General features: G+C 40.1%; 1 protein-coding gene across 1 annotated transcript; it reads right to left on the bottom strand.

Annotated features, from left to right (window-relative positions):
• Positions 1 to 59,875: 59,875 nt before the first annotated feature.
• Positions 59,876 to 132,274, bottom strand: vegfc (vascular endothelial growth factor c). Its single transcript, XM_086142391.1, has 7 exons — positions 131,837 to 132,274; positions 92,867 to 93,104; positions 91,475 to 91,665; positions 81,441 to 81,580; positions 70,589 to 70,731; positions 62,189 to 62,501; positions 59,876 to 60,533 (listed from the first exon to the last, which is right to left on the bottom strand). Exons 1-7 carry the CDS (start codon positions 131,951 to 131,953, stop codon positions 60,425 to 60,427), a joined length of 1,251 nt encoding a protein of 416 aa, XP_085998517.1. The 5' UTR covers positions 131,954 to 132,274; the 3' UTR covers positions 59,876 to 60,424.
• Positions 132,275 to 144,179: the final 11,905 nt, after the last annotated feature.

Genomic DNA, 144,179 nt, shown 5'->3' with positions numbered 1-144,179 from the left:
TCCAATAAGAGATTCCTGTCTAATCACATCTATCCAGCAGGTGAACTCAATGATTATTATTTTTAATTGTGGACTGGAGCAAAATTAAGAAAAAACACAAACGCACGATACTCTAACACATGCGCGATCTACTGGTCATTCACGTGGTAGTGTTGGTAGATTGCATGCCAATGATAGGGTAACCATTTGCAGTACGACAATTGTCACTTGACTGACAGACAGAGCAGCCGGTCTGACATCAGACCTTCTTTTGACACACGGGTTGACACATCGTGCATGCGCGTACATTTGCACCAGCTACTGGACAACTAGCAAAGCACAGAGTTGCTTAGTTAGCCCTCAACTTATTCAGACAACACTCAAGAAAAAATCTTAAGTGAGTAGGGTACCTGGTGCACCAAGGAAGAAACTCAAAATCTACCACTTCCATACGAAACAGGAGAAATTTATTTTTTCATGACATCATTTGTGATCTGAAGTGTGTAAAGTGTGTGTGTGTCATATGTCAGTCTATGGTTGCTATTGTGAGGACAGGAAATTTATTCTGAAGAGAAGCGGTGTTTTTGAACATGAGGTGAAAAGGTATAAAGTCCTCTCCCTATTTTGTTTTATTATCAGATATCATGCACATATAGTTGTATTTTTCAGCATTTTTAGCAGTTGATAAATGTTTTGCAGCAATGGCTTTGTGCCAGAATCGCCAAACCGTAGTCTCTTTCTTTCAGAACATGCTGCAAGAAAAGAAACAATATAAAACGAGAACAGAACAACCAAGAATACCCATTATATTTATCAATAAGGATGATTTTGACCTGGACCCCTCATGTTTGTGTGGTGTATTTCCCTAATAACTCACAGGATGCAGTCACACTAATAACTACAGCCCAACCAGAGCCACAAAATACAAAATTCAAAGACTAACATATCACTGTTTGTAAATCACAAATTTTAAGACAACTGGTTTTCATTTGTGTTACGTCAAAAATCCCGCTCATCTTCCTGGCTCTTGAATGTCTCTGTTCATGGCGCTGAGAATATAACACTTATATCAATGACAGTTAAAATGAGCTTTCAGTGTCAAAGTCATTTACATAGTGACAGATAGAAGAAAGACCAAACGTACATTTTTTCATCAGAGAGGAGGTTTGCTTTTATGTATCCTGAATGTGACTTGGCCCCTCAAGTGAAGTGAGTGGCTTGTTGTCATGAAAGCAAAGCTTAACCTTGTTCATGAATTATTGGAAAAAGTCGTATGATGTGAGGCATCAAAAAGCTTAATTGTTCTTAAAAGTGTACTTCAAATGTTCATTTTTGTTTCTTCTTGCGACAAATTTTGTTATATTTCAATGTATATATTTATCTACATTTTTTAAAAAACACTTTCATGTAACTCATTTTCATATTGTATTTAATTTCAATCCTAATAAATAATATGTTCTCACTGGTGCAAGTGAATTTGCATAGAAACGAGAACATCAAAATGTGCTGAAGTTTCTTTAGTTTTAAAATATGAAAGACTTGTTGTAATGAAAATATGCATTATGCAAATATGCAAATATGCACAATAATAATTTATTTGCGTGTTATAAACAATACTTCAATTTAGTGTTTGAATCCATCAGTAACAATAAATTGGTAAGCTTTACTTGAAGAGAAATTAAGTTAAACTTCTACTGAACTAAACAAGCTAAAATAAGAGCAAATCCCCGCGATCTAAGTTTACTGTCACTCACGTCGTTTTTATCTTTATCCGTATGTTTGATTTTTGTGGCTTCTTTTTTTTGTTTTCCTTTTTTTGTGGACAGAAATCAGCTTGTAGCTTGTTTATCCTTCAGCAAACTCAGGGTGTCTGAAACAAGGATTAGATATATGAGGAAAAACTTCCCAGAATATGTGCAGAGGTGTGACTGTGTGTTTGCTTTAAAGGACCTCAATTTCTTCATGGTGACTTGTGCTGTGAATTTTATTGACTCTCTGTCTCTTTGAGTCACACAGTAAGTGAGACCCTAAAAACTATGGTCATGGTTTGTTTTTTCATGAATAGTCATGGAAATTTGTAATGGCTGTTTTTTTTTTTTTTTCTGTCATTCTGTCAAACAGTTAGCTGCTCACCTGAATCCTGACCTTTTGTTTTGTAAACAGTCCATAGGTTGTTTCTTACATATATGGGAGAGATGGAAAACAACGACAAGTTAAGTGCAAAAAAGACAAGCAAACATCAACGGGAGGATATATTGAGAGAAAAAAAGGGGGTCATTTCAAAATGGATGAGAGGTGGCTATTTTAAGATATTTTTAAATGTGTTTATTACAGGTCAGGTCACATAAACAAATTTATTCATTTATTTATTCATCACAAAGAATGCTTCTTTCCAAAATCAACTGCAAAAATGAGCATTACAAAATGTATCTTTCTTTATTTTCTTATTTATGTTTTTTTTTTTTTGTTTTTTTTTCTGAGAGATTGTGAAAAAGTTCAAACTACAGACGCGGTCTGGGAGACATCGCACACAAATAGGTCATCTATTTAATGGAATGCCAGCGACTCGTTCATTTTGCAAGTGAAAAAACACTAATCTATATGGGAGCCACATTTAAACAGGGGAAGAAGCCGAGCTTGAAAATGAATATTATATTTTATGATTCAATCAAGTAGTGATATGACAGCAAAAGACAGGAAAAGTTTGGCGTTTCCAAAATTATATTGGGATCATGCAGTGTTTCATTCGAGAAAATTCTCATCATTATGAAAATAAGTGTCGATAGTGCCTTGAGGAAATATGTCGATCATATAACTAACACACACACACACATACACACACACACAAACAGGTGTCGAAGTGTAACTTTTCTTTGCCCGCGAGGATCCTGCCAATCACAGCAGCAGCAAAGGCTTAAGAAAGTCTGACTTCAGTTTTATCTAGTTTTTTTTGGTAGGATGCAACAAACTCCTGACCATCTTAAGGAATGTGTCAGACCTTGAAAGACAAATCCCAAAACTAAAAAATGTACATGCTAACACACATACACACACCCATATCAACACCTCCTCACTTAGAGTTTACCTTTGCTCTTTGCCCAGGGTTAGTCTGACAGCTCCTTGGGAATTCGCTTAAGGGACAGGTGTGTGTGTGTGTGTGTGTGTGTGTGTGTGTGTGTATGTGTGTGTCCACATACCATTAAGTACCCATGGGAGGGATGTCAGTCAATGACAAGGGAGCAGTCCATTCCCTAAAGGGGACAGCAGGGAAGGGAAGGGGTTATAATGGTGATCTCTATTTTTTTCATTCTGTGTGTGTGTGTGTGTGTGTGTGTGTGTGTGTGTGTGTGTGTGTGTGTGCGTGTATCCGCCCCAGGGCCCCGGCCCGGCCTTGTGGGAGTATTAGGGCTGGATTATAATGGTGGTGATGATGATGTTGATGATAGCAATGTTGTCAGTGATGTTGATGTGCTGGAAAACATAATGGATGGTTTTTCTTTAAACTGATGTGGTCGGAAAAACATGACGCCCCCACTGTGAGATGGGAAGTGGTTATTATCTGTGACCTTCTCTTCTCGTACATTTGTACATTTTGTCAATAGCTAAACTTGACCTGTAAACCCCCCCCCAAATTAAAAAAGAAAGGTAGCTTTTCTAACTGCCCACCATTGAAAATGTAAATAAATAAATACACTGTTAAGTGTACAATAAGTTTATTAGCAAGCTGAAGCTAGACATCTCAAGTGCATTTAATGAATGATATAAAAAGGCACTTTAAAAATGTCTGCTTAAAAAAGCTTTCTGCACCTTTTACACAGCGATTACTATCGAACACACACAGCCACTGAAATTCTCAATGAAGAGAATTTGTTAAAAAAATAAAAATAAACTCATAAATCACTTATTGATCCTCAAAAAAAGTAATGCAAGCAAAATCCTCTGCCTGTGATAGAGAACATTTCACTTGGATAAACTCCTTATATGGCTATTTTTATTTTGTGTGTATTTCTTCATGAGTGTGCTTATCTGAAAAAAAAAAACAGCAAGTATTGAAATATTACAATGTCCTTCAATCAAGTTCAATTTCAAATTCAAATTTTAATCCAAATTCAAAACACTTTATTTGTTCCAAAGGGATAACCAAAAGGCACATGGATTAGCATAACCATACGATGAACCACAGATCTATAAATAAACAACGCTGTGTCTGTACAATTGACTTGACGTCTATACATTAAACTGTACATCTATATATTTAACTTCAATAACAACAACAAAGCAATACAATTTCCAATCTTACAGTTTGTTACGCACCAGTCATGTGGATTCTTTCACAAAGCTGCCTTCTGCTCAAATACAGTAACAATGTTTTATTTCACCCCTGATCCTGAATTAGATGAGACTAGACTAGCCTAGGCTTTAAAATTGTATAACAGAGAAGAAGTCAGGTGTCAGGAGGTTAAAAATGGTAAAACAGTGGATGGATTAACCCTTTGGAAAGAATATAAATGTTGAAAAGACTTGAAAAAAAATCTTCGAGGAGACAGATTGACCAGAGTTCACCAAAAAACTCTAAATTGGATCAATACAAACAGACATCTGACCGTGGAATGTGTTGTTTCCAACTGAAATCTCAGGTGATGTCAGATATTCACCTGGCAACTTCCACCCACCACCCTGTTTCCAGACTAACACAAGCTGCTCAGGGAGACAATGTCACAAGAGATTCCTCAAGTAACCCATAACAATACCATGTTATGTGGCTGTGTGTGAGTGTATTTATGCAGTGTAGTGTGTGTGTGTGTGTGTGTGTAGGTGTGTGCTTTTGCAGGTGCCTGTGTGTGATTGTCGTCCCAAAGCAGTGATTGATCATTAATATTTTATTTCTCCAGGCTCGGTGTAACCCCTTAGGAGAAAAACATATTATTATTCACACACATTCCTCTGAACTTCTCTGTTTCTCCCTACACACACTCACACACACACACACACACACACACACACACACACACACACACACACACAAAAAGTCTTTGGCTGAACTGTTTCAAACATAAAATCAACTCTAAACCAGCAGCACTTTGCAAACGCCTCCATGTTTACCGTCATTTTTCACACCACTATTGGTCAACCGGCATTTTGTGACTTCTGTATTTTTGAGCTATAATTTGTGCGACACAAACAATAAGCCCGAGATTTGTTTCAAGTTTTTTTCCCTAAAGTACGCAAACCAGTTGTACTGCTGTGAGGGCAATAATTAATAAAGTTCGCAGATAAATTCTGAAAAAGTAAGATCATCACTGAATCCATTGTCATGATCATATGATCAAATTTTATCATAATAGGCAGCCAAATCTCCGTATTGTTAAGGTATAAGGTATGTGTGTGTCTACATTGGGAGTTGAAATGCATGTCTGCATTCACAGGTTTTCTTCGGATATCAAAGGTTTGAAAGTAAAGCAGAATTAGGTATATTAGATACGATAAATATGTAGGACAAAATATTGTACAACTATAATATGGCTGGTCGTGTCCTTGAGGTTTGGAGCTGCTTTTTGTGTCTTGGTCGCAGATGTTTCATTGCTTTGACCTTGTCTTTGTGCTTGTTTTGTATCGTGTGTGTGTGTGTGTGTGTGTGTGTGTGTGCGTGTGTGTGTGTGTGTGTGTGTGTGTGTGCGTGTGTGTGCGTGTGTGTGCATCAGCTGGTCACTGCCTCAAAGACCCAAATGAAAAAGAGGAAGGGGAAGTTCTTACCCCAGTCCAGCTGTGTGAAGTCCAGTGCCTTTGTGTGTCTGTCCAGGTTGGCTTCTCCAGTCTCTTCACCAGGACAACAGCAACAGCATCAATTATTGATGTTTTTTTTTACCTACTTATTTGTTTGGATTCCTTGCATACATGGAAAACTGTCATTTTCCCTTTTCAGTTTCTCGTCATCTCCTTGCAGTATGGAATATTAAACAGCAGTGGGAAAAGAAAAGCCCAATATAATATAATAATGCTGGTTTCAGCAGTCTGTCTTTCTGTCGCTGTTTTTTTTTTTACTTTTCCAACATCTAATAAAAAATCCTCGCTTCATTCCAAGGTATGTAGAAATCTGTAAGACCTGCCTGACAAATGGAAGCAGAGTTGTCAAAATGTTTCTATGGGGAAACTGATGAAGCTGGAATTCCATATTAGTCTTCGAACATTAATTTAGACTTACTTGAAATAAATTTGTGTTTCTTTCAGGAATCTCTGGTTTTGTCAGCATCAAACTGAATCACATGGAATTTTTACAGCACTATCTCAGTTATAGAAATATGTGGCAACAAGATGGCAATGTGACCTGTATTTGATATAAATGCAATCTAGATCATATGGCAAAAGAATTAAAATCAATATTATACATTGTATTTTTAGCAAACATTCCTCTCGTAAATATTTGGATTCCCTTGGCAACAGATTTCAGTGGCGGCGTGGGTGAGTATTATTAGATTTGACTCAAAAATCAATGTTAAAAATAAACCACAAAAATCATGGAAAAAAATAACATTTGTGCAGTTAATTGGATCCAATCATAATTTGCAGTTTGGATGGTTTTCAACTACTTTTTAGAAACACACTCGATGTATTAGGCAATAGCTGATACAAAGCACCACTGGCACACCGTGTGTGTGTGTGTGTGTGTGTGTGTGTGTGTGTGTGTGTGTGTGTGTGTGTGTGTGTGTGTGTGTTTGTGTGTTCACACCATGTCAAAAAAGCCATCTATGGTAACGTTGCATTATAAATCAATATCAGAGCACGTGGTTCCATATTGAACATCTCCATTTGTACCTTGTCCTTCAGCTTCTTCTTGTTTATGAGTCATTCTTCAGTGTCATTATGCTAAAAGTGTAAGTTTACCTTTTAACTTCTTCAAATGTTACTTTAATAATATGCAATCTATAAAGTGCCGGCATGTAAATGTCACTTCCTGTCACATTATGGACTCTAAAATAACAGAGGGAAATATTGAATATTCCCATAAGCTACCATGAAAGGTCCATTACACAGGTTGTCAATATACTGAGCACATTGTATTGCAGAGTGAAGTAGAATTACCTGGACCATACCATTTTGTTTTCTTTTCTTTTCTTGCTCTACAGTTTTGTTACACAAAAAAAAAAAAAACCTTCATTATGAGATGACATTCTCCCATTTTGTAAATTGAAAAAATATATATATATAAGTTTCTATTTCTATTGATTCTCAATGTTCAAATTATATTGTATTGATTAAATGCCGCTGACTTTGCTTCTCTTGGGTGCCTAAAAATTAATAACTCTTATTACTATGGTCTTGATAAAGTAATTAACATAGATGTAATTAATGACATATTATTCAATGCCTGACATTTTACTTCAATGTAGCCTGTAGTGTTTTAATGAACAAGCAACAATATTATTAATTCATAAAAAATCAACACACATTTGTAAACATGGCAATTAGTTCTATGTGAGTATCTCATCTTCTGGATGCGTCCCTAGGCTTGACTTGGATCCAAATTTAGTACAAAGAGTAGAATATTATATAGAATAAAATAAATGATGAAAATCTACACCTTGTGAGTAAGTGCTAAGCACAGTATAAAGTAATATTCAAGAAGTGTGATTGATCACTGCCATCTTACTCACATCTCATCATTGGTTCATTATCTATCAGGGTCTGGGGGCTGGAGCCTCTCCTAGCTGTCATTGGTTAAGAGGCAGGATTCATCTTGGACTGGTCGCCTGTCAATCACAGAGATGAAGAACTAGTCACCCTCTCATGAATACATTTGTGCAATTTAGAGCATCCAATTTTTTATTGCGTGTTTTTGGACTGTGGAAGGAAACCTAAAAACCCATGCAGACCTGACACCAACACCACACAGAAAGGCCCCCTGTGGGAAACAAACAAGGATCTTTTTTTGCCATAAACCACAGCGCTAATCACTGCCACTGTGCACTGCGCGGATGCTTGAGTGTTTGGTTGTTTTTTTTTTCTATTTTTTTTCACTCAAGAAAAATCTCTGGCCAATTGTTGATAATACAATAAAGGAGACAATGTTGTATTCAATGTCAGCCTCAACCTGCTGTTAGAAACATTTGTCATCTAAGTGATTTCTGTCAGAATTTGAACACAAATGAGAAACCTTGAACCTCAACACCTGATTTCCGTCTTCCTATAGAAATAGCTTTGGGGAAAAAATGCAAAAAGTAATTGATTCATATGGTTTTATTGGCATATTTTACATCTTACACTATAATGTAGGTAGGTTTTTTTATGCAAGTATGCAGAATAACAGAACAGAAAGAGTTACAAGAAAATCTTATCTAACATCATAAAACAGAGCCGCAAGGAATGACATATTGACATTTTAACAAATTACGCATTTAAATTTACTCTCTCACTCTTTTATTTTGAGGTCATGTTTTGGTAGATAAGTCAAACTTCTCATACCGACTGTATTAACAGTTCCCACAAAATCAATTGTGGGCTAATTCTGGTACATTGACAGCAGCGCCCTGTGTATTTATGACTCTCATCATCATGTCTTATTTTCCTGTAACCTGGATGTTTTGGAGGTCTGACCAGCTGCATCTAAAATTGATCTCAAGCCATTCTTTACAGCCAATAGAAGTCTGATGTAAACTGAAACAGACAGGAGGAGTGATTTGCAGGGAAGTAGGTGGAGAACCCATTGCATGTGTGTCACACTTGACAAGAAAACCCAGTTGCCCCCGTCTTCACACTCCGCTCATAGACTGGCAGAGGCATCAGAAGCAATTAGCAGTTTGAGATTTATTTATTTATCTAGTATTAAAAACCAACTTGTGTGAATACACACACGCGGTCGGTCTTATGTGGATGACTTTTCAGTTACACCCAGGTACTTACATACAAACATTCGGACAAGAAAAAAAGCTGGTGCAGGTACATTCGCATTCAGATACATTCGTACATTTAGTGCTGTATAACTTGTAAATGTATAAACTGTCGTATGAAGTTGTTGCATTTTTGCTCAAAACAGGATTTGTCAGCAGACACTCACATTCAGGTACCAGAACAGGAAATGATGGAAAATAAAATACGTCGAGACATTAATCAGGGTGAAATGGTGCATTCCCAGGATGTTGTCATATTTTCATTTATTCTAAAAAAGTTTGCAATCCAGGCATCAATAAGCTCCCACCGCTCATTATTTTCCCCTGGGAGGAAAAAAAAACTTCCCAAATGCTCCCTTTCTCAACAGAGATATCAGAAAAACACGGTGTGCTGTCATTTCTTCGCCCAGCCTGTAGCCGAAATTGTCACCGAGTGTAACTCCAGGTAAAAACTTTACCTCCAGCCGCTAATGACGGCAGCAAGCATGCAGTTAAAAATGCCAGGTGTGACCACGAAAGCAAGATTTTTTTTTTTTATTATGAATATATATACATATTTTTTTTAATAATAAACAATCTCATCTTCCAATAGTGACTACGTTATGATCCCAGGTGTAAATGGGGAGCTGTGTTGTGTCTCAGTGCATCTATGAATGCGCCTCTCCCGCTCCATTAAAAAGAATTGGCAGCACTTAAATTGTATTGTCATGTATTGTGTAAAATTGCCACGCGTTTCACAATATAAACCCACCTGTGGCTTTCTGTCTTTGTCAAAGCATCTGGGTTTTAATTGATTCTCGTTTCGTGCCATTCACTGTTCTCCCCCCAGCTTCCTACTTAGACCGTGTGCACATGCCCTCAAAGGTGAAGCCATACAAATCTGCGCCCGTGTGTTTTAAGCGCATTGTCACAGTAATTGCCGGGCTCGAGATTGCAATTGTGCAAGAGAGAGCCGAGCAGCAAATTTGTTTCTTCAGTGTGAGAAAAGCTCCAGCTCAATTCGTCCACGTCCTGCCTCCGAGGGGCGCTGCTTATTGTTTAAACATCTGGCTTCCTATTGCTTCCGAGTGTTCGACTACTTGGCAGCATTGCTGCGTGTGTGTGTGTGTGTGTGTGTGTGTGTGTGTGTGTGTGTGTGTGTGTATTTGTAGAACTATCTTAATGAGGAGTAATTTGAGTTTTGGAACTTGGTGGTAAAACAATTTTGTAAATTGTTAACATTTAGACAGACCTTTAGCGGGCAGTTTAATATTTTAATTTCACGAAAGCGAGTAGCGGGTCTCAGAGGGTGCCAGAGGGGTTGGGAGGAAGGTGACGGCTACAAGAATGACAGAAACATACATTTGTGAGTGTTTTGGCTTAAACCAAGCAGATATTAAGTGTATGTGTGAGAGCGGATGGATTAAAATAGCATTGAGAGACAAAGCTCCTCGTTTTCCATCTCGATAGGCAAATGTAATTTACTATTTTGCTTGCTTTTTCTTGAAACACTTAAAATGCACTTCACATATAATTTTTTTTTTTTTTCACTTGTCTGGTCTCTAAAGTCAGTCTTTTCTAAATGAAAAAATTACACTTCTGAGGTGATGGCAATTCGTGTGATGACCACCGAAATGACTGGAACATGAATTTAAACTCTCTAGTTATTCAATAGCTGTCAATTTCAAAATAAGAATTGACTTAAAAACTCCAGATCCCGTCGGTGACCTGAGCAGGCTGGCTGGCTGGCTAGCTAGCCGGCTAGCCTTTCGAAACTCCGGATCCCGATGGCGCCTAGCAAGACGGCATCTCCATCGGCCGAAATCTTCTTGCTCCTCCTGCTCCACCATCTCTCCCTCCACCAAAAATCCATCTCCGACATCCAGCTCCAACACTTGCCTCCTCACAGCAGCACGACACTCAGCTGCACACCGGCGAAGCCCCTCCAGCTTGTCCCTGGACTGGCGCTCATCGCAACACTCTCCAATTTGGACTTCTTCCCAATAATTCTGTGTATGTTCTTTTCCCTCTGTTTTTTTTACTTGTGAAGCGTCTTTGAGTGTCATGAAAAGCGCTATAAAAATCCCATGTATTATTATTATTATTATTATTACTTACCCACATCTGTGTATTTGTGAGTGTGTACATTTAATATTTTCTCTCCAGAGGGCAAATCATATTCCGCACACCGCACATGTTTCATTGTGACAAGAGGACATACTGTAGGAAGTTGAACAATAAACACACAACCGATCACACATGTTTTTTTTTGTTTGTTTTCTCCGTTGTTTGTCTTGTATTTCCAGGTTTACCTCATTTGACTTTCCAAACTCTAACCAGCATGTTAGTTGCTGCTGTGCAGCAACACAGACAAGGGAAATGCATTTTTAAATAATGAATATCATATGGAAATACATCTACTTAAAACAATGTTGAAATATGAATCAGGGATTACTCATACTCACACATAATAACAATAGTAGTGAAAATTAAGACGGGGTGGGATTCTGCCTCGGCCTGCACGGGGGTAACTTGAGCCTTTCTTGAATTTTAATTTCTCAGTCTATATATGCTACAGCGGTGTCAAATCTGAGAAATTTGACAAGAAAGAAATCAGCTGTGAAGATAATGACCCTGTCTGGTTATTCTTACATGGCCGCGCCGTAGAGAAGCACTTATTTTAGGGCCCAAGATTTCCATAGTTGTGTCTCTGTAGAGGCTTTAACAAGGTTTTCTAGGTACAGCCTCAGGGCTCACTGCGGGCCAGGCTTTTCAATCAACACAGAGAGTTGCTCTGTGGATGACCAAATGCTATTATCGTAAAAATAGCCATGATGGACGCGCATATTAACATACACAAGCAGTCACAAAGGAGGATTGTTGTAAAAACAAGAATTAGGTTCAAGGTGCACCTCCAACTCCGCAGAGACACGACGGGTCAAACACAAGGCCAACCAGACCCAAAGCCTGTTGACAAAGATCCGAAACATAACGTTAGTTCCTTTGTGTCCAAAGGGGAAACATAAGGGTGAGAAAAAAGTAAACACCATTATTTGGTTTGTCAGAACTATTTTGATAATTTTATATTTGTAAAAAAAAAAACTTTGACCCGATGTTTTTCACAGTGAAACCACTGGGTCCCTCATCAAGAATTGTTCAGACAGGCAAAATAACATATCTTGATGTCCAGACTGCATTATTTCTTTTTCTGGAAATCCCAATGATCTACAGATACCTGAGTTTGCGAGCTGAATGTCAAGCCCTCTGGGAGATGCTGATCAATTGCATCTGTCACGAACTGTGCAGCCTGCTGCCAAGACAACCTTGGAAGGTCTAGATCAACATTTAAAGATTTTGCACACTATAACATCACCCACACAAGTTAAATTCTCTGGGTCATTTTTTACCAGTATTTATTGCATGCTTTATTTCCTAACACCGTACTGACTTATTTGTCGTTATGTACAACTGGAATTTTGGATGTCCCTTTGGGGACCTACCTACCCACCCACCCATTGCCCTATCGAGTATTCCCAGTCTCTAAGTAATCCGAGGTCCTATATTCTTAAATGAATATGTGACCTTTATTGTGTGTTTGGTGAATGATATGTTGATCATTAACATTTCCAGTGGCAGTTTTTGATAAAATTGTCCGGAGGAGCAACTTTTGCAATGATGACTCAGGAGACCAATGAATAGGTAAATGAATAGGGGACTAGACAATTGTCACAATGTATGTTTGTCTTGTCAAAATTACATAAAAATATAACTTGTAACCAAGAGAAGGGTGAGATAAAATCAAAGATGGTCCCTCTATCTACATAAGTTACAAGAAAGGTGCATTTAAAATTGTTTAGGAGTAATAAGATCTACATTGACCGTAGTGGACTGACCTTTGATTCATAAAAGAATTGTCAGTTTACCTTCAGATATCTCTGACTACGAAGATACCTTCATAGTCCTCTTTAACCATTGCCTGTGTGACAAAGACACGTATGTGCAAGTGCTCCTCAAAACCCAGGAGGAATGTATTTAAGTGCCTGTTTTTTTGAAAAAATAAAAAACAATTTTGCATGCAGCTTTTTTCACTTGTGAGGTCAAGAGAGAACTCAGGGCAATTTCACCCTGACTGAAATTAGCCCATAAAGGGTTGTTTTGCCATGAAAAGGCACTGCATGCTGATTGGACATTTCATTCAGGGGCACCTCCAATTGGTCAGAACTCCTGTGACAGCGGTACACTTTGATTTACACTTTGATTTAAACAATTCACTCCTACTTTGTTGGTGCAACACCCAGATTGCAATTAAGAACAAACTGACCCCAATCATTTCATAAATTAAATAAACTAATATCAACATTAGTTTCAACGTTTGTACATTTAAAAAAAGGAAAAAGAAAAGAGACTATGCTTCTCGTGGTCACATCTTGTTAACAGGGTTTGTTATGTTAATAATTATAAAGCTACACCTAACAAATTGAATTGAAGGTTTTGACGTTAAAGTGTATGTTATGATTGGAGTCGGTTGGGAAACCAAGGTGAGAATTCCAGGGAGTCCAGAAATATGTAGGTGGTATAAAACAAAAGAAGCCCATCAGTTCACTGGGGTCTGGTATGGATTATGGATCTTGCTGGATGTTTCACGGGTTCTGATGGATCTGGTCGGTGTTTGTTGATCCGTCTTGGTACGTCTAAAGAAAATGATCATCCATGATCTGGATGACTGATATCATCCTGTCATCCAGATTATCCTCAGACAAAATCCCTTTTCATTTGATACTTCCTTAGCGGGGATCATGTCTTATTCCAGGGTTGTATTCACAGTAAGAAGGCCCCTGGTCGGAGAGGGGATCTTTCTGTGAGGAGTTAGAAGGTTTCCCGTGTCTGGATGAGACAGTAGATTCACTTGAGACCCTGAAATTCCCAACCAAGTGAATGAGAGAGTAAATGGTTGTATTTCTCTGTGAGTGGCCCTGTGATACATTAGCGGATCCAGGGTGAGCCCTACATCCCAGTCCCAGCCCCCCTGTGAGCCTGCCTGCAACACAAGCAGAAATGATAAGGAATGAATGATGTTAGGCCCTTCTGTCTATGTGCTAGGCGTTCTCTTTTGTCCGGTCATAGAGTGATAGGGTGGGTTAACAAAAAAAAAAACAAGGGGAAAAAATACATGCATTTTGTGGCTTGAACAGAAACAATACTTGGCATCCAACTGTTGTCAAGTCACTGCATTTATGAGAAAAAAAAGGAAGAAGCCTGGAGACACATGCATGAGTTAGGGTTGTGAAAAATCTTAAAGCATTTGGAACTTAAACGTCCACCGACACGTGACAGGACGGTATTTTCGTACTCAATGTGTTGGATTTACACCACCAATTAAAAAAAAACTTTTTTGTCCTTCACTGCAAATCTCCAAAACTTGATTGCCTTGTACGCAGGTAAAAGTGCTATACACTTTCTGTTATATGAATAGCATTTCAGTGAAAATCAGGAGTGATTAAATGGACTTTTGCACCTGTTTCCCACAGCAGGGATTAAACATGTGTAACCCTGGCCCCCTTATCTTGTCCTGTCAGGCTTCACAACTATTAAAAAGGCAGCAGCAGTGCTTCAGAAGTGCTGCTGGGTATTGATTGTGTTATTGACCGATTTCTTCACATTTAGACATTAGAGAATCCAAGCGGCGCTTAAACCCACGCAAACAGATGGTGTCAGCTTTGTGATGCGAGACGCATTGGAGTGGAATAACTTAAAATTACCTCTTTTTTTTTTTTTTTCAGCTCACAACATTGCATCAATAGGATTTAAATTAGTATGAATACAGTTGAAAATAACCAAAAAAGTTGGTAGTTTTGTAAAAAAAGCTGCCATCATACATATTAATTTCTGGTAACACGAAAATTATTAAAGTGGTATACAGTTGCCCAGAATCCCAATTTCCAATTTTTCCCCATTCAAAAACCCTGATGAGCCCCCAAAACATGCCACAACCCTGATTAGCATTTTTTTGTTTTGTTTTGTTTTTTATATTGTAATACAGACATTTGGAAGAACAAGCTAATTTAAAATGAATGAAGTAACTGCTTGATCACATACTCCCTGCGGAGGTGTTATTTGCTGCGACACAACCACAGCAATTACCAGAAGACCATGCGTTATGAAGACAGAAAAGCCGGGGCCGACCGAGCTGTGTTTTTTTTTCTCAAGGCTTTACGTCTTCAATCTGGGTGAGATGGCGAGGAGCAGCTTAGGACAATGGCTCAGGAGAGAGAGTTTGGAAAAGATACGAATCCGGCCATAACAACCATAATGTGGGCTATGAGGAAAGAAAGAATAGACCCATTTAAAGGCCGAATTTAGGATTGATAATGAATGTGACAGAAAATCGTTCATCTATTATCTGGTGAGGACGGGTCTTTTCCTGTGGCTCCTTTTGATGGGGTTAATAACAAGGACATTTTCGCCAGATCTTATTTAATGCAAGAACGTTTAGTGAATTGCACTCATTTAGTGAATTTATTTTTCTCTTTTTAAACTTGTTGAATCAAACACATTGAACAAATAAGGGATAATAGACCCACATATGAGATTTTAACAGAATTAAACAAGAAAAACAAGAAAACAATAATTCATAAAAACTAACAAAAACAACTTTACCTTGACCCAAGTGTAAGCTGAGGCTTTGGCAGGCTTTGCATGTCCTTCATTTTAGAAAAGGAAATAATAAATTGTGCATATTATACATACAACTAGCAGTTTTCAAGCACTCCCTCCGGTGTTCATAATTCAGTTTTATAGTCATGAATAACAATATTTCTGAATATTTTTTGTAATCTATCAAGTATGTTATGTGTTTTTATTTCTATTTAATTTTCTGGAAACTGTTTGGAACCGCATTACCATTTACTTTATAAATGACCTGGGCAGTTTTTAAGTTCATCAGATCTCTGAGTTTTAGGAACTTTTAGTTAAAGAATTATATGTGTGTTGGTTAATAATAATCATAATAATCAGCCCTGCTTATAATCCTTATTGCCATCTTTTGTAAAATGGAAATTGCTTTGTATTAAAGTCAAATTGCTAATAATTTCTGATATTTCCCCCCCCAAAAAAACAAAAGGATACATTTTTTTTGTTTTGTTCTTTTATTGTTTTGGGGATTCCCCCCCCCCAATAAAAAAAAGATAATAATAATTAAATGTATTACAAGGTTCCATCAACAAGCACGCAAAGCAAGCATTAAAGAAAAATTTACTGCCAGGTCTATTTGGCTATGTTTACCAGTGAGGCCACCAAATGTGTAAAAGTGTAAATCTCGATAGATCCAAGAGAGGGGAAAATATTTAAGATGATCAGTTGGAAAGAGTTTACTTTAAATCAATTCTCACACAGCGTCTCAGGACTTTGCTCTTTATTGTGATTACTGTGTAAATCTGAACAGTTACACTCTGTAGACCTGAGGACTGAGTAAATTACCATGTTTTTAAGCCCTCCTAATGGAACCATCAACAAATCATAACATTCTGAGGGACCCCTTCAGATAAAGTGATAGTAGTCAAATCTTGCTTATTAGCTCAGAGAGGTTTTCCAGTGATAAAGGTGTAAATCCCACCCCTCCTTTGTGATGCATCCCGTTGTCTTTAATTTTCCCCTGAAAACGTTGTTGAGCAAGATAGTTTTGATGTCCAGCATGAAGGAGGATCTGAACTAAGCTCACAAGTCGCTGTCTGGTTTTATGAGGCGGGGTTTCAACCAGAAGTGGCCACATCAGTGGTCAATGATGTCATGTTGTGGGCCAAACCAACCAAACAGAGGAAAAGAAATTATTTTAAAAGGCCAAGTTGAGCCTCATACAGCACAATACTTGCTTAATAAAACATGCAACACACGGACCTATAGTAACTCCTGATATTGATCTGACGGACCTGCATTACAAAAACCTCCTCCTTTATCTAGTTACACATTATAAATTAATATTGAGCTACAACAAATTTCTCAGGGTTAATCGAATAGCCATTTCAGAAGTTGTTTCCTTTGTTTTATGGGGGAAAACAAATGCAAATAGACTCTGAACCAAACCATCCATCCTTACTCTCCATTTTTAAATCCATGGACACGGCACATGACTGTGCACAAGAATTGTGTACTTCCAGGTGACTGACGTGCCAATTATATTACAGTTGAGACAAGTGATTTTTTTTACATCTGAATAGGAAAGAATAAATCCAATTACACATGAGCAGCTGGGTCTTGAAGGTAAAACCTACATTTGGAAAATTAGTTAAACTAGAGACAATATGAAGCAAGACTCTCCAAACATGGTCATGATCTGTGATCTTGGTTTCTGATTATTAATTTGGCCTCATATGTTACCCCATTACTTTCTACTAGTATTTCATTGTAACAATCAATCGCGCGTGTGCGTGTGTGTGTGTGTGTGTGTATGTGTGTGTGTTTTGGCCTTTACCATAAAAAAAAAAAAAGAACAACTCTTAAATGAACACAGAAAAAAACAAATGACCTACCGAAACACCACTGACACCCAAGTGGGGGATAAAATACCCAAAAGACACTATAATCTGCTCTGTATGCATGCGTGCTTGTGTATGTGCGCATGTGTTCTTGTATACACTATCCGGGAGTCACTGTGAGTGGCCTTCTACTTATTCAAAGTGACATTTTAAGCCGTTTAGCTGTCACTCAGCAGCGCAGCAGCACAGTGTTGATGACCACCCCCCACCCATGGGGGTTTTGGTACGACCCACTGGAGCTTTGCCTGTTAATAAGGGTCCTGCCATGTCCAGTGGGTGGGGGTTGACAGGATAAGTGGCTATCCTAGCAGGGGTAGCACAGCTGAATAAGTTCAGAGTCTCTGATGTGATGTCTAATAAGATTTAAAGAAGTGAAAAAAGAAGCAGTTTGGAAGCAGACGGCCAGTTAACAGCACATCTTCTCAAGACCCTTTTGAAGTTTTTCTCAAGTGACAGAGACTCAATCACACTTCTGAAGTTCCTCGCCAAACTTCACTCCAGTCTGTTATCTGGGGAGTTAACAATGACACATGGAATCACGCTGATGCTTGTTTTCATGTGCGATGCAGTTTTTTCTTCTGCTGACAGCAAACAGAGGCGAGACCGTGCCGAAAGGTCAGAGGTGATTGATTTGTGTGTACAAATGGAGTTTAACAGACTTCCCCTCAAATGTTAATCATCTATATTTTAACAAAAGCTTGTTTAGTGGCATATATTGTGGCCACAGAGATCTCACACCTTCCCGAATAAAATAAAATTATAGAAATGTGCTTTCATGTTTCTGGATTTTGAGTCTGAACCCGTTAGTTCTATTATTCAATGTAAAAATTTGTATCAAAATGTAAAAATGTAAAAATGTACTCTTAAACCGAACTGCACACTTTCTAAGGTTAGTGTGTAACACAGTGTATTACTGTAGTGTTAATAATATTAAAACAGATTCAGGTGATTCACATTGGATTTGCATTATGTGATTGCAGAATTGCAGAAACTACAGATTCCTTTTAACTGGTTCATAGAAACTTATGTTGGCTTTTGCTATAATATTTAAATTCATTAATAGCATTTCTCATTATTGTCTGAAAAATAATTGGGTTTGGTGATATCTTAAACAGCAGACTTTATTAAAAGTCCATCAACATATTTCTGCTGCAAAGTCTGGTGTAATGAAAAAAAGAATTACCACCATGATGATTATGTCAAACCATGGTATTTCTATCGATGACCCTGGAGGAAATTGTAAATAGTGACTTATAAGTGCTAGTAAATAGTGCTTTTACACCTTGCGCTTTCAAAGTGCTTTACACTCAACTGAATTCACCTATTCACACACACACACACAGCAGCTGCCATACAAGGTGTTAACTAGACCGCATGGATCGACAGGAAGCAAGTGCCGTGCCCAGGGACACTTTGTCATGCAGACGGGAGGCCCTGAGTCTCGAACCGCCATCTTTCTGATTAAAAGAACAGCTGCTCTATCAACTGCCACGACAATCAATCCCAATGCCGAAGCCTATTTGAGGAATTGAACAGACAAAAATATGCACACACTCGCACACACACACTCACAGATTTCCCCAGACCACTGCAATGAGAAGTTTGGTGATGTATTTTTTTCAAGATGTCATACAGTAGAGATTCAAACTGAGAGGAGGGAGGCACAGTGGTAAAGTGTTCAAGGACCACGCAAGGACCAAAATCGAGCAATACGTTCTCTGAAGATCCTTAACATGAACAAGAGAGTAAATGTTTCATGTCTCTATAATATAGAGATATGAAACATGAAACAAACATGTCACATATAGAGTCTATATGTGACACCTGGACTAAGCGCTAGCAATCCTACAACTGTGAATACATACAGTAAACATAATAAATGAATAAATACATTGAAATGGATGGGGAACATCTCTTAAAATGAGCAAGTTTGATTACTTTGGTCCAAGATCCTTTTAAACTGTTTTATTTAAATTCAAGTCATGAAATCAATTTAAAACTGTGCATCTGCTCCCAGCGGTTACAAAAACTGCTGGTTTAACAGCTGGGCGACGTGCCGTGTCCAGTCTCTTCGCTCCTCTGCTGCCCGGCAGATCATCGAGACAGAACATAAAGATACTGTGTAACCATCAGATATGGACCATTAATGTTACACAACTTGCACATACCTGTTTATTACAGGTGCTGAGCAGTATAAAACATGTTATTACCATCTGAAACTTTATTTGGGACAGGCTTTTTTTCTTTTCTTTTTTTATAAATCCATATCAAATTATGAAGTCTTACTTGAAGACAGGGATTTTGACAGGGAGGGATTCCAGATTGCTATGAGACTTGCAACAAGTGGGTGTTACTTCCCCTGCGCATCAGTTCTATACAGCTGGAGAAACTTTATCTTGGCTGGTCACTTTTAAAAGCAACCTTTTAAAAATGGAAATTAGAAAAAAAAAGTGTTGGCAACTTTTACAATTCAGTAAAAATATTTTCAAATGTGTTGGTGCGACCGGCTCTGAGAACTACAATAAAAGATGATGCAAACACTTTACTATTTTATCTCATCGTGTTTTTATAAGTCGGCGTTAAGGTGTAATTTAGTTGGCAAATCTCTTTTTAAATGTATATATTTCAGGGGTGATTGAAACCCAACAGTTTCTTAATCTCATAAACAGGTAAACCACCACAAAGAATAAATACATTCATAAATAAGAATAAATAAAGCCGGTGACGTGCAGTCAGGGGAGGCAGGAGGGACCGTGCCTCGCTTACCAATCTTGCAAAGAAAAAACATAAAATGAAAAAAGAATTAAATGGTCATATTTATCAGTGATTTGCACTATACAGGTATTTTTCCTTTTACCAGAGTTAGATTGTTTTTTTATTCAAAATCGCTGTTCAAATACTGAGAAGAAACGTGCAGTGAAGCCGCGGACCGTTGAATTTCAACGTAGATTGTGCAGTGATGGCTAACCGTATTGACCGTATTGCTGTGTCTCTGTATGTCACTGTTAAAATGGCGTAATACTTTTGCTATGTGAACTACATTTCCGATGTACAGTGTTTTTTTCATCAACAGTGTGTGTGTTATTAGTTTCTTGTCCTGAGCGATCATAAAATGGCTGCAAAGAGCCACTAAGTGAGGCACGCAGTTCTCCTGCCTCACCAGCCATGAACCTCACCGCACATCACTTGATAAGTCATATAGTTTAACATAACATAATATAACATGGTCATGACTTGTTGGATACATCCAAGATTTTTGAGAACACAATATCGATACTGTGTTTTTTGTTGTTGTTGTTAGTTATTTTGAAGGATATTAAGAGAAAAAAAATGCCAACTGTGTATGATAGTATATAAGGAACAGTATCTGTGCAAAAGTTTGAAATGTATTTGAAATGCATTGAAAAGGTAGGATTCACTGAGCAAGTATAAGTCAACAAAAAGATGATACTGACACTATTAGACTGCATCTCTTCCTCTGCAATGAAAGAAAACAAAAATAGCAAGTGGAATATCAATGAGTCATTCTTCTAAATGTTTATGGATTCAGTGTGAATCATTACGTGAAGCTCCAGGATGTTTCCAAATGCCTTAATTTGGTTTGCTTTACTGTAAACACCAACAAAACATTAAATAAAATAAATAAAGAAATAAATAAATGGGGTCCGGAGAAAAATTGTTTGCTCCTAACAGAATGAGGAGATTAAGCCGACTGGAGATAAAGCAGACACGCTGATAAGGCAAAAGAAAGAAGAAGTAGAGAAAAATAATAAAACATGGAGCTGAAGCTATTCCCTGCTGAAGAAGAAAATCAAAGAGAAATCAAAGAGGATTAAGATGTGTGGATGCAGAGAGGATTGCTTGGCAGGACTGAAGGAGGATTAGAATGAAAATAAACTTTATTGGCCAGTCTTTTCTGTAACAAAATTGGGGAACAAACAAAATGAGTGTCGTGTACAGATGTGCGTGTATTAAATTGTACAATGATCATTTGGAGTCCATTGCCTCCCCATGGGAAGAGTGTCATTTGTAACACACACACACACACACACACACACACACACACACACGTGCATGGTCAGTTGACAAGAGCTCTGAATATAGCAAGAGCTTGAGGACCCTTGGGAGAATACCAGAGAAGGCTTTAAAAGTATGTTCCTCATACATCTGCAGAAAGAGGTTGGTAAACCAAGACTGTTCTTTAGTGATGCCCCTAAAAAGTATACATGTCGTACCGGAAGGAATACACTGAAACTGGTAGCATATTCGGACTTGAAAATATTTGTGGCAAAAGGCCAAACTCGGGGAGCAGGTGCAAGAGGGCTCAAACAGCATACACAATGCTGGAAACTGCGGCAGAAATGATCACAGGAAGCTAACAAATACCTGTTTTTATGTATGGTGACACAGTTAGCGCATCCACATCACAGCGAGAAGATCCCTGGTTGGATTCCACGTTCCTGTGTGGAGTTTAAATATTCTCACTGTGTCAGTGTCGGTTTTCCTCCAGGCTGTCTGGTTCCCTACCACAGTCCAAAAATTTGCATTAGTTTCACTGAAGACCCTAAATTTCAAAGACTTGTGAATGAGAGAATAAATGGTTGTATGTCTCTAGCTCATTTGGACTACTGCAACTCCCTCCTTGCCGGTGCCCCAGTGGTGACCATCAGGCCTCAGGAGCTCATTCAGAAAGCAGCAGTCTGCCTGGTGTTCAACCGTTCTATATTCTCCCACGCAACTCCCCTTCATATGTCCCTACACTGGCTCCTGGTAGCCACCTGCATCAAGTTCAAGACCCTGGTGCTCGCCTACCGGGCAGTGAATGGGACAGCCCCATCTTATCTCCAGGTTATGGTCAAGCCACAGGTCCCTACCCTTCCCCTCCGATCTGCCACCTCTGGGCGACCATCCACCCCATCGCTCAGAGCCCCCGGCTGCTGATCGAACAGGTCTTGGATCTTCTCGATCTTGGCTCCTCAGTGGTGGAAAAGACTTCCAAAAAAGGTCAGAACAGCGTGGTCGCTGCTCATCTTTCGCCGTGAACTGAAAATATACCTCTTCACCAAGCACTGCCCTACTAATCGCACTTTGCCCCCAATTCCCCCCCGGAAAAAAAAAATGAATGATGAAATGAATGTCTGTATGTATATGGTTCTGAGATGGCCATTTGGTTGAGTGGTCACTTCTGACTTTTCCGACTACTGGTACTTCTAATCTTCGGTGACTGAATTGAACATTTTGTAAGTCGCTTTGCCAAATGACTAATGTAATGTAATGTAATGTAATGTAATGTAATGTCCATATCTGACTGGCGTCCAGCGTGTACCCAGCCTCTATTGATCCCCATTGGGAATATTCGAGAATGAATGAATGGTTATAAACCAAATATGGAGAAGGATTCATTTATATATTTAGCTATATATATATATACAATGGTGGGAGAAAGTGTTTGTCCCCTTTCCGATTACTTACTTCTTTGCATGTCTGTCGCATATAACTGTTTCAGGCATCAAACAAATTTAAATGTCAGACAAAGATAACACAAGTGAACATAGAAGTGTTGCAGTTTTCAAACGAGGGTTTTATTTTCGAGGGGAAAAATCCAAACCTTTACCGCATCAAACAAAGTAAGTATGGTCTATCAGTGTGGAAAGGTTATTAAGCAATTTCTAAAGCTTCGGGACTCGGGCAAACCACAGAGAGAGCCATTATACAAAAACGGCGCAGAGGTGAACCTTGCCGGGAGTGGTCGGCCAACCAAAATGACTCCAGGATAGAGCGAGGGCTCATCCAAGAGGTCACAAAAGACCCACAACAACATCCAAAGACCTGCAGGTCTCACTTGCCTCAGTCAAGGTCAGTGTTTTGAGTCCACCACCACAAGAGAGACTGAGCAAAAGAATGTGCCTACATGGCAGAGTTCCAAAATGAAGACCACTGCTTGGTAAAAAGAATGTAAAGGTTCAGTATTGCTAGAAAACATCTTGATGAGCTTCAAGACTTTTGGAAAAATAGTTTGTGGATTGACGGCACAGACGATAAACTGATTTGAAGGTTTGTGTCCCATTACATTTGGCGTGAAAGTCACTCAGCATTCTCAGAAAAGAACCATCATACCATCAGTAAAATGTGGTGATGGTCGTGCGACGGTCTGGGGCTGATTTGCTGCTTCAGGATGTGCAAGACTTGCTGTGGAATCATGAATTCTGCTGTAGTCTGCCAAGAAATCCTGAAGGTGAATATCTTTCCGTGACCTTAGGCGGAAGTGCATTTTGATTCTGCAGCAGGACAATAAGCCAGATCACACTAGCGAGGCCACCTCTGAATGGCTTAAGAAAAGCAAAATTAATATTTTAGACTCATGGAGTCGAAGTCCTGACCCAAGTCCAATTGAGATTCTGTGGTTTGACCTTAAGAAGGCGGTTCATGCTCCCAAAAACCCTGCAATGTCGCTGAATTGCAATCCTGCACAGATGAGTGGGACGGAATTTCTCCATGGCACTGTAAAAGACTCACTGCCAGTTATTGCAAAATGCTTGATTGCAGTTGTTGCTGCTTGGGGAGGTCCAACCTGTTATTAGGTTTAGGGGGCAACCGCTAATTTAATAAGCGGCTATGTAGATTCTAAATTTTTTTCCTTCTATGACAACATTCAATTCAAAACTGTGTTTTGTGTTTACTTGTGTAATCTTTGCCTCATGTTAAAATGAGTTCCTTTTTTTTTTCTTTTTTTCCCTTTTTTGGCTTCTTCGGGGGCTGCTGCAGTGAATCGACCTCCTCTGTATTCTCACACATCAACAAACTTCATGTCCTCGTTCAGTAAATCTATAAATCTTATCTTTGGTCTTCCTCAAGGCCTGCAGGTCCAACCTCTGCATATCATTTAAATACATTTATTGATGATCTGATATTGATGATCTGTATCATCTAAGTGTTACAAACGTGCAAAAAATAAGAAATCACTCCACTGTATCGATAGTATTTTTTTCCATTCACTCTCTGTATATATGGATATATATTTACGCACATATTTATATATACATACTGTATCCTTATATATCATTGTCATTTGGCCAGGGGAGGCAGGTGAGGCACAGCCTCACCTCTCAAAGCACAGTCCTTCACAAATTGAGCTGCGTAGCACGTGTTAGTTTCTGTTTTTCAGCATGTCGCCAGTATAATATTTACAGAAAGATTTATTGTATTATTATATACACCATGACTTTCTATAGCCAATGTCTTTCATGAAAGTCAGTGACAATCTGATTCTTGATGATTGTATAATAAACTGCAGAGAAAAGTAATGAGATTAGGTAGACAACTGTGCACCACACCCGAGGGGGGCGCATGAAATCATGTATCCTTCAGGTGAGGCCGTGGGATTACAGTGAAGAGTGACGGGGCGGGGTACACCCTGGACCGGTTGTCAGTCAATAGCAGTGTCATATATATATATATATATACAAACCGCCCTTTACTCACTTGTCACACATCTGGGCAATTTTCCACATTTTCCAATCACCCCTCTGCATGTTTTTTGGACTATGGTAGGAAAACCTGGAGAACCTGTATGGAGCAGACACAGACACAGGAGAGCATAAAAACTCCCAACAGAAGTGCTCTCCTTTGTGCTGTGAGCCGTAAGCACTAACTACTGCGGTAACCACTGCAGTAACCACTGCAGTAACCACTGCGGTAACCACTGTGCAGTGCCCGCACCAGAATTTAACAACTTAAAAACAACAGAAAGTTTTATTGAGGGTCAAAATTGAAACTGTGTTGTACACCTCTCTGTACTTTTTATCTACAGTAATTAAATATCTCCTCCTGCATGCTCTCCCTGTGTCTGTAGAGCAATCGTCTTTGGAACCAAACATTTGACATAGAGGTTGCATAACACATTTGCTCTATCCATTGCCTGTCACTGCCTCATTAGCGATGAACCTCATTACACACCACTGATATCTTATATATGTGCAGTCAGAAGAGGCAAGGGAGGCCGGGCCTCACCTGACATCATAGAAAGAAAAAAATGTAAAATGAATAAGTAAATTAAATGGTTAAATTTATTCAGTTGATTTTTACTATAAAGTTATTTTCCACTTAACTTCACTTTTTTTTTTTTTTTTTTTTTCAAAAACCACTGAAAAACAAATTCACATTTACCGTTCAAATATGAAGAAGAGACATGCGGTGACACAGCAACCTGCTGATCCCACTATGGATTCCACAAGGATTATGTTAACTGTGTTGTCATGCTATTCACTGAGACCGTATTGCTGTCTCTGTGTATGTCACTATTAAAAAAACATTTTTAATATATGAACTAAATTTACATAGTTTAGCTGATGTGTATAATGTTTTTCGTCAGCAACTGTTACGTGTTTCTTGTGCTGAGCGATCATAAAAGAACTGCGGAGACATTAAGTGAGGCACGCAGTAACGGTGCCTCGTGGTAGGGGGCACTGGTGATCCCAGGGATCCCTCTTACTACTCAGCTACAGAATAATATAATTAGCAATAGCAAGCTACAGTAAACAGTGAGCAAGTCAAGTGCTCTTCCCGATCTCACTGGGTTGTATAGCTCACAAACGGTGAGGGATGAATGTATACCTCCTGGGCAGCTTCTCAACTTTTTGGCCAGAAGGATCTCATTCAAACTGTTCCTGAGGCAACAAAGTTGTTCCGGCCAGTGGTCACTGTTCCAGCTACGACAGCATCGGTGGAGCGGTTATTCCCAGCACTGAAAAGACTCAAAACCTAAAGTCGGAACTGGACCGATCTAGGACGACTGTCTTCACTGGCAGTGATTTCCATTGAGACAGAGAGACTTTTAAAACTAAAGAAAGATAAGGAAGACTTCTACAAGCAAGTTATCAATGCTTTTTTTCAGAAGGTGCGGCGCATGGACTTCATTTATAAGTAAAGGTAAGCAAAAATAACGTTTTTTTTATTTATGTGCTTTTTTTCTATGCTACAGTTTGTATATGTTAAGAATGCTGATATGATATTTTAAACGAAAAACAAAAAACTGCAGCCATTAATATGATGAATAAGTTACCCTGTAGGGTTCATATGTTTGTAAATCTGACTGTGATGACGTCAGTGCCTAACCAGCCATGAACCTCAGCGTACGTCACTGTATATATACGTAGACATATATAAGCCTATACATGGGCAGGTTAATTGGAAAAAAAATTAATGAGTGAGTGAATGGTTGTTTGACTATCTACTGTATGTGGCACTGTGACTGACTGGCGACCAGTTCAGGGTGCACCCCGCCTCTCGCCCGATGACAGCTGGTATAGGCTCCAGCATCCCCCGTGACCCTCAGTGCAAGGTTAAGCGACAGAAGATGGATGGATATATGCAGTGGGGTAAAAAAGTTTTTAGTCAGCCACCAATCATGCAAGTTCTCCCACTTAAAAAGATGTTAGAGGCCTGTAATTTTTATCATAGGTACACTTCAACTATGAGACAGAATGAGAAAAAAAAAAAAACAGAAAATTACATTGTCTGATTTTCAAAGAATTTATTTGTAAATAATGGTGGAAAATGTGTATTTGGTCAAGAACAGAAGTTCATTTCAATGATTTGTTATATACGTTTTGTTGCCAATGACAGAGGTCAAACATTTTCTGTAGGTCTTCGCAAGGTTTTCACACACTGTTGCTGGTATTTTGGCTCATTCCTCCATGCAAATCTCCTCAAAAGCAGTGATTTTTTGGGGCTGTCGCTGGGCAACATGGACTTTCAGCTCCCCCCAAAGATTTTCAATGGGGTTGAGATCTGGAGACTGGCAAGGCCACTCCAGGATCTTGAAATGCTTCTTACAAAGCCACTCCTTCGTTGTCTGGGTGGTGTGTTTGGGATTATTGTCATGCTGAAAGACCCAGCCACGTTTCATCTTCAGCGCCCTTGCTGATGGAAGGAGGTTTTCACTCAAAATCTCACAATGCATGGCCTCATTCATTCTTTTCTTTACACGCATCAGTTGTCCTGGTCCCTTTTCCAGAAAAACAGCCCCAAAGCATAATGTTTCTACCCCATGCTTCACAGCTATGGTGTTATTTGGATGCAACTCAGCAAAGCGTATAGCAAAGAAGAAGTGGGACACTGAGAGGACTGAAGAGAACAGACAGGAGTACAAGGAGATACATCATAAGGTAAAGATGGAGATAGCAAAGGCAAAAAAGGACGTACGATGACTTGTATGCACGGCTGGACAGTAAGGAGGGGGAGAATGATTTATACAGGTTGGCAAAACAGAGAGATGGAAAGGATGAACAACAGGTCCAGGTGATTAAGGATATAGAGGGAAATGTATTGATAGATGCTTTGGAAAAATCTTGAGATGTGGCAGTATGCTCTGGAAATGAGAGGAACAAAGGTTGGAACAGTGAGTGAACGGCGTGAAATCAAGAAGTTGCAGGACTCCAAGTACTTAGGGTCAACAGTCAAGAGCAACAGAGAGTTTGGAAAAAGAGGTAAGGAAACGGTTCAAGCAGGTTAGAATGGGTGAGAAAAGTGCGAGGGGTTCGATGTGATAGAAGACGATCAGACAGAATGGAAAAGTGTTCAAGACAGTGGTGAGACCAGTGATACTTTATGGTCTAGAAACAGCGACATTGACGAAAAGACAGGAGGCAGAGCTGGAGGTCACAGAGATGAAGATGTTGAGGGTCTCTTTAGGGGTGATAAGGATGGATAGGATCATTAATGAGTCCATCAGGGATCCAAGAACATGCTCAATGTTTTGGAGAGAAGGTCAGAGAAGCCAGACTGAGATGGTTCAGTCATGTTCAGAGGAGGGATGGTGAATATATTGGTAGACGGATGCTTGAATTGGAGCTGCCAGGCAGAAGGTCTGGAGGAAGACCAAAGAGAAGATTTATGAATGTAGTGAGAGAGGATATGAAGGTAGTTGGTGTGAGAGAGGAGGATACAGAGGATGGGGTTAGACAGAGAGGGTTGATTCGCTGTGGCGACCTCTGAAGGGAAAATCCCAAAGTAAAAAAAGAAGACATATACATATACATATACATATACATATACATATACATATACATATACATATACACATACACATACACATATACATACACATACACATACATACACATATACATATACATATAAATATACACATACACACACACATACACATATACATACACATACATACACATATACATATACATATTCATATAAATATACACATACACATACATATACATATGCATATACATATACATATACATATACATATACATATACATATACATATACATATACATATACATATACATATACATATACATATACATATACATATACATATACACAATAAGAGGTAGAAGATACAATGGTAATTGGCCAGTTGAGGTTGAAGGCACTGTCACATGACCCCGTTCAAGAGATCATCGTGTCACAGGAGTCAGATATTCTCAGATGGGTTTCAGGTTTCATTTAAATGAGGAAATAAATCAAATATACAAATCTGATATCTGACAAGTGTCATCAGAGGTGACAGATCAGATGCGCTGTCACTGTGAGTCACAAGTCATTGAAAATGCAACAGTTCAGTGTTACAGCGAATGATTGCACTCGAAAGGATACCGAACGAAAAATCCAATAAGTTTAACAAGTAGAAGATTTTGGAGCTTGAATCATTAAAACCCATACAGAATAAGTGAAGGCATTAAATAATTGCCAGGAGGAAAATGTCCCATTCAAAGAGATTTAATGTTTCATTGGGGATGTGTTTGTATGTCTGGATATCTTATTTTGCTCCAAAGCTCCTCTGGAGCAGATTAATGTTTCAGGCATAAGTTACCATGGCGACATGCCTCACTGAAAATTTAATCCCACCCCCCATCCCCTGCTGCGATGAAAAACATCTTGGTCTGAATTCGGAGGTAGCAGTTAACCCTGGAAGACTATGTGTCCTCAATGAAGGAGCACGTGACCCTCCAAGGCAGAAATAAGGAGTAAAAACAGGACATTCGCAGCGTAGAGATATCTAATTGTCTCGTCGCTGTGGCTCAATGGAAAAGAGTTCTGACATAAACACCCTTTCCATCGCACCTGAAGTTTTTTTTTTCAGTTTGAAGTACACAGGGATTCAAATCTAGTTAATTCATCACTCATGATGCCCCTCTGCGATTCCTCTGACTCTTTGTTTCCTGTCTGCAGTCACGTCCCGTGATGAACACTTGATAGCAGCCTCATAACCACACAGAATCCCCGGATTCTGTCATTTTACATGTTCCAAGGGGGGCTTGGCTTGATGTACTGCAGTTGTACTGCCGGATGCCCACTATTGTTACTTCTTTTATGAATATTAAAGCTATTATTCTGTCATGTCAGCTGTTATCATGTTGATAGTTCGCACTATTCTTAGTATGAGATCGTTTTAGCCTGTTCCTACCAACCCTCATACGCCCCCCACCTCTATCTCACTCTTGCTTTCAGTCTCTGCCCTTCTGTCTTTCTCCCTCTGTCCATCCCAAGTGGTTGAGACAGAGGGCTGCCCACGGAGCTCGGATCTATTCATGGTTTCTGCCCGCTAAAAGGCCATTTTTCTGCCATGGTTCCGTCTCCACACACAGCTGCGCTTTTCACGGAATGCACGGCCACGGGCAACTAGTAAGAGCTTAAAATCCATTGCCTCAGCCTCACTAGTTGCTGGGTTGTGGCTGCACTGTTGCTCCTCTCATACCTGTTGTGCAACTCCCCTTCTTGTCTGTCTGTTGCTCGGAGTTTATCTGGGGGTTACTCCTCTCTCTCTCTTATGTCATGTCTGTTGTTTCGAGGGCTCGGATCTCCTCCTCTTCCTGTCCACCTTGCATTCTCCTGTGCCGCCTGAACCTCATCGCTCTTAGTGCCGTGTGGACATTGCCTCTTTGAGTTCCCAAAAGCTGTCCTCCCAGTACCAATCTTGCTTCTTTGAGTTCCAGGTCCTGACTTGGGATGCCTGCATCACCCTACCTGGCCTCCTGTTCCTGACCTCACCTGTTTTCAAAGAACTGTTCAACCACTGCCGGACCCTAACTCAACATGTTTTTTGACCTCTCCCTCTGGTTCCGAGTCTTGCATTGCACTTGGGTCCGTACACACCCTAAATCATGACAGTTTCATTGCCAAGTGCTTTCTCATGGTGAAATGTTGGGTTTTTGTGAATTATTTTAAGGGCTGTGGGCCAGACCTGCTCTTCATGGAAAGTGTCATGAAACACCTGTGTTGTAACACGGCGCTGTATAAAAAAATCTGACTTCGCAAGAACCCAGGGCAAAACTGGAAGGAAGCAAAAGTAGCAGAAACATAAAATCAACGTAAGTATGTGAAGTGGATGATGAGGACCACAGAGCAGGAGAAAAAGACAAGAATACAACAATCATCCAAACTAGAACGTGAAATCCTGTACTCAGTGACAATTAACGCAGTTTACACCACCTACACCTTTAGCTCAGCGGCTCCTGGCAGGTCTTGCTCACGGCTCTATGTTGAGAATGCGTCTGCCGCCTGCCTCAAGAGTTTAATCATCAACACCACTTATCAAGCATTTAGGGTCATAGGGTGGCTGGTGTCTTGGTATTGTATGAGGAAGTCTGGAGTGGCAGAGAAGTATGTTAAATTGGTGCAGGACATGTATGCTAGCTGTGAGATATTGGTACAGTGTGCTGTAGGGGTAACAGCAAAGTTCAAGGTGGAGGTGGGACTCCATCAGGGATCAGCTCTGAGCCCCTTCCTGTTCGCAATGATGATGGACAGGCTGACAGATGAGGTTAGACAGGAATCCCCATGGACCATAATGTTTGCAGATGACATTATGATCTGTGGTGAGAGCAGAAAACAGGTAGAGGAAAATCGAGAGAGGTGGAGGTATGCTCTGGAAAGGAGAGGAATGAAAGTTAGTCGCAGCAAGACAGAATATATGTGTGTGAATGAGAGGAACTCGGGTGGAACGGTGGGGCTACAGGGAGTGGAGATCAAGAAGCTGGAGGATTTCAGGTACTGAGGGTCAACAGTCCAGAGCAACGGAGAGAGTGGAAAAGAGGTGAAGAGACGGGTCCAAGCAGGTTTGAGTGGGTGGAGAAAAGTGTCAGGGGTACTATGTGATGGAAGACTATGAGCCAGAATAAAAGGAAAGGTGTACAAGACAGTGGTGAGACTCGTGATGATGTATGGACTAGAACAGTGGTTCTTAACCTTGTTGGAGGCACCGAACCCCACCAGTTTCATATGCTCATTTACCGCACCCTTCTTTAGTAAAAAATAAAATATGATTTTTTTTTACTGGTGCACGAAATTGTGCATTAATATCACCTTGTTCAAATAACAAAACCAACACAGTGCATGAACTCAAAACAACTTACCTCAGTGTGACTTCTGCTGTTGCCCTTGAGAATCTCAGAGCAGTACACTTTCAATGACTGTGCCCACTAACTGCAGACTAGAGTGAGGGGTGGACCTCTGCGGCGGAGGCTCCACCGAACCCCTGAGACCAACTCACCGAACCCCTAGGGTTCGATCGAACCCAGGTTAAGAACCACAGGACTAGAAACTGTTACAATGACCAAAAGACAGCAGGCAGAACTAGAGGTTGCAGAGATGAAGATGTTGAGGTTCTTTTTGGGAGTGACCAGGATGGATAGGATCAGGAATGAGTCTATCAGAGGAACAGCACATGTTAGATGTTTTGGAGAGGTCAGAGAAGCCAGACTGAGATGGTTTGGTCATGTACAGAGGAGGGATAGTGAATATATTGGTAGACGGATGCTGGAATTGGAGCTGCCAGGCAAGAGGTCTTGAGGAAGACCAAGGAGAAGATTTATGGACGTAGTGAGAGAAGATATGAAGGCAGTTGATGTGAGAGAGGAGGATACGGAGAATAGGGTTAGATGGAGAAAGTTGATTCGCTGTGGCGACCCCTGAAGGGAAAAGCAGAAAGAAGAAGAAGAAGAAGAAAGCACAGCCAGCTAACACTTACCAAGACAATTTTTTAAAAGGGAATGGAATTGCATTTGAATTTTGACCGTAGTTTTATCACGCTCCAACAGGGCCACATTTAGTTCCAATCAGGACAGAGATTCCTGTTCCTCGGGTCGGAGCAAACGGTGGTCCTTCGATACCAAGCAGGCGTCTGTCACTCCTTTCACGCATGATCGATGGATAAACAAGGACATTGTGTGAGTCTGTAGAACTGCCGTCGCGAAACCCCGACTGCACGTTTTTCTAAAAACAGCGACGTTGGCAACATTATTCCTGGATCGCGACTGACGGCTCACCACGCTCCATCCACGTTTTGAAGCAGTTTATACAGGAGCAGTCAAGAAGTGAAATGAGATTACATTTGTCTCCATCTCTCTCCTCCGTTTCCTAAAATTCCATCTGAATTTAGCTTCAATTTCTCTTACACTTTCACATGAAGTGTAAGGAATTAGATTATGAGTTGTGATGTGAATGCTGCCAAAGCTCAGATGACGTTTTTCTCTACTTTCACCATGCGGCTCTTTAATCGCACAGGCCTACCATTGGCACGCATAAAGACATTTTTAACCAGAAATATCAATATTAGAATATCAAAAAAGAATATCAACCAAAATGCATGCAAATTTCCATCCACTGCTGTGATGAGAATATTTTTAATTACATTTTGGTCCCACCTTCATCTTACAGTCATTTCCTTATTCATTCAGTCCAGATCACGACTTCAGTCAAAGTGCATGTTTCCCATCAGAATGCTGATTATGTATTAGTGTGTTACTCAAACTTGATCTAAAATATTTTTTATTCATTCATCTATCTATTGAGAGATTTGACTTATCTCTCAATGCATAAAAGCAGTCCAATAAATGCTGTCTCAAAACTTTGTCCCTGTTATAGCAGTATTATCACTTTGTCACAATTTCATCAAAGAACTCTAAAACACACTTTTTTTTCCCCAAAGAGGAGTGATTTTTTTTTAATTTTATTTATTTATTTTTCTCCAAATCTGCATTTGTTTCATTTGAGGATGACCAGAACATTTTATCCTGTCAATTTGTTTAAGCAATGCAAAGCAAACCCCTCCTTCCCCCCACTCCCCTTTATTGAAAGAAAATTCCCCAGATAAGCAATGAATTAGCATCATATCCTTCCTAATGGCATCAATCACCATCTGGCCGCAACGACTGCGCTTTATAACCTGTTATTTTTAATGATTAGATAATAGCAGTGGTGCTGCCACACTCAGTGTATGTTTAGAGGGAGCTGTTGCTAATTTTCTGTGCGGTGGTTCGGCCTAGAGAGAGATGGTGACACTTCTAAAGGTAAAGAATAATCCCCAGGGTTCTCTGTTCTCGCTCTCTCTTGCCACATGTTCTTAAGGTATACTTTTTTTGTTTCTGTCAAAAAAAAAAAAACTCAAAGATTTTCGCACATGAGAGGAAAGAGCGACAAAACAGACAGAGGATGAAAAAAAAGGAAGGCCAGATGACGGGGCTTTTGCTCTGTGTTCGTGGAAATGTCTGTGGATGGCTGGTAATGTGGGGGAACTAAATATTCCTGTGGTTATCCTCCCAGAGGGAAAAGAAAAGTCTATGAAGTGTGTAAGCTGCTCAGGATGTGTGCGTGTGCGCACGTGGAAGGGTTGTTGTGATTGACAGGCTGTGACGAGGTGCCTCTCATTCCCAACCGCGCGCTGAGCTTCCGATCCGACAGCTCAGCGGATCAATCAAAAACTTCCGGAATGGGAATGTTGAGGAAGCAGGAAAACACGACTCGCTTCCCTGGTTTTGCACAAACCCAGACAGACAGAGAGATCGATCCACGGGCCCGTATCCAATACAACCTCTGCGCTTTCTCTTCCTGCGCCTCTAAATGAACCGTTAACTCAGGAGTAAACAGTCAGATGAACTGTGTGAATAATTTCCTCAAAGAATTTTAAACAAGGGATTTAATTTCATGTCAGAGTGTATTGAGTCCTTGTTGACAGTGGTTGCAGGCAATCAAAGGCAAGCACCGCATAGGTCAATTGGTTGTGTGTGTGTGTGTGCATTTGTGTGTATGTGTGTATGTGAATGTGTGTTTGTGTGTGTGTTGTGGAAGCAGACAAAACAATATTACCCCCTCTGCAGGTACCACTGTAGCCATGACACCAATATACCATCGAATTTAGAATTTTATTTCTATGTTTTAGGTGTTTTTACTTTATTATACAAGGATACTGCAAACTGCAAATACTCATTTTAAAAACATTGAGGTTTACCCATGCATCAGCAGATCAATGAAGCGTCACATCTGGGAGGGACTGTTAAACTGCAAACAAACATACAAAGAAAGTCATTGTCATTTTACTTTTCTTTAAGAATGTTCAAATGTTTCAAAACAATGAATGAAATGAAATGAAATGGAATGAAATTAAATGAAACAATGAAATTAACTTAAATTGAACTTAACTGCACTGTTTACTGTTTATTTTGGATGTAGAACATGCCTTGTCATGCTTATTTTTTTTTAATTTTTATATATATAGTATTTCTGTTTATTATGTTTATTATGTTTATAGTGCATAATATTTACATCTTAACGTTGCCTACCCAGACACAAGAAACTAATCTCATTCCATTCTCTTTAGAGTGAAATGAATATAGAAATCCTTGAATTTTCAATCCTTGTAATTAAACGTTAATTGTAAACTAAAGCCTCAGAACTGTGTCTAAAACCCTGCTTACTACAATGTGAGACACAAACAGAAACACAATCATATCCCCACTTAAACGTGACCAAACAATGGAGAAAGCGTGTATGTGTGTGTGTGTGTGTGTGTGTTTGGTGTGTGTGTGTGTGTGTGTGTGTGTGTGATCAGATGGTTGAACTGATAGCCGTCCCAGATCCCTGGCAGTGAAGCTAGTGACTCATGGCAGGGGGAAATGTAGCGTGTGCAGCCATAGACTGGGAATGTAAGAGGCCATATTGATAACGTCAGGTTTTACTTCCACATTGAATGCTCGCCATATTAATGCCATCTCGATCCAAACAGCAGGGAGTTTCCTCTTGGAACGGGGCGCCGTGGAAATATTGTGTGTCTTTTGGAGATGATTCACACACACAACACAAAGATATGCAGATATGATATATTCCTTATATCCCCAAATTTTGTTTGTTTTGATATCTTTGTGGTGGTTTGAATCTGACTGACGCAGACTGTTTTGGAGTTCAGAGGTCAAATTTGAAAGATAATAAAATGAAAGATGATGTAAGATCATTTAAAATGATATATTTTGGACACTGAATATGTTAGTCAGTCCTGCTTTTAGGGGTTTTATTTATATCCTCTACTTAGATTTGATATGCATAACTTTTAAGCTCTGGATCAGCTCTGAAGTTCTTGACTGGCAGAAATATGCTCCCACCACCTGTGCTTAGTCCTGCACTGCAAAATAATCGGCGTAATGTAATAATGTTACTCGGAGGCCTTCATCTCTTTCCTCTTCTCTGGAACAAGACTGACTTTAGCAGGGTGATAATTTGATTAGTTTTTAAACCATCAAAAGAAACAATCAAAATTAATTTTACATCATAAAGTGACCAAATGTTTAATTCAGATTGTGAGTTGTTTTTGGCTGTCCTCTGTTGAAGTGATAAGGTTGTATTGTAATGTAAAATGATACAGGACTGTCTCAGAAAATTATAATATCGTGATAAAGTTCTTTATCTTCTGTAATGTAATTAAAAAAACAAAAATTACTTTTTCATGATAGTCTAATATTTTGAGATAGGATTTTTGAGTTTTCATAAGTTATAAGCAATATTAAAATAATAAAAGGCTTGCAATATTTGAGTTGATTTTTAATGAATCCAGAATATATAACATTTTTGTTTTTGTAATTGCATCACAGACGATAAAGAATTTAACACAATATTCTAATTTTCTGAGACAGTCCTGTATATGTTTAAGTAAAAAGGGTGAAAAATGATAAAACAATTCAAATGTGGGCAGCCTTAAGCAGTTCCTGTAAATTACTTATGTTAACACTTTCCAATATAATACATAAATGTGTTGACATCCGTCTTCATCTGCGGTCTAAAAGATTTTTGTTTTACTTTTCACAATCAACACAAGATGGCAGCATTCAACTACTTTATTTCCGGAAGACAGATTTGGCCAGGTATTGGAATTCAATCTGCCCCTCAACATGTTCGTCATTAAAAACAGACTTTTTTTGAGGTATTTTCGAATCAATATCCTACATAGTAATATAAAGTCACGTAATGATGAATTAATAACCCCTTTTATTTTTTTATTATTCTTTTAAGTCATTTGTGAGGATACCTGATTGTTCAATTAATCTAAGATATTCATGATAATAATCATGATCATAATCATAATAACAACCACAATCATGATCATAATCTCATACATAATTATAATCATAACCATAATCATAAGCACATTCATAATCATAATCATAGTCATAGCTGTGAGTAACTTTATGACACTGAGATTCAGAAATCGAAAACCCATATTTTGATAAATAAGGATGACAAGGGAGATGATAATGAATGGTAATATCACATCTCGCATGTGCAATGCTTAACGTAAAAAAATCTCAATAGCATGGAGAATTGAAATGAGAAACTTGACAAAAGGTCAAAAGTACCGTCTGCATGAAAAAAGAATCCGTCGAGACTGCTGGAATGGGTTGAGGCAACCGGATTAAAATTGACCTCAGGTCTCAGAATTATCATTTTCAGGGTGTTTTGGAAAGAGTCCCATGAAAACAAAAAGCCAAGAGACACCGGAGGCAGAGCAACCCATGACATGTATAATGCTGAACTCTAGCAGATGATTGCAATGTCACAGAATGGCTTTTAAGACAATTTTCTACTGTAACAGTTGCTGTATTCGCAAACTGTGTTGGCCGCTTCATCCCGACAGCCAGCTTATCTGGAAATACTTTTGGGCATGTCAGGTTTTGTTTTTTTGTTTTGCGGGTGATAAACGAGATATTCTCTAACACAATCCGAACACGGCGTTACCTGTTAGAGCCTCCCTTTCGAGATGATTTGAACAAGAGCTTCAGGTTGAAAACGTCGTCCCCAATAACATAAGCGCGGTTCATCAACCCATTGATCAATTCATTATCTATACATAAATCTCCCATTCACAGTCCTGGGGGTGCTGAAGCCTCTCCCAGCTGTCACTGGGTGAGAGGCTCAACGCCGGCCATGTAGAAAAACATACACATTTCCCTCATTCACAAATCTGGGCAACTTTTGGTTTCCAATTAACCTCCCATTCATGAATCATCTCTACTGCTTATTCTGTCCTCGGGGTCGCATGAAGATTGGGGGGTCATCGGGCGAGAGGCAGGGTGTACCGGTGAAGCGGCAGGCAGTTAATCACAGGGCCACATATAAACAAACAAACATTTTGTCTCTCATTCATTCATTCTGGACAATTTACGGTCTCCAATGGACTTGCTGCATGTTTTTGGACTGTGGGAGGAAACGGGAGAATCCGGAGGAAACCCATGCAAACTCCACGCGGAACGGCAACTCTGTGGGAATAAGACCAGGGTCCTTCTTGCTGTGAGGCAGAAGCAGTAACCACTGCGCTACCGTGCCTTCCCGTAGCAGCGTTTTAATTTTTTTTACTTTCAGGAGGTAAAAAACTTTTTGTCTTTTAAAAAGAAAAACAAAGAGTAGTGTGGTCAATGTATTTTTTAGAGCAGAAGAATATGCGATGTGTGTAAAAATACCTCTGAAGCACGTGTATCTGAACCTTTTTCAAATTAAATCAGATGTACCGAGCACCAACAATCAGATTGCGGAGAAAAACAATTTTACTTGATGGTAGATATTTCGAGGAAGAATAAAAAATGTATCATTTTCCACATCTGCGGTTTCTTTTTCTTCTTGCGTAAAGAAACAAATAACCAACAGCCTAGTTCTACATTAGCAATAGATTCTTGCATTTGAACACATTTTTCAATAATTCCTTACAGATGTTCTTGCGTCTTGCTTTTTTATCGTTTCGAAATTAAATCGTTTTCTACTTTTTTTCCAGCAATCCGTTGTAGGCTTGATTGAATTTGATTTTATATCTTAGTATTTTTCTGCAATTGCATTGAGGTTCCTCAGAGATCATGTAAGGTGACTCTAATTTCTGCCTTTTTTTTCCAGCTTGTCACACGATATCACTCTTTGGACGGGATCTCACGCTGAGATTGTTTAACCCTGAATTGTCATAAATTGTAATGAACCTGTGACACATTTGCTACACTTGGTATTCACAGCACTGTTCTTTTTCCCTCGTATTTTTGACACATCTGTTCCTAATTGTCTGAATACAGTGAATTTGAAATCCGCCTGTTTTTGTTATTAATCTCTAATTACCGAACATAAAATATCCTCTGACTTTTTTTTTGATTGATTGAGCTTTTGCTCAATTTATTATCTGTAGATGATGGCCTTTTTTTCATGCAGTAAACGCCTCTCCGGCCCGTTACATTTAAAAGAAAATATTTGAACACCAGAGTTGATGCAGGTCTTTCTTTCATTTTCTGTTTGCTGCTTTAAATAATAAGGGTGAAAAATAACATTCATTATTGGATTGTGTGTGTTCCTTCGACAATGTTGTATATTTTATTTAGAATTTCTGAAGGGACCAAAATTCTTCGGTTATTTTTTGCTTTTGATTTCCAAAAGTTTCCAAACATCCTCCCTGGGTGATGATTTTGGAGCAATATAACCCCTAACCTGACCGGTTATACAGTATATAGATGACCACTGAAGGTTATAGACTAAAACACCCTCGATACATAAACAACCCTTCATATAAAATGAATTGGGACCAATGGAAGTGATAAGACTCCCCTTTAATTGTGGGTCAAACTAGAATTGATCAGGTGAAATATATAATTGCAGCCTGCCTTCCATACACCCCAAATTATTCATACAACAGTTTGGCAATAATATAACCCCTCAACTTTGTTTTTTCTCTAAATAATGGGATGTCAAAATCTGCACCGGTGGAGCAACATAAATCAATTTAATGAATTTCATTAGAAAATACACACGGCCAAGGGTTCTATTTAAAAAGCTCGATGAAACTATGGACACCGTTCAAATAAAGACAGCATTTCTTCTTCTTTCTTCTTTAATTTATGATTAAAAATGTACAAAGACTCATATTTTTTTCATTGTCTGTAATTGTACCGATGCATATTTTCCTTACTTGGCTGAAAAGGTAGAATACTCCACTAAGCACACATCACTTTAATAAAATGAATCAAGATGTAAAATATTTGCTACGACAACCTCCCTGAACCTGGACATCCCACCGGACTCCAGCAGACCCCACTGAAAACATTCCCCCAATGAGGTCAAGATGAACTGCCATAAATAAAGGTTCGTGTTCATTAAATATTTTATGTCCCGTGTGACTGACTGTTTCATTCCCATGTTAAGAGGCAGAGTGGACGACCTTATATAGAGTAATGTGTGTTTTTCGGGGATTTAATATTAGCTAGACCAAGTGTCTGCCAGTTGTTGGCGGTTGCTGTGTTTTCATAACCAGAGGAGAGGAGTAGTAACTCTGCCTCTTTGTTTCTGTCTCTAACACACACACACACACACACACACACACACACACACACACACACACACACACACACACACACACACACACACACACACACACACACAGACACACATCCCGGCAGCCAGCTAGTGCTTTTCAGATGTTACATAAAAAACATTGTGGCTGATAGACATCCCATCTGACAGGCATGTTCGGGGTTAGCGGTGGGTCAGTGTCGTGGAGTGGTCTCAGAGGTAACGATGGTCGATACATCTCACACACACACACACACACACACACAATTACCTATCTCAATTTTGAATATGCCCTTAGACCTAAGAGCTTATGTTCTTCCTGGGGGGCTTTAGTTCCTTTCCAATGATTTGTTTCTGAACATGTTTTTGTCCATCCCATTGTATTTTAATTCACCTGTGGAGTTGTGAGGTTCTTTATTACAATTGTTGAGAATATTCTTGTGAAAAGCCCAAGCTTTTTTAATGAGGCTTGAAGGATGGACCTGATTTGGGAGCGTCAAAGCCTTGATGACAAAGATGCTCTGCCCTCTCTGGTTCCCACTCTGGACTCTGGAACGCAGAGATCTGAGGGATTAGTGTGTCAAGAGTCTGGATGCCAGCAGTCATAAAGGTCACTGATCTTTACATGATCTTTTAAATCCTAAAACAAATAGGATGATGGTCTAACAGGGTGGGGGATAGTTTTCACTCTGAAACATCTACTTTGGATTGTGGCATAATCAATTCATCAATGGGCAAAGGCTTTTACGCCAATATCTGCATCCCTGGAGTGTCTAACTGATGTCAATCTCACAGTGTTTCAGTTGAATTGCTGGCATGGTGTCTTAATAAGAGAGAGTTTGTTTAAGCATTAAAGAATTTGGGCTAAAATCTTGCACAAAATTCCATGAAGCACAGGCCTGTATCCTGTGCACTGCCCTCAATATTCTGAATATTCAGAAAAAAAAAATCATGTTCTCAGCAAACAACAATTTCCTTGCTTTGATTAGATCACAAGAATGGAAAAAAATGTTCTTCGAATTCGAATTTGGTTTAATTCAAAAGTTTTTCAAGTATCTCTTTCATTATAATGATTGACTGGTTCATATGTAATACTAGGAATTCAGAAAAAAAACTAAATTAAGTTCCAGACAATAAACTACTACTATTTGAATACTGTGGCTTAAACAATGATGCGGCTAACATATAGATTTTTTGAACCAACAAGCTTTGTTCTCCCAAATCATTTAGCCTCGTCATATCACTGGACTGCGCTTAGTAAAACTGCGCTTCATTCACACACACCCATCATGGAAAACACACAAAGAACACGGCATATGATGCAGCTTTTCAGTTAAAGGCGATCGACCCGGCCGTCAAAGAAGGAAATAGAGCTGCTGCGCGTACGCTTGGCATCAATGAATAAATGGTGAGACCTTGGAGACAGCAGCATGAAAAACTGACTCAATGCAAAAAGGTGACAAGAGCTTTCAGAGGTAAAAAAAAAAAAAAAAAGATGGCCCAAACTGGAAAACGCTTTTGAAGAGTTGGTGAATTCACAGAGAGCAGACGGCCGAGGCATTTCCACCGTCCAGATACGACTGAAAGTCAAAACCATTGCCAACGAAACAAGATTGAAGATTTTCGAAGTGGACCATTGTGGTGATTTATGAGACGAAAATACCTGTCCATCAGGACGTGGACGACTCTGCGTCAGCAAATCCCCCCGACGATGAGGAAAAAGTTACAAACTTAAGCAAATTCACTCCAACAAAGATAGCCGAAAGTTCCATCGGACCAGATGACATCATAAATATGGATGAAGTACCATTGACGTTTGACCTGCCTCTAACTAGGACTGTTAACAAAAAAGATGAATCGTCCGTCACGCTGAAAACAACCGTCCATGAGAGAACACATTTCACTTGTGTTCCGAGCTGCACAGCACCCGGAAAAAGGCTTCCACTATCGGTTATTTTTAAGAGGATGACGATGCCAAAAGAAAAGCTCCCGAAAGAAATCGCCGTGAAAGTCAGCAAAAAAGGGCGGATGATAGAAAGCCTAATGAAAGAATGGCTGACAGAGTGCTTTAGTAAGCAACCGGGGGGGATTTTTTCACAGAAAAAAAAAAAGCATTGCTCGTTTTGGACGGCATGAAGGCCCACATAACAGATTCTGTGAAAGCGTCAAGAGGACAAACTCAATTCCAGCTGTGACTCCTTGGGGCACAACAAAGTATTTGTTGCCACTCAACATCAGTGTGAATCGTGCATTTAAAGTGGCACTCCGAGGTGAGTGGGAGGATTGGATGACTTGGCAAGAGATCGACCAAAATGCGAAGAGCAACTTTTGTTCAATTCTGCCAGTGGATCTTGGCAGCGTGGGGCGCTGTCGATAAATCCACTATCGCCAACAGGTTTCGAAAGGCTGGACCGCTGCGTGATGAAAAGGACAGCGCAGGCGCAAATTTGCCTCAAGGCGAAAGTTACACTGACAACGAAAGAGAGACCGAGGAAGTGTGTGATGAAATAATTCTGAGGCCGTTCAATTCCGACACTGAAGAAGACAAATTAAATGGTTTTAGTGGAGGGAGACCAAGATAGCAATCAGCTGGAGTTGGACAAAGAGGGGATGGAAAATGGATGGATGGATGGACTTTTCTTTGTCTTATTTGTTATTAATCTTTTTCATCAGCCAAGTTTGCAGGCACTGTTTGGAAAAAAAATATCTCCAGTATGTATTTGTTGAAGTACCAGTTTTTATCTGATTAAAAGTTGGAAAAAATGTTTCTGTGCAACGTCTTTCAGTGTAAATATCCCCTGTTACAATGTGGACACCTGCAGCTTATAGACAAGTGCAGCTTAAACATGTACACATCTACTTATTTGTTTATTTTTACCCAGTGCGACTTATGTTCGGGTGCGCTCAATAGTCCAAAATTACAGTAATAAAAACCATTTTCCGGGAATCATGGGAGAATGTAACTGTTGAAAAATCATGGGGGGACGGAAGATAGCTAGTGAGACCCAGTATTGACCCCTGAGGGACACCATTATTAATTCTGCTGCAGAGATTGACAGGACCTCCAAGACAAAAGCAAAAATTAAAAAGATACCACAGACCAGTGGGTTCTTTAAGTATAAAGCTACATTTCAACACAAAGTAATGTAACTAAGCAAAGAAACTGTATTAAACCTAATATGGTATTGTATAGTATTGTTTTGGTTTGGTTGTTTAGGTTTTGAATGTTTATTTGTTTATTTATTATTTAGTTAGTTTTTTTTGTTTGTTTGTTTTTTTCAACACGTGCTTGCACAAAGTCGGTCTTCAGATACTCTCGGAGCCAAAAGATCAAGTGCTGTGCCAGGACACTCATAGCCCTAACTCATGACTTATAAGTGGATTACATCTGCTGACATTGACAAGCAGTTCACAGTGATGACAACATGACAAGAAATCTCTTTGAGTTGGGAGGTACCCAATAAAAAAGTATATCTGGCTTGTTGATATTGTAATTAACCAAAGAGTAGATTTTCTAAAAGATGAGTCATTGGATTTATAGCGACTGTAATGTTTGGGGATTTGAGGAACATATTTTAAATTTGAGTTTACTGGCATGAACAAACCAAGATAGTTGGCCATTAAATAGTTGAGTGTCCATGCCGTTCTTACCAATAAAACACATATTAAAAGGTCTGTAATAGTAATAATGATCTAGAAACCGTGATACATAGGACCGTTTATGTAATTCACCTTATTCGGTATGGTTAGAATTGATGTTCCTTCATAAACAAAACTTCAAAAATCAATTGTGACCACCAAGCGCAGAAAACATGTTATCAATCGGTTGTAACAACACAGGATTGAATGATGTCAGCGAGAACTGTCATGACGAGGGTTACATCATGAGATAAACCATGGAACATAAATCCCAAAAGCAGCTGCTTCTAACATAACTGCGACATTCAGTCACAATCATAAAGTGCGTGAATATGGAAATTGATACACGCATCGGTATCATTGCCCAATAGTCCCCCAACCCTGACACCACAAATAAGGACATCACTTGTATCAGATTTGAGTGATGATAACTATAACATTGTGGCATAAAACATAAGCCCCTTTCCTCAGCACTCTGAATGTGAAAAGTATTTCCTAGTTGTGTGTGACTAGTGTGAAAATTCGACCTGATTATAAAACGAAAAAGCAAAGACAAGTATCGCCTCTGCAGATTACGACATTTTCTTTAACCGCAGGTGCATTTTCACCCTAAAACAATAATCCAGGAACAAGTACAATTCCCTTAAATTCTCTTTTGAGCTCTGCAACAAATGTGTTTTCACTGAGATCTCTATTTATGTTGATTGTTGTTTCTGTAACAATTTATGTAAATTACCTGTAAGTTACAGGTTTTGACCGTATCAGAATGAGGTCGAAATTTAATGAGAAAACCCAGGGTTCAAAAATATATGCTCACAATGTCATAAAGTTAAATGCCCAGAATGAGTGATGTGAGAAAATGCTTCTGAATTATCAAGCAAGAATTGAAAGAATGTCTGGCAGCATTTGAACCAGATTTAGGGCGGGTTTCTTTGAACAAATCTTAAAAAAGAACTTCTGGTGAGAAAATTTGTAAAGTAAGTCTTCCCAAAGACGATGCACACACACACACACACACACACACACACACACAAACACACACTTGAACACAGACAAACACACACACTTAAACACACAACGGAGCTTCTAATTCTGCTGTAATATTTGAGTTGCCGACACACCCAGTGCCCCATTTCCCTCCTCCGATAATCGTTCGCCTTCTTCCTCCATCTCACACACACACACACACACACACACACACACACACACACGCACACACACACACACACACACACACACACACAAACACACAAACACTCACACAGATCATAAGTCAAATAGGGTTTGAATGGCAGGAAGGGAGTGGAATTGTTAATACAGGACTAAACTGTAATATATGGTGTGAACTGTTTTTTGCCACCAAGTTTTATCTTCAAATCTCTCTCTCTCTCTCTCTTTCTCTCTCTCTCTCTCCCTCTCTCGCTCGCTCACTCGCTCTCAAACACACACACACACAAACACACAAATCATGAGTGCCAACTTCTTATCTTCTCATCGGCAGACCTGGGTTACCCTGTCAGCTTCCTTTTCCCTGTTATAGAAGGACATGAGGTGAGGGGTGTGTGTGTGTGTGTCCCTGTGTGTGTGTGTGTGTGTGTGTGTGTGTAGGCACGTTTGTGTCCAACCTTTATTTCCTGGAAGTCGGACAACAAAGGATTGAAGAATTGTCTCAAACTTGACATAAGCAGTTAAAATCTTTGGCAAAAGCTGTATCTTCCATCATAAAAATAGGTTTGCATGAATTCCTTATCATAAAGCATTCAAAACAAACAGGATGAACTGAATCTCCTTGGAAATGAGAGGCACTAACTATCAGTCACCTACACTATTATATAAAAGCCCCGGAGTAAGACATTTCATTTAAGCTGCAATGAAAATGTTGTAAATGAGTAATGACGGTGTAAATTTTAAAGTCCTTAAAATATTAAGCAGCCTGTGTTTATCTATCACTTACTGTCCGTGCCACAGCGGGATTCCCATTTTAAAGAGCTATAAAAGTCTCTGCATGACTTTTTTTCAATGGGCAACATCTCTATTATCAAATTTCAGGCAGTCTTTCAAACTTCCTGTGAGGCTCTTTTACAGAGTCGGAGAAGTATGAACACACAAACCTTCAACGAGTGAAGCCGTACTGATTGATAGTCACCTAGATCGATAGTCTAATAACGTGGTTATTATTATTGACTTATTTTTTAAGACTTGGCAGCTTGATTTTTCCTTTCTTTTGTTTTGAAAATTTTCTCTTGCTTCTCACCACAGGATCTCTTCAGATTTTAACCACCTGTGGCGCATAATCAACATCCTATAGGACATTTCCAGAAGCTTTACTCCAAGCGTGTACATAAGATCATCTTTCTTTTCTTTGCTTGTATGAGGAACGTCTGAGACACATCTTCTCAGTTTCTCTGTATGTCCACAACATGCGGAGAAATCGACAATAAAGCTGACTTTGAAAACTTAAAAAAAAAGAAAAGTGTAACGGTTCCCTTTAAAACAATGTTTAAACTACATTATTGATGGTTTGGGATGCAATGGTTTGATACATGTAGTGTTAATACATTGAAATCCACATACTTTGAGTTTAAACAGTGTCTTGAATTTTGCGCTTAAATTCAACTCTTGTTCGTCTTTCACACGAGCTGCATCAGTTTTGCAGAGAGCAAATCAAGAAGACCGGATGGTAAGACCGAATCGCACCCAGTCTATTTTCAAAATAAAATACATGGTAAACATGTATAGGTTTAGGATTCTGGCATTATATCACTTCTTGCACCCGCCTTGCATCACTACACCGATTTGCTCTCCACCATCAGAACGATGCTGGAGTCAATGGCTCGACCTTCAACCGATCAGGGTGAAATAATACAGCTCAGCATCAGCAAGTCAATCGGATTATCAAGAAGCGCAAACAGACAACATGACTCTACCTAGAGAGGCGAAGGGAAGAAATCAAGTGCCTGAGATACTCAAGACTCAACAGTAGCAGCAGCCATATTGTAGTTCTTGAAGTTCAGCGGCAGTATAGGACGTTCCAGTTTCTCAGCAACTCTTGGCCAGATCTCAAGTCAAACCCGGCCTGAGATTACTGACAGATAATATATTTCGGTAAGAAAGCGACTGGAAATCAAACTCAATGGAATAGGCAGTGTGGATCTTCAGAGTGCAATAAAACATGCAAATTAGTTTGGTCTCAGAGCCAATATGCAGCAACACAGGGTGAAGAATCGCGAGGGGCTCTTTACTCTTGCAAGGTTATATCCATATTTCAAGAACGAAATAAAAGACTTTCCTGTGTCGCTGCAGGATTTAACTGCCTTCTGAGTAGGTCTAACTGGAAACAAATAAATACATTAAGTTTCTTATCCATGATAGAAGCGCAATACTCCGGAAAATTGATTAAAACAAGTCTGCGCACAAGATCTGTTGATCAATGTTGCTTTTCCTCATGCATGATGAAACCTGTCTTACTGTTGGATTTTACTTATGACCAAAATCTATACACCTCCACTTTGTTGATCTGATGTTGAAATATAGAACCTATCTGCTTGGTGTTTTAGTTTGAAAATCAACAATTCCTACATCTGTTATACTCCACCACTCAGACATCTCTATGTAAACTGCCGTGGCTTCCATCGAAAATAGACTGGCTGGATATTTCTAACGGTGTGAGATGATGCAATAAACGCTTCTGCCCCAACTGATACACTCTTTGCAAGCTGATTTGGCTTCCAATGAAAATAGAAGGGGTCATATCTGGGATGTTGCTGAAACCTGCTGCAGTGGAAACACAACACTCTAAATTAGGCCCGATGACTTCTGGCAGCCATGTCATAGACGGACCCGGTCGGTTAAAGTCCTGGGTCACGCTGAGTCGGCCTCACTTTATAGATCTGCTGTAACGCATGTCGTGATTTACTTTTTAAAACCCACTACCGTGATTCATTTTGTAACAGATAACGCGTTTTCCACAGGACTGATGCTCTCCGTTCAAGTCTTTGCTGCTGTTTCATTGAATTTTATGAGGCCGATGCCCCACGGTGGCTATATCAGTTATTTGATTGGATCAGACATCACACTCAAGTGGACAGTAAAAAAATTTGTACAAAATGCTAAATTTTAATGCTGTATGAGCTCTGTGTCATTATGAAAATGCAGCTTTTTAACAACCAAATTCTTTTCTTCTCCATAGACTTTGCCTTGGATAATAGCCATGCAATAAATGCTATTTCCTCAATTAAGTCTCCTTATGGTCTCCACATGTATGGAGTTGGTTTCATTTACGGACCACGATCCTAAAAACATTTCCAAACGCATTGCAGGTTTTTGCTTCCATCGACCGACACAGATAAAAGGGGTTAAATAGTCTAAATTATCAAATTGAATACATTGAATGATAAAGAATGCCTTTTGATATGACGGTTCTGGACCTTTAATTCCCAACCAAAGGTTGATAGTCATGGTCCAAGTTGTGAACACAGATGTGAAATTTACACATCAGCCAAACACCTGGTTTTATGCATTGAATTGGTCACCTGATGCTTTCAACTGATGAGTGATGACATTTCAGGCATCCTTGTGTCACAGTGTTTAGAGCTTCCTCCTCACAGCAAAGGGGTTCCTGGTTTGATTCTTTTGGTGTAAAGTTTCCTCCTGACTCTACGTTCTTCTCCCACAGCCTGAAAGTATGCAGTGGCTTCAATGGAGACCTTAAAATGCCCAGAATGTCGCTACATGTGGCCCCGTGGTCAATCCCGTGGTCCAGAGTGAATCCCGTTTCTCAACCAATAATAGAAATATGGCCCCGCTGTAGCCCTGACTCCAGGATAAGTGGTATTGAATGAATGAATGACTTATCATGTTCCTGCCCCACTGGAAATGGATACACTTTTGCAAAATATCTATCCAAGAAGTGTTCATATTAACCAATACATACACTGATACCAATGCGAAAGGCTAATATTAATATAAATGAAAGCCAGCTGAAGGAAATAACAAACTACAAATCAAGCAAATTTAGAGCCGCCTTTTAAAAAGGTTTTCAATTTATTTTCTGCTCACACCAGTGAGCCGATTACACGTGGATTTGACACACACACACACGTATTTCATGTAACACCGTCAGAGGATCAGATTGTACCCCTTTTGAACAAATGTTGTCATATTATGACATTTGACACCCCCCCCCCACCGCTGAGTAATTTAATTTAAATCCAATACACATTTCCTTCAGTAAAAATAAGTTCAAGGGAACATGTAGAAATAATTCTCACATGCTGCTGAGATGTGGTGATTGTGTTTCATGTTCACACAAACAGCACATAGACACACACACACACACAAATATACAAGACTCCCCAAATACACACGGCTTGATGGTGACAACCAATCAGATGTGGAAGAGGAAGAAAGGTGAGGTTTCCTCTTTCCTGTCTCCTCTTGTTCCTCAGTCCCCGTTCTATAGTCTGATTCATGTTTTACACACAAACACATTCAGAGAGAGAGAGACACACACACACACACACACACACACACACATACACTTACGAACACATATACACGTATGCACGCACAGACACAAACACATGTAGGACAGAGCCCTTACTCTCCTTACAGACATGTCAGACCACCATGCCATTTATTCACACACATGTATTAGTATTCATGCACCAAGTGAAGTAGTGCAGAATAGGTTGTGTGTGTGTGTGTGTCCACATATGTGTACTCAATGTGGTGCTCGTAAGACCAACATACTGTAATCCTTTCCACATGTAGCACTTTAGTTGCTTGCCCACCATCTCCGTCTAAACTAGCCAGTATATGTATATTGTGTGTGTGTGCGTGTGTGTGTGTGTGTGTGTGTGTGTGTGTATGTGTGTGTGTGTGTGTGTGTGTGTGTGTGGAGGGGGGGCATTTGCATGCATGCATGTGTATGTGTGTGTGTGTGTGTGTGTGTGTGGAGGGGGGGCATTTGCATGCATGCATGTGTGTGTGTGTGTGCATGTGTGTGTGTGTGTGTATGTGTGTGGAGGGGGGGGCATTTGCATGCATGCATGTGTGTGTGTTTGTGTGGTTGTGTGTGTGCGCCTCCCTCTGATATTCAAGGTTGCTGGGGCTAATAAACCTGGGAAGTGATAAAATTTCAACTAGAAAGCACTGAGGTGTGTGTGTGTGGTGTGTGTTGGTGTGTGTGTGTGTGTGTGTGTGGTGTGTGTTGGTGTGTGGTGTAACAATATATCATGATACTGAAAAAACTAAAATTAATTGAATTGCTAAACTCAATGGTGGCGGATGGACAATGTGGTTACTGGTCTGATTCTGACAGAGAATCATTCTTTGTGGAGTTTGCATTTTCTCCCTGTGTCTGCATGGGTTTCCTCTGAGTTCTCCTGTTTCCTCCCACAGCCCAAAAATATGCAGTAGGTTCATTGAAGTCCCTAAATTGCCAAGATGTGTGAATGAGAGTGTGAATGGTCATATGTCTGTGTTTGTGGCCCTGTGATGTACTTCCCACCGGCCCAGGGTGAACCCAGCCTCTTTCCCAATGACAGACGGGATAGGCCAGGGGTAGGCAATTTTTTTGGCTCAGGGACCACATTGACTTTTAAAATTTGACATCCGGGCCAGGTCAGCACAATATACACAGCACACAGTACATATCAGACTCCTCTGATATTTGTCTGAAAATTGTCTGACATTTGCTTTGGAAATAAAACCAGCTTGGTTTTGAAGGCTCTGACGTGTGCTTGCATTTCATGCACAAATCGATGTTTCCCTTGTAGCTTCACATCCAGCTCATTCATGTGTGTCAGTAAGTCCACTGACACAGTCCAAAATTCTCTCTTAGCTCCAAAAATGGAATAATCTCCAGCTTGAGCTCCCACATTCATTGATCCAATCATTCAATCATTCACATCAAGTATGAATTCTGTATCGATCTTTGGCGGGCCGAATTAAAAAGACCAACGGGCCAGATGTTTGCCCATCCTTGGGATAAGCCCAAGCCCTCCCAAGCCCGTTTGGGATAAGTGGTATAGATAATGAATGGATGAATGAATAGATGATAAAGACAATCTATGTTTCATTATATTATGTGGTGTACAAGTATGTGCATGTACAAGAGGAGGAACATTCCTCCCTGTTCGTTGTTTCAATGAAAACATTCAAATGAAACCACAAAACGTGTGAGTGCTTGGCTATTTTTAAAACTGGTACGAGCCATTATTGTGAGGATGTCAATAGCAATGTTATCTAGGGATGATGGGATATTCAATTTGTGGCAGGTGAGTGGACAAGGAAGCAAAGTAGTAACCGGCCATGCATTGCATAGTTGTCTCCAGGTTTTCTCCAGCCGGCTAAAACCTGACTAAATGTTGACAACCCTCTTTAGAGAGGTGAAAATCGGTCTCTCCTACTATTTCCTGCCTAGTTCTTGATGAAATGGTAAGTTTATAAGAGTAGGAGATCACTTCAGCGGGTGGGACAAGGTGCCAATTGTCTTGGAAACAAATTCCACAACAGTGAGAATATCATTGTTATTTTCTGTATCATGTAGATTCCAGTTAGAAAATCCAATGTCGTGTGTGACCAGCAGAAACATACAGTATTACGGCAATGGGTTACATATATTTAGCCAGGAGATGGTGATCACCAGGAGACACAGATGGAGCAGGTAGCAGCTAAATCGCTGTTGTCAGTGGTGAGCCTGGAGCAAACCAGAACAACTGCGGGAGGATAGAATCCAGTGGAAAGCTGCATTGCAGGCAAGATGTGGTGGATGGTCCTACTGTTGCACAAAAGAGAGAACACGATTAATTACAAACAAATAATCCAGCTTAATATGAATCTCATGAACCTGCTGGAACCATAACTCCCACGCAGGTGAAGGAAATGACAGCATCTTCCTCTGTGATGCAGGGAAGCAAGACAACACATCAGGTTTCATGTTCGGGGATTTAAACTTGCAGGCAGAAAAAGGGTAGGCAGATTTCATATCAAACATCTACATGATGAAGCGAAGTAATTCCTGTAGGTCCATGACCGCGGAGAAGTGTGCATCTTAGATCATAGTTTTTCTTTGCCAACTGACCAATAAAGGTCCAATATGGATTTTATCACAATCAAAAAAAATGCCTCTTCAATTTTAAAACAGCAGAGATTAATGAAATAATCATCGTGATTTTTTTCCGCATTGCTGCTAAAGGAGATAAGAACAATATACTGGAGGATTTTGTATGCTGGGTCACATTGACTTGGTTTCAAAAGTCGTTCATTACCAAGGTCAAGAAGGTCAAACATTAAGAAATAGTGGAGTGATTTATCCGCATAACTCACACTTGATAATTTGTTGCAGCTGTATTTTTCAAGACGTGTGATCCAGTGAGGCTGCTCAGCCAGTATTTCAAGTCCTATAATTTACTGGTTGATCTTGGGTCGCAATAAGATTTAGATCTTCCTAGATTAGATCGCAGAAATTATGACATGAAAAAGATATACTTTGGTCTTAAAAATGAAGTCATCGCTATGCTGCTGTCCAATCGTTTTGGCTGAGGAAATAACAATAAGGACATATGATACTAAATGTTTTTGCATGGATAGATCACGCTGAGCACACAAGCCTGTGGCAACATTAGAGAGTCGAGTCCAAGGCTCTCGAACATTGGTTGCCACATCTACCCACTCACAAGCAGCTGACGGTTTAAATGTTTTTTCGGGGAGAGGAGTTTGGGGATTTGGGTAGGCCGTCATCTTAAGGGTGGCTGGCAACAAGCGCAGTCCTCAAATGGTTCGGAAGAGCCACCTTGACTGTTTTTCTTTTTATTCTTAGTTCAGATGAATAGGGAGAGACAGCAAAGATGGGTGGTTAGATTGAAAAGGACAGACACAAAAAAATGTCATATTAATAATAACAGATCATACGACCAATCATAATGATATCACTTCTTTTCATCATTAGTAGTGACGAGTTTACCGAAGAAGTTGGAAAAAAACAGCTGATTCAGTAGAAAATAAACACGGGGGAAAGCAATAACAAGCATTTATTGTCAGAAATAATGAACTATGTAGCCATTTAAGGTTTTTTTTTGTTTGTTTTTTCTACGACAGATACATAGATAAAAGGAAAAGATTTAAGAAAGTGCTATACACCCGAACGCATCTTCTTCTTTTCTGTTTGGTTGTTCCTTCGATGAGTCTTCTAAGCAGCCATCTGCCCTCTGCATCCTCTTCTCTCACACCAACTAACTTCAATTCTTTTCTCACTTCATCTATAAATCTTCTTTTTGGTCTTCTTCTGGGCCTCCTGCTTGGCAGTTCCAACCTAAGCATTCCTCTACCACCATATGTATTATCCCTCCTCTGTACATTTCTAGACAATCTCAGTCTGGCCTGTATGACTTTATCTCCAAAACATTGAGCATGTGCTGTCCCTCTGATGGACTCATATCTAATCTCATCCATGTTCCTCATTCCCAAGGAGAACCTTTTCACCTCCGCTGCTTCCGGCTCTGCCTCATATCTTTTCCTCAAAGTTACTATCTCTAAACCATCCAACATCACTAGTCTCACCACCATGTTGTACATCATTTCCTCTCATTCTTGCTGCCATTTTTCTGGTGCCCATTCCAACTGGCTTGCACAGGCTTGCCCCTCATTTCCTCACTCCATTGCTCTGGACTGTTGACCCTTAAGTAATTGAAATCCTCCACCATCTTTATCTCTACTCCCTGTAACCTCATCATTCCCCTTGGGTACCTCTCATTCACACACATGTATTGTGTCTTACCACGGCTAGCTCTCATTCATCTCCTTTCCAGGGTGTGCATCCAACATCTCCTCAGATTTATAACCCGGTCCTCGACCAATCCAGTATGGAAGTCATGGGTTTGATTCACGAATTTACAATAATTTGACTTGTGTTTTACATTGTATGCCCTTCCAATCACGACCCTCTGTATCTATCCTGGCTTTGGACCAGCTCAGTGAGATCACTGGCGCCGTGGTGCTACATTATTGCGCCTGGAAGCATGGCTCAGAAGAATACGCTGCATACAGTTTGTCTTGTTTTACCAAAAACAGAGGAAATCATGGGAATGTAGACTGTGTTTGAGATGATATCAATAATTAATAATTATAATTAATTAATTATAATAATTAAATTCCTCACAGGAAAAGATGAGGATAGGATGGGAAATGAGCGTCAGCAAAAAGAATAAAATGAAGGAATAAGGGCGCCGTGTTGATGATGTAGACAAAAAAACCTCACATAACCAAAAGATGCATCCAGTAAGAATGAATTAAATGCTTTCCACTCATGCAAGCTAAAAACCAAAATTCTCAAACTGGCTGCAATTTCAATAGTTATTACATTTTGTTAACCTTTATAGAAGACCTATTTTGTACATTCTTTTTACCTTGAAGCAAGATATCTCAGCAGAAAATCAAAAAAAAAGTTCTTAGTGACTCCGGACGGAGAAAATCCGACATATCGGCATCCAATAGGCCTGTTCTATTTATTTTTCATGTTACACATTCAGACAGGGTTGGAGAGAGCAGCTCCTTGGTTTCTGATCCACAGGAGGAACTTTTGAGTGTTTGATGGAAACAGTTGACGTTCGCTCACGGGTAACTCCCCACCAGTTTGAGTTACGAAAGAAAACTTGGCCAAACAAAAAAAATAAAGCAAACATGACCATTGGTTAGGAAAGGTATTTCATTACACAATAATATTTCCCATTGTGTAGTGTAGAAAACAAGAGCAGCTTATGTACAATATTTTTATAGCTTGTTTATCATTGGTTTCTCCAAGACTTTGAGATCACTCATCTGGCATAGCAATGTTTACTGACCTGCTTTGAGTTCAGAAAGTTTTGGCATTGGACGATGACTGGTAAACATGGTAAGATGTATCCATGGCTGGATCTGACTGTTTTTCTCTCATCATGCAAGATCCTACTTTTCAAACCTAAGGACACAAGTTTCATATGGTTTAAAATAGGGCATGATTCTGTGAAACCCAGCCTCTCCGACATCCAGAATGTGTATAAGTCTTGCATCGTATGATAAACTGTCATTCTTTTTAGTATACAGTATAATATTTTGATGATGATGATGCTAATAATATTGATAGTAATATGATGGTCATAATAATATAATTATGACCATCATATGGAGACTGTTAAATTTCTTTCTTTGCTGATTATTTAAAGGGCGTGATTTAATGCACATGATTTACTTATCTCACTGAATTATCAGATTCCCTGTTAATTTTCTGTCCCAATGACATGCCGTAAAATGTCAGCTCTATTGGAGACCGATAATAAAAGAGTAGTTGCATCATTTTAAAATACTGTCGCCATCTTTAAACTGCAGTAAAGAATACATAATAAAATTATGTCTCAAACACATCCACATTATGGTTATTGTTGACTAGAATTGTTCGATGTTGCCATGTTATTTAAACTCTCTCACACATATAACTAAAAACTGAAATAATCAAGAATTAATTGGCCGTAGATGTGGAAACAAATGTCATAAGGAATTGGCATTATTATTTTTTTTTTTTTTTATGCTACATTAACCTATCCAATCTAAAATCAATCCAGAGCCAGTAAAACATCAAACATGAATTTACCAGGCATCAGAACCTCATTTTCTCTGTTACAGCACAATCCTCTAAACAAATGTATTATTATTATTATTATTATTATTATTATTATTATTATTATTATTATTATTATCATCATTATTAACAAAATTATATTAATAAGTATATATTATGTTATGCATTATATTATATATTCTATATTATTATATTATATTATATTATATAACATATATTCATAATATTAATAATAATAATAAGAAAAAGGAGAAGAACAATAATAATAATAACAATAGGCATTGACCTAGTATAATCATAATCGTTAAAAAGGTTGATCAATAAAGTACAGATTTTGCAATTTTTCTGTTTTTTGTTGGGATTTCAATGGGATTATTCACTCATCAAGAAAAGCTTAAGTTGATTATTTACCACAAAATGATTACGTTGATACTATCAATGTTATTTCTTTTTATATTCATCATCAATTCATGTCTCTCAGTATTACCACCAATTACTTGCAAAATAACATTTTACAGCCATAACGAAATATAGCGGTTATAACAATCGTCCCATCGTTGAAGACATTTGTAAATTTGTAAATTTCACACTGCATTTCCGCACTTGAGCAATCTCCTGCTGACAACTATGGGATGTTTTCCACAAAGTAATCTGCGTGTTGTTTATCACGGAGGGTCACAGTTGTCCAAAACCAACATTTCCTGATCTATGTTGTAATATATGAAAATCAAAGCATTGACATATTTTTTGTAATAACATGAACTAAGGCCGAAATACTTCTAAAAATGTTGTTTTCCACATTTTGTCTGACCTGCTAGAAGGAGCACTTTGAAGGAGCCTCGGTTGTCAACATGTTAATAAGATTGATGAGGCATGGAGGATGGCCTTGAGGTTCAGACATGTAGCAAAAGAAGACAAATAAACAAATAGGTAAAGACAGATGAACTGGAAAATTAGATTTAAAATGTATATATGTATATTGTATGTATTTAAAGTTGGATATTTTGCTATGCAATAAATGGTGAATTAAAAGTAATGTGGGTCATTTGTTTTGTTTTGCTTGGATCAGTTTTAGTAACGATGCAAGGCCATGAACTCTAACACAATCAATGGAATGACTTGTATTAATAAAAATCGACCACTTGGGCCTTTATTTTGGGAGGCAGGGGGTAATTCAGTGTTCAGCTCTTTAAATGATATTTTACATTAAGGTGGCTTTATTTTCTTGAGAAGCGTAATCATTTTGGTTTTCATCGGGCTGTCAGTCCAGGAAATGCAATCAATATCATTTTACTCAGAGCAGCCTGTGGCTCATCATATTTCAAATATACCTTTACCTAAAAAACAAAGTTGAACATTTTTAATAATATATGTAATAAGTGGCTCAGTTTAGGTCTCAAGCTAAGTCAGATGGATTAATTTTTTTTCAGTTTAATAAAATATCGTCGCTGTTTTCTTCATGTAACACTATATTCACTGACATTTCAGTCAGTCTACAGTCTATGGCCATCACAGCACATTTGCTCTGAAAAGTATAAATACCCAAAAGAACCTATCACAATATCAAGTGTCTTTGCTCCAAAGGTATCTAATAATAATAATAACATTGTCACTGGCAAAGACACCAAAATAAATGAATGGATAAATATTAATATTTTGAATAAAGAATCCTCTTCTTTCGGCTTTTCCTTCAGGGGTCGCCATAGCATATTATTCTCTATTCTCTGTATCCTCCTCTCTAATTTCACATCCTATCTCACTACATCCATAAAGAAGATATAACAAAATTATGGAGCTCTGGTGGTAGATGGGTTTACACCAACAACTTCCTCTGTCATTTGGAGATTGAAATTGTTGTATAGCACTTTTCGGAGTCAGTATTTCCTCTTTTTATTCCCCAAATCTTTTTTTGTTTGTGTTTTAACAGCCACAGCCAATGTAATCAGCACTGGGCTCCTGTTTGTTTGCGCTTCTTCTTCAAATGAAGAAGGGTCCCCGGTTTGCCTCTGACAGGGCACCCTTCTGTGTGGAGTTTACATGTTCTCCCCGATGTCTGCGTTTTTTTTTTTTTTTTTTTTTCCTGGGTTCTCCTGTTTCCTCCCACACCACAAAATCATGCAGTACGGTTATTGAAGACCTTTAATTGCACAGATGTGTGAATGAGAGAGTGAATGGTTGTCTTGATATGTGGCCCTGTGATCGAGTGGCGACTGGTCAAGGGTGAACCCCCGTCTCTCGCCGAAGGCCGGCTGAGAGAGAGCACCCCCTGTGTGCAGGACCAGCAGTCCTGATAACGAATGAATTAAATTTCAATCCATTTCCTACTTTAGAGCTACAACCTCTGAATACATGTGTGACTCATCCCGTCTTTTCATCATTTTCTGAAAGCACTTTCACATTTTACAAGACTAGTCAAGCTGGTCCCCGTAGAATTTTTTTGTGGGAATGTAAGATTATTTTTTAAGGAAAACGTTGCGCCTGCAGTAGCTAAGTTTTACCCTGCAAAACAGCATATAGGATTTGGTCAAGAAATCTTTCAGGTCTGTCAATACTGCTGTCTAAAAACATGTAGAAACTGTAGCTGTTGTAGAAGCCGCTCCAGGAATCCTTTTTTTTTTGGAATTTTGTTGTTGCAGGCTCCAAGTAACTGTCAATTCTTTGAGTGTTGCTGGACTGAGGAAGATGCTGAGGGTCTCATATGCTATGCCAAGGTCCCTCTGTGCAACTTGTGGGGCAGCATTCGGCTGCTTCAACATAATTCCTGCACATTACCTTGGGAGCCGTGTTGGTAATATAGGCGTCAAGCCAGACGAATTTTCTGGAAAAGCCATCAACATAGCCATTAATGAAAAATGCCCAAAGGCTTGAATATGTGCCAGATGAAATTTGGTTCCTATGAGAAGTTATTCCAACCTCTAGAGACATCTCCGTTCACTCAGCAATACCCCTCCGGAATTTAGCTTCGAAAAAAAGAAAATAGCATCAGACACGCCGTTTCTACTTCCAGCTAAGCTCGAAACGTCCATCTGTATGTGTACGGGAACACTAACTCGAAATGAATGAAACATCCTGCCGATGTAAAATTCAATTTGCCTATCTGCACCGGGTCTTTAGGCTTGACGAAACCCAGCAGAACTGGCTCAAAAGGAATTAAGAAAAGTATTGCGAAGGGCGTCATATATTGGAAGAGAATATGAAAACGTATTGTTTTAAAGAACACTGGCACATTGTAAGGGAACATAATATTAACTACTAAAAAGGCAACGTAATGTGAATAAATACTGACTGCAGGAGAGAATACCCGTCTCTAGGGATCGAAAGAGTTACAGTTGTGGTAGCGCAAACTGTTGATCGAGGGCAAGACTGCCATCATCTCTGTGCACACAAAGCATTAAAAAGCAAAATATGTTGCATGGCAATGAAGGATGCATATTGTTGTGGATGAGGCCTTAAGTAATCCCGTACACTCTGGACACTAGTGCTGCAATTGATGCCAAAGATTTGCTCTGGAAAGTGATTGACCCAAAGGATTCATTGTTTAAAATAGTATCATTCATTAATTGAGTGAGAGAGCGCTCTCATCCATTCATCCATCCATAATCTATAGGACTCAGTGTCGCCGGAGTCATCGGGGCCGATCTCGGCTGCATCAGGCGAGAGAGGGGGTTCCGTTTGCAAGTGCATTCAAACATCTGGGCATTTCCAATTAACCTGCTATATGATTTTGGTCATTGAAGGGAACCTGAGAGCCATGCAGACGTGGGTCGCATAAGCAGTTTCATAGATAGGCCACAGAACATCCTTTGCTGAGAGGTAAAAGTGCAACTCTGCACAAATCAGATGCTGCCTTTCGTGAAAATCATACTGCAGATAAACTGTTCTATTTAACTGGAAGAGAGTAAAAACTCTAACTAACTGAATGTACAGTAACCGCTTTGAAAATGAGCTTTCTTATCCAATATGTCCTCCCATGGATAATATTTGTGTAATTTGGTCAAGTGTATGTCATCTCACGTTGGCTCTTTAAAGAACAAGCCAAGAGATGTGAAAACAAGGAATATTGCCGAACCCAGACCAAGATGGAACTGATTTATGTTCTTATTGTATTCAGTCTAGACTATCCTAATTCCTTTTTTACAAAAAATAAATCACCTGTTAATGGAGTCAGTTAGGGATTCTTGAATTGGCCTTTAGACCTCCCACATGGCCGTACACCTGTCTGCAATACAAGGATGGGCAGTTTATAAAAGTCTACATACCATTTTATAAGATATTTGCTTTGGCATAAATAAGGAAATGAATTGACTATGTTGCCAGCAGGATGAGGAGCATTTATATTCAGGGTTTGGCCTCATTAGGCAATAATATAATTAAAATAAACATCACACGAAATCAGGGATACTACCTTTAAACACATCATTTTATTTATCTTAGATTGTTTGAAAATGATTTTGCTCTTATTCTCCTGACAACTCACAACTAGTTTTTGACGGTCTTCAAACCGTCGACTTATTTCCTGTGATTTGTCTGGAATTGGTTTTTCTCCCCAACCCTCAACATTTTTTAAACTTTCGTGGAATTTTCATCGCTGGTGCTGAAATGCAGCTGAACAAACTGGATAAGGAGCTATGTTAATATACAATATCAAGTATACTTTATTTTACAATTTATACTTCATATGATTCAAAAATATTGATCACAGTGTATTTTCATGGAAAAAGATTGAAGTTTCAATGAACAGAGTTTGAAAAATAACATTTAATAAATTATATAATCAATATCTGACATACGAATATTGAGACATTATACAAAAAGCACACCAAATATTTAAAAACAAATTATTTAGACAATATCTTAAAACAAGTGTCGAGTGTTGACTCTCTTTCTTCAGTCCTTTCCAACCTTTTGATCGCTTTCGCTCATAGAAAAACAAACAAAAACATGAAAAATAATGTTTTAAAAGTCCTCAAGAGCCGGGTCAGTGCATTTCCCACCTTTGGACGACCACAGTTTCCTATATCCGTGACTACGGTGTCCCCGTTATTACAAGGGTCCTCGCACTTAGCTGCCACTACAGCTGATGGGGATACTTGTGACCAGCAGGTCTACACAGGAGGAGGGGATGAAGTCTATTTGTATAGTTTATTGTCTGCTTATTAGCAGCTTATTAATGTTTGATTGGCTGGTGGTCAGTCAAGCCGTCTCCAGTAGGACGGCACGCAGCGACACACTTCTTCGCTGAAGAAGAAACCAGGCTCACACCTTCGCCTCCTGACCTCGCAAGGAGCTCCGAGACAGCTGCAACGAGAAACACAACGCAGCCTTGAATATCCAGCAATTGGAGTTGCTTTGGTTACTGAGTTTATTTTTGTATCCGGTGGTTATACAAGTCCAATGCAATATTGTCTTGCAAAAATAAATTAATAAATAGATAAATAATGGCATCACATTTTAAGTCCCTTCTCAGTTTCTCCTCCATTAATAAAGACATTGAGACATTTTTGGGTGGCTAGAAAAATGTTTGATTGATGCATGTTTGTCTTAAGCAGGCCAAAAAATTATCTCACAACTTTGTCAAACAATCTACTTTCCTTTTCGTCTTCTTCTTTTTCTTCTCTCTTTTTAATGCTCTGCTCTTTATCAGTATTTTTTTTTTTCCAATCGGACAGTTTGTGCTGTTTTGCGTTTCTGTTTCGTTCGAGCAAAAGAACGATCCAAACTGATTGTTGCAAGAGGGAGAAGAGTATGGTCGCTCGATGTTTGTGCCAGCACATCTTTGAAGCTGGCAAACCTTCTATGCCTTGTCATCACAGAATTTATAACATACAAATATACAATTAGAGAAGGGCTTGAATAAGTACATGAGGTGTTGAAGGGACCGGCTTTTTACATAGCGATTGCGCACTTCATCAACGTGACCCAGACCGGTGTGTAATCGCCGCAAATTTTCTGGCAGCACTGGGGTGACACATGGGGGATGAGTCAAGGCAGCTTGACAAGGTCTGTGAGCCCCAGATGAAACACGTAGAAGGGTGCAAACACACACACACACACACACACACAAGTGGGGCCGATTCTGGACACTAAATTCCTGCTGCTACTCATAAATCACTCCCTAACAGGTCAAGAAAGGTCACGATTAGAGGGGATGGATGGATATGTGTGTTAACGTGTGTGTTTCCTCCTGTGCCGGGAGAGGAAATGGTTAAGTGACAGCAAGGAGAAGTCATTAGCACACTGACGTCTTGTGTTACATACTGAGTTTACTCGCGACCGCAACGCCTCTGCTTGTCCACAAATACACCCCCAATGCAGGCACACTTTTTTAAGGGTGCAAACACCGCTTCTTCAACTCGCAATTTGTTTTTGTGATGCTGCACGTCGTCTTTGTACAAAGGAAACATGGGTCAGGAGATACCGTTCCGAAATACATGTAGACAACAAAAGCAAGAAGGAAGAAGAATAGGAGAATATGTTTCGGGGAAAAAAGTGTGGTAGCAATGGATAGAACATTGAAAACGTGGTAATGTGCTGAAAAATAAATGCCCTTATCTCATAGGGTAAGGATTTTCCTTTATGTAATATCATTCCCCACGGTGCTCCCCTAACTTGTGTAGCTAGTAAAGGTACTGACTGGTAAGCGCAGCTAATACCATAGTGTTTTGTTGGTTTCGGGTTTTTTGCTTAAAGCAGAGCCCTTGTGATTCTATGAGTTTCTACCAATCAGAATTTCCATGTTTCGTTTTTTTTTCCTCTTAATAAAACAGTCACATTATTTAACTTGTCATGCTGTTGAGCTTTGTCACACTGGAAAGGCATCTCTTGCAAAAAAAAGGAAAAAAAACAGTGCATATGAAATAAACGTGTTATGCACATTTTTCAAAATTGCGTTTTGCACTTAAACAAAATAATCAGCTAACGACACAGGGCAATAGCGTATTTCTCAGCCTCACCTGCAGGTTGCTTGGTTGAACCTCCGTCCTTTTAAGAAACACTTATTGGGCGACTCGTTACATTCGCAGGTGCACTTTGTTTTATTGAGGGGCTGATGTCTCGGACAGGATTTGCTACACGCGCACTGACAGGTCTCTTTTTTGAAGACGTGGTTCAGCGGGCAGGCGGGCGGCGGATTGCAAACACACTGGCAGGTGTTGGGGTTGAGGTGACGGTTCGGGCCGCAGTCTTGAATTTTATGTGGACACACACACTGGCAGGTTTCCACGTCCAGTTCCTTGTCCGGGCCGCACACATCCCCAGAGAAGACGTCTGCGGGGATGGAGGAAAGAGGGGGAGTGAAATTACGCTGTTACACTTTTTTCTATGGTTCTGTCTCCAGCCCCTTCCACAGGTAAACCTCTGGTCGCCGTGTGCAAAAATAGACCTGTCACAGACACATGCGGCTCACAGCAGTGTCAGAAACAGGCGGGAGGGGTTGGCTAAGCAGCAGGGGTTGACCTGAACACTACACCAGTGTTATGTTTAAAATAATCAGAGACGAAGGTCCTGTATTTTTCAGCTTTTCCCACTTGGAAAGCATGAAGAGGTCTATAATTTTTATCATACGTACTCTTCAACTGTGAGTGACGGAATCTAAAACAAAAATTTTAAGTAATTAATTTGTATTTTACTGCATGACATAAGTATTTGATCACCTACCAATCAGTAAGAATTGCATCTCTCACAGACCTATTAGTTCTTCTTTGAGAAGCCCTCCTGTTCTCCACTTATTACCTGTATTAACTGCACCAGTTTGAACCTGTATAAAAGCCAACTGTCCACACACTCAATCAAACAAACTCCAACCTCTCCACAATGGCCAAGACCATAGGGGTAAAGTCAATGACCTGAAGAGAGCTGAGAACACAATCTGAAAGAAAACCATGAGTAACACGCTACACCGTGAAGGTTTAAAATCCTGCAGCGTACGCGAGGTCCTCCTGCTCAAGCCAGCACATGTCGAGGCCCGTCTGAAGTTTGCCAATGATCATCTGCATGATCCAGAGAAGGAATGGAAGACAGTCATGTGGTCGGATGAGACAAATATAGAGCTTTTGGTCTTAAGTCCACTCGCTGTGTTTGAGGAAGAAGAAGGATGAGTACAACCCCAAGAACACCATCCCAACCGTGAAGCATGGAGGAAGAAACATCATTCATTGGGGATGCTTTTCTGCAAAGGAGACAGAATGACTGCACCCTGTTGAGGGGAGGATGGATGGGGTCATGGATCACAAGATCTTGGCCAACAACCTCCTTCCCTCAGTAAGAGCCTGGAAGATGGGTCGTGGCTGGTTCTTCCAGCATGACAATGACCAAAAACACCCAGCCAGGGAAACTAAGGAGTGTCTGCGTAAGAACCATCTCAAGGTCCTGGAGTGGCCTTGCCAGTCTCCAGACCTGAACCCAACAAAAAAATCTTTGAAGGGAGCTGAAAGTCCATATTGCTCAGCGACTGCCCCGAAACCTGAAGGATCTGGAGGACATCAGTATGGAGGAATGGGCCAAAGTCCCTGCTGCAGTGTGTGCAAACCTGGTCTAGAACTACAGGAAATGTCTGACCTTTGTAATTGCCAACAAAGGTTTCTGTACCAAATATTATGCACTTTTGTCATGCAATAACAAGCAAATTAATGACTGAAAAATCATACAATGTGTTTTTTCTGGATTTTTGTTTAAGATTCCGTCACTCACAGTTGAAGAGTATCTAGGATAAAAATGACAGACCTCTACATGCTTTGCAAATGGAAAAAAGCAGAAAAATCAGCGGTGTATCAAATACTTGTTCTCCCCACTGTATATGCTCTTTTTTTCTTTTCTGATCTTCATAGCTGCCCCATGGATAAATGACATTCTTCATTGGTGGATGTCTTGCACACACCTACACAAACCTACACGCCTAAACACACACACACACATACACACACCAACAAAATCAACTGATATGGGGTAAAACTGAAGAGAAACAGCTGATTGACAGCCAGAGTGAATGTGGGTGTAACTGTGATAGAAATTCAAAACCGTACATATCATGCAGTTTTTTTTTATGAGTTCCTGCAAAAAAAGGACAACAAAGAAAAGCATCCTAATTGACACTTTTGTGTTCTTAGAAACTGATTGAGTTATTGGTTATAGTTTTTAACATACTTCATCAAATTGATCAGCACATCCTCCGCATCGACGTTAACCTTCCTTAATGTTCCTTTAACTACTTAACTACTCTACCGCCCTCTTTTCATTCTCTCTTTCCAAACATTTTTCTCCATGATCTCATGGCCGTACATATTTTTTGAAGATTTAAACAAACACACACCTCAGCATTGGATTCCGTCCTTTTTTTTCCAAACATTGAACCAAATCGATTCTACGTCAAACCTAATTTACCAGACATGGGGAGTCTGCAGAAACATTTACACTAGCGTGGTGAAACCCTGCAAACATTCATGCAACCTGATATAGTTCTGTGTGTTGTGTGTTTAACTACAACATAAACAAGAATGGTATTTATTCATCTGTATAAAAACCACAAACTGTTCCAGGACGTAAAGACCACAGGGTTTCTTATCGAGAGAATTAGTATGTACAGGACATTAAAACAACCAAGGAAGAGGCGGGATGGTGGGACCATAAATATACTTTATAGTCACAGATGTTATGTCACTGAATCATTAGACGAAGAATGTACACATTTGGCAGATTCACTGGAATGGATCCAATGTCGCTACAGAAATAGGCCCGCTGGTGTATATTTATGAATAAATTCGATTTTGGTTTTAATTTGTTATGGATAGTTGGATGTCTTTATTGAACACGAGTAGCATTGCTTTCTTTCCTTAATCCCCTGCCACCAAAAACAGAGTACTGTAGTTTGCGTATTCAGAAGATTTCACTTCATCATGATTTTCTGAATCATAGAGACAGAGAGAGAGAGAATAATATCAATATCAGTGTTCAGAGGATTCCTACTTGGAAAAGCCATCCATCTATCTATCCATCAATCCATCTTCTACAGCTTATCAGGGAACTGGAAGCGGGAGCATTAGCCAAAGCAGCCCAGACTTTCTTCTCCCTGGCCACTTGGTCCAGCTCTTTCATGAGATCCCAAGGCGTTCCCAGGACAGCCTAGAGACATAGTCCCTCCAATTTGCCCTGGATTTTCCCCAGCCTCCTGGCTGGACATGGCTGGAAGACTTCAACAGGAGGCGTCCAGGACGCATCCTTACCAGATGCCCAAGCCACGTCATCTGACTCCTCTGCATGTGGAGGAGCAGCGACTCTACTTCGTGCCCCTTACGGATGGCCAAACTCCTCAACAAATCTCTAAGCGACAGCCTTTTGGCTGTGAACCACTCTGGCAAGACGGCTGGAGAACACACACTGATCAAAAAAGGACTGAACTGCCTGCATAACATGGTCTGGTACCCCATACTCCCACAGCACCCCCGACAGGATTCTCTGCAGGACACGGTGAAAAGCCTTTTCCAGGTCCACAAACACCTTTTCCAGGGAGGCTGAGGAGTGTGATCCTTCTGTAGCACAACGTCCAATCCCCCTTTTTAAAGAAGGGGATCACCAACCCAGTTTGCCAATACAGAGGTACTGCCTCCCCACAATGCTTCAGAGGTATGTTAGCCAGGACAGCCCTCCAACATCCAGAGCTTTAAGGAACATCCAGCTCCAGGGCCCGCCCACCAAGGAGCTTTTTGACTACCTCGGCAACTTCAGCCCCTAGAAATAGGAGTGTCCACCCCAAAGTCCCCTGACTCTGCTCCCTCATTGGAAGGCGTGCCATTGGGATTGAAGAGGCCTTGGAAGTATTCCTTCCCCCGAACCACAACGTCCCAAGTTGAGGTCAGCAGCCCACCATCCCATCTTTACATAGTGACGACAGTGTACTGCTTCCCCCTCCTGAGCCGCAGGATTGCAGACCAGAATCTCCTTGCCGCCTTCCAAAAGTCATTCTCCATGGCCTCAGAGAACTCCTCCCACACCTGAGCTTTTGCTTTGGCAACCACCATAGCGGTATGCCTGCCATATATACATAATGTATATATATACTAATCTAATTCATCTATTTAATAGACATTTCTCAGATGTTACATAGGAACTGACAATGGTTTTCTCCTTCCTGTTCATCTCAAGATGTAATGTTGAACTCATGTAAGTCAGAACTAATTGCATTATGGAAGGTGGCCCCACATCTTTTAATTTTTTTTTCTATTATTTGCACATGCTATTTCTCTTTCTACTTAATCATTTTTTCACCTTCTGAGAGTGCATCGCTCTGAAACAGAGAATGAAGATAGATTAGGCGTCTTAATGTAAACCGTCTGTTCTGGAAGTGTTGGATTTCAAGGGCAGCGGTTGAAACATGGGAAAATAAGGTGAAGTAACTGGGGGGGGAAAAAAGGTGTTTTACTAAAGTAGAGATGCTGTTGTCAGGGGGATTAATCTAGGGAATGCCTATGTCGTGTTGAATTTATCGAGAGAAACTAGAAATGGAATTGTAAGGTAGACTATTACAAATAAAGCATGTATTACATCCCATTCATTTCTAACAAGGGACTTGTGAAGTAAATGTAACATATCACACTGGACATGCTTTACCTTTTTGATATTGTTCAGAGCTGGGAAATACACTTCAAACAATTTCAACACTCACTGTCAATCTCTGCATGACTCCGATGTAAAAGCTGAACACGGATAAACAACGGCCCCTAAATGGAATCCTTAACTTCTTCATTCCTGGGAAATCATCTCCTTGGCAGTCCCTTAATCCCAGTATTTGGCCACTCGGAATATTTAACACCTGGCTTTTCCTGGATCCCCCCCTTTCTTGACACATGCATGACCCGTCATCCAACACCCGGCCTGGAATCCCCCCCCCCATGCGTAATCCCGTTGAGGTCAAGCCGCAGTCTCAATTGCCAAAGACATGCAACTTCGCCTTTATGTTATGTAAGTAAATAATACCTTTTTATTCAGATGGAAATAAGACCCAGTAACTGCCTGGAGAAAATGTTTCATTGAGTTGCAGAAAGAACTGAAACTTACTGAGCCTAGAAGGTTTTCAAGTTTTGAGTTTCACCTCGAGTATGTCAAGTTCGTTGTCCTTGCCTGACCTCTTGTTCAGGAAGATTTTCAATTGACATTTCAGCATTTCAGTCACTTTTCTTCAGTCTTTGGTAAAACTTGTGGGTTTTGACCAAAAAAAAAAAAAAAAACACTTTTCAAATTTTTTTTCATTTATTTTTGTATTTTTTTGTATGATCAGTTGCGAGCTCTTAGTTGCTTTTTTGGAATTTGCTGATACAATTCAAGAGCCCCAGAGTAAGCAAAATAAAAAAATCGCGATACTGACACCGCTGTGTAGCACCCATGGGGAGTCTCTGTTGCTATAATGGAAACATAACTGCATGTTTAAGCCATTAAACTGTTGTTTGGTCCCATTCATCACAGAAAGTCCTTCCAGCAGCCTCCTGGCCGTCATATATGTCCTCCAGTCAGGATAGAGAGGTCAGGGTAATTCTTATTGACCAAAAGACTTATCACTAACATTTTGACCAGCCATTATACGAGTGCAGAGACATCACTGGGTACTTCTCACGTCGTGACACAGATTTCTTCTGCAGCCGTGAGTGTTTCTGTACGGAATAATAACGTCCACTGTGTATAATAGAGCCACCGAGAGGCGTTTTGCACTGCAAGTTCAGATCACCTTCAAACACTAGCAACAAACCCACAAAGGCCCCTGCACCTTCTCTGGACACCAGACATGCTAGATTTACGTCTGCATTCCCAACAGTCTCCATTCATTCCCTGTTAAATTTCTTTGCGTGTGTAATCCATGAGGAGACAAAATCATCCATCATATCGTGCAGAGCACTGACATAAGCCTGTGCCTTGGCCACACGGCGTTATTTATGGGATATTTTATACCATTAGGGTCTGTTTTGTTGGACTGATGCCATTAAATCAGCTCAAGGGCAAATGTTGAGGGTCTTTGTTTTCCGCCGTTTTTCTTCACAGTGGATACTAACTATGATGCTACATCTTAAGCAAATTTCACCCGGTACCAGCCTGCTTATCCGTTGTATCGGCAAATGATCAGTTCTTATAAATGCGCCTTACTTACCGAAGTAAAAATAAGAAAATGGATTGACACCAGGGGAAAGATAAATGCATACATTCATTAACCTTTAACTTCTAGCAACAGGGGAAATGTTTAGAGATCCATTAGGAGTTGACCGTGACCGAATCTAGTTACTTAACCTTAACCTTTTTAACAAGAGAGACAGTTACAAATCATTTTCCGTCAGCTATAATTCAAAGATCCTCCTCTGAGCGTGGAAAAGTGAAGGTTCAAATGGATTCACGAGGGGATTCCCAAACATAATAGACATGGGCAAGATGCCTGGCTACATCAACAGCCGCCAAAGTATAACTGACCACCCTTTTAAGTATTTTATTGTTCTTTTATCCATCCAAAATCATGACGTCATTGACCGAATCCCCAGTCTTGCTCTCCTCTACCTGCTCAAATAACAAATATATTTGATCGAATAACATTTTCTGCTCAGTGTTACACAGGCAGTGAGTTGGCAAGCCATTTCTTTTTTTTTTTTTTTTTTTTTTCTATCTAAACACAATATTAGAGAACAAAATTATGGGACAGAGTCTTGACTAAAATCTAAAAGAACATTGCAGATCTTACTGCCAAGGTTACTTTGATTGGGGCACCTTTCCCTGATATTACGCAAGTTTTATTTTCTATTAATTGCCCTCTGTCATGTAGTAAACACAGTTACATGGTATACCTAATTTAATTTGATTTATTGCCCGGCTTTGTGAAACAGGCTCTCAGTCTGAGTCTATAAAAATAAATCACATGTCCTTAATTTTATTGTAAATAGCACTTTGGTCCAAAGACAACGGTATAATTCCCTCCTTTGGTGATTAGAATACATGGAAATGGGTCGGTTAAGTCTTTGGAGGCTCATTTCAGTGTAGTCCGGGCTTCAACATACAGACCAAGAAAACGTGAGAAACTATAATACAAATAGAACAACATTGCTCACATATAGTACAATACAAAATCTGGCACTTCAGTAAATAATTATCATATAGACCAGAAATTGTAAATTTGGGGGAAATAGCAAACACGGGGAAGATTCTATTTAAAATGTCTTTTTAAACATTTATTGTATGCACACATAAACCTATGAACACACATCCAAAACGATATATTTTGGCCTCTTATCTGGTTTAGAGCAGTTTATTGATGTAGACATTATTGTCTATCTCGATCATAATATTTCTATTGAAATATATATATGAAAATTCAATAATTCTATATGCCAATTTAACCTGAACTTTAAAGTGATTTTGAAGATCTGAAAGGTGGAAGGTCTCCCGCCTTGCATTAAAACCAAACCAAAACAACACAAAGGAAAGATATTGATATTTAATTTCTTCATTTGGAAGTGCTGCACTGCTGGCGGTGGATGTAGAGCCAGAAAACATATCTGATAAGGAATAATGCAAGTAGAAATGAACCATTTGAACAAGACACAGGATCCTGAGCTTCCAACTAATATGATGAAGACCCACTGTAAGAAAGCAGCTCTAGAATGAGTTATAGGAAATGAATTTTGTTCAAAAGAGCTCAGCGCCAAGTGATGTAAGACAAAATGTTAATGTTGAAATGCGGTGGGGTTTGTCTTCTGCTTTTCATATAATAGTATATAATAACGTAATACAATAATAATGTTCTCGCAAATGTAGCCCTGGGGGCTAACGGCTCATCCAGTACTTTCAAACTCAGTACAGCACTTCCTTAGATCCACATTGATAAACCCCCCACGAACAAAAAAGAGGATGTCGCACACACAGATTCCTTGCTTTATTAGGGATGTGTTTGTGTGTGTGTGTGTGTGTGTGTGTTTGTGTGTTTTGTATTTGTGTGTGAGAGAAGCTGTGGAATCTGCCACTCTCAGATCCTTGCAGCCTCCTCTTTCTCAATTGTTTGCATGAATCCAGAATGTTATCATAGACAGAAGTCCGAGCGTACGCAAACACACACACAAACACACACACAAACACACACACAAACACACACACACACAAAAAAAAAAACCTCACTCACACACAAGCACCTATTCACATGGATGCTAAACAAACACAAAGCAGCAGAATCTGCCCCCCTAATGAATATACTGCCTTCCTATACATTTTACTAAACATTGTCAACTATCTCTGAGCTCAGAATAAAACCCCCGCGAGTTTCTCTTATGGACCGAAAACAAACAGCGCTTTCCTCCGCAAACACTTTCCGATAATGGGATTGCACAAGAACTCACCGAAGTGTTGATGGTAGGGTCTCTGCAGGGGTGGCGGGGGAGGAGGGAGTGTGTGGTGGATATCGGCTGGGACACCCACGCATCTGCACTGCCTGCTGCTCCAAGTCTGACCCGGGAGGCATGTTCTGTTGGCGACTGGACACCTTCAACACAGAGGCGAGGATTTCAAGTCAGCAAATACTGTGAATTGCTAACCTCTGGTTATGTCCTCTGCATTGTTGGTCTGTCACTGGGGTTTGAAAATGAAAAGTGAAATATCCTATATTAATTGTTTTCCAATGGTTTACAAATGCGCAATGGGGAATGTGGGCAGCAAATGGGGGTTCCTGGTTTGACTCAGAGTCAACTAGAACCTTTCTGTTTGGAGTTTGCCTGTCCACTAGGTCAATTGGAAGCGGGCAGCAGTCTTCTTTTTTTGCATCTCACAGAAAAAGCAAGATGAAATGTGCTTTCTTTTCTTTTTCATTTTTCCTTCAATGATGAAAAGCTACTGTAAGTATAAATGCTGCATTTGCTGTTTTAGGATTAAAGCAAGAGTGCATTAATATTATGGTAAAATAACCTATAATTACACAATACTTGCAGTTTTACAATGAATAGAGGTCTGAGCGTATGACGCAGTACAACATTGAATAATTTCAAATTATGAAGTTTATAATTAGGTGTAAGCACTGATCACAGTTTTACAATGAAGGCTTTTCTTTGAACAGTAGCAGCGGTGGTTTGTTCATAGATTAATCTGGGCAACGCACCACCAAAGCGCATAAAAAACAGTTTTGAATGTAATGTCCAATAAGCAGCAGTTCACTCCATGGGGTACTGCCCCTTTTTGGTCAATTTTCAGTCAGGTTGAAATCGCCCCAAGTTCTGTCATAGACTCTTATAAAGTCCCCTTTTATTTATTTATTTATTTATTTATTTCAAAAAACAAGCACTTCAATGCACCCTAGGGTTCCAGGAGAGCTTGCACATACTTGCACATTACGTAATCTGCTCAGGTTTGCACATACGTGCTTCCGTCAGACAGGCACAATGGTCAAACAGGCTTCTGTCTTCATATTTGTGGTCGATCCACTATGGTCAGTGTAGATCATTTCACTCGTGAACAATCTTAGAAGCGCCTTACTTGAAGCTTATGTAGCTCATGAGAACATGTTTGTGTTTATCTCACCATCTATTTTATTTGAAGTTGGATTCCTCTTTAATTTTGAAAGGACAAACATAAACTGTTAATTTATGTCTTATCCCCTGTTGATTGACCTATTTATTTATGTCACATTAGTTATCATTGGAAAAATCCCCCCCACCTCAAAAAAGCCATGCTTTGTGTTGTGTCATGATATATCTTGTTTTATTTTGGAAATTCCACTCCCTTTGTGTTTGAGTTTATTTCACTTCCTGTCTGCTCGCCATCCTCCGACAGTCCCTCTGTTTCCATCCAATCAGCTTCTCACTTCCCAACCTGTGTTTCATCATCAGATGACTTGACTTCTGTTTTTCTTGAATACTTAATTTCACCTGCCAGTTTCCAGTCAAATTTGTTATCATTTCAAATAAAGGACTGTTAAATACTTCAGCTATGCTTGTAGTTCCCCCCATTTAAACCTTGGCTTGACACATTCTTCGACTGGGTGAAAATGTTGCCTAGGTTGGGCTCAAATACAAACCTTTCGCAAGAAATGTCCAAAACAATGAGATTGACTTGAAAATACAAACAAAAGCAAAAACAACGTAATTAAAGCATTCGGTCATCCGGTTCTCGCAGGCAACATCATACATCATAGTGCATTTTGCTTAAAAGCTTGTTTATTAAATATTTATTATATATGTTTGACCATCAACATTGTATACCCAATAGATTACCAGCGTCATGTCCAAGGTCATACCAGGAAAACTCAACTAAGGCTGTGTGGAAGTAGAAAAACATCTTCCAGTTTATTTATTAATGGTGAATTTACAATAGAGATCAGCAATATTTTGAATAGTTTGTTTTTGTTTTTTTTAATTCCAAATTAACGTCCATTGAGTAAATAACATGTGTTAACAGGAATATGTAACTTTAGGCAAGCTGCTATCCACACACACAGTATGACGGTGCCATATGTCATAACAACGAAATAGCACCGTGGACAGGAAGGAGGGGATGAGTGTTTGGACATCAGTGAGCAAAAACATTTTCACTTTCAAAACAATGTGTCTGTGTAGAAATTATGTCATGTCTCCTTCGTCTTGCATAGCTTTAAAACATGTGGCATGCTGCTTGCCGGAACCCCAGATGCTTTTTAAGGGCGTTATTGAGAGTACAGCGTAAACCATCAGTCCACTAAAGACCCTTCCCCTGCAAACTCACGCTGGGAGAGATGTGACTGTTGAACAGTGGATGCACTAAGTTGAGAATCATGACCTGTGAAATGGTTCAATCAAGTCAAGTCAGATTTTATCTATGAAGCCTTTTCCCGCAGAGCAGGAAGGCGGCCTTCTGTCTCGACCAGTTGGGTTAGAAAGCGAGCGAACGCGAAAGAAGGGCAGAGAGAAAGAAACCAAGAGTGAAATAGAGGAAGAGGGGATATAAGAGCGTTGGGAGGGACATTTACAGGATCTCTTACTAATAACAGGTAGAGCAGACAGTTACCTGTTAATAGCTGAAATTACACAATCATAGCTTTAACTTTACTAAGATAAATAAAAATGGTGGATGCCAAGGCAAGACCATTGCAGTAGATCAATCCACATCCCCCGGGAAACCTGAATGAAGATATGAAGTTACTATGATGGACTGCTGAAGGGATATGAGGGAAGGAGGGAAGTACATTAAGGGATATCCCTCAGCAGAGTAAGCCAAATGTAGCATTCCTAGGTTTCTGGCCTTAGCCTGTGCTATAAGCTGTTCCACAAAGAAAGATTTTAAGACAAATCTCAAACAAAGGAAGGGTGTCTGTTCCTTTGATCAAGATACGAAGGTGGTTCCAAAGAAGAGGAGCTCGGGAACTGAATGCATCCTGAATGCAACTCGATATATGATCAGCTTGTTCTAAGTGAAGGTAAAAATCTAGAAAAGCTGCAAGATTAAATCATTTTTTTCACTGTCAGAAATCAGAGGGTAGGAGTGTTGGGATCTCCACTTCTTCCATGAGGAACGCACAATTTGAAGGACCAAGCTTGAACCTTGCAAAAATGTTGTACCACATTACCCTGAGCACCTTTTTATTAAGATAAATAGGGGCCTCTGAATCTATTTAACATCCTTGTTGAAAATCTGGGAACCACGCATGGCAGAGCAGCTAGTTTTATTTTATCTATAGGTCAAAAAAATTACAACATCAATTTTAAATTATCTCGAAATTATATTGCTTTCGACTCATAGCATAACAACCGGCATCTGGACCGGCCAAGAATGTGCTCTCCCTTCCTGTCTGATCTTTGGCAGTTGGCTCGCACAGAAACTGGGCAGATAATTAAGATTCCTCATTCCGTATCTAACTGCAACATGCCCGTCTTCAGCCTCGGCCCAAGATAAGCCAGATGAAGGACCGACAAATAAACACCTCGATCAAAGGAGGATTTCTCGGGTCAGCTTGAATGTGATGGCTGGGAGGGACAGTATCAGAGAATTATTTTTGCCGAGATGTGTCTGGGATTAAACGTTTTCCTCTCTCTATCCACTTACTGCTGCAGGCTCAGAAATACTGTCGCGCAGGTTCAAGATTCTGATCCAAACGGTCGTCTTTAAAATAGCATATTGATATTGAAGGGGACGTTGACATCAAACTCTTTAGATGGAGTGTAAAAGTTTTTGGTTATATTATGATTTTTTAAATCCTGCAAATACCCCAGATAGACAGCAATCAACCTCTGTGAGCTGAAGCAGTGTGAGGGTTGAGGAGAGCACATTTGGATGAATTTCTTTTTTACAATTTCATCTCTGTCAAGTCAGAGATGATTACTTTTTCCCAGGGATTGCACCCAGTAAATGCACCGATTTATCTCCACAATAGCACATTTGCATACATTACAAAAACACATGGTCAGACAATAGTTAGAGGGGGGGGGTCGTGTGATACCACTTGAGTTTATGACACTGGACCCCAGAGTTCATCACCTCTCTCCCACACCGCTCACTGTGTTTAATATTTAACCATCTCCCAACTTAACCAAGAAGTTAATATTGACTCACCGCACTGCCAGTTTGCATTTGACAAAAAAAAAAACAGTGATCAACAAACTCTTGAGAATTTGTCACTTTGTTCGACAAAATCCTACAAGTTGCCGTGATGATTTAGAGCAAAAGAATCCGATGGGGTTTTTATATCAGCGCGGTCACAGGGAGAGTTGGATCTCATGAACCTCAGTCAAATAATCAACTCCATCAAAGACGGGCCTCTTGGGTCGACTGCAGATAGGTGGAGGAGTCATGGATATCTCTTTGTAGCTACAGCAGCCCTGTTGTTTGCTATTCTAAGACCACATGACCTCGGTATTTGTTTTCTCTAGTTAAATTGTTCCTGTTTTCTTTTCCTGGGGCTCCTTATTTATTTATTTTTTTCAACATTTAATGTCTCCTTGTAGTCTTTCTTTATCCCATTGCTTTCGCCGCCACTCTTTCGATCTATCTTCATGATGTTTTTGAATTGAAATCAATAGGAGATGGGGATACTGGGGCCATATATTTTCAGGAAAAGCTATTAATAGGAACCAAATGAAAAATGGATATTTGATCCGTCCGTGTGAAGTGAAGCTGCTGTGGACACGCACACACACACACACACACACATACACCGGCATGTAAAAACACGCGTAATCTGAAGGGGTGATCGTACACATAGCTACAACTTGATTCCTGTCAATCCAGGAAATGAACAGACGAATAGTCACCGCAGTGATTCATCATCTCTAGAGAAGTGTCGTGGGAGTATATAAAAATGTTAACATCCTGGACTTTTATTTGTCATTTTTCCTGTAGTTTTGGTCATCATAAATTTCGTAACCATGGGAGATGTTAGACAGAATTGTTTGTCGTCATAAAGCAAGGCCACCGCAGAAATTCCCCCCAAATTTGAAGCATATGTAAAGACAAAAGATAAAAAAATGAGAGTCCCTTTACAGTTGCGTAAAACAGCATTTACTTTGTCATGGTTTGAGGTTGGAAAGAGAAACATTTTCACTCGTAGGCGAGTGTCTGGTGGCCGGGGAATTCACCCGTGGGGCTCGGCCGGGCACAGTCCAGCAGTCTAAAGGAACGACATGGGTCTCTCTTCCCCTGGGCTCATCACCCACAGGTGCCAAGGGCCAAGGGGGGTCGGGTCCAGTGTGCGGTCGGGTCCTTGGCCCCAGAAGCTGGCTCTTGGAACATGGAATGTCACCTCTGTCGCGGGGAAGGAGCCAGAGCTGGTGCGCGAGACTGAGAGATTTCAACTAGATAAAGTAGGACTCAACTCGACGCACAGTGTAGGGTCTGAAAACAGGTCTCCTGAGAGAGACTGGACTTTTTTTTTTAGTCTGGAGTTGCTCGTGAGAGGCGCCAGTTGGGTATATTGATTGCCCCCCAACTCTGCGACTGCACGTTGGGATTTAACCCAGTGGACGAGTGGGTAGCCTCCCTCCACCTTCAGGTGATGGGATGGGCTCTGACTGTTGTTTGTGGCTAAGCACCCAACAACAGTTCAGTTTACGCACCCTTCTTGGGGTCCCTAGAGGGGCTGCTAAAGAGCGCGCCTACTGGGGACTCCCTCGTTCTACAGGGAGACTTCAACGCTTATGTGGGCAACACAGTACGACTTGGGAGGGCATGATTGGGAGGAACGACTCCCCCCCTGATCTGAACCAAGCTGTGATTTGTTTTTGTCACTCCTGTGCTCGTCTCAGATTGTCCATAACAAACACCATGTTCAGGCATAAAGGTGTCCATATGTGCACTTGGCACCAGCACATCTTAGGCCACAGTTCTTTGATCGACCTTATGGTTGTGTCGTCGACTTGCATCTGCATGTCCTGGACACTTGGGTGAAGAGAGGAGCGGAGCTGTCAACTGATCACCACCTGGTGGCTCTGATGGTGGATGCCGGTCAGACCTGGCAGACCCAAACGTAATGTGAGGGAACGTCTGGCAGAGTCCCCTGTCAGCGGGAGTTTTAACTCCCAACTCCAGAGCTACAACCACGTCCCGAGGGAGGCGGGGGACATTGAGTCCGAATGGGTTATGTTCCGTGCTTCCTTTGTCGAGATGGTAGACTGGTGCTGCGGCCATAAAGCGGTCAGCGTCTGTTGGGGCGGCAACCCTTGAACCCACTGTTGGACCCCAGGGATGCCGTCAAATTGAAGGAGTCCTCTCAGGCCTTTCCTGGCCTGTGGGGCTCCGGAGGCAGCTGACAGGCCAGCTTCGGTTGCGGCTTCGGTTGTTGCTGAGGCAAAAACTTGGGCAAGGGAGGAGCTAAGGGAAAATTTGGAGACCACCGATGGGTGTTGAGGAGATTCTGGTTCCACTGTTCCCCCTCCTGGCAGCGCAGGACGCTTCCCGGGAGAGGTTTTCTGGACATGTCCATCTGGGAGGAGACCACCAGAAACACCCAGGGCGCGCTGGAGAGACTATGTCTCAAGGCTGGCCTGAGAACGCCCAGAAGAGCTGGATCATGCAGCAGGGGAAAAGGTGGTCTGGGCCTCACTGCTCCGGCTGCCACCGCGACCCAACTCCGTATAGGCATGGGAAGATGGATGGATGGATTTTTTTCATGTATCTATTTGTAACTTTGGCTTATGGCTAGGGTCTCAACCAGATGACAAAACTAGATGTTGGAAATCCAGATTTTTTATTTATATTTTTCTTCTTGTGTTTAGTGAGAGGTCCTATCAGAGGAAACAAGTAACCAATAAAGGGTGCATTCCCAAAACTGAATGTCATAATCTGCATCTCATTTGGCTTTGTGTGCAATAGTATATGAGTATAAATTATTGTATATGGAAATTAGAGTTCTCCATAAGTATAATCCATTTGCCAATAGAAAAAAAGTTTTAATTTAATTTTAGTTTCATTTAAAAATTGAACAATCCAGAAATCACCTGCAAGCCATTGCGTCTACAGAACATGAAGTGATGATGCTCCTGTGACACATGAATGGCTCTTTTTTCACCAGAGAGGAATTCAGTCATCATTGCAACTTTTCACTGTCACTCTTAGGCAATCTGCATATTTTCACCTTGACACTCGGGGATCAGAGCTGCGCAGAAACCCCTGAGCTGATCACACAGGTATGAATCACACGAAATTGGATGACTGCACGCATTTTAGCTTGCCTTCCATTCATGTCCAGCTTTGGCCCTTTGGGCTTCATGTTCCATTTGTCATTTTGTTATCTACACGAGAATCCTAACACATTTATTCAGGGAGGATGATAGAAGTGATGAATGAATATCTCAGTGGGGAATTGAAGACACCGGACGGGATTACCACTAATCGGCTGTCATGAACATGTTTGCAGCCTGGATTTACACCAGCTGGCATCGCAGTATCATCCCACTTGGCTCTGTCACACACATAAGTTAATTTCTCTCTCTCCTCAAACCCCATCCGCCTTAGGTAAACACAACACAACTAAAATCCCTTCTCCAGGACTGTCTGTCCATCAATTATAATATGTTGGATTTCGAAGCCATTAGCAGCTGCTAATGGCCTCCTAATTTATAGCCAAAAGGATCGTCAAAAGATATAAGCAAAGACATCAGTGACTCAAACCCACTCCTGTTAGTCACATGTAATCTATCATCATACGTTGCAATATACAGCAGGACTTATTAATATTAATTATACGTGTGTGTGTGTGTGTGTGTGTGTGTGTGTATTTGCAAAGTCCAAAGGCTCCTGAAAAAAAAGTCCCTGTTTACTGAATTACTCAGGGAATCAGATTCCTTGTTCGGAATTTCAGAAACTGCCAAAAAAAAAAATTGTTCTGAAAATATACACACATGCACACCACATACGCACACACACACCAAACAGACACACACACACACGCATAAACACACACACTCCATTATATAAAACACTATAAACTGCAGACACTGAATACAAACCAACATTAAGAAACCTGTTGCCAGACAGCGCCCAGTGGGTTTGCAGACAGATGAATTGTTTGAAGTTGTGAAAGTGTCTGGCAGTGAAAGGGCATGCGGGATGGTTTCAATTACAGCTGCAGTGGCAAGAATATGCCGACACACATACACGCTGACAGGAGGGGTTGGGGGGAGGCAAAAAAGCAAAAGATGAACACTTAATGTGAAACATACAGATGTGCTTGTGTGAGTGTGATCATTGTTGTGTGATTTGTTGCCGTGAAAGTGACGTCAAGGAAACACATTGTGGAAAATCTCCACGATGTGTTTCCTTGAAGTCACTGTCTGTCAATGTCAATGAACTTGAATATCTCGAGATAACTTTCATAAATGATATTAGATGTTTTCATTAATACCACAGATAAAAAAAATATTTAGCAAGGACCAATAAGAATTTTCTGCCGCAAGATACTTGCAGAGCATGTGTGTCTACATTATTGAGGTGACTTTGTTTTCCTTTTTCATCTATTTGCTGCTTCTGCTCATTTCCACAGCCACTCACTATGTGTAGGTATTGAACATCCACTATCTCTGACAGCCTATGACCTGCTTTACATTCCACAACAATGAAAAATATCATCAAATTTTCCCAAATTCTTGCGACTTGGCATCGAGGTATCGGTTAATGTGACGAACAGTATTTACTCAATGTCTCCATGTCTATCAGAATCAGAGTCAGAAAAAAATATTTGTCCCCGAGGGGCAACTGGGGGGCAGCATCAATTTATGAGCATCATTAATATATGGGTGAATATCTATATAATATAGGTATAATAGATACTCTACAGAATTGTGCAAATTGTACCATTGGAAAGAGACTTTGAAGCAAGCTCCGCTCCGCATTTATATGCTAAATATATCATGGGGAAGGTTGGTATGGCGACGAGGGGTTTGCAGGGTTGCTGGGAATTGAGGAGTTGGACAGCTCTGGGGACAAAAGTAGCCCTTCATGTTTTTGCAGTCGGGGCAGTAGAGTCTGCGACCTGAGGTGAGCCACTCACAGGCCAGGTGTAAGATGTCGAACTGATCTGCGAGGATCTTTTTGGTTGTTTTTAGGATTTGATTGTCACGGAAGTGGAAGAGAGGTCTAAGGGGTTGGCCAGTTATTTTGGAGCAAACCAAAGTGGGGAAGGAGAAGGTCATTATATTCTCAGTGAAGGCGTAATAGATCGTGGCTAGCATTGTGCTGCTAACCTCCAATGACCTCAACTTCCTGAGCAGGTACTGCCTCTGGTGACATTTCCTGATGATCTCCTCAGTGTTAGAGGAGAACTTCAGGAGGTTGTCAAAGACAGTGCCCAGATATCTGTACTCCTTCACTGTTTCTACTGGCTTCCCTTGTATGTTGGTGGTGTTACCACTGCAAGTTGCCATGTCCTTAGTCTTGCTCACATTTAGCTTCAGGTATGAGGTTTCACACCAGAGCGTGATGTTCTGGAGGGCTGAACCATGGTGGAGTGAAGGACAGGACAATTGGGACAAGAGGACAGTGTCGTCGGCCAACTTTCACCAGGTGGCAGTCCTTTTAGGTGGATCTGCAGTCGTCAGTGTAGAGAACAAAGAGCAGGGGAGACAGGATGCATCCTTGAGGTGAGCTGGTGGAGGTGAAGAGGGTGTCGGTTGTTCTCCAGCACCCTCTGGAATCTGTAGGTGAGGGAGTTGATGATCCAACAGATGAGCTGGCGGTTGAGGTGGAAACGGCTTCTCCATCAGTATGTACGGTTGCGGGGTGTTAAGAGCTGAGGAGAAGTCGGCAGAAAGAAGCCTGGCTGGGTTGTGGAGGGGTTTCCAGGTGTCTGTGTCTGGAATCAGTGAGGAAGATCTTGGCATCATCCCCCCCTCTGTGAGCCATATAAGCAAATTGGAGAGGATCAACCAGGGGTTCAGTTACTCTGCTGATGTGAGTTTTTAAAGTTCCAAGGCCTCCATCACCAGTGAGTTGAGAGCCACTGGCCTGAGGTCATTCAGGGCCTTAGACGTCCCCTTTTTTGGGATAGGAATCACTGTTGAGTGTTTCCACATCTGGGGCACTGAGCTGGAGAAGGAGACACAATCCGTAAGCGTACGTCCACAGATCCCGTCTGGACCAGGCACTGTGGAAACCCTAGTTTTCGTCAGGGCTCTTACCACCTCCTTAAGGTCGATCTGTAGGATCTGTTGTCACTCTCAAAGCAGGTGAAGAAGGTGCTGACGTTGTTGGGGCGTGATGTTGGGTGACTCCCTGGAATTCGAATGGGTGAATGACTAGGGAAAGCGGTGTTCACCAAGGCCATATTCTTAATACTGTGCCAAGCTGAGTGGAGCTACCCCTGTGCAAAGGTTTGCTCCACCTTGTTCTTAAAACTCAGCTTGGCAGTCTATTGGGACTTGATTCACTCTATGGAAAACCATTTCAAGGGTGCAACCCAAATTCTACATTGTGAACCACTTCCTTAATGGGACCAACAGTGTATGTGTGCACTCACACAGCCCTGAGTGTGTGTGTGTGTGTGTGTGTGTGTGTGTGTGTGTGTGTGCGTGTGTGTGCATAACAGCTTGTAAATCCCAGCAGCTTCATGTAGGTATGCTGGCAGCAACATACATGCAGAGTTAAATTAAGGCACTCCAGTTATCAAATGATGTGAAATGCCTTTTCTAAAGCAATATTCCTATTTACATTTGGCACCAGAGGTACTTGTACAACAATGAACTCAGCGTGTGTGTGTGTGTGTGTGTGTGTGTGTGTGTATGTGATTTTGTGTGTACTTACTCAGGCAGGGATCTCCTGATGATGCTGTGAACTTGTTTGTAAACATCTAGCTTGGACAAGCAACTGCACTGGGTGTGGTTGGCCACACTGATGGTCACCATATTGGTGCCTTGAGTGTCAGGCACCGTGATCTCAAATATCTGTGAAATGGGAAGGAAACACTCCAGGTTAATACAACAATGGCGACTTCTTTTTGTCTGGAGAAGTTTGTGTGGTGGCGTATGTCCGAAAATGTATTTCCCAAAAGTATTGCCCAATCAGACAGATGTACAGACGGAATCAACTGGGGGAAAGAAGTCAGGCATGAAGGCAGTGTAACATCCAAATTGATTTCAAAATAAAACAATGCAGATCATCCCGATGCATGACATCACTTCTTCGTTATGATATGGGGCAACATCCGGTCACAACTACAGCGGTCAAGGGTTTTTCATCTCTCCTTCAACACAAATGAGACATTGGACTGTATGACCTTTGAATTTTTTCTGTTTAGGCAAAGCATCAAAGCAGGAAATTAATAAAAAAAATTAGTTTGTTTTCATGATTAGTGGTCCAGTTAAAAATAACAATGTCACAATTTTTTTTGTAGCACAACAAAAAGCGTTGCAAATAGAGCATAGCATGCTAAAGCTAGCAATGAGGACAATTAACTTTGGCATTCAACCTCACACTTGAATCACAGTTCAGATTAGCACAAACAATCGCTGCTTCCTCGAGATCACGGCGCTCAAGCACACAAGAGGTGAAGGAGTATCTGAAGTACCAAAGCAATGAAAAGGTAATATGCGCCAGGACTGTAGTTTTCACATGAGGAAGACACTTAAACAAGGTTATGTGGGAGAGAGGAAACCCTGGGAGCCAATTCATCCATCCAAACAGCTGAATAGAAGCTAATTAGTCTCAACAATAACAAGCTATTCAAGACTTTTTTCACATTATATTGTGCTTTATTAATCCCGCGCGAGAAATTCCTCTCTGCATTTAACTCATCATGGATGAACCATGAGCAGTTGGCAGCCATCTAGCGGTGCCAGGGGGCAGTTAGGGGATCAGTGTCTTGCTCAACAACACTTTAAAACCCTAGAGGGAGCCGGGAATTAAACCAGGAACGTTCGATTCTGAGGATGATGGCACTACCGCCATGCGGTAGTACCGTGGTTACTGGAAAAGTGAGCAAATGCAAATCCCGTCAGGGGCCACGAGGTTTACACAATGCGGAAATATTTTTTCAGTGGCGTTGCACAAAAGAAAATAATTCATAATTCCTGCCACTGCCAGAAACAAGGATCAAACCACACATGCTGCTCAAGTGTGTTTTGAGAAAATACTGACAAATGTGTGGCTCCCTAACAACCAACTTTCTTTTTTCCAATTCTTAGGAAATGATGTAGTAATACACTTTAAGAGCAGTGCAGGCAACCTATTACTAAAACAGCGGCTAAGTTTAGAGTTCATCAATTCTTGTGAAAGTATCTGAACATCCTGCTGTTTCCAGCACAGTGGATTTGTAGTTTTTGTTCTGAAAGACGCATATTGTTGGTCAGTTGTTAAAGCGAGCATGCCTCCATGCCACCAACCAGGAAGGTTGGTGGTTCGATTTCTCCACACCAAAGTGTCCTTGGATAAGACACTGAGCCACCAGTTGCTAATGATCTCGCCAATGCCTTGCATAGCAGCTCTGCCGCCATCGTAATCGAACATAGTCCAATGTAAAGCGCTTCGAAACCACAAGGTGATGAAAGTGCTATATAAGTGGTGACCTTTTATTGTTTCCATGGGATAAAGCCTGTTTCAACATGAATGGACAATATGAATCAGATCAAGAACTTTTGCTCACATGCATGCATAGAAGCTGTAGGCTGTGTTTATAGGAAGAGAATACAGAGTTGATGGTGTCATCTAGCACTTCAGAGAGCAGAAAAGAACCACTAACATGAAATTGTGATTTGTTGAAGACGTAAAATCCACAGCCACTAAGGGAGAATATACAGAATTAAAACGACGTCTGAATAATGAAAACCAGTGACGGCGCAGGTGTTGCATTAAAATGCTCCACAGAGACAGGCCATTCAGACATGAACACTTACAGAGACTTAAATTCAGTTAAACTGCAAATTACACACAGTTTAGCGCAACTTCTATTACCTGCTGAATATCAGAGTCTCTAAACGGCTGCCAGCTGCTTCAAAGTGCTGGCAAACATTCAGGGATGATGAAACAAACCGTAGGAACGCTGTTAACAGAAATAACCTCGCTATACATCTACGAGGAGACAAACCATTCTCGTTCGCATTGAACATGTCATCTGAATTTTGATAGGCCGTAAATTATTGATTGAGCCTGCAATAACTCGCAACGGAGCGCAAGGTACTTCCTGTAAATCTGCAAATGCCGAGCAGAAGTCTGAGACCGTGGCCAAAAACAGCGGTTCGGAAAAATGCGCAGATTGAAAGAACTGCTCGTGAAATATCATAAACAAAGAGACTCCTCACATAGAAGCTTGTTAAACCTGTCAGCCTCTCGTTTCCAACCTTAGCCTCTGTTTTTTGTTACCTTAACTCAAAAGGTGACGGGCTCCTCAAGATTTTTCCATTTTGCAATAAAAACAGCAACTTCTTTCTAATAAAAGACTGGAACGAGCTATTGCTGTTGTTTTCAACATCTCAGTAGGGATGATATAAAAGCAAATACAAGGTCTTGTCCATCTTAATACGTTCACACCTACAGAATCAAAACTAAGACAATCGATATAAAAAAATGCCTGTCATTGTGCAAAGAGCACTTGGGGGACTGATATATACTGATATATACATAATAAAGAGGGAAAAATCTTTAAAGAGAAATGTTTCAGTGTCTCTGCATGGCTTTGTCAAAGGCCAGACAGCAATCCATTTTAAAAAACTATGGTAATCCTTAAATGTTGTTAAACATATTTATACTGTATATCCAGCCTGAGCAAGCTGGAGCAGATCTGCCATAACAAATGGGCAAAGATCCCAGTATTTCGACGAGGCTGTGCTGCAGAGAACGACATTTACTTCTTGTCAGAGGTTTGGGACACAGACTTTAGCAAAACTCCTAGAAAGCTACAGTACAAGGCCAAATAAAAGAGGATGCTTGTTCAGTTGGGTCCTTTGTTTTATGTTTGTTTTTGTCTTATCCAGATGCTTGGAGTTTCTAAGCACAATTATCTTTTATTTTCACAATTTGTGCGAGAGCAAACTATCACATGAATCTCTCTCCCTGTCTACAGGTGACTTCAAGCTCTGGGTATATGCTTGAACATTCTGTATTCTCTTCTTCAGAGTTTATTGAACTAATGCTGGGCTAATACCTTAAGACTCTGACAAGATTTTGAAAAGACTTGAGTAAAACTATCATCTCACTCCAGCTCGCATCCAAAGACTGGTTTTTGGAGTTTTAAGTCCCAGCGTCGTCTGGGACTAATGACTTTGGATCTTACAGCTAAAGACTGCAAAGATTTTCAGAAGACTTACACAAAACTACAAATAGATTATTTTCCCATCACGCAGTGTTTTTCCCATCATGTGTGTACCAGATTTCCTGTTTCCGATTTTGTTGGAGCTCATTTGGCGGTTCTTGACTCAGTCTTTACAGTGATGTAACACAAAGACTTCCGACAATCTCAAACATCTTTGATATTGTCTTAAGCCCCAAGACTTGACTAAGACTGAGCTATGACTGCTAAGACTATATAACTACCAGCTTTCACTCAACAATCGCAGCGACACCACTACGCTCTTGAGATTTCCTTCTGACTTCCAGGTTTAAGTCTATGACCGGAAAACCACGTTGTAAAAGTGGCATTAGATCCACTTTTCTTGTGGCGCACAGCTTCCTCTGTGCCAAAGCAGCAGAGCATCCAGTTGGCTTTCAAGATAAAAGAGGTTAAATGCTCAATTATGACACTGTCGCATCCATGTGATACTGTCTGCAGCCCTGAGCCTGGCCCCATAATAACAAGGTTCTTACCCTGGATATTTAGACGGAAATAAAGATGGAAATTTGAACCAAGATTAAGTGGACCATTAACATTGTTTTTTGATGCGGCGCAATAAAGCAGGATTACGACAAGGGGACCTTTCAGTGTGGAGTTTGCATGTTCTCCCCGTGTCTACCTAGGTTTTCTTTGGGTTCTCCGGTTTCTTCCCACAGTCCAAAAACGTGCAGCAGGTGAAAAAATTGGGAAAAATTTCCCCGAATAAGTGAGTGAACGGTTGTGTGTCTGTAAATGTGGCCCTGCGATTGACTGGCGACCAGTTCAGGGTTGTACCCGCCTCTCACCCAATGACAGCTGGGATAGGCTCCAGCCCTGCTACGACCCTGATAAGCAACGTTGATAAAGAATTATATAAAAATTATTGGAGACAAATCATTTCTGAATTCTCCCTGATGGGATTTTAAGTCTAACTGAGGATGTAACAAGCTCTTGGCACAAACAAATCCTGTGGGAGCCACTCAGAGTCTGGTCTTACTAAAATGAAGAGTTCTCTTATATGGCCAGATTTGTCCAAGAGAATTAATCTTAACACCCCTCCAGCCTCCTGACCGCCTCCATGTGCTTGCTGGTTTTTGTTTTTACCCGTTGTTTTTGTTACAGATTTGTATTGGCTTCATTTGTGACGTGCACCCTTTAGCATGATAAACACACTTACTTTTGATGGACATTGTCCTGTGTACTCTCCCCCTCCTGTTTTGACTCTGAATTTTGCGCCAATGTGACAATACGCAGTGTTTTTTCTTTCTCGTGTGTTTCACAATCACAAGTGCTTTGAAGGCACATTGTGTGTATGAAGAATTTTAAGGGTGTGAATGGTTTTGCAAAGCGCTAGAATTGTCTCCACAGCGACAGCAGCCACAAATACACACACACGCATGTTAAAATCGGAGAGTGCAGTCTGGAAAGCCATGTGTGTTGCATTTTGTGCGCATAAATATGAACAAAGCCCTCCTCAACTGCCAAAACCATTTTCAAAATATTGCTCTGCTGTTCTTCAGTATTGTTATACAGTTTATCTGTATAACAATACTGAAAAAAAAATGAAAAATCAAATACTTACTCAACAAAATTAATAAAAACGAAGAGTCATTTGACAGGGTCTCAGATAAAGAGCCATCCACTCATGTGTAGGATGTTATTGCCAATTCTTCCATCCATCTTTTGTTCCCATATGATAAGGGAACAAATACTCTTTTAATGTTCTTTTGTTTTAACTTCAGATTTTCTTCAATGATAGCTCTGTATGAGTGAGGTGAAAAGTTTTAAAAACAGAAAAATTCCAAACTAGACTACACTAACAGGATCTCTAGTGTGCTAGATGGAGGTATCGATGTCCACCTGCCTGCTTCTGCCAGCAAATCCATAATAACGGTGGTGTAACACCAAGCATACACAGTGATGATGCTTTCAAAACCAGCCTCAGTTCTCCATCACTTAAGTGGACCAGGGAGAATAGATTCCTCTTTATAAGTATTTTTTCAGTCCATAAAATAGAAAACAAGATTCAGAGATAGAGAAGTAGCCTCATATTTATGTGACACTGAGTGTAATGTCCAAAATGAGACCCTTTTCACACTGCTGAGAGTCAGCATTGTGATAACTCAAAGCAATGAATTCATTTTTCTTATGAGTGTCTTTTTTTTTTTTGTACCAACACAAACCCCACACACAAAAATGCATGCATTGTGGCCGCCATAGACTTCCTGCTCTAATTGAAATCAGCCTGAACAGTCCATCTGATTTGGGCCAGACTGACGCTTCCAGTTCATTAAGCTAACACTGCCAGGAAATGAGCGCAGCAGCTGAGATGAAACAATAAGGTATCACACACTCCATTAACAGCAGCTACCTGGGAATGGATTTACCAGCTGACGCGAAGCGCAACAACATTGTTTCAAGGCGCAGTTTAGTCAGGGTTGGGCTGTACGCAGTAACACAAGAATTAAAATGCCGGACTTGCATGTTTTCAAAAACGCCATTTATAATAGCACTTTCATCAGGTGCAAATCCGCTTTACACACCACACCCATCCACCTCGCCAAAGTGGAAGTTGAGTTTCAGCCCATACAGGATACAGACTTTAATGGTATTTAATTATAAGCAAGTGTGACACACCAGTGCAATGGTTAGTGCTTCCGCCTACCAGCAAAGGCCCCAAGTTCACTTCTGACAGAGGGACTTTCTGTGTGGTTCTGCAGGTTGTCTGCTTTTTCTCCCATGCTCTGAAAACATGCAGTACGTTAATTGGAGACGCTACGTTGCCCGGATGTTTGCATGACAGAGTGAACGGCGGTATGCCTCTATACTTGACCCGATGATCGACAGGCAACCGGACCCTAGTCCCCGGTGAACCGAGGGAATGACAGCTGGGACAAACTCCCACTCCCTCAAAACCCTGAATGCAGGATAAGCAGTAATGGATGAATGAACGGTTAAAAAAGGAGGATGGTTTATGTATATAACATACAATCATTCACCCATTTGCTTCATTGACCTCCTGCATATTTTTGGATTGTGGGAAGAATAAGCTGAAAACATACCTCTTCACCAAGCACTACCCCACTTATCGCACTTAGCCCCCCCACTCCCCCCAAAAAAACAAGAAAACAAAGAAATTAATGCAAGTATGGTTTTGAGATGGCTACTTGGTTGAGTGGTAGCTTCTGACTTCCAACTACTGGCACTTCAGATCTTCGGTGACTGAATTGCACTTTTTGTAATTCACTTTGGATAAAAGCGTCCAAATGACTGTAATCAAATGTAATGTATGTATTTATATATAAGATCTACAATGAATGACACTGAAGCAAAAAAATCATCTTGCGAAATTGTAACAGATTGTTGCCATCCTCTAGGATTGTGAGACTATGATTTGTCTGGCTCCCAGTAAATAAAATGCTGCAGTTGACAAAAAGTCGCCATTGTGTTTTACATGCCACTTTATACTCTCTAAAGTGACGGTTATGTTCCTTCTGATCTTTACCATGAACATGTTTGGAATGACACACAGGCATGTGTTTAACAGTCCTCATCCAGCCCAGGGGATGTGGAGGGGGGCTTCATATTGTCCGTAAGACATGTTTATAAAAGCCATGTGCTGCGACATCTGCGGTGTCCAACATCCGAAACACCGCTATGGGTCAAAAGCAACCGTCACCGCTCGCTGTACACGAAAGTAAACATTTGCATCTCATCCAAGACACCAGGAGTCTCCGCAATTTAGCGTGTGATGTTAACAGCTTCTGTTGCAGCCTCCAGGGTTTTTCATTACTTAATCAAACCACAACTTCCTTTTTTCTTCTTTCCTTTTTTTTTTTTCCATCTACAGCATCATGTAAAGACCTTACTCCATGTGTTATGTCTACAGCTGTTTGTGAGATTATTGTTTTGGCCCAAATTAAGATTCTATTGAAAGTCTAACATGGATAATTTGTTATTCCTTCCCCTTAAAGCTTAGAGGTAATTATCAGAGTAACATTTATGAACGACTGAGAAAGCATTCAATGTATGTTCTTTTTGAGGATTTTTTTTTCCCTCCAGAGAAAACAGTGTTTACATACTAGTTAGGTGATCTGGCCCAAAAAGCTATTTCTGCTGCCCGACTTTTCTGGGAATCGACCCAGCAACACGTCGAGCGCAGAGAAGGAGACGCAACGCTCTACTTATACATGAAAAGTTTGCCTGTGTTTCTCTCTGTCGCCATTTGTTTGACTATGTGCTTAACCCAAGGGAAGAAACAACACATCACCATTCACTTTCCCGCACAAAGTAGAAATTACTTGGTGGTTTGGGGCCCCCTTACACATCACACATTCTCCGTGTGGAGCGCAAACCACTTTCTGCTATCCGTGGACGTTCTTAGTGTCAAATGGAGAAAAGGGAGCTTTGACTTTATGATCTAAAAAATTACAAAATTATGCCGGTTTTAAATATGCCTTTCCTTTTAAAGGCTATTAGGGGGCCAGATTTGAAATTCATTTCATATAGAAATTACATATATAATTTGAAATATATCATGTTTGGTTCCAAGAAGGTCTGACCACCTGAGCAATGCTGCCCCTAATAAGACGAGTGGAGTGAAGAACAAAGAAGGACAAAAAAAAACCACATGCCATTAAAAAGCTTAGTCAAAAATCGAGGTCCTAAGGGTCAGACTTCCAGGAAGAATTTGGGAAAAAAAGTACAGGTTTCAATGATAAGCTATGTAGAAATATAAACTGAGGTTGCTTATATATGCAATAATTATCATACAACAGCCTCTGCTCGATCCCTCCCTGCTGACACGTGATATAATATATTCTGGGTTTCTTTATATTCATTCATTCATTATGTATACAGCTTATCCTGCACTTTGGATCGCAGGGGTGCTGGAGCTCATCCCACCTGTCACTGGGAGAGACGCGGCGTTCACTGTAGACCAGTCAGCAGTCCATCACACGACCACTTGTAGAGACCTTCAACCATTTTCTCTCTCACACGAAAACATGAAAACCAAACACATATGTAAAAGCCCCCGAGCGAAAACGAGCCCAGGCCCTTCTTTGCCGTGCTGCTCAGTTTATTTTATATACAAATCCGATTCAATGTTGGAAGTACTATAAGGGAATTAATTAGGGTGACAAATGCTTAAAGTATCCCAATGTAAAATATGGATTATCACAGAAAATGTGGCTCATTCAGAACTGACTGACTTAACACATGGAGTCAGGATGTGCCGCCAAAACAGATCAGACGTTCTGAAATGCGTAAAAAAGTGTGATTTTATTTCATGACTCTCATTCATGTAGGCTCCTTCCAAAGACAGTGGGGACAGTGCAACGGAGGACACGGTCTGAGAAAAAGAACGGCAAACTAAATTTCCTCTCGCAAGCCTCGCTCATCTACTTCCTTTCCCAACACTGTTGATCCAGCCTTCTTGTTTCTTCTACCGGTTACGTTCCAGAATTTCAGAAAAACAGATGGTCGATATGGTCCACCATTGAAATTCAGACGCAAGGAGGTGGTTGAAAAAGAAGTGGCTCCAGACAAATAAATCAGAACATCAAGACCGGCGGTGTAAATGCAGAGGAAGGAGCTGGTCATTACGGCTCTTTGATGCATTTCCCTTTTGCCTGTCTTATCTGGGAAGCATCATGGATAAATAAAGGTAGTTACGAAATCCGACACAGTGGGTTGTTGTGATTCGGATGAAGTTGATTCACATTGGGACATTTGCATGTACTCTGGTCCAAATTAATACAAGTTGTATTAATTATGAATGAAACACAGAAAAATGTAAAACAAATCTACATCCAAGCAGCCATTGAAATTTGTCACACAGTCAGAGCCCATTCATCTTAATGGACTGGATTGTTGGATCGTGTTGCTCCAAAGAAAAAAAAAAAAGACACTCCGCAAAACACATTTATGAAAGATTCATGTCTCGTCCGGGAGCAAAGGAGGTAGCGTGGGGGGATTTCAAGACACTTCTTTCCATCATTATCCATGACTAAAATAACCCGCAGTGCCTTAAAAGCCAACTCTAAGCAGGTCCTGTACTTAGGTCAGTGGTTTTTGCGCTTTGTGATGCTATCTGTTGTTGCTGTGTAAGGTCTTCGCGTCACCTGTGTTTGAATGGATTTACCCTGATGTTTACGGATTATATCGGGATTATGCAGAAGTGGGTCAGAAACTACGACGAATCGCAGCTGAAGCACGCGGGTGCAATACCACGCCATCACTGAAATGGAAATAAAGTTGTGGTGGAGAGCAAACGACTGGAAACCAGATGTTTATGCTTAAATTCAACAACATGCCAATTGATTTCCATGTTATGATTTCCATTTCTGTTTCCTAAGAGAAGAGAATCTTACACCCCGAGTAGAAAATAATTCAAAGTTGCATAAACTTACTGACGGAAATTTTTACCTCGGCAACTTTTTCTCTTCAATAATCATAGGTACACACACAAACACACACACGCACACATATTTAGATTTTAGGAATAATGAGGTGGAGGTTGAGGTGCTCTTACAGTTTTGCTGACATAACCCGTGGAGATGTTCCTGCATTGTTTGTCTTCTGAGTGACAACATCCTCCACATCTGTAGACGGACACACACGGTGGTTTATAGAAGATGTTGGTTGGTGCACCAAACTCCCTGCCTACGTCGATGCACATTTCCCTGGGTGTGCACTGAGTTTTCCTCCATTCCGACTCTATACCTGCACACACACACACACACACACACACACACACACACACACACACACACACACAGACAACAATTAAACAACTACTAAAGTCAACAAAGGTCATTTCAAAACTTGTGTTGCCTACTTTTTTGCTTCATTAGTATAATTTAACATTATTGTTGCACTAAATGTAAACAATAAGTTGTTTGCACATGAAATTGTGACCTGTTTTGAGAGCAGGTAGCCAGTGAAGGAAAATCTGGAGAGATGGAGGCTCTTGAAAGGAGAAGAATGAAGGTTAGCCGCAGCAAGACCTGATACGGAGCCTGGTGGAACAGGCAGCAGGGAGTGGAGATGGAGACGATGGAGGATTCCAAGTGTTAAGGGTCAACAGTCCAAAGCAACGGAGAGTGTGGAAAAGAGATGAGGAAACACGTTCAAGCAGGTTGGAATGGGTGGAGAAAAGTGTCCGGGGTAATGTCTGATCAAAGACTATCAGCCAGAATAAAAAGAAATGTCACCCAGAATAAATAAAAGGTGTGCAAGACAGTGATGAGACCAGCCAGAGGCAGTGGCATTGAGGAAATGACCAGAGCAGAGCTTTGGGAGTGACCGGGATGGATAGGATCAGGAATGAGTCCATCAGAGGGACAGCACATGTTAGATGTTTTGGAGAGAAGGTCAGAGAAGCCAGATGGAGATGGTTTGGTCACGTACACAGGAGGGATCATCAATATATTGGTAGAAGGATGCTGAAGTTGGAACTACCAGGCAGGGGGTCAAGAGGAAGACCAAAAACGAGATTTATGGCCAGAAGGAAAGAGGACATGAAGTTAGTTGATGTGAGAGAGGAGGATCCAGACAATTGGGTTAGATAGAGGTTGATTTGCTGTGGCGACCCCTGGAGGGAGTACGTATAAGGAGAGGAAGTCCTTTCTGAATCATTTCATTTATTCATTAATGATTTTTGTGTCTTACTGTGTGCATGTATTATATACCTATAAATTAAATATGTTAATAATAAATGTATATTAGAATAAATATTCAGCGAGAATATTATGGAAAAAAATTATACATGAAACATGAGTTTGATGGGCCAAAGATAGATAGATAGATAGATAGATAGATAGATAGATAGATAGATAGATAGATAGATAGATAGATAGATAGATAGATAGATAGATAGATAGATAGATAGATAGATAGATAGATAGATAGACAGTGACCATACTTTTCAAAACGTCCATGTTGCTGAGGTAGGCGGCAGCGAACGTGGGTTCTTCCCTGTCTGCCAGCAGCCTCTGTCGGCGAGGCTGCGCCCGGTGGGACATTTTGAAGTTGGCCGCCACCGACAGCTTGGAGCGGCACTTCAGGGCAGCCCAGTAGGAAGGATATATGAGACTCATCAGTTCATCCACGCTGGAGGCCGAGCGCAACCTCTGCTCCATGTCTGGCTTTGCTGGAGACTCCTGAAAAGGGACAAAGGAAGAGCTGATCTTTGGAAACAGGGGTTGCAACTCAAAATATACTTTTACAAACTTTTGTACTTTATGGATTTTTTGTCTTATGGGGCCTCTTCGGAGACCAAACTAACATTGACGACTTTTAGATTCACTCTTTTCTGTAACAGTTGGATATTTACCTTTATTTCCCCAAAACCTATGCTTGTGATACCCTTTCAATTTATTCTTGTTCCTGCTTATAACCTCAATATATGAGTCAAAAGTGTTTTGCTTTTAATATGCAGTCATAAAAATTATAAACATTCATTTACCCCAGAAAGCAACAAAAATGTTTTTTAATTCTAAAATAGTTGAAGGGTTTTTTGCTTTCGTATCACCCATTTGCTTTCGTTCAAACTATCACATCCAAGAAAGTCTCGAGCTTACAACTTAGAATATATAAAATCTGATTGGCGCAGAGGCTGTTCACTCCAGATATCAGATATTCCATATTAGATTGAGTGTATTCACTTCTTTTAAGGGTCCTGTAGAGAAGTGAAGGCACATTTAGAGAACTAGGCAAGACCATGCGGAGGTCTATGGGTAAATTGTTTAATTCCATGTGTTTTGGTATTTGTTTCATAGTTATTATGCATTCCCATGTTTTTTTTTCCTCTTTTTTCTACTTTCCAGACTTTTTTGTAGTCTATTTTGTTTGTGAGTACCCTCACAAGAACTGTTTTTTTAATTTTATTTTCAGTTTATTTGCTTAGTTATAATATTGTCTCACTTACATGTCAATTAGTTGCTGGCCCATTCATTTAGTCACTGAAAATGAATTTCAGTATGGAACAACTAAAAACCTGAATAAACATAAACAATGAATACAGTGGATAAAATGGAAATAAAATGAAAAAAACAAACAAACAAACAGTAAATCCATCCAATAAAAAAATGTAGCCTGAAAGCTGTAGGTTTCCAGGAAAGTAAGAGAAGGCAGAGAAGACAGAGAAGACATAGTGGTTTACAGTGGTTAACATAGTGGTTACATGTGTATAGCTTACATTGTTGCAAATATAAAGATATAGCGCAGTGTACATTAGGTGTGTAAATTTGAATTGCATTGTTGCTTGCAAATGCAAATGATGTCACATGAATAATATTAAAGTACCTAAAATACTATGATTACAAAAACATATGAAAGATGTCAAAGTTGTGGCACTGGACAATTAAATAAAGTCTGATTTTTATTTTTTTTTATTTTAATTTTTTTATAAAACCTTGAACTTCCATCTTTAACTTCCATTGGCACGTGGATGCGGTTGCAGGAGTAGTTTGTTGGCCCACTGAGGTGGAACTAACTTTTGTTGAGCAGATGTGATGACAGGACAAATATCCAAACACTTGCTCATATTTAGACAGGAATCGAAGAGGTCTGCCCGACTTGACGGTTCGTAATTTCAGCTGACCCCATAATACTTTCTCTTCGTCTCATGCATACATACGCGCACACAAACACACACACACACTCGCTACACAAGCCCTGGGGAAGTTTTGTGTCTGAAGTGGGAAAACGGGAGCCGCATGAAAAGAAAGCTGATCTTGCTGTCGAGGAAATTCCTGCGGTTCACGACCCTGCACATGCGAAGTAGCATGTTCAAATGGGGGCAAACTAAAGGAAGGCATGTTTTTATGTGTTACTTTGATGGTTGTTTCACCGATGATGGATTCTGAAGGCGGTAACAAAACAACAAAAACATCACTTGTATGAACCAGATGAAGGAATCATCAGCGTTTGAGTTGTAAGCAGTGAGTATAGACTTATTAGTGCTCACGTCAAATATTTATATTGAGCTGCACCTCGCTGGCGCAGTGGTTAGCATGTACGCCTAAAAGCAATAGGTTCTCTAGTTAATTCCAGTAAAGGACCTCTCTGTCTGGAGTTTGCATGATCTCCTGTGAAATTAAAATGACAGAGTGAAAGGTTGTTTTCTCTATATGAGAGTAAATGGTTGTTTGTCTTTATATGTAACCCTGTCATTGACCAAAGACGCCTCTCCCAATGGCAGCTGGGATAGGCTACAGCACCCCCAGTGCAGGATAAGCAGTAGAGATAATCAATTCATTTATAATCTACTATACTGGTATCATTGTTTGACATCATTAACAGATGAGGTAAGAAAGGAATCTCCACGGACCATGATGTACACAGATGACATCGTGATCCGTAATGCTTGGAGCAGGTGGAGGAAGATCTAAGGAAGCGGAGGTATGCACTGGATAGGAGGAGAATGAGGGGATAGCTGCAGCAAGACTGACAACGCGGAGGGAGCGGGACCAAAGTGGAACAGTGAGGCTACAGAGTGGTGATGAAGAAGATGGAAGACTTTAAGTACTGAGGGCCATCAGTCCAGAGCCATGGAGAGTGTGGAAAAGAGGTGTGCTCAAGCAGGTTGAAAGTGGTAGCGAAAACTGTCAAAGTTAATGTGCGATAAAGGAATATCAGGCAGAATGAAAGGACAGGTGTACAAGATGGTGGTCACACCAGCCAGGCTGTTTTAGAGACAGAGGCATTGAGGAAAAGATAGGTAACAAAGTTGGAGGTAGAGAAGAGGAAGATTTTGAGGTTCTCTTTGGGAGTGGATGGATAGAATCAGGATTGAGTCCGTCAGAGGAGCAGCACATGTGAGATGTTTTGGAGCGAAGGTCAGAGACTGAGATGGTTTGGTCACGTACAGAGGAGGGATAGTCAATATATTGGTAGACGGATGCTGAGGTTGGAACTGGCGGGCAGGAGGTCTGGAGGAAGACCAAAGAGGAGATTTATGTTTTGATTAACACAAACAACTGGGGAGAGCAATATCTCTCACAACATCTCTCTCTCATCTCTCAGCATCTCTCATGTGGAAATGCTTTGAGCTTAACGGAGTATCTGGCAAAGAAAAAAATTGGGACGAGCTGGAGGCCTGAGATCTACAGCTCTGACTGGAGGAGGAACATTTCCATCCTGTAACAAACAATGAGACATACGTCAAAATCACCACACAGCATATAAAACTCCACCAGTGTCTCAGTGCTTCCAAGATGTCAGATGAATTAGCTGTGTGTGTGTGTGTGTGTGTGTGTGTATGTGTGTGTGTATGTGTGTGTGGGGGGGGGGGGGGGCGCAGTTTACTGCTCTGAAATCCTTGGACCGCTTGTGTGCATCACAACATTGATTTTAAACATGTTAACACTTATTCCAGCAACACCAGGCAAGAAAGCTGTCCATCAAATCTAAGACGACATAAGCCGTTGTCATGGATTCGATGTTAATTACATCTCTGTAGGTACGTAAGGAAAGTTTTGAATGACATTTATAGGGCAGCATGGCTCAGGGGGTCTTGGAAACATTGAACCCTTAACTGCTGTCCTGGTGCAGCTCGTACAGCTGCCTGTTGCTCAAGGCTCAGCCATGACAGGTAGAATGCGGTAATAAAACTTCACTGATGTTGTGCTGTATGTATAACTGACTGTGACGATAAGATGGGTTTCTCTCATCTAAGGTCTCATGAGACAAACATTTACTTTGTTTTTTCTAAGACACATGGGTGAGAAACGGTGAAAATAAAAACAAACACTCCCACTGCATATACGTTATAGAAGAATTCGCCTTTTAATTCACACTTCAAACAGTAATTGTCACTTTGCTTTCATGCATAACTGTAACTAAAGCTTCTCTTACATTTCTTATTTATTTGTAGTCAATATTATTTTGCATTTATGACCTTTAAGATCTCCAGCATCAAACCAATTAACTTACAGTTTTGTCTCTAGGATACTTGGTAGCAGATGGCAATGGGTTCATTCAGAGCACGTCAGCATGTGTGTATGTGTGTGTGTGTGTGTGTGTGTGTGTGTGTGTGTGTGTGTGTGTGTGTGTCAGGTGATTTGCGCAATTATTTTAAGTTCACATAGTACTCGCCCAGCAGATTATCAGACAACAGATCACAAATAACAGGCATTTACTCAAAGTGTCAAGATTAAAATCACATAGCCTGGAATCACAACTGAAGATTCTAATGTATTGATATGAGTGATATATTATATTGAGTGATCAGATAAATACTAGCATAAAACCCAGCTTACTTTGTCAGTAAGACATAATTCACTTAATTTGTCTTCCACAAAAAGTAGACTTCTGCGTGAGAACATTATCTCACTGTCCTTCAGTACAATTGAACATAGACTATTGTACTATTTATAATAAACACCAATTTAACAACCACACAATGACCCCGGGGCAAACAATATGACTGGTTCACTGGAGACAAGGCCATCCTGCACTCTGAGACTGTCCCTCAATCATGTTCTAGAACACACACACACACACACACACACACACACACACACACACAGGCGCACATACACACGGCATCAGAGGGCAGTCAAACAGAGTAAAGCAGCCTATTGTATTTAACTGCCTCTGTAACTTTATTTACAACCACTACAGAGATAACACACACACACACAGCCCTCCATTTCCCACCAGAAACAATGTGTTTATTTATGTGTCTATATGCATATGCATGTCTTTGTGTCTTTGTGTGTGCATGTGTGTGTGTGTGTGTACGTGTGAGTTTACGCATTTTTTTCCAACCTTTCCTGTCTGAGTTTCCTTTGTCTCTTGTATTTTTATGTGTTCACCTCTTTTTTTTACTTGCCCTGCTCAGTTTCCCTTGATTCTGTGTATTCTCGTCCTGCGTTTTGAATGTTTGGGGTTTTTTTTTAGACACACAAATGTGCACATGTGCAAACATCTCATCCCTTCACACAGGAAGAAATAATTCCCCCGTTCGACTAAAGAAGCCGACGGCAGCAAATCAGAAAAGAGCTACTGGTAAGGTCGACGAGCGACCACAGGTTCCTGCTATGATCAGCAATAATATAGCAGTGTAGTATAAGTTTTGAAGAGCACAATAAAAATCAGATTTTTTGCAAAAACATTGTTCCTTGGTTAAAAGAGCAAACAGAAGCTTTTGCATGTATTGTTGAAAGACCAAATTGTCAGAGTAGATGATGCTGACCTCGCACCAGTGTTGGGGCTACTTTGTGTTACTCTGCAACACTTCAAAGTAGAAAAAGTTACTTTCTTGTGCTGGCTCATCTACATTGTTAGCTTTATAATACTGTTAATCTCTTATTTCATAATTTCCTTTTATTTTCCTGTGAGAAGCAGCATAAAAGTTGCAGGATGCTGTCTGTGAAGGGAAACATTGAGATTAACCAAGATTTACTTTCATTCTTGTGTGCTAAATAAGTGAATATGTGCTCACCTGGGACGATGAGGTCATTTTGTCAAACATACTGCATAAGTCTGTTTGCATTTATTGTATAAATGTCAACAGGCTGAATTCTCTTAACTCCAGTTCTCCGAATCCGCCCAGCTCTGTTTATCTATAGAACAACTTGTATATAAGTCAATACAAAATATCATAAATCTTTCAAGTGTTACCTAAGTACAGTGGATAGTCAAAAAGTAGACAGTACAATTATAGGTGAAAATAATCATGTATGCTCAAAGCTGTTAGGATAAATATAAAGTCACACACACTCATTGTCATCAAATATGTGTAATTTCTTTTCTACCTGAGATTGACTCCAATAGTGAATCCTATCTTCAAAATGCTGCCCCTTTGACTCATCTCAACATTAAAAAATAATATTATATAAGCCATGATCAGCTATCAAGGGACATATTGAATATAATTTCTCTGCAGCAGCTTTTGAACCATTAATTCTCCACAACTTTAAGGGACAGATACTACTTTACCCTGTAATGTTTAATTTTTGCATGGGTCTCTGGCTAACACCTAGACTGGAGAAGAATGTGGTTGATGGCACTGATGTTGGTGATACGTGATGCGTTGAAATGTTGTTGTTGAGCAAGACACTGAACCCCTAGCTGCTCACGGTTCATCCATGATGGCTTCATTACAGAGAAAGAATTTCCCCATGAGGGATTAATAAAGTATTAGACCCCGATACTCGATTTTTGATCGGCTATCACAAAGTTGTTTCCAAATGTCCTCCTTGAATGAAGCAGCCAAGATGCAAACCAAACTATCTGAACTCAACCCAATCAGGTGTCACAAGATTAGGAGGCATTTTTGGATCATGGTTTCCTCCCACAGTCCAAAAACATCCGCCAGGTTCATTGGAAACCCTAAAATTGCCAGGACGTGATTGAGAGAGTGAATGGCTGTATGTCTCTGTTTGTGGACCTGCGATCAACTGGTGACCAGACTCTCAAATAATGGTGTTAATAATAATATTGCTGGGCAGATGAGTTTTGGAGAATGTTTTGGGACAACTTTGAAAATTTGAACAATTTCAACTCTAGGCAGAAGTTTCTAAGCTAAATAAATCAATAAGTAAAACAAAAACACGGAATTTATTCAAAAATGGGGATTTAAAATAATACATTTCACAGAATGTAACAATCACGTTATCACCCCATGCAGCCGTAACCTCAGTTGCCATCGATGACTCACTATTTTTCTAAAACGAATTCTTGGTTTTTGTTCCAGTCCTTCACACTCCTTTGTTCAAACTGGACGAAGTTTGAATTCATCGTGAACAGATCAGTCAACAGGTCCAAGCAGATAAACAATTTCTTAGATACAAAAGAAAGACACAATGATAGATGAATAAGAATTCATTTCCATTTCTTTTCCAACACCGCTGGATTGGAAACGTATGTTTCAAGATGACATCAGTAATCTAATAGTTCAGATAAGGTCATTCCATGCCGGAATGTACATGTTCATTTTGAAATAATAAACAAGTATAACAACATCTAAGGTTATGTTGGTTTTAAGTATTTGACACAGATGCATCCCACTGATTTCTATTTACTTAGGATAGACTGACCAAAACAAACTGTAATCTATTGAAACACATAAACACACGGGAACACAAACACACAAACTCATACCTAGAGATATGCACACGCATATATACATTTGGGAAAAAGAAAACTGAATGTGCTTGATTTATTGACGTTGCATGACTAAGTGACAGCTGCTCAAACAAAACTGATGAATTGGTAAAATGGGCTATGAAATTTAAGAAGAGTATTTTGTAATATTTTATTTTACTATTTTGAAAATAAATATAATGCAGATGGTGACTGTTGTGATGGAATTCACTCCGGAGTGTGTTGTGAAATATGCATGTCTGTTCGACTGCATTTTCTTGCGTTTTCAAGAAAAGGTCCTCTAATGCAATTTATTGTTTCAGCTAATTTTAAATGGGTTAAAAGAATAGTATTTTAATTGCTGCCTGTATCCATCTTCCTGTATATTGGTCAGTCTGCTCCAACAAATGTCTCAGTTAATTAAAAGCATAAGTGTGTCACTGCCAAATTATTTCATCAGCACGATTAGTCATAGGAAACACTTAAAATTGCTCATATCCAGGCTTTTATGGATGCGGTTTGTGAATGAATAATAATAATTCAGCTTACGGTGGAACGATTTATGACTCTTCACAACATTGTGTTAACAGGTCCTAGAGCAGGTTGAGTGAAAAACACCAGCCAAAATCATTTATTGTATTTCTAGTTTGTCGAGAAGCCTTCTCTTCTTGTTTGAAAATATTTGGTACTTCTCAAAGAGTTTCCCAAGATAATGTTTTTATGATTCATCAAGATTAGGTATATTTTATCCCGCTGATTTAGATGTAAAAATTAGTTTCCACTGGATGCTAATTTGTTTGTTTCTCTTCAGGCAGAAACCTTCTGTTTTTTTATTTATTCTTCAGTATAAATGGAGACATGAGAGGCATGACGGCAGCCCATTGGGTTGGGCAATGCATGTCATTCTGACATCATGCCAGACTCAGCAAAAATATCTCATAAGGGTTTTTTTTTAATCTCATGTGTCACTTTACCCAACCGCAACATCATGACAACATGTGTTACAAGTTATAGATTATGTTAACACATCAATACGTCATTTGGTGCAAGTGTTTTTACAGTGTAGACTTGAACACAATTTATTTGTTTTAAACAGTTCAAATACAAAATGCTAAGGAGATTTTTGATTTTCCTCTGTTTTAAACACTGGAGTAATGTCTAGGTAGTGTTTTGTAGACCTTTTTGTTTTATTAATTTCATATTTATTATTCAGTGGTTGTTTTTTTGTCTTTGTTTGTTTTGTTTTTTTATAACATCACATTTCCCCGCAAATTCACTGGATTAACCTCGCTATACCCAGAACCATCTTCAATATCATCAATATTTTAAATAATTTCCCGATAAATTCTGACTTGAAATCAACTTGAAATGTAGACAAAAAAATAACACAAAAATTTGCCTTCCCAGCATTGGCCTTTCGGCTTCTACTTGGACAAGTTCAATGAAAGATTCTGTAAAAAGACAGCTCTTTTCCCTTAATCTGAGAACCAGAATACAGCCTTGGCCAAGTTTGGGCCATGCATCATTGAATTCTGCAATCATGTAAGAATGGAAATGTCTTCCAAAGTGTCAGTCAGGCATAACAACAAAGGGATCCATGAGGAAAACCAAAAAAAAAAAGAAAGAAAAGAAAAAAAACAAATCCTCACACTGCTCAGAAAAATCAGTAGATTTTAACAACAACTAATAGTGTATTTCATTTATGATTGCCTGTGACACAGCTGCTTAAAATCAAGAGAAAAAAAAACAAAAGCATCCTTCCACACTGTCAGAGACAGTACTTGCTGTCAAATCCAGTCTTAATGGTTGTATTTGTTTTATATTTGAATATTTCCAATAAATTACCATGCGATTTAGTGTTCTTCCTCTCAATGAGGCATAACACCAAAAATTTACAAATGCGTTTGAGTGGCTTATTCGATGACCTGACAAAAATAATACAATTTTCCCAAAACAGACGTAAGACTAAAGGGCTAAGAGTTTTTGTAACAAACTATAATTTAAAGAGCATCCAGTTATGTGAGTGGTTCACGTGATTGGCGTTTAGAAAAGTTTGTACGATAACTGAATATAATGGAATGATATTAGTTAGCTGTTAGCTATGCAACTTTTTTTTTCCTAAGAAGTATGAAATCCAATCTTAAGGATTGGATGCAAAAAGTCCCTTTGATACTGGAGGTTTAGCATTCCAACACTCAAAATTTTAAAAGTTCAACTTCTCAACTTCTCAACTTAAATGATTTATCATCCACTTCTTAAATTGATTCCTACAGAAATTAGTCCTAGGTCACCTGACCTAGCTTCAAGAATATAATGACTACAGGCAGGTAGCACTCACTCCGATCATCATGAAGTGCTTCAAGAGAGTAATGCTGGTCTACAACGCCATCCTGGGAACCCAACCGGCCCAACAGGTCCACCAAATAGCCGCCACCCTCTGCTACTCCCTCGCCCACCTAGAAAGCATAGTCTCCTATATCAGGATGCTCTTTGTGGACTACAGCTCCGCATTCAACACCATCATACCCCACAAACTCACACACAAAATGTCCAGCCTTGGCCTGCACCCTCCCTCTGTGACTGGCTCCTGGACTTCCTGACTGGCAGACCCAGTCTGTCAGGATAGGTAACAGGACGTCAGCCAGCATCATCACAAACAAAGGCGCTCCTCAGGGATGTGTCCTCAGCCCCATCCTCTACCCCACAGGTGTCAAACTCATTGTAGCTCAGGGGCCACATGCAGGAAAATCTATTCTCATGTGGGTCGGACGTGTAAAATCATGACGTATCAACCTTTGTTAATATACCTATTGTTCAATTCACCCCTGAAACCTCGTATCTTTTAGCTTTGCAAGCCCAATTAAACTTGTTTGTTGCCCTGATCCAACCCTAAGCCCTCGAGTTTGACACCCTTGCTCTAACCCCTGTTCACCCAGGACTGTCACCTCCCATGAGGACAAAGTCATCCTGAAGTTCGCACACGAAACGGCCTACAGGATGGAAGTGGCCAGTCTGATGAAGTGGTGTGAGGACAACTCACCCTCAATACAGATAAGACCAAGGAGGTGATAGTGGACATAAGGAAGGAGAGGAGACCTCATCAGCCACTCCTAATGGTACCTGGTGCTTTCCTACCAGGCAGTGAATGGGACAGCTCCGTCCTATCTCCAGGTTATGGTCAAGCCACATGTCCCTTCCCGTCCCCTCTGATCTGCCACCTCTGGGCGACGGTCCACCCCATCACTCAGAGCCCTTGGCTGCGGATCGAGCCGGTCTCAGGTCTTCTCGGTCTTGGCTCCTCAGTGATGGAACGAACTCCAGAAAAAGGTGAGAACAGTGGGTTCGCTGCCCATCTTTCACCGTGAGCTAAAAACATACCTCTCCACCAAGCATTATCCTACAGTCATTGCCAAAAGTTTTGAGAATGACACTTTCACAAAGTCTGTTCCTTCAGGGTTTTTAGGTGTTTGCCAGATGTTTCTAGGGTTGTGTCATTCTCAAAACTTTTGGTCATGACTGTATTAATCGCACTTAGCCCCCACCCAAAAAAAGACTGTATTTATGTATATGGTTCTGAGATGGCTATTTGGTTGAGTGGGCACTTCTGACTTCTGACTTCTGTACTTCGGATCTTTGGTGACTGAATTGCTCTTCTTGTAAGTCGCTTTGGTCTAGAGCGTCTGCAAAATGACTGTAATGTAAAGTGATGTAATGTCTTGAGGTTGAGAGGGTGAGCGGCTTCAAATATCTGGGTGTCCACATAAGTGAGGACCTCACCTGGTCCCTCAAAACCACGGAGACGGTCAGGAGGGCTCAACAGCGGCTGTACTGCCTGAAGCGCTGAAGATGTTCAGCATGTCGCCTAAGATCCTCTGCAACTTCCACAGCTGCATTGTTGAGAGCATCCCGGCCAGCGACATCATCATGTGGTACGGCAGGGTCACTGCTCTGGACCGCAGATGCCTGCAGCGAGTGGTAAGGACTGCAGAGAAGATCACCAGAACCCTGCTGCCTTCTCTGTAGAGCATCTACCACCTCCATCGCCAAGTACCGTGCCCACCCCCAACATGGACTGTTCACACTCCTACCCTCCTGCTGGAGGTACAGGAGTGTGAAATGTAGAACGACCCGCTTAAAGAACTCTTCTACCCGACTTCCATCAGACACTTGAACAGCTGACACTCATTCTTCTTGCACATGTAAAGTCGACTTAAGTTGCGCTCATCATTGCACCTGCACTTTGTGATTTGCTCAACAAGCTGCACTCAACTGTCTTATTTCACTGCCACTGTTCTATTGCAATGTTCTTTCATATCTATAGTCATATCTATAATAATGTTAACACTCTTTAAATCAGTACATATCCAAATGCACTGCGGACAGCAAAGTAGGAATTTCACTATAGAGGGAAACAAGTTTCTACACTGTGACACGTGTGACACTAAACACTTTAAAGCTCTTGAATCTCTTATTTGCCTCTGCATAACTTTGATTCAAAATCCCAACATTCCATTAATAATTTCATTATTAATCAGCAAAAAAATATATCCTAATATATCACATTTTCTTAAACTAGCTGGATTCAAGCCTTGTGTATAGCAGTGACCTATTTTGTACTCTGTTATAAATATCACATAAAGTTGCTTGAAAGGGACCCAAACCCCTAAAATCCCCCCAAATCAAACCAAATTATCAAATAATTTTTCTGGCCCAACTACTTTATGGCTTGGTTCCTCCCACCGCTGTAACATTGTAAATCAGAAAGCATTGTGTGACCCATAAAACTAAAACTGTAGCACCATTAAACTGTAATAGCAATGAGGACAGCTTTAGACAGTCGTTTTTTTAACTGACATGCGTGAAATAGACATTCATTTCAAATTGTGCCAATGTGACATTCAAGAGTGTGACCATGCTTTGCAACGCACCAAGCTTGATTTTGTGTTGACAATGTATTTCTGACATTTATACACATTCTGTTCCAAAGGGATGTTTTTTTTTTTTCTTTCTGTCATTTGACTGGCTGGGGACCAGGTAGAAACTTGAAATGATGAAAATGACACATTTGCAGAGCCACATTGTTCATTTAACTTTAAACTGCCTTAATAATAACTTGACAGGCAACCCTATTATTGTATCAAAATGAAATAATGATGTGATTAATAGTAATTTGGTGTTGAAAGAAAAAAAAAGCAAGTCAAAGCAATAAGCATGTCAAATTTAATAGATCAACAAGCTTTTAGTGATGAGAGGATTTAACTTTTTTCTGAACACTTTCGTGTTCACATAAAATGTTCACATAGTCTGAATCAGGCTGATTACGGTAAATATATGTATATTTATATATATATTTATATATATATATGTATATATTCCCTTTTGGTATTGTATGTTTTTGGCGGTTTAACATACAGCTTAATTTATTTTACTCAACAATAAATATTATAATGCTGTTCAAGTCTCTTGAATTTCCTGTTAAGTTAATGTCTCATCACCTCAAGCTGCAGCCTGGGGTTTTGGTTTCCTTCCGCATGAATATTAAGAAGACTGCTGCGGTCTGATGTTTTTAAACGCAAATGTCTATTCCATGATTTTAAAAAAATGTAACAAAGCCAGATGCCAAATGTTTTTTAGAACAGTCCATTTTTGGAACCTCTTAGAGCCACTTTGGTCAAAATCTGACAAGTTACACAGTGAAGTCCTTCAGATCAAGATTAGATTGGAAACCATCCCATTCTGAGAAAACAAGCCAGTCAACCTATGGGTTGACAATTTTCAGTAATGGAATATTGCAATCCATTGGTGGGTTTCACAATCCCAGCGTTTGCATGTTTGGATGCTGATATTACGGCGCGGTGACAAACCTTGAGAGGAATCACCATATTCATCAACTCCTGCAATATGTCTGCATTGTTTCCAAACCACAAGTTGAAACTGGTAAAGTAGTTTAAGTCTTCACAAATGTTTAATGGACAGAGCAGTTGACTGACTTCAAACAATTACAAATGGAAAAGCAGCAGCCAGAACCGGAATGCATGCAAATGTAAACAGAGGAGTCAGGTGATATATCCAGACAACTGTCAGACATCTGCACATATGTCAGACACCTTAGGTGATATTTGAGATATGAGGCACCCCACAACTTGAAATGAGAGAGGCTGTTGCCCTGCAGAAGTGTCAGCGGTGACACTGAGAGCTTTTTATCCACAAAGGCATCATCTCACCGGAGGCGGCCAGGCATGTAGTCCAAAGAGTTTTTGGATGTGCCTCACTAATCCAAAAAAACCTGGCTTCTTGACGTCAAATAAAAGCAATGGAGTCAAGGTCTTTTCAGGTCCCGGACTCCCGAGACGATTCTGAATAAACTTCGCCCTAAACTTTGCCCAATCTGGTAAAGAGGTGAACCTGCACAGTTTAAATTTCATTCCAGTTTGCAGAATGCGTATTTGACTCCTACTGAGGGCAGCAATGCCAGGCAATCATAAAACCCTATCAGTTGTGATCTAGTGTGCTATAGAACCACATATGGTTCCAGCATTGTTAACTTGATCCATAAGACTATAGAACAATCAAAATAAATATGTTGAACGTTCTAATGTTTCTTGTCCTTTTCAACGCTGCCATGATTAAGTTATTCACACTCACACACAGCAAACATTATTGCAATAAAATGTTTCTGAGATGTTACCAATGCATATCGAGGGGGTTCTTTTCCACCAACCAACCCGAATACTGAGTTCACAGATGTCTTGGAAACTGATTCCGCTCACTCAAACTCCATTTGGAAACCATACCTGTTTCTTGAGCAAAACACATCTACTCACAATTCTGTAGTTTGATCCCAAAAATACATTAAACACAAAAAAAAATCCCAGTATTTACTTAAATCTGAGGAAGACACATATTGATGTACAGTAAATGTATGTTGGCTGACAGCCTGCTTGGTAAAGGATGTATCGCAGATCAGAATAACACATCTGATGCCGTTAATCCCGCACTTCTTATTTTACGATTGTTATGAACCAAACCGGTGACTCATGTAGCATTAAATCCTGACATGGCAGATGGTCTGTCACAAAAAAAAAAAACATCTGGCAAGAATGGCGTTGAAACTGCCATGAAAAGGAGACACATAAAAAAAATAAATTAATTGAAAAAAAAATCAGTCTGTGATAAGAACGAGCTGCGTTTTACGGCATTATAAGAGAAAATATGGTTTCTATTTGCTAAAGTTTGGATTCTTTAATCTTCCTACACTCCTCTGCAGTTAAAGATGTCCAATCTTTAGATGTCTCACAGTTAAGATGGAACCAGTGAATTAGCAGCATTTTTTATATGCTTTAAAATACAGATTGCATCATTATGCTCCTTTAATCTTTACGCTGTTTAAAAGCACCTTGTCAAACCTTTACGGGACAGGACCAGATCCTGACACAGATACAGTAATTGCTTCAATAGTATGAAATACAATCTATTTTTTTACCTTTCTTCTACAGAGATACAATAATGGCCTTTGACCAGATGAAAATGATTTATATGAATATGGTCCTCAAGAATTGTGTTCAAGAAATGTGGTCAATTATTCCTTTGGACATAGTTCTTACACTCATCACCACAAGCATGTGTTCGTAAAATCAATATTTCTTTTTCATATGTTATATTAGCAAGATGTGGGACCCCTTCCTCAACTAATTTATTGAAGCCGGGCAACAGTTCTGAAAAGATAAGTTTGCTTAAATGCTCATGAGACAAGGGACAGATTATTTTATTTCTTATTTTTGCGGAGGGGAGGGATTCCTGCTTGGTACATTCATTTCTGCCGATAAGAGCAGCTTCTCATGCATCAAATCCAGTTGTGCTCGCTACTTTTACATTTTGGACTCAGCAGCGCCTCAGTATCACACAACCACACCAAACCAAAATCCCCTCATTGTCTTACCCATTTCCATTTTTCTATTTAACATGAAAAAAAGTGGTCTGACTTGTTTGCATTCCCTGAAACTGCTCAAAATCTTCTTCAAAGCCCCCCTCAGCAGAACAAACTCCACAGAGAAAGGCCCCCTATCGGGATCGAACCAGGGATCTTCTTGCTGTGAGCCACAAACAGTACTATCCGCTGCCTGCTAATGAAACGGTTCAGATAACAGTAGGCAAAATGGATAAATGATAAATGTCTCCGCATTTTCACACAAGCTGCAGTTTTAAGTGCTTTACACTAGATAGCATTCATCCATTCGCACCCCAATGGAAGCAGAGCTGTCATGCAAAGCGCTAATAAGGCCGTCAAAAGCAACTCCGGGTTCAGTGCGTTGCTTCAGGAGGAGCAAAGAATTTAACCGCCAACCTTCTAATTGGAGGGACACCTGCTCTACTAGCTGAGCTGCCCTAGAAGAACGCTCTGGCATTAAAAATCAATTTATTCCCAGTCAAAGACAACACTACATGAAACCAATAAAGTCTGTATGCGTTAGTCTACTCTGTAATCCAGCACTGACTAATAAAAGAGAGAATATTAAAAGAGTTAAAAAGGTCCAACTTCTCGGTCTTCTCCGCAACGTACCCACTGACGAAACGCAGGAAGTGTTTCATTTTATAGCACTCGCCTGGTTACAGCTTTTAGATTATGGTGTCCTAAATTTAGGGTGATCTTAAAGGGGGTGCCACACGCAAAAGGCAAAGGGTCAGGATCAAGTCACCTAAGTTTACCTCTCAACAAGTTACATGTTCTAGAACATTCCCCTGTCATCATAAACTTTTAAAGCTCTATCGAGACCTTTATTATGGCAACCGCTAGTCCTGTTTTGACGCCCCATATAAGAAAAATGACTTGGCCTGGTCATATCTGCACGGATATTTTTAGAATTCCCTAGTCTGCAGAAACTTTCTTTCATGCCATAAATTCTCCAGTAAGATATTGTGTGAAATGCTATGACATGAATCTCCGATTTATCATCGAGTTGTAACTGTCATTGTCTTCTTCAGAAATAGAGCCAATTAAGAGCTTCAAATTCAAACCTTAAGACTTATTCTATGCAGGTTGCTCACAGGACAGGCGGGCAGAGTCAAATATGCCGAGATGAATTCAATCTGAAGCTCTGCCATTATCCAGAAGCAGATCCCCTGGGCAATTTTTAAGGGTTCTTCCAAAACATGGCGATTTCTGCACTTTGTATTCAACACCCTGGGGAGCAGAAACAAACCGCACCCTTTCCTGGCACAGACAGGGGAACTGAACTCATTATATTGCACAAAAAATGGCATTTTTTGCTCACCACATGTTTGCTGTATCAATGAAAATACATTTTTGCCAGAATCCCCAGCTTTACCATTTCAGTCTCCAGTTTCGTCAGACTTAAAGACACCAAACGAAACAAGCAACTTTTCTTGTTTTTTTTGGTATATCTCTTATACATCTGGAGAGATTTTAGATCATTATTTCCTTCTTTAATGGCTGCAGTGCAATTTTACGGCACAATCTCTGTATTATACAGTTGGAATCTTCAACTATGTCATGGAGCTCCATGCCTGGCCTGCCATTATAGTCCATTCATTTGAAAACGGTGGTGTTCTTGATGAAAGCTGGGGGTTGAGAGTTAAAGGCAATAAGCAAATACAATGATTTTGGTTGAATCTTTATTCTTGTTGTAACATTAATTAAGTTACATTAATATAACATTCAGTATTAGGACTCGTATAACCTTGATATGATTTGTAACAGGGACATTGATGCGGAGGACACGCCATCCCATTGGTGATAAGCACTTCGAATGCCTCTAAAATGAGAATAATTATTTCAAAAGACAGTTGAAAAAGATTTTCCATCAGGAAACCCGAGCAAGTGAACAGATGGTAAAACACTCAGACATGCGAGACGTGGAAAAGACTTGCCAGATACCCAAATACACACACACACGCTCACACATATCAAAAAAAGAACATCCAACTTGTCTTTTAAGACATTAAATCCAGGAGAATATAACAGTGAACAATATTCAAAGTGACATCGATTCCGTTTTACGGAGAAATAAAAATACTTTGTTATAAGGTCGTTTCTGAGTCTGCCATCCGGGCGTACAGTGACCATACATTGTAGTCGACACTATTTTGCCGCTTGTACTCGTACTAAGACCACGGTTTACTCTTAGGGCGCCTCGAGCCGATCATTCCCCATCTGGGGGGGACGGAAAAAGAGACCGATGGGACGTCAATAAAAGGGCTTTCTGGAAGTGTTACTATATTTTATTTTCAATAAATTATGATTGTGATCAATGGTGATCGGTAGCTTAGTACATCTAGCCAAACTTGCAGATTTGGAATATTTGCACACAAGACCTGATTTTATTTCATAGAATTATACAACATTGGCAGTGGCTGTTTCCCACAACCTTCCTGTCGGATGAAAACATCGATCTCCTTTTGTCTGAGGGATAGATCCGTCTTTTTAAGCTAGAATATCCCACTTTTAAACTTCATGAGGATTTTAAAACCCTCTCTGATGAATTTCACAAAGCTGAGAAAAGGCCTTTGTCCATTTTTTTTTTTTTATTTGGAAAGAAGAACTGGTCTCAAAGGCTTGATCCTGCTGAGACTTGAGCTTCAAAAAACATCATGCTTGCATTTGTATTTGCCAAGTTGCTATGATTTCTTTTTTTGTTTGTTTGTTTTCCACAGCAAAAGTACTTGTTTGGTTTAGAGGCATTGTCACTACCATTTCAGATATTATAAACCCATTTTTTTTATGCAACTGTGTCTGAAGAGTCAGACGTTGCTGGTGATAGACTCACTGCACATCACTCGCTATGTAACAAAATTCCTCCACATTCGATGATTCTCATAATTATATTTTGTACCGAAGAGGGTAAAATATCAAAACGCTTTCCAATTTTCCTTGTAGGTGAGCTTAAGGCCATCTGTGTTCCAAAAGTGCTTGGACTTTCCTGGACGCTTCTTTTGTACCAAAGTTTGGAACAGATCTAGTATAAGATAAATAACAAATTATTTCTCCCCATTATTCTCCTGAAATTCCCCATGTCACATCTTCAGTGGCAGCAGTAGATGTCCATTCAGCCGTTATCATCATTTTGCAAGTTCTTTCTGAGACTCAAAAGCATTTTGAGGTCAAACAAATAATCCCTCAAGGATGTTCAGGGTCGGCCATGACACTTCCTGCTTGTGCAACATTCAGGAGCATCTCTGATGTGAGCATTCTGGCTCCCTAACTGATGTATGCTTTATTTTGGCTCATTGCTTTCAATTAATAGAGACTTCAGCTTTCTGTGCTTCTTGTCCTACTTTTTTAGGCTGAAAGCTGCCCCTCCACGGAGGAAACATATCTGCAAATGCATTTTCTGAATCCGCTAAACAGTGCTAACGCTAACGTAAGGGTTTGAAGATTCCGTAAGGGTTTGAAGGCGAATACATTTCCACCTCTGCTCCTTTTCCCCTCTGAAGACCCCTCACGAGTAAACTGACCCCAGGATCGTACCGTCTGCAAAAAAGCCTGCAAGGCGATCCAGAGTTCCGTAACTCCTCCTCCACTTAGCCGTGCCTTGAGATTGTGTTCGCGAAGATCAGGAAAAGAACTTGTGACCGAAGGAGAAACCCTGGAGTTCATCACCCACTGGAAACATGTTTGACTTTTTGCCCTCAGAGCAGTTATTGAAATGCAGGACATTAGCCAGGGGCTCCAAGAAGGCCAACAGCCACACACCAAACAGCCCTGGTGAATTCATGCACTTCTGAGATATCCACACTGGATACAAGCGGGGGACCCTTATGTGAGTGTGTGTGTCTGGCTGCTTGTGTGTGAGCCTGCGCACGTTTGTGTGTGTAATGACAGAAATATTCATCATGGCCGTGCGTGTGTGTTCAACCATCGAGTAGTTGATCATGTGTCAGCCCCGACACACAAACACACAGACAGTTTACACTGGGGGAGTCTGTGTGTAACCACAGCGTCCAACCAGTGCAGCATGACATATTTACAGCTCCAAACTACTCCAGTCTTTAAATGTCTCAAAACAGTAAACAAACTTACGCAGGCACGGGCCGAAAGCTTGATGTTACTGGCCGAGGCTAAAAGCAACATGTTATAACTGGACAGCTAATAAAATCTGGAGGCTGATAATCCATCAGATGTGCTACATGGTCCTAATGGATGATACCCGACAACCCCCTTCACAGTAACTGCAGTGAGTCAGCACCTTATTGTATAGATCAGGGATGTCAAAGTCAAATACACAGAGGGCCAAAAAACAAATTTGTTACAATCCGACGCCCGGACTAATTCAGTGCTTATTAAGACATATTGAGCCAAGACCTAAATGCATAAATGAAATTGCATGCATTATAAACTGAAAATGCAATATCGTGCTGTGTATGACGATATCAATTTCTGCTTTCAAATAAAAAATGAGAAAATAAAGATATATAAATCACATCAGTTGCAGTCTTTCCGATGGCTCCTATCTGCATTTAGTCCATTAAGTGAAAAAGAAATCCATTAACTGAAAAATAAATATAAATAAATAAAATACAATCAATCAAAATACATCTATGGCATGCAGACAAAACAATACTTTCTTCAAAGAAAAATCACATGTCTTGTAGAAACAAATGTAAAAATTAAACTGAATTAAAAACTAAAAATAAGTTCATGCTCTGTGATGATCACTTGCCAGAGGCTGAGCCTGATACTTGGTTGTGTCGCATCTTTTGTACAAGTTCATCAATGTTCGGGTTCAGGCTCTGAGATGAGGAAATCCTTAGGATTGAGTGAAGGTACTTAACACTAAGACGACTCCTGTGTGATGTTTTGTTTAGCTTCATCAAAGAGAACAGTTGTTCACACAGGTATGTGCTGCCAAACATAGAGAGCGTCTGAGCAGCTTGGATGCGCAGCTGGGTCATTGTGTCGGGGATGAAACGTGCAAACTCAGCAGCACCCACTCTCTCATGTTTTCTCTTCAGTGTATCATTGCACTGGAGCTCAATCAACTCCATTTGTTGGTTTGATGGTGCACTTTCCACGTTTACTGCAAAAAGATTGCCGAGCAGTGCTAACCTGCTTTTTTTGGGCTTCAAAGTCAGCAAATCGGCGTCAGAAGTCGGCAGCAAATATGTTGAGTTTATCGGCAAACTGTGTACTCGGGAACACAACGGTAGAGAGCTTCTCTTCCATGGTCTGGCAGCTGGGAAAGTGGCTCAAGTTTTCTATCCGCATCTGCGGCTCAACTTCTCCACATATAAGACACACAGGTTTGCCTTTTACCTCTGTGAACTCTGCCTCCCACCGGCCTTGAAATCCTCCGTTCTAAGCGTCCACCTTTCGTTTAGCCATTTTTGGGGAGGAGGTAGCTGAAATTTGACATCTGCTCTGACTGCTGATGAAGAATGAAACCAAAGCCCGCTTGCTGCAGTGCAATGAGTTCACGGGTACCGTTGCATTGTGGGTAATGTAGTATTGGTGCGTTCAAAACACCAGCAGGCGGCTGAAGCCTGCAGGCCGGTCCTTATAATAATCAATTTCATCCCAGGGGCCAGAGATCATTTGTTCACGGGCCGGATCCGGCCCGCGGGCCTTGACTTTGACAAATGTGGTCTGGATACTTTAATATTGAGATAGTTTTCACAAGTTACATATAAATAAGATCAGGATAAAGAAAAGGACAGGAGAATCGTCTCATCAAAAAGTACCCGGCATATCAATTCTTAAAATTTAACATCGCCACAGTGCAGTGTATGATACATTTTTCACTTCACTTGATTTATTTCTGTTTCCTAACCTAGATGATTCTATGAATGGTTTAATTAAATATTAATCTTATTTATATTTTTGGGGAGGGTTATTCTATTCACACTTTCATTCCAACCTTGGAATTACATCATGTAATGGCTGGATATCAGAATTAAATACATATTAGAACACCTGGATAATGATACCATTTTATTCATTTTATTTATTTTGATTCTTAACAGTACTAAAAATGATTGAATATTTATAATCTGGTGTAGTTATTTTTTTTGGAAAAAAATCTTCAAATGTACTTGAAAAAAAGAAACTGAGACAGAAGGATGCCGTTTTGAATGTTTTCTACCATGTCTGCTTTGTGTGCTCCAATAATATAAATATCAGCACTGGGAGGCACAATTTGATATAACGCCAGAATAATTCATACAGTACGGTGCAAAAAAATATTGCACTACCTACCTTATCTTATAACTGAAATATATCCTTAAATTTTCAGTAAATTTAATTTAACAAACATGGATGTGAATGCTTAAGTGCACAGGTAACGGCTTATGATGGACATTAACAGAAATGTAGCACATCGCAATTGTTTGGTTTACAGATTTGAAGTTTAAATACTTATATAATCAATGCCTAAAATCTGAGTGGCAAACCAGCTGTTCATTGACAGACACACACACACACACACACACACACACACACACACACACACACACACACACACATACGGAGTGAGAGGAGTGGGAAAACATCTGCAAAAGCTCAAAAGCAATTGGCTTTCAAACAGAAATTCATATTTTATACAAAATATGAGAAAGAGGTGCTGAGCCAAAATACTCTGCGAAGAAGAGAACAGATTAGATTAGATTAGATTAGATTAGATTAGATTAGATTAGATTAGATTAAATTAGATTAGATTAGATTAGATTAGACGGGTGTCATGTGAAATGAAGAAATCATTTTTTAATGTCAACAAAAGGTTGCAACATCCAAGAGAACATTGATGGGAGTGAGCACAAGGTTTCATACCCTTTTGGAGATGGCGTGCTAAATAAGAGATCTGCTAAAAACAGCGTGTATCCAGATTTATTTAAGAAAGTCTGGACAGCAAAGTATCACAAAATCCATGCTGTGTGCTCTAAACCGAATGACACTTGGACATTTTTTTAAATGTGTATTCAATCAGATTGTACAGCACAATTTGTTGGAAGTGAATTTGAGTAGCTAAGTCATGGAAGCAAAAAGCATCAGCCTGAAAGAAAAAGGGGAAAGCATTAAGATGAGGCGTGAGGGGATGGAGGGAACTCACTGCAGTTTTTGAGGGTGAGAAACAGATCGCCAAGTCTAGTGGATCAGTCAACTTACTTAGTTACATTACCAGTGCAATGATTTCAGACCTCTGTTTCTAACCAAGTGCCAACCACTAAACCTTTCGCAAGATAAACCACAATATGAGTTTATGATAAGTAAATTAATATTATGTTCAATATGGAGTAATCAACAGTTGTGCCAAAATTTACTGCTGCATGATTACAGTTAAGATTTATAACCACACAAATTATAATCCATGTAAACTAACTTGGAACTATTTCTCTAACATGCTGTTATGATTTTGTATTAAAGCTTGATCAGAACACACTATTGTAAAATGAAATAAAAAAATATATATATCCATGATAACATGGGACCATTGAAAAAATTGAAGTAAGACAATTCTCTCAAAAATCGCAACTTCCGTGACATGAGCTTCTACCGGAGCTACTTGAATTATGAAAATCTTTGTTGACCCTTTAGCTGGAATAGATTTTTTCTTTGATTTTACTGGACCAAATATATAAAGATAGTTGAACCATTTTAACAGTTACGTCTTTCTTATTTCTCAGAGCCTCTAGATACTCGGGATTCGAGAAGCCCAGTTTCAGGAGTTCTCCCAGCCTGTTCTCACCATGTCATCTGAGCAGAACTCGCAGGGTGCCGAGAACTATTCTGTGATTGGTCAGAATTTTGACGGACAGTTTTGAGAATGAAAATGTGAACAGATGAAGATGGAAATCTTCGCAGTTCACCTAGTAAGACATATAAAGATGCCTAAACAAGCTGGTAATTCTTGGAAAGTGGTAGGCTGAGCGTTGTGCACAGACGGGAGTGTCTGTCGCAACAGATGGTGATAACTTGGCGGAAAATTTGAAAAGGCCAAACAGCAAGATGAAAAGGAGCGGTGAGAGGAAATAGATCCCCGCGCCCCGTTGCAGCGGCTCGACGCTCATGTCAGACAGCGTGAAATGACCACCAATATGACTGTTTCACTCTCTGCCGTCATCTGTCGCTGCATTGGTGTGGCTTCCGTCAGATTTGGCCGATGGTCGCGGGCATTCGGGCGAGGAAATTAGGAATTCCCCGGAATTTCTCGCAGAGTAAGAAATGAAATGGCCAGAAAGAATGTTGTTATTTTTCTCCTAGTCCTGGGAGCTTTTTAAGTAGAGACCTATATAGAGATCTGTCTTTTTAATGGCCGACATCGTAATTCCAGTTTGGTCGCCAAAAATATTTGCGTCAATGGCCTCTTCCTGTGTCCAGCTCTCTTAAAAGGACCATGACTTTATGATACCCTGTATTGGGTTTTCAGCTGGGGTCACTTGAAATACCATAGTATGTCTGATAAAATCCATCCGAAGGCAAAGAGGCAAATATTTACACCAGAGATGCCAACCAGGTCCACTTCTTTCTGGCTGAGTGTGTAGTTGCTAAGGAACTTTAGCCCGGTTCAATTTGGTCCCCGTCAGACTCAGGTATCAACATGAGAGCGGCAGAGTAGAATCTTTGGAGACTCGAACACATGACGGTCGAGATTCCACACATGCCTAGTAACATGGGATATCATAAAGCACGGTTAATGATTTAACCGTGATAATTTCGTGCACAGGCAGCAGATTGGATGCTTGGAATAACAAAAGAGTAAATCTCTAAATTAGTTGCAAACTACAAATAAAACTCGACAAATAAGCTGCCCTAATTTTGGTCAGGTCAGTCATAAACGTTTTCCTGCCATTTCATGTCTGGATATGTTTTTAACCCAGAAAAGGGTTCTTAATCTAGCATGGCAGAACTAGACTAGTATTTGTATTAACAACAGACCAAACACCAGACTATATTGGCTTGACCTACAACCAGTCAGAGTTCAGAGAGAAGTGGGTTTTTGTAAATGGTTTATATTAAATAAACTAACTAGATCCTTCCATCTCCATCCAACACCATATTTCTGCATCTTAGAAGCTGTTGTGTGTTCCTCATAACAAATCCAACCCGCCCAAGAATAACTGTTGTTTGACAATTGCAACAGACTGATCATCTGTTTGCACGTTGAAGTAAAGTTGAGGAGGGCTATATAATCAAAACAATCAGAGTTTAGTAGATTAGTCTTGATGCCACTAATCTTAATCCAGAGAACCAAATGTTCAAAGCAGACTCCAATTTAAGTTTTGACAAAAAAAATGTCAAAACTTGTGTATTTGTGTATGTGTATGCCTTGTGTATGTGTATGTGTATTTATCACAAGAACCTTTTGCTGATTTCATGGACATTTAGCTACAAATGTTTGGTTGTTGTTATTGTTAGAATTCAGTTCTCTCTCTCTCTCTCTCTATATATATATATATATGTGTGTGTGTGTGTGTGTGTGTGTGTGTGTGTGTGTGTGTGTGTGTGTGCATGAAGCAGGTATTATGAATTTCGCCAACAAATTTCAAAAAACTTTCCAAAATGTATAAAAATGTATAACAAGAACCCCTGTTGTAATGTTTGTATCATATGTTATTTTATTTCAAGCCAATTTACAGTTGGGATCAGGTATCATTTTCACTGGCCCAGAATATTAAATTATTTGTCTTACTTGACAGATAAAAAACGGTCAAAAATAATCTGTTGTGTTGAAGCTGGAGGCACATTGTGTTTGTTTGAAATATTGCTGGATTTCAGGCGTACGCTCATTCTCTGTTTAGTATCTGACCACTTTTTCAAACATCCATTATCTGAGGCTCACCACGCAGGTGCCTGTGTGTGCCGCATTAATTCAACAAGGACCAATCTCCTCATGAATTCCAGCGCGAGGCGCAAAGGGCTTGTCATTAGTTAATGAATTAGTGGGTTTTGGGTGAAACACAAGAGTACCTTAGGCCAGGAAACTATTCAGATCACCGAAAGAGTATTTAATCTTGAATACAAATCATTGTATAAAGCCCAATTAATCAAACAACCTGGAAATTCCCGGTCACGTTAATCCAGCTGTAAATATAGATGACCATATGCCTCATGTATAAGTTCACACACAACAGGAGACATAATAATGAATTTACCTGGAGGATTGCTGCAGCTATTTAATAACAACATCCCCTAAAAGAGAGGGGCTATACATTACCTAGGTAACTCTAACTACACATCTGGGTCTGTCTTAATCTAACAGGTTGTACGCCCCCCAGTGTGACTGTTACCCAAGCACATTTTGCAATGTCGATGCAGAAACAGTGTTGCCAAACCCTAAAGCAGCGTGGAGCTAATGCCTCGCAACTTTATCACTCACACCACCATAATCTTGAATTATCACACTCAATTTTTGCATGTCAACATGGCAAAAAATAACTTTTTCCATGCATAATAATTTATAGGAAATAAAGTGACTATTGCATCCTTTTAAATAACAAGAAAATCACACCAAAGTTGTGTGACTGACACTATGTTATCTGTATGATTTCAATGCTGTGCACAATTTATTGAACATTGTCCTTTCCTGTTTTGCCATTCCTCAATATTTCCTGTGATTCCAGAGTATGTGATCTTGAAAATGCCATTTATTTAAAAAAAAATCTTTTGCTTTCAAACATAAACTGTAACCAGCGTCAACGACAAAGCACCGAGGCGCTGCTAAAACTGCAGTTTGCTTCAACGTCTTCTTCGACTACAAATCGAAAAGTCAACGTACCATCAGGCACGGCAGCGGAAACGCTGATGTCATTCATTCATTATCCGTAAACCCTTATCCTGGGTCAGGTGGGTGAACCTGGGACGTTCTTGCCATGGGGCAGAAGCCTTAACCACAATTTGAATCACACGCTCATCATCTTTTGATTCACGACGTAAGCGTCATGCATCGGAATATGACATGCCTTTTATAACCTGAACCTTTTGCCATTTCCCATTCAAACGTCAACCGAGTGTCCCACTTTAACTGCCAAAGCTTATCTATTAATTTCTGTATTTTGTTTATTTATCCATTCAGTTTTGCAACTCAGGTGCTTTGCGCTTGATTATTTTCACTGCAGTAGAGTTTTGGTTCTCGGCCGTGACAACCTCACTTCATTATGCATTCTATCCTCATTGGCCTTGCTACCCCCTCCTCCATTCACTCCCATTTATTACACCCCCATCTCCCTTTCAGACCTGCACGGCCAAACACACCGCATGTCAACTAGTGAGGTCCACAGGTCAGGCTTAGCCAACTGGTTAACCTTCACATGTCAAAGCACTCTGAATGAGCCTTTGCATACTTTGAGTTCAAACAGCATCAAAAGTCAAAAAGCCCTTCAACAACAACGGTTGGCTAAAGTGACTCCCAGAGGATTTGGGTGTGGAGTCGCGTTGAAACGCAGCACTGTGTCACATCTGTTGCTGTGCATAGTAGCGCGGGCCTTCTCAAGCATAATCTGATGACAAAGACTTTGAATTTTATTAATAGATATGTTATATTTCTGTTTTCAGGTTGCATTTCAAATGCTGGATTAATTCAAGTGGATGACTTTCATCCTGCTTTGTAACTGGATTGTCACCTTGTTTGAACATTTGTCAAGACTATAAAGTAATGGACCTAAAAACTATTAATTACCCATTAACAGACTAACAGAACAAACTGTTCTAAGTGATCTAACTTCTGTTGAATAAGGTAAAGGAGGCCGGCCAATCTTTCAGCGTTTGAGAACTCTTGAGTCTCGAATTCATCGTCCGCATCAGTGTGTACTTCAAAACGACTTCATGATGAAAACAAAATGTACAACTTTTCTTACCAATAACCTCCCTATGTACTCTTTCCGAAGGTAAAAAAAATCCAGGAACCATTAGATCTGGTTTATTCCCCTTTATAAGTGGCCTGCAAACTCTTAAAACCTCTTGAAATGTAGCCATCACTCTCAGTGAGATTTGAAAGCTTATTTGAAATAAAGAAAATTTAAAAAATATATTATAAGAATGGGTGGGCGGAACAGTGGCACAGTGGTTATCACTTCTGCCTCACAGTACGAAGGGCCTTCGTTCACGTCTGACAAGGGGGACCTTCCGACCTTCCTGTGTGGAGTTTGCATGTTCTCCCCGTGTCATCGTGGGTTTCCTGCGCGTTCAGTCCAAAACAGTCCAAAAACATGCAGCAGGTTACTTGGAAAAAAATTTGGAAAATTGCACCGAATGAGTGAGTGAGTGAATGTTGTCTGTCTATATATGTGGCCCTGCGATTGACTGGTGATCAGTCCAGGATGTACCCAGCCTCTCGCCCCATGACAGCTGGGATAGGCTCCCGCTGCCCACCGGCCCTAAGTGCAGGATAAGCGGCAGAAGATGGATGGATGGATGGATATCATTAAGGAAATTATAGTATGACCTAAAAAGTGTGAATATTATTATATTTTCTTGAGAACAACTTGGGGAAAATTTAAGAACGATGAGACACTTTACACTCGATTGCATTCTATCATTCCCGACACACTCACACTGATGGCAGCAGACCTGCAATGCAAAGCAGTAACCCGGCCATCGGGGGCAATGCAGTGCTCGCTGACACTTCGGCAGCCGGGAATGGAATGGCCGACCTTTGGATTGGCCTGCTCTACCAAATGAGTGCTGGAAACTATTTTGCATTTCTTTTTTTTTAATAAATTCATGCTACATGTCCTCAATTTCATTTAAGTCCTGGGATTGTTTATTTTGCGTAACTGTGCAACAGCTGTGTTGAGAGCCATTGTCTCAAATACATCTGATAAATTTGATTGATTAATTGGGTGCTAGAAGCTTTTTGGAGCAAAACCTGCTTGAGTTTATAATAAATAATAAAAAGTCAAGAAAAAATGGCCATAGACGATCTCTGAGGGGCTAAAGTTTCAGCTTGTAGTTGTTTTGTTTTTTTTCTTTTTTTAATCCCAGTTTATCTTAAATTTATCATCCCCCTTTACATTATCTGCTAATCTGTACCAAATGATGTCATTGCTGTTGTTTTACCCATGTGGTCACAAGGATGCTACAATAAAATGGTGATGTTTGAGAGTCAAATGTGTATGTTTGTGCGTCAGCATATGTGTGTGTGGGTCAGCGTGCGCACACACACATGTATGTCGATACGGATTAAAGCAACACACATGCCAGTAATCTTAGCCGCCTGGTTTCCATCAAGGATAATTACAGCAAAAAAAAAAATACTGACACACACACACACACACACACACACACACACACACACACACACACACACACACACACACACACACACACACACACACACACACATTAAGAGGTAGTAACTACTGCTATGTGGAGTTTATTCTACTGGTTGAATGACAGGATATGATTTCCATTACAGCCATCACTTTTGATTTCAAACATACAAACAATTATAATATTAATTTTTTACCTAGATTGCAAATTCTTCTTCTTGGTAGCAATTTTTTTAAATTTAATTATTTCAAAAATTCTTTCTTTTTTATATCTATTATATTTGTTATAGAGCAAGATACTAAAATATTACATTGATGATTTCTCCATTTTTATTTGAGGACATTTTGGACTTGAAAAGCTTTGGATATATCAGCCAGGTTAGAATAAAAAGTGTTCCCAAAGAACAATGAGCAAACAGAGTAACCCAATACAATACCTTGACCGGTTTCTTCAAAAAAGATAAGTTCAACAGTCATTTTAGATTTATACGTATTTAGCCCTACAAATTCTGAATAACCAAGAGACATTATAACTGGCTGTTAAATTGTTGGTTGTGCTTTTATTTTGAAATCCCTCTTGAAAGTCAATGTCAATATTTGACCCACACAAGAACATTGAACTGCTAAAAAACAAACAAAAATAATAAATCACATGGGTTTTTCTTATTTCTGAAAACTTGCTGGTAGCTTTTGCCAGTGTTAAAGATCCCCTACATGCATGCTTTACCCTATCTGATGTGTTTTCTTAAAAGCTTTGAAATATCACCAAATTTCACTTCAGCACTGGAACAGTTGGACACAGTGGGTCAATTTTTCGTGTTTGTGTTTCCACATTGAACCCCCCCCCCCCCCCCCCCCCGCAGAATATTTGACCAGGAGTGACTTCTAAATATTTGTGATGTCACAAATCATGTGCTGCTAGAACGGAAGACCGCTTGTTCTTTTTCATATAGTCCACAATGATCCACAGTGGGGGGCGTTGCTCTGCGCTACCTCCAACCTCTGGTTTACATATGCAGCACTGGCTAGTTGCTGCTTCAAAACCTAAAAGCTGAATATAGCAGAAGGCTGAGAGTGCGGCGAATGGAGGCGAGACAATTGCTGAAAAGTCAAGGCTTCTCTCATGTCAACATTCTTCTCCCTTTTCTGAAACATCAGCGTTAAAAGTTGCAGAATCATGGCCTCTTTCGTCCCCTGTTTTCCCTTCGGTCAAGTTCCGCCTCTAATGCGAAACAATAGCGGCTTTTGGACAGAAAACTTCGAAGAACACGTTTCTAACAACCGTCCGACTCGATTTTTCATTCTAGGAAAGGTTTTAGTTTAACATCAGCAGGTTGGGACCAGGATGACCAAGCATCAGCTGTCTCAAAAACAAAACTCTTTGGAAAAGAGGAGAACAACGTGGACAACATGGAGGGCAAAGGTGCCACAGCATTCATGTTATGCATAGTGGGAATAATGATAACCATGGACTTTATTTTCTTCCTGCACTGGAAGTTAAAGGGTTGAAGCGGTCATGTCATAGACTGCAGATAAAAATGAATGAGCAGAATCTCCTCTTTCAATGTAAGTTCATGGGGAACAGTTTCTATCCATCTATACATTCATCTATACACATCCTCTCCCCATTTGGGTCCATTTGAAGTATTATAAATAATTATGTCTAGACGGTTCTTCTATCCACAACCACTCACATGTCAATTGGTTTTAGTGTTGAATGTAGCAAGGGACTGTTACACACTGATATATTCTCATAAGTACTAAACTCCCGCTATATTTCTGCAAGAGATTTGCTCCCTGAGCTAATTTTAGTTTCCAGTCGCGCAAACATTTATCTTTAAAGGGATCCTTTCCAGGATGATGTCAAACACACGGATAATAACAGCGCGAACAAGTCAGTTAAAAAAACAAGCAGTTTTAAACACAATTACACAAGAGGGATGCGATCCATCCATTCCATAGCGTCCAGACAAAATACTAGGACTCAATTTTGGAACGAGTAAAAATTAAACTGATCATTACCAAAATGCAGGCTATCGTGGCAAGGATGTGTAATGCTATGATTGCACTTTAGCCATAAAGAAAATATCTTTCTAAATCTGAGAAGACCTTGACTGAGCATTGACTCATCATAAAATGTGATTTTTTTTTTTCAATTATCATCTTTTTAAAGAGAATTTCGTTTCATTTAAAACAGGAAACACCAGTGTCCTTCTGCACAGGTCATCGAGCCCTCAACGCAAGGCATATGTAATAAATTCGGATAAAAGCATCCAGAAATATTTATTTGTTCATCATCGATATAGCACATCCTGCACTGGCAGGGTCGCAGGGTGCGCTGGAGCCTATCACAGCTGTCGTTGGGTGGGCGGTGGGGTTCACCCTGGACCGGTCGCCAGTCAATCACAGGGCCTCACACAGAGATATACAACCATTCGCTCTCTCATTCACATGTCTGGGCAATTTTAGGGTCTCCAATGAACCTACTGGATGTTTTGGGTCTGCGGGAGGAAACCAGAGACCTCGCAGACGCATGCAAACGCCACACAAAGGCTCCGTGTCGGAATTGAACCAAACACTTATCACTGTGTTACGGTGCCGCCACACCTGGAAATGATAGATTAAAAAATATTCCCTTATTGTAAAGAGAGACATGACGGCCATATTTAAACACTTCACCCATAACATCATTCTTAACAGCACTGTTATTTTCATTCCTCTCATTAATAAAGAGCAACAGCGTCTTATCAGAGGGGTAGAAAAAACAACTTATGTGGTCATTTGAATCGGAGGACTTGTTATTCATTTTTAAATGTTACACAAGATTAAAAAACTGGGAAGATTTAACAGTGAGTTTCAACCTACAAGACAGGAAAACACTGTCATCGCACGACATACATTATTTCACCTCAACTAACCTCACCAACTTTTATCATGTTTACATGTGAGCCGCAAATGATTTTTTTTCCAAACTGCCAAACAGATGCTGAACGGAAGCTCCGCATATGATTCTTTGCTCTAAATCTGCAAAATCATTCCATCATTCCTGAGTGTTATTTATAGTTTACACAGTTGGTGTTTGCCGCAGATGTTCATTTATCGCAACATTGAGGAGCTGGGGGGCGGACTGAGCTCCACGGTCCGCAGAGAAATCACAGAAAATTCCTCCAAAATGATTGCCTATTACACACCGCATTCTTCTGCAGGCTCCAGGGGGTTGTGAAATATGTGTGAGAGATACAGACAGGCCGAGGGGGGGTGGGAGGTGCGAGGCTGTCAGGGTCAAAAGCGAATAGAAACTGAGAGATGAAAGCAGAGCCAAAAAGGAAAGATCATTGATAACTTTCTTTTCTTAGGCATCCTCATCGCGGCGGCGGAGTGGAGCAATGTAGCAACTGCGGCCCACAGAGACGCCGAGACAAACTTGTTTCACTGCATCCATCTGAGACGTAAGGACAACCGACACATTTAATAAAGGCTGTAGGTTTCTGGCGAACTGCAGTGAACCGCAAGAACTCATCATCACTTTACACCATCGCTGAATTGTAACAACAACACTAATATTTCACTTGGAGGGGAGTTATCGTGTCCCAGCTTGGCCGGAATCCACAGAGGCTTCCAGGAGGAATAAGCAAAACTGAACATGTGTCCCTAAACCATCCTCTCTATCTCAGGCACAGATGGACGATCCGGTGCTTAACGGGAACAAGCATGTGTGCAGAAGTAAAGCAGTGGCTCGGATGTTTTCAAACAGCTGTTGTTGAAAAGCTGATTTTGTTTTCCTAAATAAAAAGCCCTTGAGCTTCTGTTCAGACACAAAAGTCCCAAACTTGTTGGGAACGGCGGCGTGCGTAAGACTTTAAAAGACCATCCCAGATGTTCTTTTAAGTGCAATCTTTTTCGCTGTTTACGTCAAAGTCGTGTGCCATTAAATAATTCATTTTCAAATTATACTCCAGGTTTTCTGTCAAGCCCTGACAACCTTGGCTTTCCTTCAAAGAACAACGAAAAAAAAACGCATAGGAAAAACAAGGTTTCCGCAACGCATTGGCCGGGGATGTCGATGTGTCAAAATTTGGAGCAAATGGCCTATAACGAGAAAATATTTTGACTCAGACCACAAAGAAATGAAAGTCCAAGAACACAAACAACATTAGAAGCATGTTCCCATTATACCCCCTTTGCCCTGCTGGTGTGCCAACATTAATTTTCGTTATGATAGGCAACAAAAAAAAAGATTGAGTGAACGTCGCTAACAATGACAAGTCTCTTGTTTTTTGTCACCTTGGCTTGTTAGGTGATTTACTGTTGAGTATGTGTTTCTCGGGGCTTCACACCCCATCATAAATGAGCCCCTTCAAGTCGACCTTTGTGATTCCATCAGAAACACTGCAGCTGCGCGTAAGATCCAGGGCAGCTCTCGATTTTAGCCAAATACCACAACTTTTGGATGGATAAGATCATCCAAAGGTTGATTTTTTTAGAACACATGGTAGATACTTGATCATATATGACTTCGATGATATGGCACAGGTTGCGGAACCCACTCAGACACCCATCGGTAACAGAATTTTGATCCTGGACAACGAGATATTTGTCTAAGATGTTGAAAAAAACTTTCCAAAAATGACCGAAAGAGATACTTCAAAATATTTAAGCTTCTTCACGTTTGCTCATCGGGAAATAATCACAATGTCTGCACAGACAAATGACTCAATGGCACACTGAGCACAAACACAGTGGAGCAAAGCTGTCAAAGGCCACGAACGCCAGAGAGATTGTTATCTAACCAACAATGTGGTTTCAAGTCAGTTTCTGATCGACTGGACAGAAGTCAGTTGTTAATTTGATGTCTGTGACTTTAGGTTTTCCAAAAAGCATTTGACGAGGGGGGGAATGTGTTTAGCTAAATGTCTGGCTGCACTGGGTATGGCTATTGCCAAATTCTGAGGGGTCCTTTGACCCTTATCAGGAGTGAGCTCACGCTGGGTTGGTTTCGGGACAACTTTCTGACCGTCCTTGAATCTGACAGGGTTTGATAGAATCTGCCAGGAGAAAAGGGTCAAAGTCCTCTGTGCCCAGGTCCTCCTAGAAACACACGAGTGTCCTAAATGGTTTCAAATGTGTCCAAAAACAAAAGATCACCTCATCATGATCATCATTGTTAAGTGTGGGGGGAAAAACCCAATATTGCGCATTAGAATTACATTTAGAACAGAATAAAACAGTGGAAAAAGTGAGGCTACAATGCTCATTCGTACTGTCGACATCTCCAACAGCAGGGTCAGAGTGAACTTAAAACCAGGCTTTAAAAACATTGCCCCCCAAATGAAAGAATTCTTTTCACCTATGTCACAATTTGACAACCGTTCAAGATGCTTTGTAAGCCTTTATTACAAGACAAATTGTTCGTAAATCAACCGTCCGGCAAGTTGCCAAAAATAACGAATATGACCAAATTACATTGCAGACTTTATCAAAACCTTCTGGCTCTCGCCAGAAGGCTATTTTTAGCGGCGGCCCAGTGTTTGCATAACGTACCGTTATCATTCACTAACAGTTACTTTAAAATAACAAACGGTGCAGGATCAGTAGTTTTTTAAGTGCCAATCCTCATAAAACCAAAACGCAATGAAGCAAAAATCTGTCTTTGTTGAGACCTTCCTCTGGTTCAAAGTAAAACCTGGGTTGGAAACACAGGAGGAAAAAACAAATGGGAATCACGGGGAAAGTCATAAAAGCAAATGGCAAGTAATAGGGTTCATAGGAGAAGCTGACTTGAGGTTTTTGCACCAAAAAAAACTGCCAAATGTAGTAATTCCAATGAGCCGGGGAGAATCCAGGCTGGACTGATTAAAGATTTGTAGATTATTTTTTATCCGTGTTTTCACATCTCAACCAACGTGGCGAAATAAAGCCACCAATCCAAAGCACATTTCTGCACTCATATTAAAATGCTTGGGATGAACGCTGCCATTAAAACTCCTCAAAGTTCAAATCAGACGGCAACCGTACAACTGTTTTCTGCCAAAATGTGTCTGGATTAAGGCTGAATAGTATTTTGTTGCTTTTGTTAACTAAAACAATACAACATATTGGAATGAACTGAAATAATTCATTTTTTTGCTTTAATGTGATTTATTTATTTTTAATTCGGGATTTTATATAGTTGCTTTGTTCATTTTGTTTTCTTCATACTTTTAGTTTGCTCTCTGGATTTCACTGTAAATGTGAGGCCAACGTCATTCGAAGTTACAATTTTCTATGTCAAACTGAAATGAATAAAGAAGAAGTGAGTAAACATGTGACAGTTCCTGTGAGTTTAAGCACTTTTTTAGATGTAATTTGTTCTACCTGTGTCATGACCGATTATATTTGTGCCAATTTCAAAAGGGGGCACCGTCTCTTCTTATCTTCATTTGCTTTTGTTTCATAATACATAGGGACTCAACATTACTTACGATTCCATTGAGAATCATTCAGTTTTATTCGGCTTTATCCTGTATGAAATAAAAACTATCCAGGCTTTCTAATTTGCCCGTGACGCATTCAAATGTTGTGGAATGTAGGATGTAGGAATGGAATTTTTACACTTCCATACCAGATTAAGACCTTCTAAGTCATATTTCAAAATATGAAATTTTGAGATCCACTGTTTCCTCATCTTGCCAATATTCAAAACTTGGAATTTTTAGGGGATGAAAATAATCAACATGGAGCCGTTATCCGATTATTTCAATTGACGCTTGAAAATGATGAATGTCCCTTTTTTGAGCATTACAAACCAAGTCCTTGGGGAGAAAAGTATTTTCACACGCCGCTCGCAATCTGGGAACATCGAGGCGCTGAGGTTCCCCTTCCGTCAACGGGATGAGCTGGCAACTTCTCTCGAGCGCAACTTTACACGCCGGATGACGGGAGCCGAGAAGACCTCAATTAATGTGATCAAATGGTTGCGTGTTATAGCTCGGAGGCTTAACCCCCCACCCCCACCCCCACCCATCCGCCCATGAAAACCTCACACACATTTACGCGCACACACTTGACCCCTGTGACACCTGTCTTCATTGGCTTCTTTTCTCTGGCTAATTTCTTCCTAATCCCTCCCACCCCACCCTTCCCCTTTTGGAAACCGCTCTCTCCGCTTGCCGCTTCCCCTCCTCTCTCGTCTACGTTCTCTCTCAGTTCGCTTCACTTCTAATCTACTCTGCTGGCATGACTTTAAAGAAAGTCAGCTTTCAATGGTGAATCCATCCAACTGTTATTATAGAACATGACAGATGAATAATAACTATTCAACAACGGCCAGTAAACATCACACTTGCCATCTGTAATGAAACAATCAGTGGTCAGTTTCTGATGTGATATACAATCAAAATGTGTGTGTGTGTGTGTGTGTGTGTGTGTGTGTGTGTGTGTGTGTGTGTGTGTTAGTTTGACCCCTAAGATCCAGGGGCTCAGCTGCCAAAGCTCCAGCTAAGACCCTAACAATATCCGGCACAGCAGAACAGATGATTACAATCATTTAAGAAAATACATTTGGCTTCTTGGCTTCTTGCTCTGACTGTTACTAAGACACAACTACCGCCCCACCAACACATACACACACACATACACACACACACACACACACACACTCATACACACACATCAAGTGTTGTAGATGTAAAACTAATTTGTCTTTCAAACTGGGAAAAGGAGCCCATTTATAAAAAGAAACTGCGTTTCCATCAGACATCTAAAAAGTCACAACACTGTTGAGTAAAATGCTAACATGAACGGGTTAATACTGTATAGACTCATTTTCAGTTCAAAAAAGCCAATCCCATGATTTCCTCATCCAAATATTTTAAGATTTCAAGATTTATGAATGATTAGATCTTTAACTAACTATTGGAACGGACATTTAAAAAATAGTGGCATAAGTCCAAGGGGTGACAACTTTATGCAAGTAACAATGTTGACAGGATGCTGGAAATACAAAACCTCGATGATTAGCATTTTTTCTCAAGTTCTGCCATATTAACACATCCCATGCGAGTATTTTTCGAAAAAAAAAAGGCACATGCCAGCGCAAGTCATGTCAACAAGAAATAAGACCTTTCAACAGAGAATAATCAGCTCCATGAATCACTGAAAACATGCTGAATGTATTAGAGCCAAAAAAATAGCACAAACCCATTGTGTTCTAACTTTGGCTGCTATTAGTTCACGATTTTCTTCACACAAACAAAAAACACAGAAGCCAGAAAAAAGGAGGTGTTGTCAACGACAGCAAATTTGAGCGCTAACAAGCTGATCATTTCAAATGTTGTTTTCTTGTCCACGAGCACATTGGCGTGTATTTGGAACTCAGTCTGCATCGAATCAAAGTATCTAAAACGTCACTGGTCGTCCCTGCTAAATTTTTAACATAGCAAGAACATCATCATTATTGGAAAAAATAATGGGGAAAAGAGGAAGGGTTAAACACAAAGGTCAGGGGACACTGAACAAACAAATGTGAATTGACCTTATTTTATGAATCAAACCGGGGTCCTATGTGCTCTCAAGTCAATATCACTCAGGGTCATTATCGCAATTGCAATTTAGGGACAACTATTCATTTTGTGTTTCTACACACTCGACTCCATCCACAGTCTCACCCACTTGCCTCCAACTGGTGACTGACAGTGGAAGGTGCCAAGACGAGGTCTGCTCAGCTCTTCGCCTCCTCTTCCCGCATCCTCATCTGTGCTCATAGTCGGACGGGATAACAGATTGTCAATTCCAATATGGAATTATTGCGATGTTTACAAGATGCCGAGAGACAATTGTGGATCAATCAGCATCAGAGGGTGAAAGGAAATGACCGGATCTTTTGACAGGGAGGTCTTGCTGTGTTGTGACGCGGTTGAAAACCAGGTGTTGAATATATCAGTATATCAGAAAACAGCTACCAGATGATGAACATCCTTTGCACAAATGAGAAAACATCTTATCAGATGCCATAAAAATGTTTTTGTTTTTTTTTTGTACAATTTAACTTTTTACTTTTACACACCAGAGACAATTTATTTTATTTATTTTTTTACCTGTATTTTTAGCTAGCTTGTCATTATCTTGTATGTCTTGCCTGCTAAACAATTTCCCAAGCATGGGACCATTAAATCATCTCATCCCCTAGGTGTGTTATGTGAGAACACATTGTATGATTAACTTTGTTTTTTTGCTGTTGTAAAATGGCTTTTAAAAAAAGAAATTGCCACTTTATCATCAAAACCATCATATAAAAGTTTTATCTCAAAAGCAGCCGCAGCCACACATTCATGCACTACAACAAAAAAACATCAGTTTGTCATATCTGAAATGAATCTGGCTTGATATTTGCTAGAAAGTTTTTAACTCACTGGTTTTTACCAAAAAAAAATTAGTTGCACATCACAACGGGACCTCCTCGTACAGGATAATCCAATGTGACTGGCCAGTTTCGTTTCAGGACGGGGTGTGGCAATTAGGTGTTTTCCTGCAATATTCACCAGCTCCAAAAAAATAAAAAAATAAAAAAATCTGAATTGCTCACATCTAGTTACCTTGTAAATCCTAAACACTTTTAAGATTTGAAGTAGCCAGTGTTGCAAACAAGACAATAAATCCACATGAGGATTCCCATCAGCCTCAGAGAATTCCAGGGCTTGTCCTCAGATTTACCCCACTGTGCCCGTGTGAACATCTCTTATTCTTAAGCCCCGCATTCCTTGAAATAACAAGGTACAGCACGGATGAAATCAAATCACTCCTCGTTTATGTGATGTGGGATTAAGATCCCTACTTCCCACCGACTCAAGCTGCGTTTAAATTTGGAAGGTAGGACGAGAGGACAGGGATTCCCTGCACACTGTGTGGGCTCCTGTGCTCTATATGGTTAGGATGCTCTTATGTGTTTATGTTCTGGGGCACCAAGTGGACTCAAATAAAAAAACTTTGTGGTGACTTGAAGGTATTTTCTGAGAGATAGAGCCTAATCTTCAAACACCTTTCAGTAAAAAATAAAAATAGACATTTAGGGGTGTAATGATAATTATAAAATAATGATGATTATAATAAGGTAATGGGATTGTACAATTAATCAAAATTCACTAGAATTTTTGCCTCCCACAGTTTTCAAAGGGATGCTTTTTTTTTTAGGAGTAAAATATGTCACATTACACATTATTCAGTTCAATCCCTCGAAATGATTTTTTTGAAATAAAACCAGACACAACAGACAGAATGACCATTAAAATAACTATGCAACTGCAGTTGAAAAAAAATAATAACAACTGTAATTTCAGTCTGACACAACAACCATCACATAAGAAAATTGATGAAACTATGTTTTGTCAAATTTCATGCGTTTAAGTCGATAAGGAATTACAATTACAGGGGGGAACCGTGAGGGGGGTCGGAGACCTGTGGGGGTGGAGAGGCGGTACAGAGAGGAACCCTGGGGGTCCGGATCAGGTGAAACAGTGCAGTGCATGTGGACACCATAAAGTGCTTTCTGTTCCTCTCCCTCTCTCTCTTTCTCTCTTTCTCTATCTCTCTCTCTCTCTGTCCAACTTACCGGCTCATCCATCTGCTCCTGTGCGTAATCATCCTCGTAGTCGCTGCGGCTGAAGTCGCTGGCGAGGTTGGTGTAGAGCAGGTAGGCCAGTAGAAGAGATATTCCCAGAAGGTGCATGTTTAGAAAGTCCCAGAGAGTTTATAATCCGCGGACCATAAAAAGGGAGATTTTAAAAAAAAACCCTCCCCTGCGTGTGCGTGTGTGCTCCCCTCTCCCTCCGCCTCTGATGGCACTCTTTCATTTGCGCTCCCTCTCTCTCGCTCTCTCTCTCGCTCTATCTCTCTCTCTCTCCCTTTCTCTCTCTCTCCGTGCACGAAACTCCACCGTGCGTGAGAAGCCCGGTCAGATGGAAACATAAATCCGGCCCTGACGCGTCCATTAAGGGAGCCCACCCTCAAAATAAAAGCATGCAACCTGCGCCTCTTGGAAAAAAAAAAAGGTGCAGGGGGGTCGTTTTTTTTTAAAAAATATTGTCTTTCTGTCGGCCTCTATCGTCAAGTCATGGAAACTACAACGCATACGCAGAAGCGCACTTAAATCCTCCTACCGTCTTCCTCCTCTGAGATATTATTTTCATTCTTTGCAGTCATTTAACCGTGTGTTTCTCCTCTAGAATTCACTTTTTGCTTTATTTTGAAGTTTCCCTTGGAGCTCAGAGCAGGATTTGTGATATCACAACTGCCCCACAGCTTGTTGAAGGGTAGTGGATATTTGTTGTGTTTTCACCCCCTGACAAATCCCAAAATCAAAATAAAAAAATCAAAATAAAATGATAATATATGATTACTGCATTGCAAACCCTGACAATATAGTGCATATTATGTATAGTCACATAGCAGATACAGTGAATAGGAGGAAGTTGATTTGCTTTTCCGACCAATGAAGGGAACAGCCAAGAGTAGAGGAAGAAGAGGATATTGTAAGTATATTGTCTAATTTGATGCATTCTGTCAATATTTTCTTTTATTTTTCACTATTTTTCAGGGTGGGTCCCTCCAACCAGGAGGTTGGCAGCTTGACTCCCGGGGTCCGCGTGCGTGTGGATGTGTCCTTGGGCAAGATACCGAACCCCAATAACTGCCCCATGGCGCAGTAAATATTCATAATTTAACTAGTTTGTAAACAGTAAAATGATGCTTTAGCTTTAAGCCTTAAACAGCTTTTCGATAGATTTTTTTTCTATATCTTTTTGTGATCTATTCTGACTGTTGAAGTTGATACAACTGCAGCCTGTTGGGTCTCATTTGACACTTTATTTAACCTCCAGTCAGACTACTGTTGGATCTTTTGCCAAAGAAATCTCAGCATTTTTACAGTCTATTTCAATTTGCTTATTTGCAATACAAGGGGACAAGGGGTTGTTGATGTGGAGGTTAGTGGTGCCTTTAAATTCCGTTTGTCCACAGTTGTTTTTGAAATATCTAACCAGCCAATCGATTATGTCACTGCAACTTTTCCCCAAAGTTCATTACTTTGTCTGGTTTGTGCATGAAGATTAAACATATGAAGGGTTGGCTTCCAATCTTTTATTGCAGCCTGCAAATGTCAAAAGATTAAAATCATTAAGAGATGCATTTTTTGATAACGGGTGACCTGCAGCGCCGTGTGCGTGACGCGTCCGTTCCGGTGTCCTGTCGACACCTATCCGGATTCCAATCAGATTTATCATCGCAAATGAATGACTGTCTGGGATTTTCCGCTTCCACGCGGTGCTTCTTTTCGTCCGATGCATGTCCAATCCGTGTCACGTGGAGGGAAACCCTCAGAGGGTTGAGTTCATTTTCGAGGACGAGGACAGCCTTAGTGTCCTTGCGTGTTTTTTGAGTGCGGTTCAATTGATTCTCCTGCTTCTTCACCATTCATGTAACTGCTAGAGAGTTCATAAATGAATACTGTGCAGCTTTTAAGGCCTACCTTATACTGCAACTACGCAACACTTCTATATAAAAGGCTAGTGTTGGTAAATTTCCATCAATTACTGATGTACTGTAATATTCATATCTGTGGAAGCCATGGCAAAAGGTTTGTATTTTTTTAATTCAAGACAAGCGTGGATACACAGTTGACAGGCTAGCAGCCGAGCAAGGTTATTATGTTGTGTACTGAGCCGTATTACAAAATAAATGCTTTCCGATGCCTCAAAATAGAAAATAATATATCTGCCCAAGTGTATAACGCACCTGATTTACTCGAAAAGTCATTTCATCCAAATCCTCGGCCAACTTCCCTTAAGGTTTTTGCATCGGAGAGAAAGGATACGTCAGAACATCATTCCTTGAATTTTCCTTAATTTCTAGGCATGGCTCAAAGCAGCGCACCAGAATTCTCTGCTGTTACCCAGTAGTGCCAGTTGTCAGACAATATACAAACAATTACAGCGTTCCGTTGGGGTCGGGTTCTGGGAAAAATGACCGCCAACGTTTGGGGAACGGATGGCCGGTGCTCAATACCGACATCCGGTGAAAACTTAAAAGATGGCGCTTTTGTCTCGCTGGATGCTTCCTCACACTCCTTACTCACGCCCTCTGTCTCCTGTGTCATTTTCATTCTGCTCTTGTCTGTCAGTCTATCGTTCCGAGTTTGTTCATGGATGTCACCGCTTTTGTTATTCCCTTTGAGTTCCCGGTCCTCAGGTGTCGTCGGCTTTTGCTTTCATGTCATGTTTCGTGTACGTCGTCTTTTGCCGTTCACTGAACTGCAACCACGCTGATCCTGTCTGTGTCTTCTCTATTCTTGCTCCTCAATGATCCTCATATTTGTTGCTGTTTACTTCAGAATTGTAACAGCGTTCCCATATTTTGGTCACATCCATCCCCGTAGACTGACACTTGTATTTCCAATATATCAAGATGCTACTTAAACAACCAGCAAAATTACATGAATGCAATTAAGTTTGTTCAGATGATGAACATGTGTATCTGGGTTCAAATCCAAAGCTCGAGTCAAAAGACTCAGGGAAAAATAACTTTTACAATAACAACTCTGAAAAATATGGATAAATACACTGACGCCATATAAATCAGCTAGGATTGTCAAGATGAGTGTACATGGCGGTGAAACAAGCCGGGCCTCATATCAATACACTGTTATAATTCACAGGACTGTATCAGAAAATTAGAATATTGTGATAAAGTTCTTTATCTTCTGTAATGCAATTACAAAAACAAAAATGTTATACATTCTGGATGCATTACAAATCAACTGAAATATTGCAAACCTTTTATTATTTTAATATTGCTGTATATGGCTTACATCGTAAGAAAACTCAAAAATCCTATCTCAAAATATTAGAATATCATGAAAAAGTAATTTTTGTTTTTTTAAGTGCATTACAGAAGATAAAGAACATTATCACAACATTCTAATCTTCTGAGACAGTCTTGTGGGACCACTGATATATACACTACACTTCATTCATTGATATTTATCACTTTATATAAATGCTCTTACTGTATTTGAAATGTGTATTAATCAGTCATATCAATTTCTGTTCAGCATGAAGTAAACCTGATGTGACATACATGTACTTGCTTTAGCAGGCAAGTTAACAGCATAGTAGCATTGCAGTTCTTTACAGTTGCTACTTTTGCTAATTATTGCAAGGAAGTACATATAATAATTTAATACAGGAAATTATGAAAGTTGTTAGAAGTGATGTAACTCATATTCCTTTTGTAATTTTGTCTTTTGAAGCATTTTTTTCCATAGTCGACAACACCATGAGACACATTTGGAATTAGTGCAGCCCAACTGAAAGCATCGATTAGGGTGCTCCTCCTTGTCATCCGCTTCTATAGTCGATCCTCAATCTGATCGTCCAGTACCGCGTAAATATATGTGATCGGTGAGATATCAGCTCCCTTCTGAAAAAAATTCTGTGATTCTGTATTATGAATGGGAGCCGCAGAGTCTAAATATAGCCCTTTTCCACTTGCTTTGAGCTTCGGGATCATTATTCAGATCATTATTAAAACCCCACTGTTTTACATAGAGACAATGCAGTTCCCCTTCTCAGCCCCACAAAACAACGGCTTCTCCTATGTGACATCATAAACCATTTCACAGTGCGGGATCTGCAAGTACGTTACAACAGTCATTTGAAAAATCATTTCGGTCATCACAGCTAAAAATCTGTAGTCGCTATGATCCCATTTAACAGTTGTGACATTATAGGTGATTATGTTGGAAAAAAGACCAATTTATGATCCGAAGAAATCTGTCAACATCTTAATATATAAAGCAAACATGTGACTTCACTTCCTCCACTTGAGTGGATGTATGAAATGGTTTGTGGTCAGTGTGTCACTATCACAGCATCACAATTATCACAATTATCACAGCAAAAAATAACTTTATATAAGGCTTATTTAAGGCTACAACAACTGACCAACCTGCTGTTTGAGGGAGACAATAAGACGCCACTAAACTAATCCCGGGTCCATCTTGTCTAGCTGTGGTTTACCGGAATATAAATGGATGGAGCGTTCAACACTGTAAGATCATTTTTATCAGCCCCTTAATCCAGATATCCACATTTCACTTTGACATGTGCTTTTTTGTCAGTGTTTTGTTTCTTGAAGGTTTATACAAGAAATTGCAACACGTGTTTTTGTGTGACTTGTTAGAGCATAAATCAGTGTTGTTAAGTGAGGGGAAGTCAATTTTTGCATCTCCAAACAGTGCAATTGCCTCTGTCTTGCACTATTTAATCCATAACATGACAGTTTCCATTTTTTAGCATGTGCAGACAGCGCTTTGTCATCCAGTGAGCCAACCACCAGCACTCCCTATGACGCCTTTACCACTGCATCGTTGTTAATTGTTTCCATACGAACTGTAGAATGCAGACTCCACCCTGGGGAATTCACATGTTGACATCACTTCTCGGTTTTGATCGACACAAGCCCCGGCCAGTCCAGCTAGGAGTCCTGTATCCGTAAAATTTGAACAGGATTGGCCTCTATTCTCTGTCAAGAGGCTGCATCGGGATGTCTCAGGATGTCCTCTTGCTGTGTCTTGGAGGGTCAGAAAAACATACTCCCTTCCATACTGTGGGAACACGGGCCGAGTCTTGGTGGAGTAAAAGCGAGTTCGCGGTTTAGCACCTTGCATTTTAGCGGGTCAGTGGACTGCTGAAGGTTGACTTGGATCAATACGTAAGTCAGCTTAGGGCTGAGAGGTGATACCTGTGCTTCAAAACATTCCCTTTTCTTGGTGAAGATTGCTTTATCTATTCAAATGATACAAATCATTACAAAGTTTTCCTTCTGGGATGAGAGACTCCAAAAATAAAAATGACAATGCAGACCTGCGGTAATTGCAGAGACAACTGTAGTACCTTATGAAGAAATCTGCAGGGGGCAGAGCAGTTTGTTCGGAGCACAGGGAGGTGATGGAAAGGAGAGGAATGAAGGTTAGCAAGACAAAATACATGTGTGTGAATGAGTTGGATCCAAGTGGAATGATGTGGTTACAGGGTGTGAATGGAGCTGCCTAAAGGAAACACAATGTCAGCGATGAAACCGTGTGGTTGACAGCAGTTATTTCATATTCAAATAAATTTAAAAAACTTCCTATGGTGCAAATCCTGAAATAATTAAGCAGTTCTGCAAAACAGTAAATGAAAGTTTTGATGGTCACTGAACACGGAGTTCAAGGCTGGTCATGTGCACATCCTGGAACCTTCAGTTAGAAAAGGGTGGGGTTCAAGTATCTTAACACTAAAGAACAATGGCAATGCACTGCTAAACACTAGAATCAGAGGCCGTCCTCCCAAAGATTAAACCAACATACACATGGAGATAACTATTTAAATGTTGCCTCACTGCCATTCAGCTTAGATGTTGCCTGTTTGATTAAATATGACTTGAATAATATCTCTATTAACTTCTTGTCAAAATCTTGTTGCGGCAACTGGACTGAATTTCTCCCGTCATCCGAGAACTGAGGAAGCCTCTCGGGTGAGGGCTGAAACGTCTTCAAGTGAAGAAATGCAAGTCCAGCTGCCGCGACAAGAAGATTTTGACAAAAATTCACACTGACCTGGATGACTGAGAACCTCTACAGAAATTTCTTTTCACTGATAGATCGCCATTCCTTTCTTTTCTTGAACGGTATTTATTGATTTTAAATCTCCATCCAGGCTCACCGCTTTGTCGGCGTGAATGTATGGAAACCTTTTAAGTTTTAATTTTTGGTTTATCTTTTTGGAATACATGGTATTCAGGTCTGTTTAACTCAAGTAAGCAAGTTACTCAGAAAAGGCATTAGAGACTGTTTATAAATACAACTGTGTTAGAAGTCACTTTGAGAGGGTAACGTGAGGAAAAAGGTCTCGCGTTTGCAAACTGGAGTAAAACCCTGGTCGAAAATGTTCTAAAGACCTAAAAATACTGGTGGAATTGTCATGCTCGTATAACAATGGGTTATTCAGGGCGCGCAGACATGGCGTATGATAATTGGGTAGCATGACCTGTTTTTTAACTGTGCCACCCAGGATTGGTTCAAAGTGATAACTCTGCACTGCAGCACTGATTGTTGTCCATCCAGAAATTCATTACACATAATATTCACTCACCTATTGTCTTTTAGGTTATTGAGGCCTTCTGAAATTCCCCCTGCGACTCATTATGGCAAATTACTATGAGGTACTGGGAGTCCGAAGAGATGGATCAGCAGATGACATCAAGAAAGCGTCAGTTGATAAATATTATCATTTGCAGTCATTTATAAGCCCCGATTGCCTACTGAAAACTTAAAATAAATATCGTAAAAACGCTTTGTGTTGGGCACAAGATTATTTGCTGTTCTTTGCCTCTTATGTTCTCATAGAGGTTTCTCATCTTGCATCAGGTGAGGGAGCATCATTTTCTTAATGACAATTGCATGTCAAGTCCAATGTGAGTTATTTGCACTTATGCCCCCATGGATATCCTCTTGACCCCACACAATTCAATTGGCCGGAGATTTCTCTCCATGACAAGAGAACAAATGTCAAAAAAATACACAACAGCAACCTGACTTGTATTCTTGCTAGAATATATTGGTCCCCTGAAAAACACTCACAGGATCAGTATACATATAGTATGTATAGGAAACAGAATCCATGCACACAGCAGCCTCAAGGTTGTATTCTGTCTGGCAGAGCAAAACTGCTTTAAGACACACCTTAAATATCTGTATGCAAATCATCCAGCAACATCCGAGGAAACATTCGATGTGGCGTACAGTTGGAGCGGGAAAAACACAGACAAGCTCAGGCACACACTCGTACCCACACAAAAATCTGAATTAATAAATGATGCAATGTCAGAGAGGAACATTTGCTAATCCACCGCAGTTGGTTTTCAAACAATACATGTTTTTGCAAGATTATGATACAGTTATGACACATAGATGAATATTTCTTACATGTTCTTGCGCAGGTACAGGAGGCTCGCCCTGAGATGGCACCCTGATAGGAACCCTGACAACAAAGATGAGGCAGAGACCAGGTTCAAGGAGGTGTCGGAGGCGTACGCAGTCCTGTCTGATGGTACATTTGACTTTTCCCCTGCCTAACTAGCAAGCAGGGAGGGAATTACACAATTGAATCTATTGTGAGACATATCAGAGACACAATATGTGGAGTAATATTTTGGCGTCAAAAAATATCAATAACATAAATGTCCCAAAAAGGACAAACTGAAAAGGTGTACAGTGCAAGGAAATCTTAGTTGCTAAATGCAACAACAGACTACACAGTGGTGACAAAAAGTGAATTTTCAGCCCACTTTGGTTGGGCCATTTTAAGATGATTCTGAAATATCCCTTTCAGTGATCACGGTTTCATAGTTAAAATAAGATAAGATAAGAATAAGATAAGAACAACTTTATTTATCCCCTGAAGGAAATTGTTGTGCCAGAGTTTCAAGCAAAAACATAACAATAATAGATAATAGTAGGAAGGAGGGAGAATAAGAAACACAATAAAATATAAATTGTCAAGGTTAAGGGTATCAAGTGTTGATCAAGTTTGTAGCCTCTCGCTAAATGCAACAAAACTTTTTCCTAACCTCGCTTTCAACAAAATGAACTGCATTGTTAAGCCTTAAAGCAGTTGTTTCTTCTCTGAATTCTGCCTTATTTTTGCAAAAAATGTGCAATTTCTCAGTTTTTTCGTTTTCGATAGTGTACTGCTCGTGTTAAAGTATCACCATACATGAAACAATCCTGCAACCCTTACAAACATTCACCCAAATGCAGCTCCTTTACTTGACTTATTGCCATAGTGTTGCAGTCACTGGTGAAACCACCACAAGGAAACGGTGATGTGCTGTGTTTGCAGTTTTCTACATAGATCGCTTGTTTTTTAAATGTGGTTCTAAAATTCAGGACATTTAGGCATCAAGACTATTATCTGCACTGCATGGCTGCACAGCAGGTAAACCCCCTCCCTGGTGCAATGATGTGTTCTGGCCCCTCTGAGCATTGTGAATTCAGCTAGTCAGTTGATTGACGTTACACAGTAATTACACAGTGCTTAATTTACAGATCAGCATTTATACAGGATTACGTCTGTAAGTAGGATGGCATGAAACCTAATCTGTATATTTTTATTATACCATAATTGTTCTCAGTATTGATACGTAATCCAATGATAGCATTTACTTTGATCGGCTTTTAAGGATGTTTACTTCCTGTGTCACAGCCAACAAGAGGAGCATATACGACCGCTATGGCCGAGAGGGACTCGCGGGAAATAATGGAGGAAGAAGTCAGTGCGTCTTTAACCTCTTTAGCCCAGTTTTATCGATGGACTTTGATTGGCCTAGACTCAAATATCGTCATATGTAAGCCAGAGGTCTGAAATGAATGTGTTGTACCCAATTGGCTGCAGTTATCAAATATTTACTGGACAATATCCCCTTCTTTAACTTCCTCTCATCTCATTGTAAACGCTTACCATTGTCTTATTAAATTTCAGGTAATGGCTTGTTCATTTCCATCTGGTTGTTCAATATTTCAAGTCATTTCTTATTTATTTCAAGATTATGTTTCGCTGGTGTTCCTTCGTTTTGTTTCATGTTTGTTTCCCCCCCATACATTTGACAGCAAGTTAATCCTTCTGATTAGAAAAAATACAATGGTAAAATGAATGTAACATAATCCAATGAATTATGGCTACCAGAATAAACATTATATTTTCATGACGAAAATTGGCACCTTTTCTTATATTTACAACAAAACTCTGTGTATCCAATAAGTATAGATTTTTAACGGTCAAATCACTGGTAATGGAGCAAGTTAATATTTCCATAGATTTCAGACTTTTAAAGCAAAATTACATGTAATGTGTAAAATGTACATAAAAGAGGATGATATGAGATAAAATGTCTTGCTGTTTGTCAGGAGGGCATTTCCCTGGTGGCGAGCATAGTCATGGATCGGACTCCATGGGCGTAGCAGAAGAACTCTTCAGGCAATTCTTCGGCGGCAGGGGCCCAGCCAGTCCTGGTAAGTCCTTATAAGTTTGTATAAGTTTATCTATATGGCTTATCCTGCACTCGCCCACGGCGGGCTGGAGCCGATCCAAATCATAGAAGGGTATAAGACCCCCCTACATATTAAATCCAGCACACCTGTGAATATAACCTTGCTCATTTTCATGTGGCTGGATTTTTGCACGGAACTATCTGGAAGGAATTCTGTCAAAACACTTGAGAAAATGAAGCTGGTCAGGAAGAGGGCAAACAAAACTTTTCAATGGATAGAATTCCTTTGTGTTACTTACAGTAAGAAGGTTCCCAGTTAAAGTCCACTGGGTGACCAAGGTCTGTATTGGGTTTGCCTGTTGTACTTTTGTTGAAATAAGTTCTCTACTAGTTCTTCGCTTCCTTCTACAAACAAAAAAAAAAAATCCTGTGGGTTAATGAAAGACTCTAAATTTTACACTCTTGTGAATGAGAAAGAGAAGGTTAATAACATGACCTTACACAAATCAGCCATAAAACGATTGTCCTTTAATGATTAACTTTGTGCTTTTGTGCTTTGGTCCCTATATTCACTATTATTAACTGCAATTATTTTTTATTTTTATTTTTATTTTTATTTTTATTTTTATTTTTATTTTTATTTTTATTTTTATTTTTATTTTTATTTTTATTTTTATTTTTATTTTTATTTTTATTTTGAAGAGGGCAGTTTCCCCACTGGAGAAAGTAGGAATGGATCCAATACAATTCACATTGCAGAAGATCTCTTCAGGCAATTCTTTGGAAGCAGGGATGCAGATGTTTTTGGTGAGTCCCACTGCGCAGGATGGGAATGTACAGTGTCCTTCACCTTTCAGTATAACATTTAGCCATTTTGAATTTTTGGATGTCTGTAAAGCTTGTTAAACTGATAAAATCATTCTGGTGTATCACTATGTTCTCAAATTTAGTCCGGTGTCCATGTTCTGATTCCAAATTTTCTGACGCATTTATCAGGCATTTTAATGTGTTTCACAGTTTCACATTTGATATGTAAAAGGGAAGGAGTGTAGCTGGATCAATAGATATTTTAAAGATTAGCTCAGTGATGCTGGAGTCAAGCTCTTCTCTTTGCATGCTTTTACATCTGCAATGGATTTCCATTTCAGAAAAGCACATATAACTTTTCTATGAGTACAGTGTATTTGAAATTTGGACTTATAACAAGGCGGGGGGGCCTTGCACAGAACAGGTGCTGCAATCAAAGTGATATTTGTTTGTTTTCAGGGCGCAATTTCCCAACAGGAGAAAACAGCATTGGAGAGAGCCCATTCAGCATTGCTGAAGAGCTCTTCAGGCAATTCTTTGGAGGCGGGAGCTCAAATAATCCATGTAAGTCACTTAATTTTTGTAAATCCAACGTTTGATACATGCTCTAATTTGTTTTTCGTTTTTTTCCCACCCTTGAAGCTACAGAACCATATGGCAACCATCAGGACCAAGGTCAGGCAAGTCGCAGCCGGACAGATGGGTCATTATCCTGATAGCATTGCATAGTATTGTCACCGCTTGTGGCTTTATATCTTTTGACCAAAGTAAGAAATCATCCTCATGAATAGCAATGCAGTTTCTGTAAATGTTGCATTCTTGACCTGTGGACAATTACGCTGTACTATGTTGTTGGCTGCCAAATAAAGCCTGAAGCTGAGTGTTGTTACTATGTTTTATGACCATAAATGTATAAGATAAGTCAAGGCATTATATAAGAACAGGCCAAAAAATAAAAGAAAAAAAGAAATTAGCCTCCATTGTCCTTTGAACTACAACCTGCAACATAATTGTAATTCTAGTGTTCAGCTACTATAATGATAACTAATGCAACTATCTGCAAGAATCTGGTGAAGTTTTGATCTGCTTGGCTCTTTGTATATTCCACATACTACATACCACATTCTTTGTATATTCCATATACTTCCACATAGATTTTTTGCATCTGATGAAAATGAATGAACAGTTGTGTAGCTGCACTTGTTGCCTTTATATCACACCAAGATTGAGAGTGTTAGTTCTGTTCCCAGGAGTCCCCACATCTCTTTTTTGTAGTTTATAGTTTCTATTTTCTTTGATTTACTAATGTTTTCCTCAATATGTGACTCATCAGGATTGTTCCCAGAAGAAAGTGAGGTTTTTCTAACTTTCTTGTTTCCAATCTTTGTTTTGCTTTGTTGCGTTCAAGTCTGTCTTTATCTATTTCTGTATCCTTTTGAGTTCTTCTACAGGAATGTATTTGCTTTGTTATTTGTTACTGAAGCAACAAAATAGAGGAATAGAGGTGATGTGCACCATGGTGATCATAATAAAAGAATACAAAGAACTGATCAGTAACTATATTTTGTATTTCATTCTCAAATTGAATAAAAGAAAAACAATAACTGAAATAATCCAAGATGGACCCTTGAGGAATCCCACAGGCCTAAGGGGCAAAAGTGTATGAAAGACTGACCTTAACAGCTTAGTCTGAGCAGCAACATATATTGGGGCTACCTTTCATGCTACTGTGTACATCTTGAATGTAGTTCCAAAAGCAATCCCAATCTGATCAAGTTTTTGGTTTTTAACAGCTCTGCAACCTCATTTTGAGAGTATTGTGCATCTTAGTGATCAATGCTTTTTGTGCTTGAGCAATGTCTATTACTGTGAGGAACTGTCCGCCCTCCGTGGTTCTGAAAGTGCAAAGTTCAGCACATTTTGACCAAGAGCGGATAGCGATGCAACCTGAAAGCTCCTCAAACTGGAGCTGTCTTTCATTTAAACACACTGATGTATGGATATGAACACACTTGTTAATGCACCATAATTCCCTGTGTGAGTGCCTGCAGGAGTTTAAGGGA

Source organism: Fistularia commersonii, chromosome 35 (assembly GCF_037954325.1).
Source record: "Fistularia commersonii isolate RoL2024-O1a breed Wild chromosome 35, RoL_Fcom_v1.0, whole genome shotgun sequence".
NCBI lineage: Eukaryota > Metazoa > Chordata > Actinopteri > Syngnathiformes > Fistulariidae > Fistularia > Fistularia commersonii.
The sequence above is the reverse complement of the archived record's forward strand: the minus strand, read 5'-3'. Positions and strand labels throughout refer to the sequence as shown.

What these genes read in the sequence shown, in the direction of transcription:
- vegfc (XM_086142391.1), bottom strand. Translation starts at nt 131,953, where the DNA reads ATGCACCTTCTGGGAATATCTCTTCTACTGGCCTACCTGCTCTACACC. An exon ending in AGGAGCAGATGGATGAGCCG is followed by an intron (nt 93,105 to 131,836) that starts GTAAGTTGGACA and finishes GTCCCTTTTCAG; the next exon opens with GAGTCTCCAGCAAAGCCAGA. An exon ending in CAACATGGACGTTTTGAAAA is followed by an intron (nt 91,666 to 92,866) that starts GTATGGTCACTG and finishes GTGTGTGTGCAG; the next exon opens with GTATAGAGTCGGAATGGAGG.